This window comes from Rhagoletis zephyria, unplaced genomic scaffold (genome assembly GCF_001687245.7).
Source record: "Rhagoletis zephyria isolate East Lansing unplaced genomic scaffold, Rhagoletis_zephyria_1.1 Rzeph_scaffold_00107, whole genome shotgun sequence".
Taxonomy (NCBI): Eukaryota; Metazoa; Arthropoda; class Insecta; order Diptera; family Tephritidae; genus Rhagoletis; species Rhagoletis zephyria.
The window spans coordinates 367,446-509,012 of NW_016157191.1; the positions used below are offsets into that span (position 1 = coordinate 367,446).

The window sequence follows — 141,567 nt, forward strand, 5'->3', positions numbered from 1 at the left end:
GCCTTATTTTGGGGTCAATTTTGAGCCTTTAAAGTGCTCTAGCAACTTATTGTTGGCATATATAACTTTCATTTTCGGGATATAGGTTCTTTGGAGCAGTAGAAATATTATCGGGTACAAATTTTATATAAATAAATTTGCAAATTTTTTTCATTACCAAAATGCTCGAAAACCGCTCGAATGATTTTGTTTTTGTTTTCTTTAATCAAAAATTCAAGAGTTTTCCTTTCGTTTGGTATATGGGAAGTATTGGTTGATATCTTCTATATATGTTTATTTTATTCAAATATATGGGCATAAATGATTTTCCATACAAAATCACCTCGTCATCATTTTGCAAACACGTGCATATGTTGGAAGTGTGGGAAGGAGACAAAAAGTATGTATGTGTCCGTAAGTACATATTTCGGGGTTTATCGGTATAATAATCGATACTTTGTCGGTTTTATTACCGATGTTTTTATCGATTTTGCTATCGAAATTTTTATCGATAATGTTATTGATTTTGCTATCGATATTTTCGGAACTTATCGATATAATGATCGGTATTTTTTCGATTTTGTTATCGATATTTTTTCTCGATTTTGTTATAGATATTTTGTTGACTTTGTTGTCGATTTTGTTATCGACACTGTAATCGATTTTATGATAGATTATTTATCGATTTTGTTATCGATATTTTTATCGATTTTGTTATCGATTTTATTACCGATATTTTTATAGATTTTGTTGTCGGTATTTTAATCGATTTTGTAATCGATATTTTTACCGGTTTTGTCATCGATATTTTTATTGATTTTGTTTACGATTTAGCCATCGATATTATTATTGCTTTCGTTATCGATATTTTCATCGAATTTGTTATCGATATTTTTATTGGTTTTGCTATCGATATTTTCGGAACTTACCGATATAATGATCGATACTTTTATCGATTTTGTTATCGATATTTTTTATCGATTTTGTTATCGATTGTGTAATCGATTTTGCTATCGATTTTGTCATCGATACTTTTATCGGTTTTGTTACCGATATTTTTATCGATTTTGCTATCGATATTGTTATAGATTTTTTTATAGGTTTTATATTCGATATTTTTATTGATGTTGCTATCGATATTGGTATCGATATTTTAATGGATTTTGTTATTGATTTTGTTATCGACTTTATAATCGATTTTGTTATCGACTTTGTTATCGATTTTGTAATCGATATTTTGATAGATTTTGTAATCGATTTTGTAATCAGTATTGTTATCGATTTTGCTATCGATTTTGCTTTCGATATTTTTTCGATTTTGATATCAATATTTTCATCGATTTCTTTATCGATGTTTTTATCGATTTTGCTACCGATATTATTATCGCTTTTGTTATCGATATTTTTTGCTTAGTGTGTGCTTTTGTTTTTTTACTTGGATATGCTCTTAACCATACCACGTATTCTACGTTTAAATTTAGCGGCTGCAGGCCAAGACGAAGGCGCTGGACTGTTCCTTTTTTACCTGCGTTTGTAGGAAGTAGTCTCCAAAACGGCTGAACTGACCTTCCCGGGACTTTCACTGATATAAAGCGGTATTTTCGGAATACGCTTTGGGATTTAGGGTTAAAAAGTTTCACCATGAAAAATATTACCTTCCAGATGAGAGTTAATATTTTTCCTCAAAAATCTACATTTAGATGTAACTAGTAAAAGTCATTGCAAAATTCAAATATTCTTTACAGGCAATGTAGTTAACGCCTTAGTTTTAGGCTACTGTGTTTTTGTCAGCGTCATGTATCAGCAGATTTGTAAGAAAATCAAATATTTTCAAATGGCCAAACTCAGCCGCTAGTGATATTAAAATATCTTTTAGGTGACTTTTACAAGAAAGTAAATGTTTGGTATGGCTGCATGTATGTACATTAAGGTGGTCTAAAAATGCGTGTGAGAAAATAAAGTCGGAATTTCAATGCGCTCACCCCCTAGGATTGTTCAATATCGACAAAAACTTTGCCCCTGGTTTTTTTTTCTTTTAAATAAAATATTTTGAGGTCAAAGCGCACAAAGTTTTCCATGTATTTTATATGGGAAAAAAACAAATTTTCATAGAAATGGTATAGAATTCTTGAAAATCAATTTTTGCGATCGGAAAACTTCTTTTCTCTTCAGGAGACTTCCAACAACAACACCCAATTTTTTATTTTAACATTTTCTTCTATTAACTATTTTTTATAGGACCCCTAAAACTTCAAAAAATACTGCCCATTTGAAGTTTTTAGGAGTTCTTTAAAAATTTGTTTAAAATACAAAATGATTAAATTAACGATTAAGTACTATTTCTGGAAGTCTCCTGAAGAGAAACAGAGTTTTCTGATCGATAAATATTGATTTCCAAGGAGTTATATCATTTCTGCGGAAATTTTTTTTCCACACCCACATACATGAAAAATGTTGAGCACTTTGTGCGATCTGTAACAGACGGTTTCACCAGCAATTTAAATGGAAAATGATTTTTTACTTTCTGTCAGTTTCCATATAAATCCAAAAAATTAAAATCATTTTTCACTTAAGTTGCTTTCGTGAAGTTGGCTGTAAATGTTTTTTTATTTCAAAATAATAATAAAAACGGGGGAAGTACTTTTTTCATTACAGAGCAATCCTAGGGGATGAGAGCATTAAAATTCCGACTTTACTTTTGTTTTACTACCCCAATGCATTTAAATCTTGATAATAGCTTCTTTTTGACAAATTAAATTTATTTTCTGCTAAATACACGATTTAAATGACAGTAAACTAACACAAAGCAAAATTTAAATCCTTTCAATAAATGTCAAACTTTCACTTTAACTCACACACACACATTAACAGCTAGCCAAGTGCATGCATGCTTTAACATATTTTCAAGCGCCGGAACAGGTTCATTTAATCACATGGCAAATCACGCACAATAAACATGCTTGGCAAATTTCTAGATGCATAGTATTTATGTATGAATTTTATTTATGAATTTACCATTTGACTATTTTAATAAAATTTATAGTAGAGCAAAATTTTGATAAATATTTTAAATAATTAGGAGTAATAGCCCAAACGTTAGGTGCATTAGTACAAAATCACATAAAAAAACTGAAAGTGCTTTCAAAAGCTAAAATTCATACAGCTAACGAAGTGTAAAATTTTTATAGTAAATTTTCCGCTTTCATTAAACATATGTAGATATGTAGGTGCATACTTACATATGCATACTGCCAAAAAGTATTTGTGAAAATTGCAACATTTCAACATTAATTAATAACAATAGCATTTTCGCAAGCATGCAAAATGTAATGTTATATTTATTACAGTCAAAATTTATTTGAAATCGACCTGAAAATTTAAAGTGTTGCAAGAAATTTCCATAGCTTATCAATTTCCATTGTTTCCATTTATTTTAGTGAAAATAATTATTTTTGATGTACATTTTAATAAAAATAGAGTGTGTAGTCTCTAAGCGCGGAAAAAATTCCAGTAGTAAAGCGGTTAGCAATATATTTTCTAATATACCTACTGGCCCGTATAAATCTAAACTATGCAATTGCTTTTTCTTAAAATTTCAGACCTTTAACTTGAATTTATTTAAATGAATCCCTGTAGTAATAGGTCTGGCTTTAAGAAAAAGCAATGGCTTAGTTTTTATCCATGCGGTCCACTGTATGTACTTATTACAAGCTTATTAAGCTGAAATTAGTCGAGAACGCAGAACGTATACTTAAACGCAGTCTGTATACGCAGAATTTTGTCGATTACTGGAGCCCTCAGTGTTGCTTACTACACTGTTGCCACTCATCAATGCATTTTCATAAACTTACCCTTTCAACTACAATTTTTCGTGCTATAATAGATTTTAGCTAAATATAAACTACTTAGTTTTCAACAAAAACCTTATTCAATAGTAAATTTCAAATATTTTAAACATATTTTGAATAGGAACTTATATCTTTTTTACCATCTGTAAAACTGACGAAGTGGCAACCATCTAAAGAAGGAGAAATCAGCTGACACGGAAAAATCTAAATTCCGCAGATTTCTGCGCTACGGGCTACAACTACAGAAAAATTCTGCGGTGCTGAGTTTTCATTTACATGGCGCTTTGGTAAGACAGATCGTGTCAGCTGACTCGGGTTTACGTACCGGTAGGTTTACGTTCTTGACTAATTTCAGCTTTAAATAAAAGTAAATGGCCCACAAAAAATTTGCCAGATAGATGGCGCAGGAGTCGAGATATTTCGAAAATCCGTAGGTACTTGTAATTCAATTTGTTTCTTATTAGAATAAGTAATGGAAAGAAATACGTCCACAAAAATTTTGCCGTTAATAATAAAAGCTTGTCTTAAAAAATACTTTTTTTTTAATTACTTGTTTCTACTTTTAACTTAAAAAAAAAGGAGGAGGGTTCCAATTAATCGGAATATTGTTTTAAATTGTTTTTATAAAATCATTAGGGTTAGGTTAGGTCAAATTTAAATAACCTACTCACTTAGACTTTGCAGATCCATTGTGATACCATTGTTAAACACGGGAACCGCTGCGACTATTTACCATAGAACCATTTTAAAGCACTTATTCGGTGTACGATTCGTTTTATTCCTGCGGCGGATAATTCCGTTAGAGAGCTAACGAAGTGACTCTCTAAAAAGCATGCTCTGCTATTAAGCAAATCTGGACAAATGCAGAAGAATTACTTTACTGTTTCTTTCTCTTCCTTATCTCTGCAAATTCTGCAATATTCGTGGCAGAATATTCCTACACTTCCACAAGCCATGACCACCGAAATAACCTCTCTTGGGAAGCAGCCAAGAGTATCCCAATTTTACCTCTGTTTTCACACAGTGCAAGATTGGTACCTTCAGTGGGTTTTTCCATGGTACCCTAGAAGACAGGTTTGTGTGTGGATATGTATGTGATTTACACCTGATATGATACCAGTTGGTTGTTGATGTTGCGTACCCTTAGGCTTTAGGTGATGCAAGTCGCTTAAAAACCCCCATTTGTCCATCCTGCCTTAGAAATGATGAGAGTATGGAATACTTTGTAAGCTTATGGCCCTCCTTCAGAAGGATTAGTATCTTAGACTCACCCCAGAGTACGGTGGCTACAATACACTCGTTTCTTTAATGCAATGGAGTTACACCCTAGGTCGATTCTATCATGATCTTCCTTTTACTATGAAATCGCACTTGTAGTGGCGCATTTCTAACATACTCTTTTCCCACTTGTTTCACTTTTACTCTTGTATAAGAAATTTAATGGAAAAATACTGGCGACTGCATAGCACTGATGCGTTTTTTTTCGCCCGCACACGCACTTATACTCGTACCATATCTGTTTTTTATAGAACTTTTTTCTGCCCAAGCAGACATACATATTTACAATTTTACTCACACAAATACACATCTCCTCCTGGCACTCGTCTCTAGACATACATGTGTGCATACATATAGGCAAATACCAGATAAAACTAACGTGTTGGAAATTACATTACATACATGCTTTAGTCTCCCATAAAAACACTCCTGCTTCACACGCATTCAGTATTCAATATTTTTTTTAAGCTTTTAGCCGTTTCTTCTGTTACTCTAACGAAAACATAACGCAAACAAGAAAACAAAACTAGAATTTGAGATAAAACTATTTTCGTGCCAGAAAATTGTTTATGCTTTTCCACTTGCCTATGTTGTGCGTATGTTTTATTATCTGCCCTTCCAGATTCAAGCCTATAGCTTATAGTTATTACTGTTTTCCCTTCTTGTTTGGCGCTATAACCACCTAAGCAATTTTTGCTGACGTTTTTCTTCCGTGCCAACAGACGCCTATTGGAAATGCCACGTGAATCCTAGTCCTTCTCCGCCTGATATTTCCATCGAAGCAGGCCTTCCCCGTTCTCTACTACCACCAGTGGGTTACGAGTCGAATACTTTCAGGCTGAAGCATCTGTGTCCATTCGTACGATACTGCCGACCTAGCTAAGCCGCTGTATTTTAATCTGCCGCTCTATATCTGTACCGTTGAAAAACTCATATAGCTCATCGTTCTATCGTCTGCGGCATTCGTCGCTCCATCGAATACTTTTATTTTTCATGCTTCTGCGCCTAATACCAGCACTGGCATGATGAGTAGCTTACTCGTACACTCAGAAAACGCGGCGTAAAGTCAACTTCTTTTCGTTCTGTCGAAAGCGGCTTTCAAAGCGACAAACAAGTAGATCGTATGTATCGATCCCATTCGCTAGGGTATTTTCCAATATTTGGAGTGTGTCGCATACCTGGTGGATTTACCAGGTCTTAAAGTCGCACTGATAGGGCTCGATAAATTCGGTAGCAGTGAGCACTAGTTTTTCACGATATATAAATATATGCTGCATAATTCTCTAGGAATGGACGTGACTCTCTTCGTCATACCAGTTAGTTTTGCGCCTCTTTAGCAACGGTAAATGAGATTGGAAGAATAAGTCACATTGCTAAGTTACTGGCTAAAACGACATCGAGATACGAGTACGAAAGTCAAGTGGCTTCTAAAACGTTTAGGTTAGGTTAGGTTGAAGTGGCTGACAGTGGTCACACCAGCAGCCCGTATCTATTGCCCTGTTGAGATATCAAGCGGATCGTGAAAAACATCCTACTCAAACCATCGTTTAGAGTCTGCAAAACCCAAAAGTTGTCATATTCTCCCTTTGGCTACATATGTCGATTAATTTTGAACTTTCTTCTTCCTGTACATGTAGGTGCGAGACATTCCCATAACAAACGCCGGCAAGATTCATGGCTCTTCTTCAATTGTGCAGCTTCTGCAGAGATCGTCATGGCAAACCGCCAACCTCTCCGCCTGCCTCGCGATAGTAATATAGCTTTCTCGCTTCTTCACTGCAAGGAGCCTAACCCTCTCCCCTAGAAAATCCTCTGCAGCCTTGTTCACCACCTGGATGAAGGAGGTCAGGCTACCGCTGGGGATTCACGTCGATGACACACCAATTCCGATGGTGAATAACACCAAAATACTCGAAGTAACCTTCAACAGTATCCTCTCCTTCTCTGCGCACGCAACCGCTATTGTCAACAAAGTACAGAGCCGCAACAAGGTCCTCAAGTCGCTAGCCGGCAGCACTTGGGGCAAAGGCAAAGAAACGTTGCTGGCAACATACAAGGCAATAGGCCGGGCGGTTTTAAATTACGCAGCACCAGTGTGGTCGCCGGGGAGTTGTAGAACGCAGTGGATGAAGCTGCAGGCGACCCAAAATACCGCACTACGGACAGCGACTGGATGCCTTCTGATGTCGCCAGAACACCACCTGCACGACGAGGCAAAATTGCTCCCCGTCAAGGAGCAAAACACAATGCTCTGCAAGCAGTATCTTGTTGGGAGCCATAGACGTGGTCACCCTAATGGGCAACTGACGGACGAAGTCCAGAGGTTCGTTTAAAAACCTCTGGGGAGTCAGTCTCGACTTATGTAGACTCCAGACCTGTGAATGCCGTTCTAGGTGCAAAACCACCGGACATTGACGAGACGGAGCTTCTTCTACCTCGGGAGACTAGAACCACAATAGCCCAACTTCGCTCTGGCTACTGCAGCAGGTTAAACTCATACCTGATCAGACTAAACGCAGATGCACCAAATGAGTGTGTCCGGCATGCGAAGAGATACCCCATGACTAGAAACATCTCTTCGTATGCCCGGAAAACCCGACAACCCTAACGCCTTTGTCCCTGTGGGCCGACCCAATTGAAGCTGCAGGCTTCTTAGGGCTGCCGTTAGTGGAACTTGACAAGACTGAGATATCAACTGATTTGGGCGGGGTTTTTGTAGCCGCTACAACAACAACAACATGGTAATATAGCAGGCCCTCCGATCGTTGCTCTCTCATTCCGGTTACATGCGTTTTGTCTTACTGTGAGTGGAAAGTGGAGCGAATGTGCCTTCCTTTGGTAGCTCATCCGGTACCATGGCGCCCACACCAAAAACGAAGAGCAAACTGCTCAGTCACACCCTTTAGGAACCTTGGGCAGTATCCTGCAGTTTTGAGATTCGTGTGTAATCTGAGTACCGCTTGACTATGTGAGTAGATGCAGATGTTGTTAAATGTGACTTCTGCTGTTCCTAAAGGTTAAAGCGCCTAGGCGTGCCTCCAGTCTTGGGACGTTTATAGGACCGCGATAATTATTTTGGAACCAATCTAACAAGTTGTCTGCAGACACGTCTGCTCAGTGAGAGCAAAAAACTAAATGGAACTTGTGAGATTAAAAAGTACATGAATTTTGCCCCACTGTAGCCCCTCGATACCTCCCAGTCTTTGCTGAGAGAAGTATTCACTCAGTTGCTGATGAAGTCTTCGATAGCTGAAGTGGGGAGGGCTATAACTGGTTGCGGACGTAGTCAGAGCCAACTCTGGCCAAATGGTCAGATTTCTCATTACCCCCCAAGAGAAAAGTAAAGCTTAACCCCATTAACTTCGATGAAGACCCTAGATCGTGACCCAGAGTCAGTTTTGGAGCCATCAGTGAAGATTCAAAAATGCATGAGTTCGGGTTCAGTGCTGGTATTAAACCAGCATACAGCCTCAGGGAACTCAACATTATAGAATCCCTTCAACAAAGGTAATGGTGGCGTATTATCCGAAGGCATTGTCGCCTTCACGCAGGATGTGACATTTTAGCATGAATGACTGTGGCTTCCGAGGCCAGTAAAGTCATCCTTACCAACCTTAGGTATATAGGCGACATCAACCAGCCTCCAAGGTTTTGGTATGTAGACAAATGCAAGCGAGGCTGTGTAAATCTTTTTCAAGGTTGCCAACAAAAGCTCAACACCTTCTTTAAGTACAATAAGTAGGATACCATGCGGACCGGGCGACTTGAAACTATCAAAAGACTCAATATCATATCTTATGGCATCTTCAGTCGCCACAGTTCAGGCAACAAACCAATTGTACCTTGACACAATGGCTGGTACTCGGGCACTAGTGTCGTTGCCACAGGATTTCGGCGTAGATCTCTTATATATGACTGGGCAGCGCACTGCTGCATATATAGATCTGGCGTAAATGTGGAGCTATTATTTAGAATCCTTATGGTAGCGATGACTGCGTTCGAATATGGCCTGTCGACAGGAAGTTTTGGAGGTTTAGAGGCTGGCGTCTGGTACCACTAACCCTGTATGATGTTCCGGCCGCAGCGAAGTCGAACAGTATCTGTCCGTTGCCGGAGGTGAAATATTTTACAAAGCCAACACTTTTTTAAAATTTTTTTTATACAAATAACAGTCATAAATCTCTTACACTCATAAGCAAGCAAAACGAAACAAGTTGTACACACAGTAGCAGAAATTCCCAAGCTTTCACCTTGAAACTAATGTACGAGTAATAAACTTATTTTATTAGAATTATGTGACGCAAAGCAAAAACTCTTTGATTGCCACACTTTTTTAGTTATTTGTTGCTGAACAATAAATTTGTCAAAGCTAGGCGTCAGTGCGAAGAAAATTTTGCACAAAACGCAAAGTCACACATTAAAAAAAAATAAAATAAAATCCCATATAAAAACCACACGTTTTCGCTTACAAATTCATACTTACGTGCCGCTTATTTTTTGTTAGTCTGAGGGTGTGTGTGTGCGTAAAATTACATTACTACCAAATGTTAACAAGGATATGTGAAGCAGATAAACAAAACGAAAAATACTATGTAATGCCGAAAGCCAAACGAAGTCTGTCAACAAAAAGGAAATGTGTCAAAGTAGACAAGCACGCACATAGACGCACTCCCACATCCACACAAGCACCCATACATACAGGGTGAAACGAAAAGTGCACAGACACACACAAGCACGCAACGGGGCGAGCTGAGGTGAAAAGTAAGCGCACTTTTACCACTTTCTCTGCATTTTTATTTTTTTATTCATTTTTCTATCAAATTTTGTCGTTCAGTCGACCGGCTGACACATGACACCCATTGTAGAGAACAAGCTTGTGTGTGGGGCTAACAAAAAACAGACATATAAAATAGTTTTAGAAATTTATACTTTTGAAAGTCCCACTTACACATTTACCGCTAGCTACTAGTTATGTATTTGCTTGCGTATTTTTGTGTGTTTTTATCACTGGCACATTACCGACAACCTTGTGCCTTGTACCTTGCACTTTGCGAGCGATCCAAAAAAGCCGAACACATGCATGTAAATTGAATGAAATTACATACTTGCATATTATCCTTTTTTATTAAATATAGCAAGGATATGAATACGATTTTCAAAGTGTGGAGGCAATGCAAAGGGAAGGCAAGAGAGAGAATGGGAAAGAGTACGGCCAGACAGTGGGAGATTTCGAAATAAAACTTTGGAAAAAATTAGCAAATTTTGTATATGTCATAAATGAATGAAAATGAATGGACAAGGAAAGTGTGTTCCGATTTTGGTAAAACTGTGTTTACACATTTCATCCATGCACCCTTTTGTATTTTAAGGCGATAATAAAGGAAAAGTATGCATTGTATTTTTCTAATAGCATATAATATTTGCTCTACATTTTTAGACATTCAAAATAAGGAAAGTTATGTTTCATAAAAATCGTGAAAGGACTCGAAAAAGTGCCGAAAAAATAACCAGAAGTGCCTCGAAAGTTCTAGCGAATTTCAAAAAACTCATTGTAAATTCTGAAACGTCCCGAAAAAATCTTAAAGATTGCAAAAAAAATTCCCCAAAAAATAAAACATAAATAACCCCATAAAATTCTTAAGGTGCACATGGGTGGAAAAAGATTTGCAACCGTCGAGGAGGTGGAATTTTAGGTGGAGAAGTATGCGAAGAAGCTGGAGGGAGATTTCTTCGAGGCATCGAAAGGGATGACGACTTTATTCAAAAATAATTTATACTAAGAGCGCCAGTTACTGTCGAAATTCGGCCGTTTTTCTAGTTTTTTTTTGTGAGCCTTGAAGAGGTTTTCTAACTTAGCACGTCTTTTAAACGGAAAAATCTCCTGCTTTTGAACTAAAACGTGACTAAAATTTTGTATGTCTTTGCAGGTCTTTGAAGGACTTTGATTGGACTTGGAATTGACCCGATACAATCCAATTTATCGATAAATTTCGATATTTTGATACATATGAACTGTATGAATTTCAAAAACACTAAAATGCGATAACTCGCTAAATTTTCGATACCACTATAAATGATGTTCCCCAGGGTAGTGTCCTAGGCCCGTTACTATTTGTCCTTTTCATTAATGATATTTCCTCCTGTTTTTCCAAGTGTAATTATCTTCTATACGCGGATGACCTGAAGATTTATTATGAAATTAAATGTCCAGAAGATTCATCCATTCACCAGTGTTAGTTGGATAACTTATTTAGTTGGTGTGTGCGTAATCGTTTGTTCCTCAACATTAGTAAATGTCACTATTCTTCTTATGCGAAAGTTTTCAGTGTTGGTCCAACATCTTACTGCATCTCAAACTCGCTGCTAAAGATAATAAGTGAATGTAAAGACCTGGGCGTCTATTTTGACTCCAAGCTCAACTTCACAACTCACATAAATTATATTGTTTCTAAATCGTTCGCTGTGTTGGCCTTTATTCGTCGAAATTGTTCTTCGTTTTCTGGTCCCTATACTCTCAAACTGTTGTACTCGTCTTAGTTCGGTCCAGGGTAGAATACGCGGTATTTGTTTGGAGACCGTTTCATGCAGTCCATGTTAATAGATTAAGTCTGTTCAGCGAGCTTTTGTGCGCTTTGCTTTGCGCTCGATGAATTTTGTAGATCCCATTCCGTCCTATCGCTCTCGTTGCTTACTAATAAGCCTCATGTCATTAGAGTCTAGGCGTGCTATGTTGTCGATGTGTTTTGTCTTTGATATCTGCGCGGGATCAATAGATTGTCCGTACCTGCTCATGAAAATTAATTTTAATGTTTCCTCACGCATTCTCCGCTGTAATGAATTGCTTTTCGTGGGTATAGCTAAAACTGTCTATGGAATGAATGCTCCTTTTAGGAGGACGCTAGCGCAGTTTAATGCGTATTCTTCTTCCTTAGACTTTGATTTCTCATACTCTAAGTCTACTTTTAAGAATCTACTTGTAAGGCTCTTGTCATAAGGTCTTTGTATGTAACTATCATATAGTCTGTAAACATCCTGTTGATTAATAATAAATGAATAAATAAATAAATTTCGATAACTCGGTTAATTTTGATAGATCCAACTTTTTTCGAAAACTATCGACAAATTTCGATAATTCGTTATGCGCTGATAATACGATAAAATTCTATAAGCCGTGACAACTCGATAAACTTATGTGAGCTTGAAATTTTGATAGCTCATAAATCAGTAAGTCAATAAATATCGACAACTCGATAAATTTCGTTAACTCTCTAAATAACTATAGTTCAATAAATATCGATAACTTGATAAATTTCATATATTTGATAAAGTTCGTAAATTCCGTAAATTTCTGTGCCTATAAATTTCTACAACTCAATAAACATTGATCAATTTGAATAAATCGATACGTTACGATAACTTCTAAAATATGGGTAACTCGATCAATTTCTTTAATGATTCCATAAATTTCGGCAACTTGATAACTTTCGATAACTAAATTTTTATGAATGAATATATTTCGATTTCCTTCGAAAAATTGCATTAAATTTTCTTACCCTTTCAGTTACCCTAATTATTTCGTCGCGATCTTCAATTTTGCTCTTTCCTTTTCGTCTTAATCGTTTTTATCATTTATTTGTGCATAATCGCATTTATCTTTATTACATAGTTTTATTTCGAAAACCGTCTTATTTCAAAACGGCTCTCTCTTTTATAAAACAAACCCCTTTCAGACTAGTTCTTTATATCGATATATTGGTATGAATGGATAAGCCCTGAAATAAGGAGCTTCAGGCGAGCAGATATTTTGCACTTTAAGCGATAATGTGTAATCACGTACTTTTTTTAGCCAAACGAATTTAGTACTGTTAATTTCTGGACGTGCATCGTATGTAGGAATGCAAATTTGTTAAATAGTACCTTGGTCACGCTCGATTGTACTTTTCACAAAATCTGTTATTTTTGCCAGTCTCAACACACTGTGCGTCATGCCAAATGGTGGCTGACAATGTCGTCAGCATCGGTGAAACTGTGCGGTCCAAATAAAATTTTGCATAAATTTGCGCAAGTTACACATACGCCTGGGCGTACTGCCGACCATCACCGAGCAAACAAGATCATAGACGACAATTTGCTGGAAGCAAAAAACCAACAAACTTACTTAATTTGTAGGCAACGTCAGGAGGGAAGACAGAATATACTATACGACGAGTTGACTTGGAATGAATTACTTATATGTATGTATGTATGTAAATATACATACATACCTATGTACATACGGTATGTAACAAACCTATGTATGTATGAATGAGTGTGATGTATGTTTATACTCTTTGGAGTGCAAATATTCTGTCGTATATATATGTACATATATGTATCTGCGTGTGTAAGTACACATATTTGTGATTATTTTGCATATGAGCAGTCAGAAAAAAATTCATTTGGCGAAATAAATGTTAAAAAAGGACCTTCAATGGCAAGTAAAGTGACAGTCAACTAACTAGACAGCTAGGTATGTACATAACTACATTTATACATATGTATGTATACCAGCTAAGCAAGTAGACAGGCAGACGAAGTCGTTGCCAGCTTAACGAAAAATAGCTTAGATAGTAGTGAATTACTGGGCTTGAATTTGCATACATACATATGCATGTATGTCTGTATTCTGGATTTTATTATATTTGTTTTTCATCCGCTACATACGTCAGCTCAATTTGTGGTTTCTGATTGTGTGCGGATATATTTACCACAAAACTTTCCAAAAACCCAATAAAATTCCACAAACAAGTAGAGCAAGAGTTATCGAGCCAAATATTTTTTATGAAAATTCAAGGATAATGGAATTGTTATCACAATATTTATACACAGTAGTTTGTTTTTCCAAAGCAGAAACTTATTGCTTTCAAAATATCTTTATGGCAACAAATTCACTTAGTCAACATTTGAAATACAAATACACTTTCACTTTGGGTAAATACAATGTATTGATCAAAAACTGGATAAAAAAAGGGCCCCCAGAATTCTTCACCCACCACGGTCGCGTGTCGTCACGGAAACGAGTGACACTTGCGATGCATCATGCAACGACGAAAAAGAACACTAATACGAAAAACCAACAAAGACTAAAATGAAAATCAATACCAAGCCTGTCGTCCTACTCGTTGCCCGTGATACTGGTGTGCCCTTCCCGGGCACAGTCATGTACTCCGCGGTGGATGGAATTAAGACCGCGCGAATTAAGGGCGCCTTGTTACTATTTCTTTGACTGATTAGTTTAATTTTTTAAACTTAGCTATGCCGCCTATTATCATTTCTTGATCGCGACCTAAATAATTGGGCAAAATTACTGAGGTTGGACTGATATTTATTTTAAGCGCACGAATCGACAGTTCCTCCTGCCATTTTCTATAGTATCCTTTTGGCCAACGGCGACTACAGTAGTGGCAATAACACGCTTCCTTGTTGTGTACCTCTGTTAACCGGTTTGGTGGTATCGTGCCTACCCTACTGCTCCAAACCACTTATGCAGCTCAACATACTGATTATCCAATTCGAAATTGCGGGGTAAATCCCTATCGTAGTCATTCCGTCTAAAATGCCTTGCTTTGATACATTCTTAAAGGCCGCTACTATGTCCAGGAACAGCCCCTACATTAATGCTCCGTTTTGTAGAGCCGCCTCTATTCGTTAACACCGTTGTGTTCTACCGATCTTTAGCATTGACTGTGGAGTGGTGACCGCTGTTGATAGAAAGTTCTTTTACTATTTTTAGGCCAATGATGGAACATGAACTCTAACCACTAAATAAATAAAAACAAAAAACTGAAATTTAAAGGAATATAATTTGCTCTTTGATAATTGACATTCGCAAAACAAATTACAATATAGATTTTAACCACAAAATACACCTGCTTTTCTTGCATAAATATACCTTCTTACGTTCTTGGATATAATAAAATTTTACTAAACCAACATGCTGTGATTGTAATTTAATTTACTAACATACAAGTGATTGTGTCTCTAAAACCACCAGCAAATAAACTTATTTTAGAAGCATAAAAACATACGAGTACATACATGCAGATAAATACTCAAAGCTGGCAAAAAAAAACCTTCGTCAACGTACAAACGCACGTGCAAGTAAACTTTTGATGGATACGTTTTAATTAAAGCCACTGTTGCTGCCACAAAGCTGCCATAGCTTTGCCTGTTGCTGCTGCTGTTGACAACACTTAATGAAGTAAACAACCGAAACAACTCATCATAGCATCAAACCGCAACCGCAAATGTTATATCTGCCTGGCTGAGTGCAGTCCTGTAGATGTATATGTGCGTATGTGTTTATGCAAATTATACATATGTGTGTATGTATGTACGTGCACATGTAAGCAATGATAGTCTATTATTGTAACGTGCAAGATTACGTTTGAATGATGACACAATAATTAGAAGATTATAGGTGATTTGAGAATGAGAATAAATATGAAGAGGTTGGTTTATTTTAGTTATTTTTTTTTTTAAGTGAATAAATTGGCAAATTCAACGGAAATTGCATACGGAAATGGTGCAACGGAAATGGTTGAGGCTGAAACAAGTGCTTCTTGTGTGTATGCATATGGTATTAATTTAACAATACCAATGCTAATAAAATAAAGGTAATTAAAGAGGAAAGGATAAAGAGACAGACAATGAGACTCAAACTCGGAACTATTTTGGGATTTTAGAGATTTTCGGGACTATCGGGACTTATCGATAAAATAATCGATATTTTTATCGGTTTTAATAATAATAATCGATATTTTATAGAGATTTGTTATCGATCTGTTATCCATTTTGTAATCGATATTTTTAACTATTTTGTCAGCGATATTTTTTATCGATTTTGCTATCGATATTTTTATCGATTTTGTTATCGATATTTATCGATTTTTGTATCGATAACTAAAGATTTTTGTATCTATATTTATCGATTTTGGTATCGATATTTATCGATTTTGTTGTCGATATTTATCGATTTTGCTATCGATATTCATCGATTTTGTTATGGATATTTTTACCGATTTTGTTATCGCTATTTTTATCGAATTTGTATGGATATTTTTATCGATATTTTCATCGATTTAGTTATCGATATTTTATTGGATGTTACTATCGATTTTGTTGTCGATAGAGTATAAAGATAGTAATGAAGATAAAGGAAAACAGAATAACATAAAAGAACGGACAGGGTTAGAGATAGGGATCTACTCCTAGATAGAAAAAAGACAAAAATGTAACCTTAAGCAAAAGCAGATGTATGTATGTATGTACTTATGTATGTATGTATATTGGTTATGAGACAAAATAGATATGTGTGTAACGTAAGTTTCACTTCACTTTTTGTTAGCCATTATGTGTATTTGTACATATGCATAACTTTAATAAAAGTTGAATATATTGACATTTTATTTCGAATCTGGCCTTCATCGCATATGTATGTACATATGTTTGAATGTACAGTAGACTGGGTGGGGAAGAAAAGTTTCAATTACCCCCAGTTTTCGTAAGTTTTCTGAAAAATACCGTCGTATTGGGGGTAGGCGTGGTTATTTTCCGATTTTTTCCATTTTCAATACCATCCGTCCTACGCCGAAAAGAAGTACACGCACCAAGTTTCGTTAAGATATCTCAATTTTTACTCGAGTTATCGCCTTCACAGACGGATGGACGGACAGACAGTCACCGCTTAATCGATTCCTTTTTCTCATTCTGATTATTTATGCATGTATACAATTGTCTATGTACATATATCCATCTCGATTCGTTTTGGCTGTTACAAACAACCGTTATGTGAACAGAGTTATAATACCCTTGTGCGCAAGTGCGCTGAAGTATGAAATACGTTGTGAGAGCGAAGTACTCTATTTGGAACATTGAAACTTCACTGCCCAAGTAGAACATTCAATGTACCGGATATTATATCGTATATTAAGTTTTGAACGAATCGTCTAACTTCGAGTGATAGACCATTGATGAGCATGCACCTAGCACTGTATTGGCGCAAGGGATTATCAAAATGAAGTGGTTGAAGAGCAAAACGGATTTCAGATGACTGAGACATACTCCAATTTCGATCGCACTAAAGAATTATATAACATTTTTCTAGTGAGTGGGTCTGTGAAATCACTAGCAAAGCGACGCAGAAAAGCTAAGTTAGCATAAGCCTTCGGAATAATACAATTAATGTGGTTCCCGAACGTAAACGACTAGTCAAAAATAACTTCAAGATCACGAAACTCTTTAACTGAGGCAATAATTGCATTTGAGACAGAATAAGTCGAGGAATACACATTCATAGACTTGGAGAGCGCTTTAAGGAAGATTGTAAGGAAGGGATTCCTTTAACAATATTTAATTCAGTTACTGACAGTGTCCCAAAATCTATGGGTTTGGGTGCATGAAAACAAAAAGGATTAACAAAATTTTCAGTGTCAACAACAAAATTGGATTTGAAAAAAATCAGCAATAAGGTCTACCGAGTCAACCAAACTCTCTGAACATAGGCTGGGATATTAGAACAGCCACTTTTCGAACGAACCTAATTCCAGACGAATCTTAGATTTGCCATTAACTCTTCCTCATATCGAGGTATATATTTTTTATACAGAACATCAAGAACATTGAGTTAAATCATATATATTTGTCTTTATAGGGGAAAAATTAAAATATTTGTTCCTTTGGCTTTTCAATTTGTTTTAACTTCGTGGTGTACCTGGGCAGTTTATGAATTTTAACCGGGAGAAAAGAGAGATTCTTACTAAATATTTCAAACAACTTAAATAAAAATGAAACAAAACATTCCCAGCAATTTTTAGCATAGAAAACTGGCTTCCAATCAACTTCAGATATTTCTGAGTTAAGAGAGTCGAAATTAGCATCCTTGAAATTATAAGATCCAACATTTTGATTAATATTAACCTTAGTCACTAGGTCAAAAAATTCTAGTGATAAAGATAAGGGTACATGATTCAGCTGTATCATTGTAAATTAGATCTAAGATTTTCAAACTTGTTGTTGGGTTTAATGGGTATGGATGTAAAACAAGCAGATTCAACAAATAAATACATGTACAAAAATAAGTAAGAGCCCCTGGGCCACACTAAAGAAGTTACATATCTATTTTGTCTCATAACCAATATATCTACATATCTACACACATACATCTTCTTTTGCTTAAGGTTATATTTTTTGTCTTTTTTCTGTCTAGATCTGTACTACCTGTACCCCTGTTCGTTCCAATAACATTTATGTTATTCTATTTTCATTTATCCTCATTTTTGTCTTTATACTCTATCGACAACGAAACGGATAGTAACATCCAGCAAAATATCGATAACAAAACCGATAAAAGCATCGATAACAAAATCGATAAATAATCGATAACAAAATCGATCACTAAAATCTATTAGAAAATCGATTAAAATATCATTAAAAATATCGGTAACAAAATCGATAAATAATCGATAACAAAACCGATAACAAAATCAATAAATAATAGATAACAAAATCGATAAAATATCGATAACGAAATCTATGACAAATTCAATAAAAATTTCGATAGCAAAATCGATAATAACATTGGTAGCAAAATTGATTAGAAAATCGATAAAAAATATCAGTAACAATATCGATAACAAAATCGATAACAAAATCGATAAAAAATGTCGATTATTATATCGATAAGTTCCGAAAATATCGATAGCAAAATCTAATATTGGTACAAACTTCAATAACAAAACCGATACAAAATATGAATTATTATATCGATAAGTCCCGAAAATCACAAAAGAGTTCCCCGATTGAGCCTCTGTGTCTCTATCTATATCCTTTTCTCTATAAGGACCTGTATTTGAGTTTTCTTCCTCTAGCTTCATGTTTACTTTTATCAGTATCCTCATCCCCATCTTTTTATTTATATTTATCTTTGTATTTACTTTTATGTTTATCGTTTTCTTCATCTACATGTTCCCCTTCACCTTTGTCCTTATATACATATGTAAAGTGTTGAAATTTACCTCGGCCTTCATTTTTGCCTTCATCTTTACGCATCTTTGTTTTTGCTTGTATTTTTACTTTGGCTTTATCCTTTTTTTATCTATGTACGTACTCACCTTTATATTTTATAGCGGTCTAACATACGTTCAATCATTGGTGTGAGCAAATTTTAAAAATTTAAAAAGTTTTTTCTAACAGCGTTCGTCACTCATCAGGCAATACCATACCTTCTTCTTCTTTTTCTTATTTGGCGCTCTTACCGCCTACGGGATTTTGGGCGAGTTCAACCAAGCACGCCAGGCGTTTCTCTTCTGTGCCAACTGACGCCAACTGAAAATGCCACGTGAAGCCAAATCCTTCTCCAGCAGGTAAAGCTCATACAGCTCATCGCTCCATCGTCTGCGGTACTCGCCGTCGCCCACGCGTAAAGGCCCGTAAATCTTCCGCAAAATCTTTCTCTCAAATACTCCAAGAGCCGCCTCATCGGATGTTGTCATTGTCCATGCTTCTGCGCCATATACCAGCACGGGCATGATGAGTGACTTATAGAGTGTGATTTTCGTACGTCGAGAGAAGACTTTACTCCTGAATTGCCTACTCAGTCCAAAGTAGCACTTGTTGGCAAGAGTGATTCTGCGTTGGATTTCCATGCTGACATTATTATCCGTGTTAATGCTGGTTCCCAAGTGAACGAAAGTCTCTACTTTCTCGAAATTATAACTGTCAACAGTGACGTGGGTGCCAAGGCGTGAATGTGCTGACTGTTTGTTTGATGACAGTATATACTTTGTGGTGTCCTCGTTTACCACCAGACCCATTCGCTTTGCTTCCTTATCCAACTTGGAAAAGGCAGAACAGACTTCGCGGTTTTTGTTACCGATGATGCATAAGCCAGCAATTGCCCGCTCTTGTGGTAAATTGCTTCTGAGCGGTTCAGTTCTGCAGCTCTTATTATCTTTTCCAACATCAGATTAGAGAAGTCACATGAAAGGGAGTCGTCCTGTTTAGTGGCAAACGGTTCGGAGAGGTGTTTCCCAATTCTGACGGAGCTCATTGACGGTAGGCTTCAGTCTTTCTCACAATACGCTCGATAAGACCTTGTAACCTATGTTTAGAAGGCTGATCCCGCGGTAGTTGACGCGAATGGCGAATTGCTCAGCGGGCAGCGGCTTTGTTGTTTTTCAGCCGCGTTATTGCTATTTGTACCTCGTCACAGTCAGACGGAGGAACTTCGACTCCGTCATCATCGACTGGGGCCTCGGATTCTTCTTCTCCAAAACTGTCCGTGCTGCTACCATTTAGTAGGGTGAAAAAGTGTTCCCTCCATAATTTGAGTCTTGTCGGCCAGCATTTGAAGCTCTTCGAACTCACGTATTTCGGCCTCTCTCTTCTTATTGCGGCAAATACGTCTCTATTTCCTCTTCAGATCCCTATAGTGGTCCCACATAGCGCGCGTTGCATCCGATCGCAGCGTGGCCTTCTCTTCCTTTTTCACTGCAACTTCCTGACACTCCTCATCGTACAAGTTATTCTTTCGGGCTCGCTGAAATCCGACTACTTCTTCACCGCGGCGGTACCTAATGAGCGGGAAATGTGGTTCCACTGCTCGTATATGTCGGTTTGTTGGAGAGCGCTCTCTGAGAGCAGGTGTGAGAGTCGAGTATCGAATGCATTGGCTGTCTGGTGTGATTGCAGCTTTTCGACTTTAAGCTTTCCTTGCATTTTCGGGCGCACATTTTTTGCTGCGTGTCTTGGCTGCAACAAGATAGTGGGCCGAGTCGACGTTTGGACCTCGAAGTGTACATACGTCTTTTCTATCCATTTGTGCAATAACATCTAGACGCATACCGCAAATTGGAGGAGAAGCTCGACCAAACACTTAGCAAAATTACTATTATTATTATTAACTGGAATGGAAAGTGGGTATATATGTATTTCAACTCCGGATACTGTCTTACATTGCGCTTATTGCCATTAAGCCCGACCTGACAGAGATAGAAAGAAAGAGGATCGATCGATCATGCTGATCGAAATAGTGCTAAAGCCCGTGCAAACCTCTCCCCCAAATAGGTAATTCTACCAATTAGGTAAATAGAAGGATTTACATACGTATAAGTACATATATTTATAGTAATGCTTGTTTATTTACTCACACATTATGTGTGATACATATGTACATTCTGTTATGCTTTACATACAATTAAGTACATGCGTTCTGACAAAAAAAGTAACGCTATAGAGAGCCGAAGAGTTAGTTTTAGGTGCAATCAGAAAGTATGTATGTATATGAAAAGTTTTTAGTTAAACTACTATATAGTATCTAATTCGAAATTTTATAAAATGAAGAAAGAAATGTTTTCGGAAACTTTTCCAGTTTAACTCTTCGTTAATAGTTCGTTCGTTACACTTGGATGCCCCATGCACGCTTTATGTGATCGACGCCCTTTTCGGCGATCATTACGGCAGCCGAAAAAATATTGCCCGAAGTTATGGTAGGCATAATGGATGTGTCCATAACACGAAGACCCTTCACGCCATACACGCGCAACTCATTGTCTACCACAGCCAATGTATCGTTTTCTGGACCCATTTTACAGGAGCCGCCGTGATGGTTCTCGGGGCCGGTGCGATAGCGTATAGCGCACTCCCAGTACTCATCAGTGCCGTAGTCGATCGATGCACATTGTGTTACTGGGGTCTTATTCAGGGTGAAGTTGAACTTTTGAAGCGCTGGCATTTCCGACAAACGTATGACAAACTTGATGGCATCAACAAGCGTTACGACATCATGATCCTCGGATAAGTAGTTGGCGACAAAAATTGGATCGGCAAGCGGATCATTGGAAGCAAGTGTAACGGAACCACGTGATTTCGGTTGCAATACGGCGGGGATAATATTCACGGAGCGCGAGCCATTCGATAGCAGCTCACCAATTGCACCGGTAGCGGAGCAACTAGCTGTGTAGCCACCGAATAAGAGTTGCACATCGGGTCCTCTTGATGGATCGGCGTGGTTGCTGCTAAATTTGGCAGTAATATCAGCAATACCAGTGCCAGACAGCATACCATTGCGGAAAAGCAGATATTCCATTGCAGTTGCCCAGTTTAGAGGGTTAACATCGGTTTCGTTAACAAAGAAGTTTACATAATAGGAAACATGATTGTGTAGATTTTTACCAACACCGGGTAGATTGTGTACTGAAGTCACGTTGACCTGCGGAAAATTATATTTAGGTAGGTATTCAGAATATTTTGTTTGCTCACAAATTTTTCGAATCATATTTACTTGTTCTAGTTCGTCAGCTGGTCCAATACCGCTAAGCAATAGTACTTTTGGTGAGTCCAAGGCGCCTGCGCTAACGACCACCTCGTTCCTTACGGATACCGTGAAAGTACGGTTATTCTTATCGATCAATTCGACGCCAGCAACGGTTTTACTATTCGGTTCGAAGAGCACTCTGGAAGCAGTGGTTTTAAGTAGAATGTGTAGGTTATTACGGTTTCGTGCGGGACGCAAGAATGCGCGTGCAGCACTAAAGCGAATGCCATCGCGAGAGGCCATCTGTGTTTGCATGAAGCCGGTGGCATTGTCACCATTCAAATTATGTATGCCATAGCCTAAAAGGAAAAAGGACAACGAACGGAACGGAAAACATAATGCAAAGTCGCTTGAAAATAAAATTAAATAGTACACACATTTATCATGTCGTGCGATATCGTATCCTGATAATGTCATATCATGCGATATATGATATTATGTGATATCTTATCATGTGATGTTACAACATTCGATACTACATCTCATGATGTTTAAAGCCTCAACTTACCCATTTGTGCTCCAGCCTCCAATATCGCATATGACAATGGTGGAGTGTAGGGGAAAAATGAAACAGGTAGTGGTCCACCGGTAGCATGAAAATCCCTACCAACCTGATTAATTTGCAAATTATTTTCGGATTTCTTAAAGAACGGCAATATTTCCTCGTACGACCAACCGGCATTACCCAAAGATGCCCAATAGTTATAGTCCTCACGATTACCGCGATTGTACGTCATGCCATTCACCACCGATGTGCCACCCAATACTTTGCCACGCGGCCAAGAGCACCGCTGGTTCGTATATCCGAGGCATGCTACCTTCTCCGGTTGAGTTGTATAGTTGTAGTCAATTCCACTGCCAAAGAAATTTAAGTAAGCTGATGGTACTTGTGTTCCAATAGGTTCATCGTCACCTGGAATGGCAGCAAATAACGAAGGGGACTGGTGTTAGTATAAATATGAATGTGTATATTAGTGAACAAGTTTTGGTTAAAAAAAAATCCATTTTTCACATAACATTTATTAAAAAAAGTGTCATGTTTTTTTCATTTAAAAGTTTGATCTTTTCATTTTTTTTTGCCTGTACTTCTTTTTGGTGTAGGACGGATGGTATTGAAAATGGGCGAATGGTATTGAAATGGACGAAAACTGCGATATTTTAGTAGTCAATATATTCGCGAAACCATGGGACAAATATAGTAAAACTGCGTTTCTTTTTTTCTCTCTGAGGTCAGGATTTATTTTATAGGACTTTGTAATTTCAAAGAAATGATTAATTTCAAAAATTATTTAAAAAATTCAATGCAATGTAGAATAAAAATATTGGAACCCATGAAAGAGGAAATTTCTTTAGAATAAAAAAAAAATTAAAATCTTTTGGATTCACAAGGACGCATTGGTAAATTTTAAGCTTATAAAGTTAGAAGGATGAAATTCGAGGATTTTATCGAGTTTATATAAGTCCTTAACATATAAATTTTTCAAAAACAAATATTGTGAAATTTCAAGGATAAAATTTTAAAAAGACATTTTCAATACTTACTAGTCCTTATGCACCAAAACATTCTGTTTAAATCTGTTTAAATTCTACAAAATTTTCTATATAATTTTATATCCGTACTTCTTTTCTAAGCACATTTCACTTAATTATTGAAATCATTTTTGAATTACTGACGTCAGAGTGAACAAGTAAAATCGCAATTTTACTATATTTGGTACATGATTTCGCGAATATATTGATTTTTGTACGTAAAATTTACTATCGCCCGGTGTTATATGTATAATGAGCTAGACGTTCATAAAAAAAAATATTAATTTTTAATTAAAAATAATAATTTAGCCAAAACTGGTCAATAAAAGGCGTCTATATTATTGTCATCAGAGCAATTTACAAATCCCGAAAATCCGGGAATTATTTTCCAAGAATCCCGAGTTTTCGGGATCTAAAAAGTAGGTTTTTGTTTTTTTTTAGTACCTTCATTTGCCTTCTTTTACTGTATCTAGTGCCTTTTCTTGCCCTTTTCGCTATTTTATTTTGCCTTTTATAGTCTATTTCATAATTCTATTTTGCCTTTTTTATAGGTTTTTAGGTCCTAAAAATCCATTCCCTGCTTATGGCAATTGTAATACACATAAGCAAAAGAAACAATTCATACACTAGGTATGGCAGCGATTAATCATTTGACTAAATTAATCGATTATTTTTGCCTAGGTTACGATTTAATTGTATCGTAGTTTGGTGTTTCATTAATCGAATATTAATCGATTAACTGTAAACTAATCGTAAAAGTACTGGCAAGGAATATGAATTCTGCAGCTGTCTAAAATTGCAAACAGTCGCAGGAATTGCTCAAGCTCAGAGCGTACAATGGTGTAAATAGTTGGGCATGTAAGCCCATTGTAAAGGCTACAAAACTAAGTGTGGCAACGTTAAAGGCCCTACACACTCATTGATTTATCGGCGAACAGTTGGTCAAATGCTAGAAGTTGGTTGTAAATAAGCCGTATGCAGGTCGACTTTTTTATACCCCAAAAAAATCAACGGGATTTTTTAGCGACTTTAAATTTGCTCTAAAATTTAATGGACTATAAAACTGCACACTCGAATTTTTTTTAAGAAATCTTAGATATTAACAAGTTTGAAATTTGTTGACCAATTTTCTGAAATTTCCTTAAAATTTTTTTTAACAAAAATCAACAACAAAAATTTACTGTGAAAAACCTTCTGAATATCGTAAAAAAATCGATGGAAAATACTTCTGTGCGTCACCGCCATACTCACAGCTTATGTAAATTAAAGTTCTTTAAATTAAGCGCTAACAAAATTTACAGTTTTTTTCAAAACTTCCGGTTTTGTTTTAAGTTAATTTTTAAGACAAAATGGGGGGCTGGAAATGCGGTGTTCGCTCGTTTAATTTTTAATTAAATTAAAATTTAGTCAGTTGTGCTGTTAAAGACCTTAACTTTCCAAAAACATCTTCGTTTTTTTTTTAAGGTTAAAGTTTTTTGTTGAAAATACAATTTTTTTTGGAAATTGACTTTTCTAATCTGGCAACACTGACCCCTGGGCTGTTTATACGCAAGAGCATACGTATAAACTAACACCCAAATTCATAAAAAATAAAGAAGATTTTAACTGTTTTATAAATCGAAAATTTTTATGAAAATTTCACTTTATAGAGCCTACTTTATTTTTTATGAATAAGGCCATAATACACACTTGCATTATTGTATTAGTTCATAGATATTGCTAAAAGGTGTCGTTAGGCGTAACTATGATATTTATTTCGGAAAGTCTTTCAATTGCAAAAATTTGGAAAAGTAATTGCAAGTGTATTAAAATCTTTTTAGTATCACAAACGCGAGAAAAGTGCAAGCTTAAATTGATGTTTGCATTTTTGCGTCCTTTCAGTTGCAATAAAAACTTGCCAGGATTTATTTCTAAAAGTAATTGCTGAGAAGTAACGAGTAGTACTTATCGGCTGTTTATACTTGAATGGTGGTTTTAGCAACTCGAGAGCAAAATGCTTTGAAAAAGTACCTCTATTGCCACGCCTAAGCGCACATTAAGTAGCAAGAATTATTTTTTGACGGAAAAGTTTCTTTTCAACCCGCTGAATATTTTCTTGAAAAACGCATTTATTCGGATACGTAAAGTCATTGACACTCGTACTATAGTTTAGCAGAAACTTACCTGCTTCGACGAGCAAAACTGTCCACTGCGGTACTTCGGAGAGCCGCGCAGCAACAGCCGAACCAGCAGTACCGCCACCAATCACAACAAAATCATACGCACTATCGGGCTCGGAACGGAACTGACACATGTATGAGAGAGAGGGGGAGAGAAAAGTAAATGAAATTATTGGAACATTCTGAATTAAAAACATGCAAACCTAGAATAAAATTTATAATTAAAAAACATTTAATTTGTATTAACGTTTTGTGTTTCTTTACTCTGCTGCTGAGACTTACTCTTGGCGTGGCACGACCACAGGGATCCTCGATATCGCATTGCGAGAGCAGGAATACTTCAAGGACACCCATGAAAAGTGCATAGGCGCTTCCACCACAGGTGGTGGCCAATGAAGGTGTGAGTGGTGAAGTCACCGGACAACCACAATGGCTGTAGAGGTAAGACATGTTGCTTCTGTAAAGAAAAATTAATAATAATAAACGAAAAAGGATGAATAAGCAATTAAAATCAGTCTAAATTTGAGAGAACAGATTGGAAATGAATGCGGTCTCAAGGTAGTGGTGAAATTAAAAACAGGTGAAGTAATTAAACAGCTTTCTCGTTTTATTCTCTTGACATTCTCTTAAAATTCCTCTTTAAAAATTAAACGAAACTAAAAAAAAAATAATAATAATAATTTTTTTTTTTAAGATGATATATTCTAAATATGAAAAGAAATTTAAATTTAAAAAAGAAATTATTAAAAAATAAGAAAAAAATATGAGTAGAAAACGAAATAAAAACAAGTAAGAAAGTCTAAGTTCGGGCGGAGCCGAACATTAAATACCCGGCGCAAGTATTAAGTATATGTTTTCCACCTTTCCGAAAGCTACCGCTACATGATAAGCCGGGGTGTATACATTTTAAGTAAATTAGCGTCCTTAAATTTCGAAATATTGCAGTTTCAAGCATATCTGAAATTTACCGTTATATGAAAAGCGGCCTCAATTTTAGTCCGATTTCAACAATTTTCAACGGTTTGCTTTTATGTGGCAAGCACAATAACCATACCGAGCTTGGTACAAATTGCTAGAACGGTTAGCGAGATACATATATGTGATCACAAGTGGGCGGTGCTACGCCCATTTTCCAAAATTTTGTCATAAACGTATTTCTTGGTAAAGAATTGTTGCAATCATCAATTTTGAATAAATTAGCTTCAATATTTACTGATTTATCGAAGATTTTGTATTTCTCGAAATTACCGTTATATGGGATGTGGGCGTGGTTATTGTCCGATTTTAGAAATTTTCGGCCAGTTGGTATGCTGTACCAGGACCAACAACTGTGCCAAGTTTGGAAGAAATTGGTGTAGCGGTTACCAAGATATACACATGTAACCATAAGTGGGCGTGGCTACGCCCATTTTCCAAAAATTTATAATATTCATGTTTTCCGTCTGAAACTCATTGTAAGTATCAATTTTGAGTGAATTATCTTCAGTAGTTACTAAAATATCGCAGTTTTCGTATTTCTTAAAATTACCGTTATATGGGAGGTAGGCGTGGTTATTATCCGATTTCGCCCATTTTCAATACCATCCGTCCCACGCCCAAAAGAAGTTCACGTACCAAGTTTCGTTAAGATATCTCAATTTTTACTCGAGTTATCGTGTGCACAGACGGACGGACGGACGGACGGACAGACAGACAGTCACCGCTTAATCGATTTCTCTTTTCATTCTGATCATTTATGTATACATTTGTCTATATCTATCTCGATTCGTTTTGCCTGTTACAAACAACCGTTATGTGAACAAAGTTATAATACTCTTGTGCACAAGTGCGCTCGGGTATAAAAAATATGCTGTAATATCCTGAGTTTCGCCTGAAAAAAAAACTCACCCGAAAATTTGTCAACCGCCTGTAGTAAAACCATGTAAACCAAAAGTGAAAAGTGAAGCGGTTTGGGGAAAATGAAACTTATGATAAGGCTGATTGGTGATTAAAAAAAATGAACTTTAAAAAATTTAAAATTAATATCAAATAAATTTCTAAAATTAAAAAAAAATTAAAAAGTATATATACAATGATTTTTATCTTTAAGACAATTAAATCTATAAATTAATTGTTTATTCTATTTTTATTTATTTATCTAAACAAAAATTTATACAAATAAGTTTCATTTTCCCCGAAACGGTTCTGTTTTGGTTTCCATGTATTTAGTTTTCGGGTGAATTTTTTTTCGGGCGAAACTCAGGAAGAGCAGAATATTTTTATAGTACACTAACTTCATTTGGTGCTCCGTTACAGAAAATTAAATTAAAATAGGCACAGCACTAACAAAAAAAATCGTTAAATTAAAGAAAGCAAAAAAATTTCGCTGTCCGAGGACTCGAACCTCGAATCTCTCGGATGACACACCAGTGCTTTGCTCACTAGGCCATTGTGATTGTTGGAGCAGCGTGGGCAAAATGATATACATTTCCATTTGGGACCCACTCAAGTGCTTCCTCTCAAAAGAGCTTTTCATCGTAAAAGTTGGCTAGTAAGCTTTTCTTTTTTTTTGTAAACATTTCACGCCGGAATAAACAAAGTCTTTCAAGCTATGTTGCCGACCTCTTTCGATTGTCTTGCAAAAGACGGTCAACTATCTTAGCCAGAATTTTTACAATTCATCAACTCCCACCATTTCTAATCGTTCCCACTATTATTTTGTCATTTCTAGCCTATTTCGTTATTTTATTTTGCCTTTTTTATAGGTTTTTAGGTCTACAAATCCGTTCCTTGCTAATCACCAACACTATTTTCGTTAAAAAATTCTCTATTGTGATTGATTTATTGGATTCGTTAAAATTTGTTGATATTTAAAATTGTCAAACGTTTTATTAAAAGATATTTCATTGAATTTTTGTGTGCACGTACTTATATAAATATTTACCCCTTTTGAGATGTCGGCTAAATTGCAAGTACCAAAAACAACAACAGCAATCAACGTGCGTCAAAACACAAGAAAATCCATTAAAATTCAAAGCGCACCCTTTACCCGATCATCCACAACTTTTGGTGCATCTACCGCTCGTTCCATCAACTCAACATCGAGTAGCATCAGTTCTACCAACAGCTGTCGGCAGACCAGCAATCGCAACAACAGTAAACCAAGTAAGAGCTGTACCAGCACCAGTACCAATAGTACAGTTATCAAAAATGCTTTCGCCAATAAACGTTTCAACACACATGTCGCCAACAGTCGCACGTCACCATTTCGTTCGTTAATAACGTCGGGGCCACGCGTGCGTCAGCCACTGACACAATCCAATGATTTCGCCTACGATCTGTCGAAGGATGAGTCAAAATTTATGGGTGCGTTTAAGGGGCCAATGAAGACGGTACCCGACAGCGAGCGTGAGCTCTTGAAGAACGGTCAGCGTGGTGCCTACTTAGCGGTACGCTATGAACATTCTCCCGATCGCAAGTACAACTATCCGGAGGCGACTAGCTGGCGCATCGGTTGGCTGCATAACCAAATGACGAGAAAGGGTCTTATAATCTGAATTTAGGTTTAAAGGCCGGTCCACATAGAACTTTCGCGTTAGCTTTGGCGTTGACGTTGGTTTGACAGAACGCACGTGAAAAGTATGCTTGCTACAATGAACGCTTGGAAGCAAATGCTTGGGCCACTAAAATAATATACCAACGACAGGCAATATTAATAATTGCATTAAAAACGATATTTCTTGCCCACACACATAATTTTATTTATTTGCAACAGCTGACGAGCGACGTACGCAAAATGTTGAGACTTGGCCATCTTTTTGCTTTGTGTTGGCGTGAGCGTTGTCGAATTTTGGCTATGTGGACGGCTGCATTTGAATTCATGTATTCATAGTCAGCTGTTGAAGCGACGCCAACGCCAACGCAACGCCAAAGTTCTATGTGGACGAGCCTAAACAGGCAGACGGCATGCAAATGCTAGTGCTCATCACTCTCCGCTTCGTGCTCTTTGCTCTGTCTCCCTGTTCGTCTCTCATTTCGTTCGGTATGTTCGTGAAGTGTAAAAAATCGTAATATTTTACTAATAAATGTTTATAATTATTTAAAAAAAAAAAAAACCGCTTTTGCAAAGCTTTTAGCGAACTTTTATCGAACTTCCCCATTTTGGAACCGTCCGTGTTTGACAGCTCCAGGTTTGTACATCTGGTTCTGCGTATCTTGTCCGATATTTCAGGATAAAAGAGGGTCTTAATATGAGCTTGGGCTCAAGAAACCCCAGTTTCCGTTGTTTTCCAACAGACGATGCGCTGAGGATTATATGTGGATCAATAGGAAAGAGAAGTGTTATGATGTTTACTGAACATAAATAATTTTTTTATTTCCGAAATACAAGTATTTATACACATACGTATATCAATAATTTTCGCGAATGTAGTGTTGATTTGTAAAAAAAGGCCTATGTATATTTGCAAATAAACAAAAAAAACAATACAGAGATATATCAATAGAATATTCCTCTTCAGCTGCCTTTTTCCCATTTCTGATCAATTCTCTCCAGCCAATTCGGCTTGGATCTCCGCAAAAGTCTTTCCCTTGGTCTCTGGTATGAAGAAAAATATATAGACACCTCCCACAGCCGATATGATAGCGAAGATGGCAAAACAAGCACCACCGCCAATAGCATCATTTAAGACGGGAAAAACTTGAGTCACAATGAAAGCACACGCCCAATTGGTTGTGGCAGACAGAGACCCAGCAATACCTTTGATATCATCCGGAAAAACTTCCGCCATGAATACCCATGGCACCGGACCAAAACCAACCGAGAACAGTAAAATATATATGCAAATACTGAGTAGCGGCAGCCAACCTAAATTCTCCACCGACTTTTCATCACTCTCCTTCAAGAAGAAATAAAGCGAGAGACAGGCAACAGAGATCACTTGAAAAACGGACGAGAGCAGTAAAAGTGGAACGCGACCATATCTATCGATTATAAATAGCGAAACAACGGTTGCCACGACCAACATCACACCAATAATAATCGTACCAAATCTGGGTTCCAAATTGCTGGTAGTCGATTGGAAGATACTTGACGAATAGAAAATCACTGCATTAATGCCGGAGAACTGTTGGAGTACCATCAACGATACGGACAGACCAAATGCCTTGAGCGTAACTTTGCGACACAACGCATTACCCAAATTCACTGGGTTCTCTTTCATTTCTGCGTGATTTGCTTTGATTTCATTCAATTCGGCGCTAAAATCGACATCCTTGCCGCGCAACCATTCCATTGATTTGATTGCTGGTTCAAGCTTTCCTTTTCGCACGAGAAATACTGGTGAATCTGGACAAAAAATAAACACAATGGCGAATACAAGCGGTGGCAGTGCGCATATGATGCTGAACCAGAAGGCTTTTGTGAAGGCACCAACCGCGAAGCCGTACAGCACGCCGGTAGTGATGAGCAATTGAAAGAAGCTACCAATAATACCGCGTACCTCCTTTTGCGATATCTCTGTGCAATACATGGGCGCGCAAACACAAAAGGCACCACCTGCCATGCCCGTTAAAAAGCGCGCAATATACATCATTATTTGATTCTGTGCAAATATCATTAGCGCCCAACCGATCTCGAAGGGTATGACCATGAACATCATTGTCCATTTGGGGCCCATTATTGTGATGAGTACGCCAACGGGCAGACACACAGTTGCCGCGCCCAATGTCATTAGAGAACCAATCCAGGCGTATTCGTTTGTCGAGAATGTTATTCCATAATCGTTTTCACCAGTCAACTCGGCTTGTACTGGCGATGACCAGCCAATTGTGGCGCCACATGCCAGCGCACCTCCGGCTGCCGCCATGCCCGCAAAGTATTGTCGATATATTTTGGCCATTCAAACTTATACTAATTCCAAAATTGTGATTTTCAAACTGGCAGTTCACAAGAAATTTAAAAAGAAATTATTTTTCCAAAGTGAGTGCTAAGGATGTAATGGATTGTAAGAGTGAATTCGATTGTGCAGTTACAGTTACAATTGCTATTGGACATGTAGTCCGTGACTAGTATCGCCCAGTGGTCGTAAGTCGACCACTTCACTTATGCCCCTGCAGTGAAGCACCAAACTAGTCAGAAAAAATACTAGTTTACAACTAGAATTTCCTGACTTAAATCGAACTAGTCTGAAAAAGACCGGACTTTTACCAATTACAACCCGATTTATTTACGTCATATTTTATTTTACTTGAACATTTTAATAAAATTAAGTGCACAAAAAATAACTTTTATTTACTTTTATTGTAACCATTAAAACGAGTACATATTCAGTTATGTTTATATGTATTACGTAAATGAATATACATATGTATGTACATAAAATAAAGTGATTGGAAATGGGTTCCGTTTCTTAAGTTAATTTGTATGACTAGTATGTTTCTGTCTATTTTCAACTAGTATGAGACTGGCATATTTGGTCCAAAATTTGACTAGTATATTTCCGTATATTTTGAACTAGTATGAGACTGGTATATTTCCGAATGAACTCTGACAATTGCCATCTCGTAGGACATCCCCATGTTAAAAATACCAGTTGCTTGTATGGAAAAAAGATAGTTGGCTGACTAGTTGGGCATGCGGTTCATACTAGTTGTTAAGTAGTTTTCAACTAGTGCATTTGACTACAGGGTCCGTACACTTTTTTTATCTCGTTTGTGGAATTTTTTATGTTGTTCGTGTAGATCACTAATATTCTTAGGTGAAGTGATATACATGCTGTTATATAATTTAATAATTTATAGGAACAGAAATTAGAAGTAGATTTTTATTGGAATTCGATTGCGTATTAATATATAAGATGACATGTTGCTTCTCTAACTGATATTCGGGTTGAACTTGTACCAATCAGGACTTTAAATAGTTTTTTTTTAATATTTCAGTCAAAGTGGCTCTTAGAGGGTTAAGGGCCAAATGCGGCACATCTACACCAACTCATCTTTCATTTGATATGAGTTTCATTAAAAAAAAAAACAGTGTACCACAAAAATCATGTTTGCGTATTAATGTATAAGAGTACACTAAAATAAGTAGCGTGGACTACGCTTAGGTAAGGCGGACGGCTCCTTACTCACTTCATTTCATATTTCATAAGACTCCCTGATTTTCCGGCTGAGCTGAAGTGGGATAAGCAGAGCCAATTGTGGCAGGCCGATGTCAGAAAAGCAAAGAGATCCTAAAAAGCTTTAACATCAGCGCAAGCATAAAGCATGGCGTTTGCTGGTAGAACTTGTGAAGAGGAATGATGATCAGATGCGGTTCTGCGTGGACTACCGGAAACTAAATTATGTGACGAAGAAGGACAGCTAGAATCGATGGTACTCTGTACTCGCTGACTGGCATGAAATGGTCTTAAACTAAGTCTTTAAAAGTGAAGGAGGTGAATTAGAGCATCTACAGTGCTTCGGAAAAGATAGGGAAAGTAGTAAAAGATAAGCAGAGACCTAGGCACTTGCATGAAATACGGGGTTTTTTTGAGCTATGCACTTTTTATCGCCGATTTGTTCCGAATTTTACCAGCGTTGCTAAGGAGCTCCCTGTGTACACTAGGAAATGTAAATATTTCGACTGAAACAAAGAACAGGAAGTAGCCTTCCAATCCCTGAAGGCCTGCGCCTATGCTAGCGTGCATGGTTTCAGAGGTTATCCGCAGGTAATTGATGAGCAAGGGAAGGTAGTTGCCTGCTATAGCCGTTCGATTGTAAGACCAGAGAGAAACCACTGTGTAGTTCGGAGAGTAGTGTTGGTGGAGTGCACCAAACGTTTCCACAAGTACCTCTATGGGCTACGTTTTCGAGTTCGAACGAATCCTGCAGCGCCAAAGTGTCTACTACAATTTAAAAATACAGAAGTACAGTTAGATTGGTGGATAGAGAGACGGCAAAACTATTAATTTGCCATTGACCAATTGAAGAATTCCGGACGTTCTCAAGGAATTTCACAATGGCCCCTGTGGAGGGCACCTGGGAATCAATTGGGTTGGTTGTCGTCAGTCGACCGCTAAGTGGATTACTAACTGTGCGGAGTGGATTGCAGCTAAAGGGCCTAAATCCAGAAGTCATTGCCAAATGAGGCAGTATAACTCAAATTCGCTATTCGAGCGAATTTCCATAGATGTAGTCGATTAATTGCCTATGAGCAGAAGAAATTTTGAATGGGTGGTGTTCCAAGAGATGTGGCATACATATACTGGGTGTCCGAAAAACTTGAACAACGGCTCTTCATCATAAATCAGATATAACGGTCTAACCCTGTAGGAGCATGTAGAGCATTTGAGAAAGTTCGTGTACGCAAATTATGAATGACAAAAGGAATGCCAAGTACGATAAGGCGATGATTTGACAATCCGGTCAAATGGACCTGAAGGTTTTAGTAATTCAGAGATTAATTCAAAGATAATCGTATCAAGTGTAATTCGAATCCTTATGAAAACACACTAGGCGTGTTTCTTAACTTTTTACAGCTGATGACAGCAGATTGGCGAAGAGTATAATTTTCCTCGCAAAGAGATCGATAGAGGAAAAAGTAAAGAAATGAAAATAACAGAAATTTGCAAGCACTGTATATATACACACACACACATCTTCAAATGCATGTACAAATACTTACATTCTGCAATATTTCAATGTGTTTTGATAAAGATGCATTCATTTTGTTTTATTTAAACGAATTAAAATAAACTTGCCAACTTTTTCTTATGTTGTGTTAAGAAACGCTTTCCAGCAGAATCCATTCAAAATGTGTGATAATTATCTGTTAAGAAACAAAGCTACTATAAAAAACTACCCAATTAGCAGCTGATTTCCGGTAGTGCATTTAGTCCCAAACAGCTGATTTCCGGTGAATTTGGTTCTTAACCGATTCCGGTTATGCATTTGGTCCCTAACCGATTGAGAATTTCCCAAAATATTTGTGTGCCCGTCGAACAGCTGATTTCTGAAAGTTAATATGCGCGTTCCTTATCTCCCAGAAATAGTCAGAAAAAGTCCGAAGTAGTCAGATTTAGTCCAAAAAGCGTTCCTTAACTCGGAAATGACAGCAAAAATGAGAGAGCAACAGTCAGTGAGAGCGACTCTCATCAGTCCGAAGTAGTCAGATTTAGTCAGAAGAATTTTTTCTGGCAAAATCCTGAAAAGTGTCAAACTCAACTGAATTTAAATTAACGGAAATTAAAGAATACGCAAAAAGTGAGAATAATCTAAAAAGTAAAAGAAATGAATTGAAATTGGAAGGAGGCAAAAAATAATTGATATAGCAAGTGTTTATTGTGCTTGTGCTTGTGTGAATGTGTTTTGTACATACATTTCTGTTCTTATTTGACGTTAGTTTTGTTGTTGCCATTCTTTGGACTAAAAATTTGGTTTTTTGCGTTCCTTTACTTTTCCTGTTACTCTCTTTTAGTGAGCGCATTTTGCTTACGCTCTGGCATTTTGACACTTTTCAGATTTTAGTCCAAAAAGATAAGGAATGAACCTAATTTTGCGTGAATTTTTTTAATTTAACTTTTTAAGCCGAGCGCTGTAAATTATCAAATGGGTGGCTGGCAGCTAGAAGTATTCAAAATGACATTGTACATGTCCTTCCCTGTTGCAATGTTTCACATTTTCAATCAACCAGCTTACTTTGAGGAATGGGTAACTAAGACGAGGCGCGAGCTATATCCGCCGGAGAGCATGGGTCATCGCGAAGAAATACAAAAGGCGATAAGGGAAGTGCAACAAAAACGAGACAAGGAAATGTTAAAGGCTTTAGAGGATATAGAGAAGCGTGAGAAATCATAAATTACCGTAAGGCAGAACTTGTATTGTTATATAAGGTTATTTGTTGTTGGTCGCATTGTATACCTTTAATATACTAGATTTTAAATATCATGAAAAATAAGTTTATAACAAAGTGTATTTTTTTATAACTAGGCATTTTTATTGCTGTGACACCTAGATGGTGACCTCACTCAAGCTTCAGCGCTATTTAGTTCAATTGTTTAGTTAAACGCCTTGGCACTCACGCCACTGGCGGTTATAATTTCGAGAAATGGGAGAACTTCGTTTACTAGTGAACCAGTGTTAACACCGATAAATCGTTCCAATGACAGTCGGGTCTACGTAAGCCGAACGACCCAGATTTATATCTGGCCAAGGACTGTCACTCCCGCAAAAACTCTTTGGGGAATTTCTATGCTGTTACAACAACAACAGCAACAACCGATAAAAATTTCAGCATCGAAATCCAATGCAGAATCTTGCTAACAAGTGGTACCGAGGCAATTCAGGAGTAAAGTTCTATCTCTCTATCTATCTAACAACATCCAAGGAGGCGGCTCTTGGAGTATTCGAGAGAAAGATTTTGCGGAAGACTTACTTGGAGATTTACAACGACACATACAGCGACTCCGCTGGCTTGGCCATGTGATTCGAATTATTGTAATCATTCATCGAACGAACTTTTAGATTACGATTACAGTAATTGTAATTATAAAAAAGTTGAAATTGCGATTACTGTAATCGTAATCTCAAAGCTTAAACAGACGGCAGCGTTGATCCGGATCAACTCGGACTTAATCCGGATAAACTGCAGCTAGTTCCCGAGTTGATCCGGATCAACGCTGCCGTCTGTTTATGCTTTAAGATGCCTTCGATGGACGATTACCGCAATCTAAATATAATAATTTTTGAAATTGTGATTAAAGTAATCGAAATCCTAGATGCAATCGATTACACATGCAATCCTTATCGCCCAGCTCTTCTTAAAACACCATGGGAAATATTTGTAAAGGTTACACTGATAGACAAATGGTAGGGGTCAGTGATCGGGAAGGTTTCAAACTACCGGGGAAAGATATATCGGTAAAAAAGAAGTTATACGTGTCCCGGCGTTTCGCTGGGTCACGTCTAGGAATCGAGATATATCGATTTGTAGTTAGTAACTATCATATAGGGGAAATTGTCACCTTTGGTGGTCTTTTTTTTGACATAACTCGAGAACCACTAGTCCGATTTTGCTCAAACAAATTAAAAATTACAATTCCTTTAATCTGTTCATATAACGTTTTTCTATATAATCAGCAGTTTTGCCGGTAAAAATAAATGTATGAAGAAAAAAAATATTTTTTGCCTAAAATATTAAATTTTTTTATTTTTACCGGCAAAACTGTTCCTTTTACCGTATAACTTGTTTTTGACCGATATCACATTTCCCGTTGGTTTCATCCCATCCCGATTTTGACTGTCGTATAGTGTTATTGATCTATAAGCTTACAACAGAAAGTGCTTACCTAAGAGCTTAATAGCATGCCTACATTACCATAACATAAAGGGTAGAAAATGCTCTCGACCGATTTTCGCCACTTACCTAATCTCTATTTATGTAAATGTAATATTATTTTTTCGAAACATTCACAATTAATTATTTTTTGTATGAAATGGTAAATTCTTTCACAAGAAAAAAATACAACAAAAAATACAATTTTTCTATTTACTTTTATTTACATATGTATGTAAATACATATGTTTGAATATAAGTACATATGTATGTATGAATTTAGCTTAAATATTTACGTTTTACATAATTTAAAATTAACTACAGTTACGTTTTTATAATGCGTTGCCTTGGATAAAAATGTAATTCTTTATCAGTATTGTTAAAAAAAAGAGCTTTCAAAAGCCTTAGAGAAACCACGCATTTATGGTATAAATTAAATTATTGCAGATTACCTTATCCTTCATGAAAAGGCAAAATTAAATCAACCACAGTCACATAACCCTTTAACCAGATACATATTTCATTTACTATTCATAGTAGTAGCCTTTCCACTCTCTTCTAATTCAATGTACTTTTCAAGTATTTGAAACATCTCTACTTGTGCTTTTATTTTGTGACGGCGAGACAATTGCCTTAGGTATACGGCAATCGATTTGCCAAAAAGATCATCTTCATTTTCAGCAACTGGTGCACCTTGATATGAATTGGGTTGTTGTTGTTGTGTTATTGAATTGGGCCGTTGCTGAATCTGTAACTGTGATTGTTGTGAACTGGATTGCTCATCAGCAAAGAACGTAGATTTACGTTCTTTCACGCCAGCATACAAATCATGATTTGGTTTATGCTGGCTCGCATGTGTCAACGTGGCGTGGTTTTCCGGTGTTGATATTTCGTGGTGTCCATGACTTGTTGATAGCGTGTATACTGCGTGATTGGGATCGTGCTGCGTAACAACTATGGGCACAACAGTGGCATTTATTTGCTTAGAACTGGAACTGGTCCTGAAGTGGCTGGCTGGTTGCTGCTTGATATCTGTCTCAGACGCGGGTGTTTCAACACATTCTTCATATACATCGCCTGCATCCACTTTGAACAAAAGTTAAATAATTGACTTCTTTTTTTAATTTAATTTTAAAAAGATAAAATTACCGTCCACGAACTCTGGATATTCTTCCGTTTCCATGGTGCTTTCGTCTATTTTATCAGCGTATGCGTCTGATTGTGCGTCATTGCAGTTTTCTAAACTATATCCGTCATCTTCCTCTGCTCCGGAATTTTGAGTTTTATTTGGCAGTTGCGTGGCATGCTCGATACTGATTGTATTCTTGAAATCTGGGCCTTGAAATTCATATTCCAAATAGCCATGGCGGCGCCGATTTCTGATTTTTGAAAAAATAATAAATGAAACATGTGTATGATATGAAAGATAACATGGTACTTCACAAAACGAATATACAAATTTATATAGCTTGCGTTTCTGAATCAAGAACCGGCCGGAATGTTCATATCTCATTCCGATGGGGCCATCCACACAATAACTGCAGCGTAATGCATACTAACCTTCGCTTTCGAACAAATCTGCGTAAGAAATCCATTTGACGAAAAAAGGGATTATTACCATACTCATTCTTCTCGGGATGCATTCGCACTTGCTTCAGCTCACGCGAATAACGATCACGCAGGCAAGTCCATCGGCGTCTAGCCTCCGCTGACGACATACCAATCATCGAGCCCACTACTTCCCATTCCTGTTCTTTACGATAGGCGAGACGAAAGTCCGGATCTCGTGGGTCATACAATGCTGGCGTCATTTTCACTCGGCCAATTAATGCCAAGTCAGAGTCTTCCAGAGCTCGATGGCCAGCCATTTTATATGCAACTCAAAAGATCAAATGAAATTTTCTCCTATGTAAATAAACTAATGGTTTGTTTTATTTATGTGGCAAGCGCGTTTGTTTATATTATCCATTAAATTTGTTGACAATTTTACGTAGAGAAATGCGTTTTTGCGTGCCGTGAAGAAAATCACAGTATCCCCGAAACGCATAAGGCAAAAATACGATAGATGGCGCAAGTGCCTTAGTATTGTAATACCTAGTTTACAATTGTCAGATTATCGACATGGAAGGTTTTAAAAGATTTTATAAATATTTTAAAGTTAAACAAGAATGTGGAATGTTAGTACATATTTTTAGGTGCTCAAAAATTTTTGCGTACTTGCAAAAATTATTATAAAACTGAGAAAATAATCAAGGAACTATATAAAAATATTTGAAATTGGTCTTTACCACTATTACATAGGACGATTTTGCGAAGACAATAGTAAAACATTCACACTTTTTACTAACACATTCACACATCTCTCATTATTATTATTATTCTCTCATTAGCTCTGATCCAATACTGTTCGCGTAAAATCCTGTAAAAATGCAAACAGCAAAATTACTCCCTGATGCGAGAGTAAAAAGTGAGTAACCACCAAAAGTACGGGACCAAAAAAATCATTTTACACGTGAAAACGTCAACGAGTGATCGCTTAACCAGAAGAAAGAGTTTTGTTAAAATCTTGCAACTTCGTTCTCTATACATATCTTCAAAAATCGCTCTCATTTACATGATTTTGAAGGAATTTGGATCATTTTTCCTGCAACTTCCTGATAGTTCGTGTAAAAACCTGTAAATTCATGGAGTACTGCATCAACAGACAGTAGCTTTTGATTTTTCGAAGACAGTGGCAGCTAATTTGGGAAAAATGGGCAATGCATAAATGCAAAAAATCGCAGAGTTATGAAAAATTGGTTTATGTTTGGATATGTTAGTAAATAACTAGAGGATTCCCTTAAACTCGTAAAGCTCGTAAGTGTAAAATTCGTAAGCTTACGAGTCTTTTATTAGGTTTGTATATTAACCAATAGTCAGTACTAATTTGTGCTGGAACCTGCAAACTTTTAATGGAAAAGTGTATGATAACCTTAAAAATTTGCAAGAGAGCACTGAATCGAGAGCGTACCAACCCGGGAGAGCTGCAAATTCTTGCTAGTGAAATTTTTACTAGCAGAAATTAGCTAGCGGAAGAAGAAGAAGAATAAATGTCAAAAGCCGCCATTTGTTGAATTGGTTTAGCACAAACAAAAGTAAAAGGAGTTTAAATCAAAATATTGTGACTGTGTAAGTGCTTGTGTGTAAAGCAAAGAGTTTAAGACTGATTTATAAATAGTAAAATATTTACAGCAGAATGTCAAAACATTGCAACGACTGTTCACTTGCAAGTCTTTGCTAGTTTTGTGTTCATTAACTTTTTCTGCTAGTTTTCTCTTCTTCTCAATTTTACGCTCTATTTTGCTTTTATGCTCTCGCTGCAATGTTTTACTGGAGAAGTTACTATACAAACCTATTGTAGCGCCCCCTATGTGAAAAGATGTAAATAGGTGCGTAAAGTGACTATTCGACAAATCAACCATGATTTTGTGAAGCAATATTTTTTCGTAGTATTTTCCATAACATCCCGCCGTCTTGTCTCTATCTTGTCTCTTGGCTAAAATAGCTTATCTCTGCCTCAAACCACAATGAGATAAAACGTTTTAATTTTCGTGATGCTGACTTTGATTCTTTAAATTCAAGTCTTCTCGCAATAGACTGAAAATCAGCTTTCCTTTCTAAATATGTTTCGGATTGTTATGAAATTTTCCTACTCAAAATCAACCAACTATTTTCTAATAGCCTATCTTGCCTTCCATCGCGAATCCACAAGCTTCCGTGGTATACGAAGGATTTAAAAAGATTGAAAAATCTTAGAAATAAATATTTTAATTTATATAAGTCCAGCAAAAATGATTCTCATAAGGAGAAATATATTCATTACATGAAAGATTTCAATGTCCTCGATAAGTTCTTATACAAACAATATATTTCTCGATTTGAAGATGAGCTAAAAGTAAATCCCAAAGCGTTTTGGAAATACATTACATCTAAGAAAGGGTGATCCAATATCCCTTCTTGCATGTCATATTGTGGTAGGAAATCAGAAAACGTCTTAGACTCCGTAAATCTTTTTGCGTTTTGCGGACTTCTTCAAATCTAATTATGTCAGTGATGCCGACCTATCCGGATGTAATGTGGACGACATTCCGCAGTCTGTAGATTTTGGCTCTTTGTCTGTCACAAAGCAAGATGTTATAAACGGCATGTCTGGTCTGGAATTGTCCTTAAAAAGTGAGAGATGGGCTCTCTTCATACGTGCTCAAGAAATGCGGTGCGTCATTTGGCCTACCACTAAAATATATTTTTAATCTTTCGCTGACCTCGGGTATTTTTATTAATCGTTGGAAAATTGCCTCGATCTCCCCAATCTTTAAATCTGGTAACAAAAACGATGTTACAAACTACAGACCTATATCTACACTTTCGACTTGTTCGAAACTTTTTGAGAAAGTGGTCAAAGAAAAACTATTCTTTGCCATCAAAGGTTCCATTAATCCGTGCCAGCATGGTTTTGTGAGCGGTCGCTCGACTGCCACAAACCTAGCCTGTTTTTCTAATTATACCCGAGCGCACTTGTGCACAAGGGTATTATAACTTTGTTCACATAATGGTTGTTTGTAACAGGCAAAATGAATCGAGATAGATATAGACAAATGTATACATGCTCAGAATGAATAGAGAAATCGTTTAAGCCATGTCTGTCTGTCGTCTGTCCGTCCGTCTGTGCACACGATAACTCGAGTAAAAATTAAGATATCTTAACGAAACTTGGTACGTGTACTTCTTTCGGGCGTAGGACGGATGGTATTGAAAATGGGCAAAATCGGACAATAACCACGCCTACCTCCCATATAACGGTAATTTTCAGAAATACGAAAACTGCGATATTTTAGGAACTACTGAAGATTATTAACTCAAAGTGATATTTACAATAATTTTTTGACGATAAATAAGAATGTTATAAATTTTTGAAAAATGGGCGTAGCCACGCCCACTTATGGATACATGTGTATATCCTGGCAACCGCTGCACCGATTTCTTCCAAACTTGGGACAGTTATTGGCCTTGGTACAAGATACCAAATGGCCGAAAGTTTTTAAAATCGGACAATAACCACGCCCACATCTCATATAACGGCAGTTTGGAGAAATACGAAATCTTCGATAAATCAGTAAATATTAAAGCCAATTTATTCAAAATTGATGCTTTAAACAATTCCTTACCAGGAAATACGTCTATAATAAAATTTTGAAAAATGGGCGTGGCACCGCCCACTTATGATCACATATATGTATCTCGGTAACCGTTCTACCAATTTGTACCAAACTCGGTATTTTTATTGTGCAAAACGATGAAAATTATTGAAATCGGACTAAAATTATGGTTTTTCATATAACGGTAAATTTTAGAAATGCTTGAAACGTCAATATTTTGAAATTTAATACTATGTCTCCATTGAGAGATTTATCCATTAAGATTTAATAAATCCAGTTGCTAAATCACAACCGTCTCCATTACCATTACGAGATATGTTTGACGTTCACATTTTTAAATATTTGACGTTTGCTTATGTATGATTTTACAAATACAGTTGCGGACATTGATATACAGACAGATAAAAGGAAGGTACCAAGCGGAATTTCATTATATGAATTCTGAATATTATTGGCTTCTTATTCGTGGTAAATATGTATGTATAATATATAGTTTGGAAAGTGTAAAGAATGGTACCATATTCCGAATCATTTTCCCGAATTTAAGAAAAATTATCAAAACGGTAAAAAACATTTGCGGAAAGAAAAATTTTTGTAGAACTCTCTTATTCATAGGAGGGAACCGAAAATCCAATCGTGGGCCTTTGGCATATCATGAATACGAACTGAGTTCTAGAGGATGTTCGGTGCAATGTTATCGAAGCAGAACCATTACCGAAATTTATAAATTTTTTGTCGCAGCGCGTAAATGACTTATAGAAAGCGGAGAAGACTCTGCATGATATTACTATAAAACATTTCTTCTAAATTTTTAGTTTTTAAAATAATATTTTCTTAATTTATTACAACCAAAGTTATGTAAATATGTATTACTAATTTTCCTCCCAAACTAACATTAAAAATATAAAAATCCCTAAAAATACGAAAATTCATGTTTTTATGATAGGCTAGATTTCAATGTCCTCAACTGTATATTGAAAACACAAATGTCATTTGACTTATGGCATGTGAATTTCTTTTTCTTTTATTTATTAATGACGTTGGAGCCTGCTTTAAGCATTCCAAGTTTTTGCTATACGCTGATGACCTAAAAATCTTCAGAAGTGTCACTTCTATGTCAGATGTTTTGCTACTACAAAATGTTCTTAACAACTTAACTACTTGGAGCATCAGAAATAACTTACCGCTTAATATTAAAAAATGTCTCCATATGACTCTTTCAAAGAGCATAAATACGCATAAGTCGGCTTATTATCTGTTTGATAAAAGACTTTCTTCAGTTAAGAAATTTTCAGACCTAGGAGTGATGTTTGATTCGGGATTTACCTTCATTAACCACATTAGCTATAACATTCCTAAAGCCTACTCTAATCTTGCTTTTTTGCGGCGCTATGGTAGAGATTTCAAAGATCCCTACACCCGAAAAATTCTGTATAACTCGCTGGTTCGTTCGAAGCTTGAATACGCCTCTTTAATCTGGAGTCCAATTTATTCAACTCATTCCTCTAGACTTGAAAGAGTGCAACGAAGCTTTATTCGCTTCGCTCTTACGCTTATAAATCTGAAATCACTTGAGTCTAGGCGATGTATTCAATCTCTGCTTTTCATATACGATGTTATTAATGGCTTAGTAGACTGTCCAGAGCTTCTTCAGCAAATAAATTTCAATGTTCCATATAGAAATTTACGCACTCATTACCCGTTTAATATTAAAGTTAATAAAGCTAATTATTACAATTATGACCCCATTTCCAGAGCTCTCATTGAACTCAATAGAATTTCCAAGAGCCTTGATCTGGACTTCGCCTTCCCGAGATCTCGTTTTGGTTCATTACTAGAATCAATGTATTCCTAATTATATACTTTAAATATCGAATTTACACTTAAGACGAAAGCTTGTACATCTAGTCTGTAAGATTTGTAAATCATAGACTTAATAAATGAAATGAAATGAAAATACAATAAAAATGCCGACAATTATCAGAAAACCTTAGTCAACACAGTGAGGGACCAGTTTTTCAGTGCATGGCCGTGGTTTAAACCATGGTGAAATTATATCAGGTAAAGTAATTAGAGTGAGGGAGAAAGATTTTGACACTGCCTTATTTGAAAATTTGCCTATAAAATTTCACTATAAGGCAGCCAAATGTCAGAAAATAAAGCGAGAAAGCTGTTTTATTACTTCACCTGTTTATTGCGTCATGGGTTTAAACTAAGTTCAAACGCCGGTTTTGGCTGGTTTAAACTGAGATCAGCCAATCAATTGTCAGCCAGCTGTTCAATTCAAACTCAGTTTACTTAGTATAAGTTTAAACTGGCACTGAAAAACTGGCGATTAGTGGATGAAATTCATTAATTTTATTCGCTTATTTTTTCCTTTAATTTCATTATTTTATCATACATTTTGGTATAAAAATTTCGGCCCCTCAGCAACACTGAAGTTTACGAGGTCGTTTGCGCATCAAATTCCCCTCGTAATTTTACGAGGGGCTCGTAAATTGAGCTCTATACAAATTTTGACAGTTATTTTACGAGGCTCGAAAATTAACGAGGTTTACGAGGCCAAAACAGCTGAGCGAGTGCTGCATACGCCAACTCCAAATGAACGGATAGCCATAGTTGCTTCAAAAAGGTCTAAAACCAACAAACAAGGCCCAAAGACCCAAACGAAGAAAAAAGGCCCATACAATTGTAATAAAATGGCAACCGCGTTTCTAACCAGTGTTGCCTGAGTGTTGCCGTGAATCTTGTTAGTGGTAGCCAAATTCCTTTAAAAAGGGCTAAAAAAGAATTAAAAAAGTCGTTGTGGCTAAAAATAGTAGCTAAAATTTTTTACTTACATATACATATGTAAGTATACACGCAAACATTTTCAAAAAGTAATGGTATAGCAAAGGAATGAGCTCTGGAAAAAAAGCAAACATTTTACCCAACCACAAATCTTTTTGTTTAAAAGGGGGAATATACGACACCAGGTTGCTGGCTCCATCAAGTGATTGTACCATCAGGACCGAAGCATATAACTTACCAGCATGCTGGTACAGTATTTCTTTCTTTACAAATGAGGTCGAGAAAAGATCGAAATGATTAGAGCCGAAATTTGATAATTTTTCTACCATTTTGTTAAACATTGTTGCAATATCGTGAACTTAATCTTCCACAAACACGGCTTTGAGTCATATCTTTGGTTTCGGTAGGGGTAAAATTTGCGAAGCTGTAACGCATATCCCAGCACAAAATTTCGAAGGGTTTAGCATGTGTATTTCAGCATAAAATTTTTATTTTCATTAGAAGCACCCCGTGTTTGCTTGCCAAATGGTTGCATACATTTAGGCATATGCATAGTAAGAGGAAATGCGCTTCAATTGATTATTACTTCCGATTATTTAAACTCCGCACATGCATACGGCTTTGTAGCTATGTATGTACGTAAATATGTATGGACTCAGTTGTTGCAACTAAAAAGCAAGGCAAAAATTTAAAAAAATACTGAAATCATTTTAACTGGAACCGTTGATAACTGATGAACATACATGAATATATGTATGTATGCATATGTATGGCTGATATAATAGCTCTGATCCAATATTTTTCATGTAAAATCCTGGAAAAGGGTCAAATAGCAAAATCACTCTCTGAAGTGAGAGTAAAAAGTGAGTAACAGCAAAACGTATGGAACAAAAAAGCATCGGGTAAAATCCTGCAACATGAACTGCATGTACATGAACCACAGATTATATTCCGAAAAGAAAAACTAAATTTAGGAATATAAATTTAGGAATATATAGTAAAATATTCAGTTAAAATATATTTAAATGGCATAATATGTGTTGCAGAAAAAAGTGACCACGGTGGCACAGAGAAGAAGTTTAACTTTTCCTCGAGTTGTGTGAATAACAAGCACAACCAATTTGACAGCTAACGAGCTTTGATTGAGATTATATTTATATGTAAACGTACTTTTATGCTTTGCCGTTCGCATTTGTTTACACAACAAATTTCATGTGTACCTAGTACTCACGCCTTTTTTTTTACTTAGAAAATTGAGCTAATTTCACCACTCACGAAACCAGCAGCTGGTACAATTACACCACAAGAACATACACGGTCAATCGAATTGATGGGCCATTTAACAAATTAAGCATATTAAGGGCCGTAGACTTATCTATTTTAAACTATAGTTAAATCCACGATTGAGAGATTACAAAGGTTGCGCCGATCTCGGACCGCTATTCCTCTCTTAACGAATTTGAAAGAATCGTTGTTTGCATGACGTCACACTTGTGCAACTTGTTTACGTTTTCCTTGCAACATTTTTTCTTCTTCTTCCATTCTTGCTCACGTTTTGGCATTTCTCTCTCGCAATTGCACCAGTGTGACGTCACACAAAAGCTATTCTCAAAAATCCTCTCTGATCGGCGCAATCTTGTATTCTATCATTCTTGAGTTAAATCGTTAAGCCCTCTCTCAAGAAAACGGTCAAGAAAAAATTGCCATTATTTCGTGTGTGTGTCCAAGGAATTTTGACATTTTTGATACTTCACGGCTCTTTCCTCAAGAAATAATGGAACGGGCATATATTTCTGTTGCAAGCCTGGGTTGCCTTCTGCTATTTTTTCACAGAAAATTTTAGAAAACCGTAGTAGAAAGCGTAGTAAATTCTTTAAGAACTGCGTACTGCCTTAAGGAAATTTGAGGAGTTTTTGCTTTTCTTGAGAGCTGCATACAGGCCTTTAATAGATAAGTTAACAGTCTTAACACTTTTACAATATGTATGTATAAAAACGTAATGAACATATAGATATGTATATACATCAGTCTTTCTTAGTTTAAAAATACGTCTCTTACATAAATGAAAAAAATGAGATCAAATTAAACATATACAACCTGTTCATGCTAAGTATAAGTAAATTCTCCAAAGGGTTAAAGAAAGGGCTTGGGGCAATTTTAAATTTACGTGGCCAAAAAAATATGCGGTAGCTAAATCTAGCATATATGTAATACTCCTATATTGGCAGTAAGAGTTAGTACCGTCCGAAAACACTACAGTACAGATATATCAATAAACACATAAACAAGTACACAATACATTGACAAAAACGGTACTAGACTGCCTCGCTTTGATTTCGGAATGCTTACACATTGAGAAGCTAGCTTACTGCCAATATAGAAGTATTACATATATGAAATCTAGCCACCAAAGGGCTAAAACGGCAACACTGCTTCTAACAGAAGGTGTGTATAGTAACAAAAAGTCTGTACTAATTTGTACTGAAGCCTGCAAATTTTTAATGGAAAAGCGCATAATAACCCAAAAAATTTGCAAGAGAGCACTGAGTCTAGAGCGTAATAACACGGGAGAGCTGCAAATTCTTGCTAGTGAAGTTTTACTAGAAGAAACTAGCTAGCAGAAAAGAAGAAGAATAAATGTCAAAAGCCGCCATTTGCTGAATTGGTTACGCATTGATTATGCTTAAGTAAAATGAATGGAAATCAAAATATGAATGATGTTCTGGACTGTGTAAGTGCTTATGTATATAGCAAAGCGTTTAAAACAGATTTACAAATTGTAAAAATGTGTCAAAACAGCGCAAGAACTGTTCACTTGCAAGTTTTTACTATTTTTTGTGTTCAATAATTTTTTCCGGTAGTTGTCTTTTCTCAATTTTACGCTCTATTTTGATTTTGTGCTCTCGCTGCAATTCTTTACTGGAAAAGTTACTACACACACCTAGAGTTACAACACTCGCTATGGCAAAGTAACAGTTTGAGATTTACTGTTGTGATATTTCCGTGCACAGTGCTTCTCAAACTGATACTTCGAAAATCGATAAATTGTGTATTTTGACATTTAGGAAGAAGACGAACTGATAAGAAGAAAAATTCCAAACTTCCAACCCTCGTACGGCCGTGCAATGGAATTTAAAGTTAAAATTCCTACGGTTCTGTAAAAAATTTACCTTTTTGAAATATGTTAAATTGATAAGAATGTGGTTCCATAAAAAGTGCAGCAAAGAAAGATTTGTAAACAGTGAAAATTCTTAAGTGGAGAAAGCGACGCAGTAAGAATGGCCAAGTAAGTGATTGTGGGAGTTATACACCAAACAGCGGCAGGCGGTTATGGGTATACTATACACACCTTGTTTAATTTAAGTAATTCATATAGGTAACTGAAAATTTAACAAAGCAAATGCTGTATTTATGGATAAAGTGGTTATTTTTCGAAATGTTCTCATATGTAAATGTAAGCAAAGCTTTAAGCAATAAAATATGGTAATAGGATACGTGTATGCACATATATTTCGTCGTTTAAAGTACAAACCTGCGTATCGTCATTCTGCAAAACCGCGTAACTGGCGTTAGCTGCCGAAAATTGGATTTACTCATACAAGCTCCTGGCTCAATCCTTATCCATTCGTCCTGAAATATACTAGCCAGGTATGCGATTGCTTTATAAAAAAGAGAACCATTTTGAAATATGAGTGTTTTTACTCTCTAGAAGATTATTTACATAATTCACATAGGCGGTTTTGCATTTTGTTGATACGCGGTTTTGTACTTTAAACGACGATTTAAAAATGTATAAATGTATAGCATTTTCCCTCAATAGCTTGTATGCAGTGCGGTCGGACCCCAATCCTATTTTTCCGTCTCCCCTTCATGGAGCCCTGCGCATTAATGTTAAATATGATGATGCACGTCCACATTTTCGTTCTGTTTACATTTTGAAGCGCACCCATACGGGGAAACAATAAAACATTCTAAACCTACAACATATCTCCTACTGCAAGCATTGAAATCACAACAATACGCCAAACTATGCACATAAATAACCATGCCTGCCATTCATTCAGCTTTTTATGTTGTAACTACACATGGGAATTTAAATGCAGTTGAAGGGTCGCGGCGGCGGAATCCTCTGGTGCTTTAGCTCTTTCGGCGTGGGGTGAGTTTTGCCATCCCTCAACTAGGTGCATATAAAATTTAATTATTAGGATTCCTAACTGAAGTTAAGTGACAAAAAAAAAAACAAAACTAGACAGACCCCGTCGGGGCTGCACGCTTCCTGGGGCTATCGCTAGTAGAGCTTGACGACATTGATTGAAGGTTGACCCGAAGTAGGCGGAGCTTAGTAGTGCCGCTACCACAAAAACAACAACAACAACAACAATTTTCTTAAAGATACCTTTTTATTTTAATACAGTCTTGAATAACAAATGAAAATTTAACAAACAAAAAACAATCATAGCTCAATTGATTTCCAAAATAAAATTATCCTGAGCATATTCGCTGACCACTGTATGATCTTACTGCGCAGGCCCAGTCAGATTAAGCTCTACCCAGGAAAGCATTGCACGTATGCCAGAGAGTTATAGCAATTATGTCTTATCCTAACAACAATTTACCTAACAAGGGATTTTTAACTAATAAGCTTAAGGGCAAGCGATCACCAAAAAGACATAAAAAATTTAGACTTGTATGTAGGTAGTATGTTGATATCAATATGAAGAAGCTTATAATATACGCTGGTACATATGTATGTACATATGCGTCGGCATACGTACATATGTACGTATGTATCAGAGCTGTGTAAGTGTGAAATCAGTTTAAATTTTAAATCAACAATTTTTAATCAACCGACTTCATAAAAAGGAGAAATGTTATCAATTCGTCGGAATATTTTTTTTTTTTATGTATGTTATCGCATAACTTTGGCCCACGGTAACCGATTTCTATAAGGAAAGGTGTTACCTTACAGGTGGTCCCATATTAATTTAGATTAAATCAGATCTTCGGATCATGAAGAAATGAACGATAATCTTTAATTATAATATGAGAACTAGCAGACCCGGCGAACTTCGTCCGGCCCAAAATTCATTTTTTGTATTGAAAAATTTTGGTCCAACATTTTCACCCACTGTTCACGTTCATGATTTTCAGTAACGCATTTATCTTCTAATATTAAGGTTTGGTGGTTGTCAGAAGGCATATTTCCCTTGCCATCTTAAATAAGCTAGCAAAAGAGTATATGCCTACAAAGATACGTAATAGCTTCTGTGCGTTTCAAACCTTTTAAGATAGCCCCAATTTTCTCTTAAGAGTATGGGATAGATTTCATATATCTCCATACCATGTTCGAGTTCTCTACATGAACTCTTCCAAAGATAAGCAGTATGAAAAATTCAGTGTGTATGGAAGGTGCCACGCCCCCTGCACCTAGCGATATGAAATACACTTTAGATCCGATTCTCATACCTACTATATATGCACAAAAAATTTCATAAACATCGGTTGTTGTTGTTGTTGTTGTAGCGGCTACAACAACCGTTAGGAGGAGTCGAAATGAAGTCGATTTTGTTTTTTGCTTAAAAATTATTTGTTTTCTATTCAGTTTTCATTATGTACTTATTCCTCGCATAAGATTGAGGTTTATAATTTTTAAATTTTCCATTCACTCACAGCATTTATGAATTGACACATCAACATATTCATCGCAATATTGAAAAACCCAATGCCGCATCAAAAAAAGTTAGTGCGCCTGGGCTACACTATTTTGTCTCATAACCAATATATATATCTATATGTATATATACAGGATTTGCCATATCTATAGCACCCCCATTTCAAAGTTATATTGTTTGACACTTATGTTTATTATTTTTTAAGGATTGTCAGTTAATATACTATTCATTCTCTGACAAAACCCATATAAACCCAGGTTTTAAACTTTGTAAAAAAACTACAAAAAAAAATCAACAAATTTTCACCTAAATTTCAAACTTTTTTCTAGAATTGTTAGAATTTTTTTGAGTACGCAGTTTTATAGCCCATTCATATTTAATCTAACAATGTGCAAGTTTCAAGCTGCTAAAATTATCGTTGATTTTTTTAGATTTTTTCGGTCACATGTGCTTCTATATAACGAATAAACACAATTTTTTTTTATATGGAAGAAACCCGAAACACCTTCGACGAAAAAAAATCCTAAAAAATCAACATTGATTTTTAGCCACTTGAAACTTGAATATTGTTGGACTAAAAATTAATCTATATATGTATATAAATGTGAATGTATGTTTGTTTATTACCTTATAACTTTTGAACCGCGGCACGGAGTCGCACGAAACTTTGCACACTTATTTGTTTTTACATCGGGAAGGTTATAGGTATGGTTTTATTTGCAACTACATAATCAAGTTTGCAAGGGCTGTGACACCTCTCATAGGCCTGAAATTTTTATTCAGCTATAACTTGGGAACCATTAGCCAAAAGAACTTGGAATTTTGTACGAAGACATGTCTATGGTGTCTATGGCGTGTAATTTGAATCAGCTATAACTTCGGAAGCATAGGTCACATGAACTTGAAATTTGGTATGCAGACATATCTATATCTACCAAAGTTATTATTGCATTTCATTCCATAACAAACAAGCTATAAAACTGTCCTACCATACATATTCTGCTACCACACGAGCAGAGCCGCGGGTTCAGGCTAGTAGGCTATAAAACTGTGTACTCAAAAAACTTCTAGCACTTCTGAGAAAAATGTTTGAAATTTTAGTGAAAATTTGTTGAATTTTCTACAAAGTTTTCAAGTTGGGTTTATATGAGGTTTGTTGGAGAATGAACCGTATTTTATTGAATTCCTAAAAATAAATAAATATACATCAGTGGGAGAGAATATCACTTTGAGATGGGGGTGCTATGGGGGGGTTATATTTTGTCTTTTTAACCGACTTCCGAAAAAGGAGGAGGTTATCATTTCGTCGGAATATTTTTTTTTGTATGTTACCGCGTAATTGTGGACCACGTCAACCGATTTCGATAATTCTTTTTGCATCGGAAAGATAGTGTCTCATACTGGTTTAGATCCGATAATTGGATCATGAAATATATGTATGTATATTAGGGCGGGTCAATTTTTTTTCGACATCGTTCCTAGCAGATTCGGATTCTACATAAAATTCTAAGAAAAAAAGCCCTTTAGACCATAGCTCTAAAATCAATTTCGAGCCTGCGCAATTTTAAAAGAAATTATCTTTAATTAATACTAAGCCCATAATCAGATTAATATATACTAAAGTGTTAGGAATGTTTTTTTTTTGTAATAAAGAATTGTGCTCGGGAGTTTTGTGATATGAAAAATTCATTTCTGATATCTATTTTTTATTTAAAGAACCGCAAGATGGCGCTTCAAAGCAAATCTACTATATATTTGTGGAAGTATGTATGTATGTATGTACCAGGTTGCAGCCTGAACGGATGTATAGAATCGAATAAAATTTTGCCAAAGTATTGCCATGACTCCTGGACCTATAATAGGGTAAAAAAATTTAAACTCGCCAAGGGGGGGAGGGAATGAGGGATACCTTCCATAGTGAAAATTTTTAATCAGCTCTAACTTCGGAATTATAGTCACATGAACTCGAAATTTGAAATGCACAGATACCTATGTTAGGTGCTTATGGAAAGATATATGTATATAAATGAGTTTGTAAAAAGGGGCGTGGCACATCTTATAGGTGTGGAATCTTTTATCAGCTATAACAGCAGGCAGTATTAGTGATCTCATTGTATTGGATTTTGAAGATTTGTTATAATTGATCAAAGTTAAATTCAAATAAATTATAGATGATATGAAGTTCACCGGGTCATCTTCTAGTCTTTAATATATACTCAGTTAATATACGGATTAATATTTACTAAAGTGTTACGAACGTTATTTTTTTAATACAATAAGAAAAAAATAACTATAATTTAAAGGAATGACACACAATGGCTAGAGTCGTCGCATGTGTGTATTCTTTCATATACATATATATGGGCCGTTCTTACGGTTTATATATTTTTCATCCACTCGCTTATTCCTTACCGAAAATTTTAAATAAAAATTTAACAAGTTTTAACCGCTGATACAGTACAGGTAGCAGTTTAAAATGGGTAACTGGGTAAACTTTATAAAGAAAACATATTCTCTGGCTAAATTAATAAGCCTGCCCGGATAACATAAAATCCCAAGCTTGATAAACATTTGGTGTTATAAAAGTTTTATAAAGCTCTACTTGTAATTAGGAAAAATGCCGAAAAAAATTATAAAATTGATTCATTGATTGATTGATTGATAAAAATAGAGAGTGAGTTATGGCTATGACAATAGAAACTAGAAAAAAGATACCTCGTGTTGAAAGCAAAAAGGATCTAAAACCAAAAAAAAAAATAAATACATTGTTAATCATAAAAAAATTTATGATTCGAAAAATAATTTTGAAATATTGTAAATTTTTTTTTGGTTTTTTAAAGTTAAGGGTAAATAAACCCTTAAACTTACAGTAACGAACCAAAGTATTGGCACAGTAAATTTTACGCAATATAGGCAAAGTATTTTTTAGAAAAATTCCAAGTATGCAGTTTAATAATCCATTCAATTTTAGTTTATCAAAGTGCAGGTTTGAAGTTGCTTGAAAATCTGAATATAAAATTGCAAATTAGTATGCAGATTTATTGAATTTTCCTGAGTTTTTCACAAAGTTTACACATTTGATTTTTATGTGTTTTAGTGTAGTATGAACTATGTTTTTATAAAAAATTATCGGAAATAAATTAAAAATTTTGCATATATGTAATGCGAAAATTTACTGTGCCAAAACTTTTGTTCGACACTGTACATATAAAAAAATACATACAGTAACTTCTCCCGTTACAATAGTAAAAAATATGTAATTTGCTTTGTAGTGCAATCTTGCGGTTCTTTAAATAAAAAATAGATATCAGAAATTAATTTTTCGTATCAATAAGCTCCCAAGCACAGGTTTGTATTAAAAAAAATATATCCGTAACACTTTATTAAATATTAATCTGCATATTTTATCAATTCGTCGGAATATTTTTTTATGTATGTTACCGCGTAACTTTGGACTACGTTATCCGTTTTCTATAATTCTTTTTGAAAGGAAAGGTGGTTCCTCAGAGGTAGTCTCCTACTAATTGAGTGTAGATCCGATAATTGGGCCATGAAGAAAATAACGGTACTTTTAAATTTGTATATGAGAATTGAAGTCGGTTTTGTTTTTTTGTTTAAATTTTACTCCAGTGTCCACAGCTTCTATAAAAGAGTCGTAGGCCATATTTTTTTGTTAGTTCAATTGTGGAACATTTGTATGAACTGCTTCGGCTAATACTTCGGCTTTTGTTCTCTTTTTATATCGAGGCTGAGTGCATTGTTCGATGGGGTGATATCATTGCCAAACATGATAGTACTTTGTTTGCCATCAATAAACACTATCTTGACGGAGTTACAGTATTCCACATTGATGCGAGCATCAAAAGTTTTGAGCAATTTTTGCGAGTATGGCTTTTAGTTTTTACCGCTCAGGTAGGTGGCAGGCCTATAGAAAATATTTCTTAATCAATAATTTTTCAAATACTTTTCGCTCGACACCTATATTATAATACATACTTTATCTTATTAACTTAATTGAATTAAATTTTCGAAATTGGTGGCAACTCGACTCAAAAATATTTTCAGTAGTAAGCCTTCTTAAACCCTTTTAATTTGATACCCATATTGCAATATTTAATTTATCTTATCAATTTTATTTAACTAAATTTTGAAACAGGTGGCAACCCCCCTCAAAAATATTTTTGCCTGTAAGCCTTCATAACCTCTTTCTTTTGACACCCATATTGCAATATCTAATTTATGTAATTAATTTACTTATATTGGGATTTTTAAACAGGTGGCAACTCTCTATTTTTTCTGGTTTTAACAATCCGGATATTATAAAAAAACAAACCAAAAAAATAAAAATATTCAAATCGGTCAAGCTGTTTTCAAGTCTTAGCGAGGCTAACGGACAGCAATCCAATTTTATATATAAGATATCTTCTTTTAAAAATGCGCAGGCTCGAAATTGACTTTAGAGCTATGGTCTGGAGGAATTTTTTTCTTAGAATTTTACGAAGAATCCGAATATGCTAGGAACAATGTCGAAAAAAATCGATCCATACAAATTGACCCGCCCTAATGTATATATATATTTTTATATGAGAATTGAAGTCGGGTTTTTTTTTTTGCTAAAAATTACTTGTTTCTACCTAGATCCCACCTCCTCCCCTGTTCGTTATGTTATTCTGCTTTCCTTTATCTTCATTTTTATCTTTATACTCTATCGCTTACAAAATGGATAGTAATATCCAATAAAATATCGATATCAAAACCGATAAAAGTTTCGATAACAAAATCGATGACAAATTCGATAAAAATTTCGATAGCAACATCGATAGCAAAATCGATGACAAATTCAATAAAAATTTCGATAGAAAAATCGATAATAATATTGGTAGCAAAATCGACTAGAAAATCAATAAAAATATCGATAAAAACATGATAAATAATCGATAACAAAATCGATTCGAAAATCGGTAAAAATATCAATAACAAAATCGGTAAAAATATCGATAACAATTTCGATAAGTAATCGATAACAAAATCGATAAGTAATCGATAACAAAATCGATGAATAATGATAACAAAATCCATAAAATATCGATGACAAATTTGATAAAAATTTCGATAGCAAAATCGATAATAATATTGGTAGCAAAATCCACTAGAAAATAAATAAAAATTTCGATAAAAAGTCGACAAAAATATCGATAACAAAATCGATTCGAAAATCGGTAAAAATATCGATAGCAAAATCGATAAATAATCGATGACAATATCGATAAAATATCTATAAAAATCGATGACAAATTCGATAAAAATTCATTCAAATTTCGATATCAAAGTCGATAATATTGGTAGCAAAATCGATTAGAAAATCAATAAAAATGTCGATAAAAATACCGATAACAAAATCGATTAGAAAGTCGATAAAAATATCAATAAGAATCGATAAATAACTGATAACAAAATCGATAAAATATCGATAACAAAATCGATAACAAAATCAATGAAAAATTCGATAAAAATGTCAGCAATCGATACACAACGGTAACAAAATCGATAAAAAACCGCTAAAAACATCGATTATATCGATAAGTCCCGAGAATCTCTAAAATCCCAAAACGGTCTCCAGATTGAGTCTCTGTGTCTCTATCTACATCCTTTTCTCTATAATTACGGCTGACTTCCAAAACGACAATTGCTTTGCATACGTACAAGGTATAATGTTCAATAACGCCGAACTACAAAATATTGACAATGTATACTGTTCCAAAACGCATCTGAAAAGTTATCGAAACGCATCGCTAGAGCATCAGAAACAAAGTTGATGCTTCGTTTGTTATTGGTTATCATTGGTCTTTTAGAAATGGAAAATTCAGAAAAATTGTTCATTGCTATATTGAATATTTAAAATATGCAATGTATATGGTTGCAATGTGTCGCAACTCTGCATATAAAAACAGTTTGAATACCGCAGTGTAACAGTTTCCAAACATTGTGTTGGTACGTTTTGGAAGTCAGCCTACCTTTTTTTTAATCTTTCTTCCTCCATCTTCATCTTTACTTTTATCGGTATCCTCATCCTCAACTTTTTCTTTATATTTATCTTTGTTTCTACCTTTATGTTTATCATTTTCTTCATCTACATATCCCCCTTCAGCTTTGTTCTTGTATATGCAAAGTGTTTACATTTTGCTTTGGTTTTTATTTTTATTTTTACCTTTGCCTTTATCCTTTTCTTTATCTATGTACGTACTCACCTTTAATTTTATTCTTGTATTGGTCTTTTTCTAAGTGTTATTCTTTAGCCTTTTACTAGCAAGTTTTTGTTAAAGTAATAACATACATTCAAGAAGCACTTCTTTCCCGCCCAACCATTTCCGTTGCACCATTTCCGTTGCATAATTTTCGTTGAATTTGCCAATTTCCTCCCAACCAACCAACCGCCGCTAATGAAGTTTCACTTCAAAAATGTTTAAAACTTAATGAGTATTTAAAAGGCTGCAATCTTTTATGCGTATGCATTCTTAATTCAGTACGAATCATTCAATATAATTAGTTCAAAGACACCCTGGTAGTGAAGAAACACACATGATACAAAAGAGAAGATAGTTTCAATAAACAACTGTTTGATTAAAAAGCAGATTTTTTGACAATTGCTCAATTGTAAAAATTCGAAGCGGCGTTACCCAATTTAAGTTTTCTATATCATAAATCTGGAATTATATATAAAACAGTTGAATTAAAATTTACCTATTAAAAATAATCCATATCTTATCTTAAAAATGTTTAAATTTTACATTTAATTCGGTATCTACTTCTCAAAAACTGAATATTTTGGTTAATAAAATTTTAGTGATCGTATTTTAAAATTCTTTAATGTCTTTATGCCAACCAAACAAACAAAAAAACGTACCAACATGAACTCTGCTAATAGCTCAGTTATGCATACTTGGCGTTGCATGAGAGTTGTCACATAATGAATCTGTAACCCAACGCATAGCACTTCACTTGTAGAAGTCTGTTCGGTTTTGATTTTCACGCAAAAATGGTATAGCAGTGCAAGTATGCATAAGTGGGCTATAATGCATGTTAAAAAATATATAATTACTTGTTTGAGTGTATGCTAATGAATTTTGGTTCGGTTACAAAACGCTTAAAAAGGTAGTAGCCGTTAATTTACTTATAAAAATGTTAAGACTTTAATACATTACGACGCTTAACACGTCTTGTGAATCCCCCATATATCTTTGACCATTTAACTATATCGTTGTATATTTGGGTAAAATTAAAATATGTCTTACTGTTCAATATTGGAGTTGGTGTGAAACAAAAATTTATAATTTATTGTTAGTATGCAAATGAGAACTATAATTATCAACTTATGGGGCATCTCTCTTTTAAAAGCAAAAGACATTTTGCTTGTACAAATTTCGATTGTAAGAAGAAAATGTTTTTGAACAAACAAAAAATTTATAATAAAATGTGAAGGATTTTAGATTTTGCGTATGTTAGCATGAAATGTCACAATCTGCCTAATTGTCAGGTTGTTAATATGGCGACGAAAAATTGACAATGGAATTACCTCCTTTTTGGTATCATGAAAACACATAGCTACTGATAAATTAAATTAAGTTATGATTTCTTATAAATTTAAATAATAATAATTAATATCTATTAAATTTTGACATCCTCACTTTTTGGAAAAAGAAGTTCAAGATACACGTTTATGTGCAAAAAATAAGTTAAACACTAACACCCTTATTCACAAAAAATAAAGTAGCTTTAAAAAAGGTTTATTAATCGAAAAATGTATGAAAACGTCACTTTATAAAGCTCTTTAAACCTACTTTAATTTTTACGAATAAGGCCATAAAAGTCTGCTAATATTTATGGAACTTAGAATAAAAAAATTTGTATTTCATTTCCCAGACTTTTTGAATAGCCTTCTCTATAAGTAATAGTAGAAATTCCGAATTAGTAAGTTCAGTCAAGACGTCAATCTAATGTTTAGTAGAAAACCACTTTTCTCTTTTGTGAAAATTTGGGACTAACTTATACGAGCATTAATGATTAAACTTAACTAAGCGATCGCTGTGGTGTAGGGGTTAGAAGTGCGCACTACCATTGCGCAGGGCGAGGGTTCGAACGTAGTTTCGGCCAACATAGAAAGAGAAATAGTTTTTTTTCTAATAGGGGTCGCGCCCGGCAGGAGCCGGCGTAAAACTGTAGGTCCATTCTCCTTTGTGTAACGAAATCAAGCTCGGCCAAACACTAACACATGTGTAAGCGTCAGTCTATTATTATAATTAATCATCAATACAATTTTAAATTATATAAACCTAGTTACAGTACTTTTTTGTATTCGACGCTTCCAGAAATCACAAAATACATATAAAAGCTGTTTTGATTAATATTAAATAAACTGGAAACTGTTAAAAATAGGCGCGCTTGTGTACAGATTTTAAAACCTATTTAGTTCCCAAAATGTCTGTTTGTAACAGATAATAATAAAAATGCACATCAAATTGCTAAGAATGATGAAGGAAATCGATTTAGACTTGCCTGCTTAACTGGCCGCGCGTGCACGAAACAAGCAAAAATTGATTAAGGGGCTATTCAAGTATTATGAAGGGGGGTCGGCATGATGATTGCATATTGAATTTGAGGCGCACGTGGTATTCAGCTACAGTCGACGATATGTAAGTACACATGTAAGACTTTTTTTTTCATCTTTAAATTACATCTTTTATTGAAACCTGGCATTTTTGTAATAACACTGTACGGCAAAATCAACTTTTTTTCTGGGTATTGGACCAAACAATTTTTTTAAGAGCTTCAGTCATAGCTAAAACAGTGATTTCTCTGTTTTTCGAAGTTGGCCTCCGAAATCGAGATATGGGCCTTCGATGATCGAAATAGGACCTTTGGTAAAAAATTATATTTAATTATTGCATGTAGATAACTAAAAGCCTAAAAATATAGACGTAGTCCTCCTTTTGCTCTTATTTAAATGGTTTATAACTTTTTTTGTGCAAACTTATATTACAGGTGCTATAAGGGGTCAAAGTACAGGTCTTCGAAAAATTAAATTCGTTATATTGCAAACAATTTTGAACTGATTTCTAAAAAAAATATATCGTTGTACAGGTGATTAAACCCCCTTTCTTCCGATATGCATATTTATATACTTCGTATATAAAAGATTTTAGAAAAAACACATTTAAATGAAAAAATACCTTTTTTATACAACAAAAAAAAGTATTTTAAGCAAAAAATTATTAACAATTTTTTAAAAAATTTGTATCGTTGTAAAGACGATTAAATCTCCTTTCTTCTGATATGCATATTTGTATACTCCTTATATAAAAATTTGAGAAAAAACCCCATTTAAAGGAAAAAATACCTTTTTTTTATAAAAAAAATGTATTTTAAACAAAAAATTACCAACCGATTTTTAAAAGGTTGGTATCGTTATAAAGGCAATTTCTTTTGATATGCATATTTGTATACCTCGTATGTAAGAATTAAAAAAAAAACACTTTTAAAAAATTGGTATCGCCGTAAAGGCGATTAAACCCTTTCTTCTGAAATGCATATTTTCTTGATTTTTGATTTTTTCTTATAAAAAATATTTTAAACAAAAAATTACTAATTAGTAATGCAATTGAATACTTTATTTGAATAAAACAGAAAATTACCGTTTATTTTTATATATAACTCGTTATGTAAAAAATCAAAAACCATAGTGTTTTTATATTTTTATATGCCTTAGACTTCTGTTACATATACTTTTCTTTATTTTTAACAGGGATGTGGGTAGACAAGAACGAATTAATGCTTAAAACACTAATAATTATTTGTTTTATTTATATACGGTATTCAATTGTATTACTAATTATTAATTTTTCTGTAAATTTTTTTTATAAGAAAATATTGGTATTTTTTCCTTTTAAGTGTTTTTTCTCAAATTTTTATATACGAAGTATACAAATATGCATATTAGGCGAAAGGGGGTTCAATCGCCTTAACAACGATGCCAATTTTAAAAAAAATCGGTTAATTATTATTTTTTTTTTTAAATTTATTTTTGATAAAATAAGTAATTTTTTCCTCTTAAATGCTTTTTCTCAAATTTTTATTCACGAAGTTACAAATATGCATATAAGAAGAAAGGGGGTTTAATCGCCTTTACAACGATACGAATTTTTTAAAAATCACTTATTAATTTTTTTGTTTAAAATATTTTTTTAAACAAAAAAAGGTATTTTTTCATTTAAATGTGTTTTTTCTCAAATTTTTATATACGAAATATACAAATATGCATATAAGAAGAAAGGGGGTTTAATCGCCTTTACAACGATACGAATTTTTTAAAAATCACTTATTAATTTTTTTGTTTAAAATATTTTTTTAAACAAAAAAAGGTATTTTTTCATTTAAATGTGTTTTTTCTCAAATTTTTATATACGAATTATACGAATATACATATCGCAAGAAAGGGAGTTAAATTACAACGATATGAATCTTTTAAAAATCAGTTAAAAATTTTCTGAAATGTTAAGTTTTTAAGTTCTCGAGGATCTGACCTTTGACTCGTTATAGCGCCTGTAATATAAGTTTTCACAAAAAAAATTTATACATATACCTTATATGGTATACCTTATAAGGTATATAAGAGCAAAAGCCGGACCAGGTCTGTATTTTTACTTCTTTTGCTTTTTACATGCAATAATTAAAAATAATTTTTTACCAAAGATCCAATTTCGAAATTCGAAGGCTCATGTCTCGATTTCGGAGACTAACTTCGAAAAAAGGAGAAATTACTTTTTTTTACTTATGACTCAGTCTCTTAAAAAAAGTTGGTTTGGTCCAATACCCAGCCGAGTGCTGTACAGTGCAAATGGAATTGAAAAATCTTGAATTGAGATTGATTTCAGTTCTGCAAATAGGCCGTGCTTGAACCTAGTAGCGTCGATATTTTGAAATTTTGTTGTTGACGGTCTCACCCGTTTTATTCCATAAGAAATTCATACTTATGAATATGAAAAAAGTGCAAAAATCCGTCAGCATAAAAAAAATTTAAAAAAATTAGGCGTTTGAAACTTGCACTTCATTAGACTAAAATTGTATGGGCGATAAAACTGCATACCCAAAAATTTTCTAAAAATTCAGAATAAAAAGTGAAATTTTGATTAAAATTTTTTGAGTTTTCCTAAATTTTGGATAAAGTTAGAAACTGTGATTTACACGGTTTTGGTTAAAGCTTAGACCATATTACCAAAATAATAAAAAGAAATTGAGCTCGAAAAACATAACTTTTATTTGAAGAAAATCAACACGTGGTCATTTCTTTGAGTCAAGTATGTATAGCATGTACTCCACTCCATAGGACCATGGTTAGATCCCTGGCCAGATAATAACCCAAAACAGCAGTCGGCGTTCGGCACGCAATAGCAAACCTTCGAGTATATTTCTGCCTTGAAAACCCTTCTTATAAAATCATTTGCCGTTCGGAGTCAGCCTTAAAGATGAAGGTGTCTCCATTTATGTCACAACAACAGAACTCATGCCTCAAGTTTGAGGAGAAGCTCGACCAAAAACTTAGAAAAATATTGTAACACCAAATATTTAGTTGTTTACTTATTTAAGAGAAGATGTAAATCTGCTGGGTTCACATTTTGATTACAGAAATCTCAGTCCTGATACAACAAATAGTATTAGTCATGCGTTTATAAGTAAACATGTACACAACACATACAAAAAAACGCTACTCACGTACACAATACGTACACAAAAACGGTACTAGACTGTCTCGTTTTGGTTTCGGAATGCTTACACATTGAGAACTTAGCTTACTGCCAGTATAGAGGTATTACATATGGGTGTTTCCAGCGGAAGGTCCACCACGACAAAAAAAAAATAAAAGTTTTATATCTAACGTATTTACGGGCCGATTTGTCTGCTTTTTAAAATATATGCTGGCTATGTAAGTAGAATCATGTTTGCATAAAATGGTCTTCCTAGGTGGTGCCAAGGTCNATGTGGTTGAAACATAATAAATCGATTTGGTTCGAATTTGGCGTATGTGGTTGAAACATAATAAATCATATAAAGTATATTCTACATAAAATACATGTATTATTTGCGTTGAAAATTCATTTAAAAGCAATATTAACAAAAATATAACGATGGAAATTTATGTCACGTGACGCCACGTCACGTCACGTTTCGCACTTGGGGTTGTAAAAGAGAATTGAAACAATTTGCATTAATTCAAAAAACTCTAAAAACAACTAGAATTGCTCCAAATCATATTAAAATAAGTTTCATGAAAATAGCCATCCACAATTCGCAGAGTTTTGCGATTTTGTAAGAAAAGAAAAAATCAACTTCCATTTTTTGTCACGTAACGACACTCTCTTTAAATGCTTATATTTCAGGACCAAGCAGTTCGATTGATTTCATTTTTCGGTTAAATATAGAGCTAATTATGTGCTATACAATGGCCCAAAAAAGTTAAAGAAAACAAATGGTATTCCTTTATTGTATCACATTGAAATCGTACAACTGTCAAGTGCGCCACCATGGGAACGCCCATATATGGTCTCCACCATGATAATATAATGAGAAAAATTTATTATCACTTACATGTATGTATGTTTCCTTGCCGCTCCAGCGTTGAAAGACCTACTAGCGTTGTATTTGTAATTTTCACCGATGTAGGGTGTCTATTTAAGTGCTTCTTTAAAAGATTAAAAATTTTTCTCGTTTCGCTTAATGAACTTAAAATTAAATGCACTTAGTCATCAAGGTTTAGAGTTAATTTCACTTTCTACTTTCTTATAACTTAATGTTTTTAACTTCTTACACTTTTAATAATTTAATAATTTAGAAATTATGGAACTTTATTTTTTTGTAGTTTTTTTTTTTAATTTTTTTTTAGAAATACGATTAATCTACGTATCCACTGCAGAGTGGAAGAGCGCGCTATCTCGGCAGCCAGTTCGAAAACGCTCTATCTCAAAAAAACTTTTCAAGAACGCCCTATTTCAGAATTTCATTGAAAAACAACCTATCTCAGAATGCGGTTCAAAAACGCCCTATTTCACTTCAAAATGTATTGAAAATGTGCAGATATAGGGCGTTTTTGAAACGAATTCTGAAATAGGGCGTTCTTGAAAAGTTTTTTGAGATAGAGCGTTTTCGAGCTAGCTGCCGGATAGGTCGATCTTCCACTCAGAAATCGATATGTTTGCTTTTTTTCATTCACCCACATCAAGGATTATATTCCTTTAGTTTAAACACTTCAACGGTTTCCTAAGCGATTTTATGATTTTTATTTTTTTTCCTCTACTCCGTAAGTAGAAACCTTTTCGATTAAAATCAATGTTACTCGTGTTGGCGTGTGGGCGTTTATATACTGGCGTTTTCCAATTCTGGATTTTTCTTTGGAAACTGAGAACAGAAGAACAGTGCTCTTGTTGCTTTTTCAGTGCATTTTCTCTAAGCTCGAGAAACTAATTTTGAGAAACTCGAAATTAGTTCGAGTTCAAGCTCGGCTTAGAACTCACTGTATTGTAAGTGACATCTTGTGTCGAAAATGGTATGCGATAAAGCTCCAACAAAAAGCTAAGTAAGTACACTGAGAGAAAAACAACAACCATTACAATGTGTTCTCATATTTCAATCGGCTAATTGCCATTTGTTTACCCACTCCACCCCCTCGAAACAAAATCACTCCGCTAGACACTCTTCGAGCGTATAGCGCCGCAATTTGGTAAGTGCTATTTACTAGTCTTCTACTGTGCTACTCATTTAAGCGATATAGACAAACAGATATACATATGCGAGGCTCTCTGTTGCGCTAGCTACAGTAATGTGGGCAGAAAGCGGTGGGGCATATGCTAACAGTAAGCAGTGTTATCAGTTTCACTTTGGTGACGTGCTGAAGCGTTGTAAATGGCAATTGCGCTTTATCACTAGACTGCTGATAGACGCCTGTTTAGTCGCAATTACGCCAATATGCCAACTCCGCAAATTCGGCAAAGCTAGTTAAGCGTTATTGATTAGATGACGTTGCGCGCTCGTACGGCAATCGAAATCGAATTTATTAAGCTGTTAGCAGTGGCTAATTTTTTAGAAGTTAATAGTAATAAAATGTTTAAAAATTTACGAAAATCCAAAAAGCGTTTGCGTTGGTCGAAAGTGGAGCGTGCTAATAGAAGAAGCATTGATGAGAGGTGTTGTTGGTAGCTAACCACATCGGTTGTTTACGTTTATTTGAACTATGCACGAAAATATGTACAATGTAAATTAATAATTAAAAAATTTTATTTGCAGGGAGACGATGATTGTTTTCGTCTACGACACTGAGTGTCTGAAAGACGAAGCAGATGATCCGGTCCAGGCGGTACTTTATTTCCATCCAAGCTGGGTGTCGGACACACAGAAAGTGGCGCTTTGTGGCCAGCTGATGGGTACATCCTTTTTCCTTAAGGACTGTTTCTTCAAACCGAAAATAATGGCACTGCAAAATGGCAAATTTGTGTTGAAGGAGTTTGGGAGATTTACCCTTGTGAGTTTTCTATTAAATAGTTTAAAATTATTTTTTAAAAGCTATTACAATGGAATACTCTTTAATTAATAATTGAAATCTTTATCCCCCAGGCAGTTGGCACCGATCGTAATATCTCGGATTATTTGCTTGAAAAACGCGCCGACTTGCTCGCCTCACTTGTCAAGTTCTTTCATCGTGATTTGCAAAGCGTTTTCGATCTATTCCCACAGCAAGCACAGTACAAGAATCTCTCCGAAAAGCTATATCATATTTTTGAAACATATCTGCCGATTTTACAACGTAACGGACATATTTTTCAGAATGTCCCAAAGCTGCGTATGCCAAAGGTATGGAAAATTGTTATATTTTATTAAAATGAGTAAATAGATTGCACTTTATGCTTTCAGACGGCTAGCAATATATTTTTGGATGCCATACAAACACTGCAATGCTGTCAACAGACAAAGGGTATATTGGGCGGAGCCGTACTCTACCATAACAAGTGTGTAATTTCTTGCACTTACTTCATATACATATGTACATATGTAGCTGCAGAACTTTTAATCCATCATCTTTATTCATTTCCGACAGAGTCGTTGCCTCCCAACTTGGTGACGTCATAACCAAGCAGCTTGTACTTACCGATCCGCTACACATACGCACCACCGCCGAGCAGATACACATCACCGATTTTCACATACCAAACGGCGTTCAGATGCTAGTCGTTTATGTGGATGTCCTGCAATATAATCGCTTAGCTGCCGACGCACAACGCGCCCAAAATGTGCAAACCATCCAGGTTGGTTTGCTACCCTTTCAGTACCCGAAGCGTAAAATGAAACGCGACAAGTCGTTGATTTTTACAAATATACCAGAGGAAGGCAGTGCTACTGGCGGCACGGTGGGTTGCGAGCAAGTAGAAGAAGGTGTGTCCGCATCCACGGCGGTGGCGCAAACACCGGGAGCAGTGCGGCCGAAATCGTTGCTGATACGTCCGACACACTTGCCTTTGCGGCATCGAAACGGAATGGGCAGTTCGAAGGAGCTGCCTGAGTCAGGAATTGCTTCGATAAATTTCGATGAAACAGACTCGTATCCGGAGTTCATAGGACGCACCAGTGTGTGCTCTACACCGATGACGGAGAATAAAGTGCTGCAAGTGGGGAATATTATGTCCATATGCGCAAATACGGAGGTAAGCATCGAATAACGAAGGTTCGTATTCAAGTTTATTTTAAGTTTAGCCAATTTTTGTTTTCATTTACAGGATGAAAGCAACTCGAATAAGCAACAAAAAACACATAACACTAATCGCCGTAATTCGCTCAAATTCGATTTTGAGAAATTCTTTCAAAATTTTATTGCAAATCCGAATAAACAAATGGAGCGTCGCAACTCCTTCACCGATTTACAAGATTCACTTAAGAAGATATCCAAGAAATTATCGCTGAAACAATTTTCGAATAGCTTTAAGACTGACGTCAATCGCAATGGAAGCAGCAGCGGCATTGAGGCCATCGAATCACCTGATTTTATCGAAAATGACGACGATGTTGATGCAGAGCAAAATTCTGACAACTCTGATGAGAATAACCGCACTTCACGCACCATAACAGATCCCACCTATCCTGTTTTTAACGAGAATGGTCAACCAATATCTCGTAGTCTTTTCCAAGAATTTATCGAAAAGTACTACCGCCTGTGGGCGGAAAACGGCAGCGGCAATGGCAGTGCAAAGAAGGATATCGAAATCGCACAACTTATTGAGGAATTCAAAGAATTTGATAACGAACTAAAACAATTAGACGAGTCGCTACGCCTTGACGGCGGCGGCAACAACACAACCATCACCACCACAACTACAAACCTAAAAACAGATAGTAATTTGAATACAGAAGCACCTGCAGTAATGACAATGCAAAAAGCTAAAACTCCTCTGGACAAGAAATCACTTAGTCTTCCCCTGAAACCACTCACCGATGCGTCATCTAATGACCAATTTGTTGCCGCGAGTCGCAAGCAACCGGGTGGTGTGCCACTCACACCGCTAATGGCTAAACTCTCTGTGTTGGCTTTGAATGAGGAACATACGAGCAGCACTTGGGATACCACTGCGGTAGAGATACAAACGCCACTAAACACGAGTAAAGTTTTTTCGCGTCGCAGCTCTTTGAAGTGCGACGACGCTGTGGATGCTTTGGCGACATTGCCTGCTAACGCGCAGAGCTCATCAAATGGTACGAAACGGCTAGAGTTATATATGTGTGGGCAGCAAAATATGACGCTGCTGCTTTTAATGGAGGAAGGTACAGCGCGCCAGCAGCCCGTTGTGCAGAAAATGGTAAGCTTAGTTGAGATTGAGGGAATACTTTTGAAAATAATATAATAAGATATCTTAAATTATGCGATGCAATTCCGGTTATTATAGATAAGATTCACTTAAAACCTAGCATTGATTATTTAATAATTTTCCGTATTTTTTCACATTTTTTAGTTCGATGTTTGCGTTGCAAAGTTCCCGCATATGGAATCACATTTAAATCAAACACTCAATGTTAATGTTGAGGGCGATAAGCGTGAAGGTGGCTACAGTTTCATGTGCATAGATGCGAAATGGGATACTTTAGAGCGCAATGGACCGTGGAATCCGTTAGAACTGAATACGCTCGAATGCATGCATCAAGATTTGCAACCGAGCGATGAAATTATGGATTTGGTTTTGAGGTAAGAAAATTAAGTTGTTTGTTCTGAAACATGAGTGCTTTTGTGGGAAGAAAATGTGGCCTGATAGAGAAAAGGGGCGCATTAAGTTTATAACAACAAAATTATCGGCAAATATGTCGCTAATGATAACGATGACGATGTGATAAATATTGTGTGAGGGTCTTATCGGTCGATAACTCTCCTTTCCCCTATGACAGAACGTCCTAGTAGCGTTCGGCGTCGATCTTCCACAGGGACTCAAACGGTGGTCAACGAATTTTCTCAACCACCAGAGGGTAAATTGCAGCCCTGATCAGCAACCATTTTCACTACCTGGACGAACCGAGCCGGTTCTTCGTAGCGGAATGACTCGATTTTTATCCGACCAAGAGCTGTTGTTTCGGCGATCTAACCCCGTTTAGGTCGGCGAAATCTCTCAAAAGTTGCACGTCCATAGGGGTACACCTGCTTCGCATACTTCTGCTCAGGGCTGGCATCAAGTCAAACCATATGCCAGAAACCTACATTTACATGCTGCGTATACCGGAGACGATTGTGTTTGACTAGGATATTCCGTAACTTGGCATCGGTCAAGTGCAACACCTGCCTTGACTGGTGGCACTCTAGGTCATATTCAGGACTGCGCGCCACGCGAGATTGTATGAGGAACTACGAGCGCCGTGTGCGTTGAATAGCGTCGGATACTACGTGCACCGTCGAGATCGCGAGCGAGATATTGGTGGCCTAACGTTCATCCCGCATCAGACCATCTACCCATAATCATCTCTATTGATAAACCTGCCGACTTTGCTTCCGCGTAACACCGAACCTATGTCAACGTTTCCAAAGCTGATTAGAACGGCTTCGCGGAAGTTACTGAAAACACCTTCTTTGCCCTCCCCACACCAACCGACGTCCCCTAGGTGAGCGTGAGTTCCTCGGGGCTGCCACTGCTGCATCCCGCTTCATCCCAGCCGGATGTATCTCGTCAGGCCGATCCCGGAAATCCCCGCATTAGCGATTTCAGCTCGGAGATTCGGGAAGTAGGAGGAGTATCTGAGGACTTGCAACTTTAGCTCTGTTGTGGGCAAGCTTTGGTGAACCGTGAGGTCATTGTCGAACCCGACGAAGCGTGACGCATAGTTGAAGTCTCTTTCGGTGACCGGGCCTCGTCGAACCCGGAGCGATGCGCGAGCTACTCAACCCGACAATTTACGCTGCATCCTCCGGCGGACAAAACCAAACGTCGAGTGACCAGAAGGCTGCACAACGTGCCAACACAAAGTGCGCCTCTTATTTTTACCAGAGGTAAGGTACAGGTAACCATCGGGAATACGAAAGCCTCCATAGCCATTGCTCCCGACGGTATATGCACGCTGATGTTAGAAACATTTGGTCCTGCTGGAGTTGATTACCTTACCAAGGTTCTCAACCTGTCCATAGCTACCCTCATCATTCCACATACCTGGGAAATGGGGAGGGTGGTCCCACTGCTCCAACCGGGAAAACCGGCAAACAATGAAGAGACTTATCGTCCGATAACTCTTCTTTCCTCGGTAGCAAAGACACCTGAGGCCTTGCTACTTCCGCACTACACAAACCACCTGACCGCGGCGAGGCATCATCATGGATTCCGTAAAGTGCACAGCACAACAATGGTACTTAACGACATAAACATTCAGGTAACACATGGCCTTAACCGAAACCGTCCCTGTGAGAGAATAGTTCTAGTAGCGTTGGATCTGTGAAAGGCGTTTGACACCGTCAGTCACTCCACGCTACCAGAAATTATAGAAGCCTTTTCTCTCCCACAGGGACTCAAACGGTGGTCGGCGAATTATCTAAGTGGTCGACACTCGTCAGTAATTTTTAGAGGCAAATCGAGCAAACCCAGAAGAACCAGGCCCCTATTGCGAGTGTCGACTGGCAGTAGAATAGAAATTTGTCGATCGAGTCGATCATCTTTTATTTTGCTATTGTGTAACTTGATCGATAAAAATTTGTACTATTGTGAATGGTTGACAGAATTGTAAACAGCTGTTTGTTTGTTTACATTTGTTTCTTGAGTGTTTTATTTACATCATTTTTAAAATAATTGCTTTTATTATAAAATTAAAAAAATGGACACAGTTGAAATATGGTTTAGTGATGAGGAAGATGATGCGGAAGCTAATAGATTAGTAGAGTTAGCTAAAGCAAGGAGGGAATTGCGAGATTCGTCGGATCCCTTGGACTTGGAAGGTGTATGTACATGTGTGAGTTTTATGAATAGAAGTTGCGTTCCCGATGCTTCACAGTTTTTAGGCTTTACATGATTAGCAGGAAAAGCTGTTTTCCTCATTAATAAACTTTATGGAAGTTTAAGAAATACGGTACGGTTAAGTTTTTTGTACAAAGATGTTGGGTTTTTGTGTCCAAACGCGTGACCCGAGTTTAAAAACTTTAACATAACAACATAACAAGTGTATTGAAAGAATTCAACTTTAATTTAAAATAAAGATTTCAAATTTCCGAGCACTAGTCAATTAATAAATTATGCAGTTTTTTTGTATAAACTTTTGATGTTGGTTCTGCGCAAAAACACTGTGGATGGCGTAGCCGGAGTTATATGCACAAGAAATATTGTATATGTATCTTTTCCAATAGAAGCGGAGCTTCCTACCCTACTCTTTCCGGAAATTCCTTTGCCCATGTCTTCACTCTCCTGCATCAGTACGAACAACCGCGCAAGTTGCCTTTTGTTGCTTATAATTTTTGATCTGTAATTCAGACACATACATGCATTTCACAATTTTTTACAACTTCCAGTTCAATTGACTTACGTTTTATCCATTATAATACCACTTTCTTATGTAAATTTTATAAACGCAAACCACAGTATAGACAGTAACCAACCTTTTTGGGTTGTTGTTGTAGTAATCGTTGTTGTTGTAGTTATATTCACTCCTGAGGAAGGCACGGGGTTGTGTGCTGCTATTTAATGGCCTTCCTCAGACTTTTTCTTAGATTTCAGGGTTGTGTGCTGTATTATTATTAGATTTTATTAAAAGAAAATTATCAATGGTGTTGAAAAACCAAACAAACACTCGTGCGAAAGCTCTATTTTTGTGTATTGTTAAAATTTATACATGGCGTACTTATTCTTTTGTGGACTTTATGTTACTTGAGAATTTAGACAACGTGCGAGCTGTCAGGTTCTGTTATAAATATAATTAACACAAGCTTTTCCGAGTGGTTGGCTTTCAATAAAAAGAATAAACAAATATTCGCAAATAAATTGGATTTATTTTATAACTGACAACTAATCTACGCTTTTTGTTCTTTTCTCCATTTTAATTTTGACTCCTTATTACCGCCAACAACTTTATGTGTATACATATTTACAAGCTGTCAAAATTTTGCGTAGTCCCACGAGCTAGGTAAAAACTATGGCATTCGTATTCACAACGAGAAATCTAAAAATTTTTGTTTGGTATTTCCAAATTTTCTCTTTTTAATCAGTTGGCAAAGGCCCTCAGTGGCAGCGCTCCGTTGAGATAGTAATTTTATGTCAATTAGTAGAAAAGTTCCATGTTTAAACAACTTTTTATTATGGCGAGAAAATTTTACATTTCTGCTGTGCCAATTCGTAACTTTTTACTGTTGGAAATTTTTGACAGTTGCTCTGGTTCAAAAGAAGTTGAGCAATTAAAATCAGAAATTATACAAAAAAGACTTGTCTTTACAGACATTTATTCTTCTAGAACTAAAAGCCATGAATTTATGAGACGCCTTAATAATCAAATCAAACCATCAGGCCGGGTTGAAAATTTTCATTCACCTCATAGTTAACAAAAATTTACAATCCGTAGTACTTTTTTATCAATTCGCAAATGCGTTTAATTTAAATCGTTTAGAAAATGCGTCATTTATGTATACCATTTTATGTGGAATTATTCAATAAATTTCGTTTTACACTATACTTTTTGAAACTATTTGGAGTTAATTATTTTTTGTTTCTTAAAAGCAACCCTGCGTGCCGGGAAGGCGTGTGTACCAATAATTTCATCCCTAGCATATTCATCCCCGAGGAAGGCAGTCGCCAAATTCACCGAAGGTTGTTTACTGGTTATATTGTGACGCAAACTCCAACGACTAAAAACCAGCAATAGAAGGATGAGCGATTAAAAAGTATTCACAGTCGCTAATTGAGCGACTAAGCGACACGCAATAGCATCGATAATCGATAATCGCTTAATAGTCGTTTATCTACTGCCAATCGACATTCGCAATAGGGGTGCCAAATAGGGGTCCCACAGTGTAGTGTCCTTTCCCCACTACTGTTTAACTTGTATGTTTCCAAGCTCCCTTTACCACCACAGGCAGTCTCGATTGTCTCAATAATGGCGTCTGGGAATGGAATTGCTGACTTGTGCTCGAAACTAAACGAAAGTAGCCTAACCCTCTCACTACCTGGACGAAGGAGATCAGACTGCAGATGGGTGTTCGCATCGATGACGAACCAATTCCGACGGTGAATAACCCGAAAATCCTCGGAGTTACCTTCGACAGTCGGCTCTCCTTCTAGGCGCACACAACAGCAATTGTCAATCGGGTGCAAATCCTCAACAAGGTCCTCAATTCGCTAGCCTGGTTCAACGACAAAGAAATGTCGTTGGCAACGTACAAGGCAATTTACCGGCCTGCTTATGCAGCGCCTGTGTGGTCGCCGGGGACTAGTAGGACGCAGTGGATGAGCCACAGACGTGTCAAAACACGGCACTCTGGACAGCGACCGGCACAGCACACAACCACCACTGAACCCGACTAAACTAACGCCTCCGTCCATAGACAGACCCTGCAGAATCTGTATGCTTCTTGGGTCTCCCGTTAGTTGAGCTTGACGACAATGATTGCGGGACTAACCGATCTGGGCGGGGTTGTTGTAGCCGCTACAACAACAATAACAACAACAACAACAACATACTATGTAAAGCACATCAACTGCGCCCCCGTGATACCATCTTATTTTCCAATTCAACAACGCTAAAGGTTCCAAAGAGTTATGACCCTTTCAAAATCTCGATGCATATGTTGAAAAACTAGGCCTCGGGAGACGAGTATCTTAGCGCAGCGCAGACGGAATTTCTATGAGCTGAACACTCAATTTAGCTCAAATTGAAGGAGTATTCGGTCTAGGCAGGGTTTAGTATCCGCTACAACAACAACCACAGTAAACTAAGTTATTAAGCAAATTTTGCAAAGATTTGCCCTTATATAGAATGAGTACATAAACAATATGTTTAGTATTAAAATCGAATGAACGCAAAGCACATTCATAACCCATTTATAATTTGTACTATATTTTGCAGATCACACGATGCCGTCTTCTATGGCTACAAATCGGGCCGCTCCGAATTCTTTTATAAGGAAGCAGCACAACAAACCAGCGGCATACCGCCACCTTCCGATCCTATGGGCAATGTAGCAATGCGCGCCAAAACGCTGCTCGAGCGTGATCACTCTTATATTTTATTTTAAAATTTTAGCGTTAAAGGGTAGAGATAGATTTTAATAGATAAAAATTACAAAAACGTGCATAGTATTTTTTTTTTGCTTTTTCATAGTAGTGATACTCCAAAACCAGCACGTTAATGTAGTGGCAATATCAAGAAAAATAAATAACTGATTAATCCAATAGTACGTCACTAGCCTAACGCCGCTTGTTATACAACTTACTTTGACTAAACTACTCGCAACTTAAAGTAAAATGTGACATCAAGAGATTAGAAAAAAAATAATAATAATGAGGTTATCATAATGTAGTTGATAAATAATTGATTTATGTGGACGCGGCTGTATGAGCTTTTATATTATTTTATGCAATGACTAGTTTGTTAAACAGGGAAGCGTATTATATGGCTGTCGTATAGTAAGTGTAGAAGATTTCAAACGATTAGAAAGTAGTTGGAAGAGGGCGTTAAAAAATATATATACCAAACCTCATACAATAGAACATTTTATAGAGCAGCTCTCAGAAGTAGACTGCACTTTCCTGTTGGAAGTGTTTAATTTTATGACAACAATAGTCGCCTATTTAAAATTGATTGTTCGGCAGCTTGCTATGCGCTTTCGTATTATATTATTATTTTTTCATTATTAAAATTTGTTGCACAACTTGTACAATACTAGTTTCACATATCCATATCGCTAGCTTAGAGTGAAAAGTTGCTAAGTCCACTTTTTATGAAAACTCATATTTTGATATAGGAGGCTAGAGAAATTGAATACGCATCGTTTCGAAAATTATAAAGGTACTTGTTTTATTTTTTCCTCTTGATAAGCAATAAAAGGCAAATCTGCTAGGTCCAAAAGAAGCATCACAAATCCGATAAGGCCAAAATAATACGACATCTTTTAATAAATATCGAATCCTTCTGATTCTTAAGGAGTTTTGCTTTGCTTTAAACGCGCAAAATATTTGATTCAAAGTCTTGCGAAATAGTTAAAGAAAATGGCTATAGGAAGATTTTTTCCTCTCCTGTAAATTTTTTAAAATGGGACTTAGCAACTTTTCTTTCTAAGCTAGCGATATGTACTCTTAAGTCCATTATGTACTAGTTTAAAATTTTGTTAACTTTAGCATAAGATTTAAACCAATTTTTTCAAGCCTTATTCTTCGCTTATACTTACATGTGTATGTAAAAGTCCTAAAGAGCTTTCTTTGTGCAATGCTTCTATATAAATGTAGCTTAAACTATTTTATTATTAAGTGCAAAAAAATCAGAAAACCGTAAGCAGTTATTTAGCTTAAAATTTGTACCTTGAAACTGTCCATTAATGCTTTTTGTAAAAAGCGTACTTATGTAACAATTATTGCGTCGCATCATAAAGTTTTAAAACTCAAGATATGATTTTGAGATATGAATAGAAAAGTTTTTATCGCAACTACACTAACATAGATACATACATACATCCGCATATAGATATTATAAATAAAAATAACGAAGAAGAATATCACGTGCCAATTACACATTCCATTCCATTACAAACATATGTATGTATATTAAATAGTAATTGTATAAGTTTTATTGTGAAACAGACACAACAGAATTGAAGCTAACTGCAAGCAACCTTTTCAGGCCTTCAGTGCTCTATTCAGCTACAAGTTTTACATTACGGCTTGAGCGCCGAAGCCACAACGCCTGAAAAGCCTGAAATCTTGTTGTAGAGTTCTACTCTACTGGTTGGCTTAAAAAAAAGATAATATCACTGAAAACTAGCCGAAGATTTTACACTCATCAATGAGCTGAAAATGTTTAGAGAAAATAAACTTAAAAAAACTCTACACTTAAATTATCGCAAAGATATACATAAATAATCAAAAATTTACTAGAGTTGAGTCAGTGCGTTGGTGAAAACGGCCATAAAACTTAACTTTCACTCAACAATTGCACTGAAGCCGAAAATCGATTGTGTTTCACACAGCGTCGGACTGCATGTAAACTCACCTTAACGTAATTCATCATGATCATTCGCAACATTAAAGCTCATTGTTTGCCAATGCCAATTAGCCGCCCGCAAGCAAGCCATGCAATTAGCTGTAAGTAAATGCTAGCAAAAAAAAAACATGTAAAGTAAAAGAGACACAGACAGAGATTTTTTATTTTGTGGAAGCAAAGAAAAAAGAAAAAGGAAGAAGAAAATGTTAGTTGCAGGGAATGTGAGTATTTAGCTGTAAGCAGCGTATACTAACTAATGTGCAATTTTTTTATTAATTTTTGTTTCTATCTATACTTAAGTGCTTTACTACTTAAGCAATCGCTTAAACATTCCAATTGTTGACTTATTTGTAATCGAAAATTTTATTTTGAATTATTTATAAATTTATGTATGTTTTTTGATTTTACGAAATTTATACAATGTTTATACATATAAACCTGTAATTAAAGAAGTAATTTTAAGCAAAAAACAAAACCGACTTCAATTCTCATATATAATATTTAAAAAAGAATTACATATAGAAATCGGTTAACGTGGTCCAAAGTTATGCGGTAACATGTATAAAAAAATAAATTCCGACGAATTGATAACCTCCTCATTTTTTTAAAGCCGGTTAAAAAGGCAAGTCTTTTCATTCCTACATATACACCCCGTGTCAAAAATAAAAAACGCACCAAATATTGACAAGTTTTAACGTTTAATTTTGTTATTATTTAATTCTAGTTTTTTTTTTGTCTGAAAATATAGTTTATTCTTAACTTTGTGAAAAATTAAAAAAATCAAAAAACTGTCGAAAGTTTCAAGCTTTTTAATTAGTACAAGCTTGAAATTTTAACGAGTTTCCAATTTTTTTTTATATATTGCACACAGTTTGAAATTTGTATTTATACGGTTTCCTTTAAAGAATAAACTATCGGGCATGTTCTGAAATTCGAAACTTTGAAATCGACTCGAATTGCCAAATTGTTTTTAATTATATCTGATGGGAAGGGTGAATATTCCAATTGAAAACCGTAAAAGATGCGGCAGTGATATGAAATAAATCATTTTAATACGAGACTTGTAAATGTTTTGGTTAAAAACCATCGAAAAAATTATCGAAATCGAGTCGATTTAAAATTTTCGAATTTCAGAACATGCCTGTATATGTTTATAAAAAAATAACCACAGTTAAATAACAAACAATTTAGTTTTTAAAACTTGGGACTTGTATGTCGGATTTTTTAACGAAAGCCAATAAAATAATCCAATCGTAAGCAGATAAACATTTGATAAACAAAAGCGAATTATGCATAAAGATTTATTGGAATAAAAATACAAATAAAGACATATTCAAAGTGAAAAACTTTAAACGAATCTTTTTTTTGCGTAGTACATTTGAGCGAAAATCTCAGGCGGGAAGGCAGTTTTTCATAAAGCAAATATTCAATATTCACGTGGTCACTCAGCTTTAGATAGAGAGATAGTAAGGCCGGGCCCTTAGCTCATGAAAACACCTCAACTAGTCCCAGGGACTTTAGAATTTCAGAATAGATCCAGAGGTAGATAGAAAAAAAAAAAAATTCCCTATGTTCCTCTTCCTTCTACGCGCCACCGCCTCACACTCGAAATCCTTAAATGCTACAAGTGCGTCCTTAACCTAGAATAACTCGTCAAAATACCTGTAATGATTCTTAGTTTCTCCTTAGGGAGACCTGTGAGTATCCTGTATGTTTTCAGATTGTATCCTCCGATTAAGCTTTTGGATTGACGAAGTCCCATGGTATTACGCCAATGCAGTTCCCAACCCAGCGCCGCCCAATTGCATTTTATATGTTTTAATTTTAAGCCGCTCAGCCGCTCTCCGCTTTGCCGCTCATTGCGTTGCCTCGGCCTTAGGTTGGAGTTTTCCTTCCTGAGCGCTCCCTTTATCGTGTTGGAGGAAATATAGTTAAATATAATTCTAGGAACAATATGGCTTATGTGAAGTTGATATTGATATTGATGTTATTAAGATATATTAAGCGGTATCGAAAGAAAATACCCATACATGGGTATCATAGTATCGCCACCCTAGTATCGAATACCGGTTTACCCAGTATCGAAACAAAAGTATCGATACCAAAATTATATCAGGAGTATTGCAACAGCTTTATAGGTATCTGTATCTTATTGTGCACGGCTGGACGTGCCGCTCCATGATAGAGTATTTCAGTGTGTTTCAACCTAATAGTATCTTTAGAAAACTACTACTTTATGCATGTCGTCCCTGGGGACCAGAACTAGAGGGAGCTGGGAGCGCAGCTTGTCCCTGTTCCTGGATAACAAAGCCTTACCTTTATCAAATCCCTCTCGCAAAGATAAGGCGAGTCCTCTATGCAGCTTATTCGGTTGACCGCAGGATTTATCTATTGGCGTTTACACACCATCGGCTCACTCGTATCCCTGTTTGTGGCCGCTTCAACATGGGTCCTCCACAGTAGGTTGGAATCCAGGATAAGTCTCAGAGGCTTTTGGCCAGCGCTCAGTGCAATTGGGAAAGCATATGCTTATCGTCGTTTAAAGTGCAAAATCGCGTATCAACAAAATGCAAAACCGCGTATCAGCAAAATGCAAAACCACGTATGTGAAGTTGTAGTAATAATTTTCTAGAGTGTAAAAACACTCAAATTTCAAAATGGTTCTCTTTTTTTATAATCGCATATATGCCTGGTATATTTCAGGACGAATGGATAAGGATTGAGCCAAGAGCTTGTGTGAGCAAATCCAATTTTTGGCAGCCAATGTCAGTTACGCGGTTTTGCAGAATCACGATGCGCGGCTTTGTACTTTAAACGACGTTATACACTATTTTATCATTGAACATTTTTATATGAAATCATTGTACACTATTTTATATTGGTTGCAAACTCAGAAAAATTAATTGGTGTATGTCGATATTACACTATTTTATTATTCACATTTTGAAGCTGCCTGTGAAAGTTAGCAGCAATATAATGAAGTAAAATACTCTAACGTTATTTTAATATTACAAGAATCACTTTGGCATTTTCTTAATAATATTCCATTTGTAAACAATGCTAGTACCTACACTGTTATTATAAAATTTCGTTTTTCGCGAATAAGTTCGTGATCCAAAAAGATATTTAAGAAAACTGAAGATTTTTCTAATAGAATAAAGGATTGTCTATCCAATGGTACGATTATCGAATAATAGTGTATATGGCATTAACACTGTTTCTTTATTTCAGCGACGATTTCTGTTGGTTGTAAAAGTACTTTGCTTGTGCTGTAAACTTTTTTTGAAGAAATAAATATTCTAAAATTTTTTTCTTAAGAAAAATTTCTTTTCCATTTCTTGTGCGTCCTTTTATACATATGAATTTCTCGTTTTTCTTGAGAGCTGCAAACACCCCTTTAGACTAGCGCTGAGTATTCCTCCCAATTCCCCGTTACTCATACGCCATGTATGTACAAGTCCATACTCGTACATGGCATAACCATATTAATCAATGTAAAATAAATGCATTTTTTTCGCAAAATGATTTGTGAATACTTTCATGCAATTTAAATCAAATATTTGCCAGTTAATTATATTTGTTTAAGCCGCCGTTTAAACACATTACGACGGCCGTGCGCGCAATCCTTGGCCGTAGCAGTTTGGTAGTTGACCGACGTCAACTCCGAAAAGATGAGTACCGAGCGCGCACGGTAGCCCACCATTCTCACGGCAAATTAACACTCAATATAAAGGTGTTCTTGCACGATATGTATTTGCATCAGTAAATGTGACTTTTGCCGCCCTGTTTAGAACGTTTCTTTAATTCAGTATAAACATTAAAACATGCATTTAGTAGGCAGTTCCGCCCCAGCCATTCATCATTTACCCCGCTTTCGCCATGTTCGATCACGAAATATCGTCAAAAAAGCCTTTTTATACAAAATGTATTTAAAAGGGGATTTTTCTTCATAAATGTTTTTATGATTTTTTCGTTTTTTTTTTTAATAATAATATTCTGCTATTCGGAGCGGACACACATCAAATATCATAAAATCAGTACAGCCGTTAGTGAGTTATAAATGGTTTAACTAAATGGGCTTTATTTTATATATAAAGATTTTTACAGCTTAATTTTAAATTAAAATTATGATTGTCTGATAAGTATATTGCAACTCACAACTATGTCGGTTTCCGAGACAAAGATGGAACACATTGTTATACATACTTAGTTATAGCATACATAATATATGTATGTATGTATATACATATATAAGGAATACTTTTAGAATCACACTTGTTTCAAAACTTAAGATTGACTATGAATTAGGCTGTTAAATCTAACTTAACTTAATTAAGTACACAACAATACAACACAGCGATCAATCACAACTGAGAGATTTTCTATGTTTCACAGGATTCATACATTCCCTAAACAACTCCAGATCATTTATGGCAACTTCATTACAATCCAAGGCACACGTCCATAGTTCTTATAGTGATAATAGTCGTAAGCCAATTTGCTTAGTATAAAGACTATCAGGAAGGCCAAAACGCCATTTAGTAAATCCAGTGGATAAATTTTAGGCTCTTCCTCCGGTTTGCAGATGTCCTCACGCGTAATCGCGAGCACATTCGCACGTCGCATTGGACTGATATGCTTGTAGGTGCACGTGATATTAAGAGCATCACGCATAATTTCAATATATTTCATGAGTATCTCGCGGAAGCGCATTGTGAAGATACAAGTACATTGCCAGGGATTGCCGCTGAGTAGTAACAGATTCGCATTTGGGTTGTCGTCGAGCGCGTTATCAAGCGCATAGACGGGCATCTGCGCAAGGGGGAAAAAATATGAATGAAAGTATTATTGTCACTGAACTAGTTTTTATATTTGTTTGTTGCTATTACCTTTTGCAGCTTATTACCGCGCAGGCTAAGCAAGCGAAAGTGCTCGAACCAATAGCCGCCCTCTAGCACATCGATGCTCTCTATGCGATTGTTGTCCAAATGTACATCCACCACATGGCGATAAGTGGGATTGTTGCGCAATGGAAGTACATCGGTGATCTGCAAGAAAGTAATTAAACACTACTACATAAATAAAGAACAGACAGGCAATAGTTATAATTGTATATTATACTATAATATATACAAGTCCATTTAAGAATATCTGACGATTTTTTTTTTCAAGGCTGGTCCATTGTACTAAAAAAGCATATCCTCTTGTTTTTAGGATGGCGGAATACGGCAAATTAAGATTTATGAATCCAGCCTTATAAAAAATCGCCAGATGACTAAATTTGACCTGTATTTTCACTGTAGACTTCATTTGGATCTTTATAATTAAATTTAATGATCGGTAATTCCGAATTTCCACTAGGCATTGACCGACAAAAAATCGGTGTAATTTAGAAAATGTCACGTGGAAAAGGACTTAAGGACGTAGTGGCCCCGGTATTATTTTATGCCAAAACTTGTTTTTAAAGTTTGTATAATTAAAAGCCTCGTAGAAATTCGACATAATAAGGCAGGTTCTGCAATTCACCTCCAAGTGAATTTAAACCCCATTCAATTTGCATTCAAAGTGGCTTTGGTTGAATTTCACTCGGGAGTGAATTGCAGGACTTGCCTGAATACTTCCTATAAATTAATGGCCTTATTAATAAAAAATAAAGTAGGTTTAAAGAGCTTTATAAATTGACGTTTTCATACATTTTTCAATTTATAAACCTTTTATAAAGCTATTTTATTTTTTTGTGAATAAGGCCATACATTTTTAACCTATGATAATTACTATGCTTACTTTACTTACCTCATTATCATTCAGATATACTGTTGTTGTATTTTCAGGAATATAGTTGGGCATCGCTTGAAATTCTAAATTACTACAGTTGATGGTATAAAGCGGTATGTGAGTTTTCGGAATGATATGATGCATTGTGCAGGTACAATTTTGTAAATCCTCATGAGATTGACATTCTGAGCGGAGCATCTATTGTAGAGAGGAAGGAGAAGTTGTTTATTTCAGAAACTCAAAAGGCGTATATGAAAGAGAATGACTAAAAAGTGATCTGAGTCGCGTATGACTTTTATTAAGAAAATCTTTTCGTTGCAAAAAACCTACTGCAGACTCTCTATTACTAGGAAATGAGGAATATTCGTTAATTTCGCTGCAGGTCTTCTATTGTTAAAGAATCTCTTGATGCCTCTTGGGTAAACGCTAATTAGATCATGGAGTGTTTCGATTCTTCTTGCTGATATTTTCGAGATGAAAAATTTAGCCATTACATTACGAGTACGTAAAGGTTCAACCTTTTCTCTTTTCTTACTAAACTATTTGATGTCCGCTGGTTGGTGGTTACCAACCATTACGCAGGGCCTGGGCTCATGCTCGGTTTCCAACATCAAATAATAAAAAAAGGCAGGCAATTGGAAACCTCCGAGTGTATTTCTGCCATGAAAAACAGCTTGTCAGGACCATTTTAGGACGAGTTTTTGATCATTTTGGGAGCAATATGGGACCATTCCGTTTCAAGGCTTGTGGGAGATTCTTTCAATATAAGTTCACGACTATTTTGACCTTTTTTGGGTCTGTTCAGGACTATTCCAAACCATTTCAGAGCTATTTCAGGACCACTTCACGACTAGTACTTGACCATTTCAGGGTAAGTTATGGGACTAGTTCAGGATCGTTTTGGGGTAGCGCGACACTAGGCATGAAATGAGATTGAAATAGTCCGGAACTATCCCCGGAGTGGGTATGAAAAAGTCGTGTACTGTTCTCGACCAAATGAATAAAATGAAACGAAAGTGATGGTTTATTTCTAACCTAACCTATTTATATATGTATGTAACTGAATGACCTGATGGTTTGCCAAGCCGTACACCGATATTTATACATCAAATTTCATGAGTATCTAGTACTCACGCCTTTTGGTAAAAATCTGAAGATTACATTATCTTTTTTCTTCGACCGAATTTTTTCACAATTAAATGTTTAGCCCAAATTATTCCTTAAGACTGCCATTTAAAAAATATCTCCCGAGAAGTATGCCTAATTTCCAACTTACCACTTTATAATTCATCACAGTCAACATATGACGCTCCTTATACTTCTTATCGGCACATATAATCTCATCACGATCAGCGACCATGGCGCCCTTTTCAGGTATCAAAAGCCATTTGAAATTACGCGTGCAGTTCCACGGATTACCTATGAAAGAACTAATGAATATTAAAATATGACAGAACACATCTGCCATTAGAGAAACCGCTGGATACTTGCCAGCTAAGTAGAGCTTTTCAAAGTAGCGCGGCAGCAAGAGCGGGCCATCCAGCTGCACCAACTTATTCCAACGTAGATCGACGACACGCAAATCGTGAACACGCTTGAAAGCGCGAGTGTTTATGTGTGAAAGATTCGTCCAGGATATGTTGATAGTCTGAGGGAGGGATATAAAAAATGTACACAAATACAAATAACTAACCGCTTGCCGCAGGTTTGGAAACAAAAAATCACCTGTAAATAAAACATTTCGGGAAAATCGAAGGTGATTTCGGTTAAATTACTGTATTCGATTATAAGCGAGCGTATTTTCGGAAATGGCTGCAGATCAATGAGCGGATTAAAGACGCGCTCAGGCCAGCCACAGAAAATGATCTCCTCTAAACGACGCACTTTTTGCTCGCTGTATGTGGGGAGGGAAAATCGTAAAAGTTTAAAAATAGAAATAGAACCAATAGTTGAATTAAAAGAAACGCAAGCAAATTTTAGATTGTCTCACTTACGGTATTGTGGCTATATTATTTATGCCACCATAGCAACGTAGCGCACCATAACGTCCATAACGCGTGCAATTACCCGCCGCCGCTTCGGGTGCACGCTTCCAATCCACACAGGTGAAGTTATGCTGATGATAGTGTGACACATGTTCGCCATTTGTGAATCTAAATAACACAAACAAATTAAGAGATTACGTGTTTTCTTACAAGCTGCTATTATAACTGATTTCTTATTGTTCGTGGAGGGTTAAAATGGCACATGGCCGCAAATCTAGACTCGGTTGATGAAAATCAAATATTTATCAGCACGTCCATCACTACACAATGCAGTGATAATTTTTATGGGCGGAAAATATGTTTGCTTGTCGGTTGGTTCCCGCTGACAGTTGTACTAACTAGGCAGTAGGTATGTACATACATATATATGTACATACATAAATATGTTAAAATGGACTAGGCAAATATTTATTTGCTGAGAATTTGTTAAATGTAATCTGCAATGTTTGTTCAACTAATAACTGGGCTGAATGAATGTCAGCAGCGGGAACAGGTACACATAATAAGAATTGTTTGGCTTACGCAGTTCTGGGCAGATGATTCGAATAGTAAAAATTTGCAAATATAGATCTACTAACGTAGCTATATACTCAACTATATTCATTTGTAATCATTATTACAACGTCTTTATTAGTACCTTAAAGAACTTTGCTATGTTGGTTGTGTGACTAATTTGTATATACATATAAATACTAGACTGAATCACTCCCCATACAAAAAAATCTACACCGTACAGATTTTTCCATTCAATTATCAAATCTAATACATTTTAAGACTTCCACCAAAATATTTCGAAAAAATATTACGATTTACGTGAACTGGACCGATTTGAAAATACTTCCAAAAATGGAGCTTTTTTATGAATCAAAATAGTTTGATAAAAATTAAAAGAACAAAACATTCAAACGACAAAACGATTTAAGCTTAAAAAAATTTGCATACAAATATTTTCAAAAGTTTTCAACGGAATCGGAATGAGATTTTTGAGGCGGTTTTTTAACTTTTTTCAAAGATTTGTATAAGAAAAACTTGAATAACTGAAACCAAACTGTTCCGATTTAGCCTTGTGAGGTATCAGTAGAAAGCTATTTTCTCATCCTTTTTATTTCTTTGCTAATGAACTCATTCAAAGCATGAAAGAGAAAGTTAGGATGAACGAACGTCATTCCAGGTTGAATTAAGATGTGTTGGTATTTGAAAAAAAAAAAAATAAAATTGGGACGCGAATGAGTTTTTTTGCACAGAAATAAAAAGAGTGAGACCCCATAAGTCTAAATCAGAATAGTTTCGGCCCAGTTATTCAAGTTTTTTGTAAATCAATCTTTGAAAAAGGTTAAAAAACAGCATCAAAAATCTCATTATTATAATTCCGTTGAAACGATTTTTAAATATTTTTAAGCAGATTTTTTAAGCTTAATCTGCTTTGTTATCTGAGGGGATTTTTTATTCATAAAAAACTCTATTTTTGGAGGTATTTTCAAATCGGTCCAGCTCACGTAAATCTTAATAGTTGCGATCCCGTACGGGTCCGGACTAGTCAGAAATAGTCAGAATCAGTCATATCTTACTGGAAATTGATTCCGTACTCGGTTCTCTGACTATTGAGAGGGAGAGAGTAAATAAGGTCCTCTCTCTGTCAGAAGTTACCAGTTTTAGTCCGAAGGTTTTTTGCTGGTAAATTCTGGTAAATATGTCAAACGATCAGCTGTAGTGTGTTTGGCAACCAAATTGTAAACAAAAGAAAAAGTGCACTCTTCTAGTTTATGTTAAGAGTATTTTTAGTTAAGAGTCATGTAGCTCCAGCAGTGTTTACATAGAAAATAAGCAAAAATTTACAATCAAAATTTTAAGGTCATGTTGAAGTTGACAGAAGTTGCCATTTTTTACTAGAATGCGATCCCGTACTTTTCATTGTTTTTATTTTTTGACTGTTTTACTAGTTTTAGTCCGAGGAATACGGGATTGCACCTAATATTTTTCCGAAATATTTTGGTTCAAATATAAAAAAATTGGTAATCTCGGCGGAAAAACCGCAACTTTTGGTGATGCAGTCTAATAAATATTTACTACTTCATGTCGTTGGCATTTGCATTTCATTTATTAGTTTAAGTTATTTATAAACATTCGCTCTCAAAACTTATTAAAGTTTTATTTGAAAAAAAACTTTTAATAAGCTTTATATTAAAAATGCTTATTTAACGCTTATTATAGCAAACTTACTTTAAGTTATTTTTAAAAAACATTTACTGAAATGCTTGTTGGGTTACTTCCATACAAATATTTTAATTTATTTATTTAATTTTTTTTTTTGAGGTGCTACCCCTAAAATGGTTGCGTATAAGGGAAAATTTTACCCATTTAAAATTGACTTAATTAACCCAGATCAACCCCTGCCACCAACGTGTTGAAATAATGAACCGTACATCGTGGTTCTGTGCGCTATCATCGTACATGTAAAGAGTACTCAATTTACATATCGACCCCTAACCACCAAAAAGTCGTCAACGACATTTTTTTTTTTAAATTTTCCTTTTGATGCAGAAATGTTACTAGACCTTTTATATGCATTTCTGCACCAAAAGCAAATTTTTGAAAAAAATGTCGCTTATGTCTTTTTGGTGGTCAGAGCTCGATATGCATGTATGTTAAAGGTAAAAAAATCAAACTTGTTTTCTATTAATTTATGAATGATGGTGTCAACAGAAATAATTTTGTTTTGCCTAACGCAAATTTTGGATTTTCAAAAAAAAAGGGCCACTTGAATGTACATAAATACATGATTGCCAAGAGTATTGAGATGCTGGCAAAATATAAGGCAACAATCAAAGAGCTTCAAGGCCGAGCGTGTTTCTTGCAGAGGCGGAGATGGAAATCTGGTTCTATCCAGAGTATACTTACGGTATGGAGGGAGACCCTTTCAACGCTTTTTGGATGGAAATACCAGCGGCGTGTTTAATGAAAAAGAACTCCGATCATTGTATACATAGGAACGATAATCATGTATCTCCACTCGGCCAAGTCAAAGCCCTCCGGAGTCGATGGTATACCGGCCGAGCTATTAAATGTCGCCGGCGATGAGTTGGCGGGGCGCTTTTCCAGCTTTAAATCGCAATTCGGTCCATTAATTGCATGTTCGAAAATTCAAATCTCTGCCCCATCTTTAAGCAGAGAGATGCTGCTGCTTTCGCCGATTACCGTTTAATATGTCCTCTTAATATGGCACATAAGGTCCTGTTAACGACATTGTGTGAAAAAATCCTACATTACTACTTACCATCCCTACGTCGACTTTAAAGCATCTCTCAGTATCAGAGATTTTTTCAACGTTCCATATTCAAACGCATAAAAATAAAACATTTGCGGTGGCTTGGAGATGCCTTCCGGATGGATGATAACGTATCGGTGAAAAAATTAGATATACAGCTTGGCACCCATGGATGGACAACCAACGAAAGTCGCAGCGAACACAATGGAAGAACTAAGTACAGAACGAACTGTCTACGCCTGTGATGAACACCTGGTGGAACTTAGCAAAAGAGAGACGGGTTTTGAAGTCTCTTTCTCTTTGTTTATTACTTTAGTATTATTAGCAAGACGCACATTCAATATGAGGACCTCAAATCGGCTCAGATTAGTACTTGGCTGCAACTAAGGTACTACGTGCGTGCTTCGCATTCGACTTGCAGGCCTACTTGAGCAAGAAACCACAAAAAACACCAAAACAATATTTCTCCAACCTTGGAGAAATTCATAGTTCTCAAGCATTCTTCAACTTATCTCTAATTTTGGACTGGACATTGAGATGAACTTGAGAAAAACAATTTTGGCAGCGTTGACAAAACATAAGCATTCGAAAGTATAAAATCGACGCGTGTATAGGTAAAAAGTGATAGGGGAACGAATTTTTAATTATCAAGTGAAAAAATGAAGCTAAATATATAAAGAGGAAAATTACCAACAAAAAGTAAATAATGTTTTCAAAAAAGTCAAAACGCGAAGTGAATCAAATGGTCACTGTCAGACTGTAGCCGCTCGACTGAAAACTTGACTGTGAATTATTGTAATACGATATTGATTAACTACATATTACAAAAGGGCCATTCCAGTGGAGACGACACCTCAAAAAAAAATAACGACACTTCAGAAATCAAGAAAAAAGAAATAAAATTATATAAATTGTGTTTAAATCTGTAAAAACAGTAAAGCAGGAGATTTTTATCCATTTATTTTTCAATATTTTCTCTATTTTATTCACCCTCATTACGAGAGTCGTGTCGAAGGCAAGTCGTTCTTCGATAGTCGAATCGGAAAGAATTTTTCACGTCAGTGCCTAAAATTTCCACTCGACTACTGTATTAAAACGGAAAACTTGCCAGCACTGTATACCTTTCGATGATTTTCGTCGTTTACTTATTTCAGAACGACAGTATATAATGCCAATGTTGGCGAGTCGTAAAATGTAGTATAATTTACGACTTACGCAATAAGGCTGATTATTATAAATGCATATATAATATACTGTAATATGTTTGCATCAAGTTTTCAAGACATTCCTTATCTACTAAAGGTGACAATGCAAAAAATAATTATCCAAAAAGAAAGAACAATTCATGAGCTTTACAGTGGTGGTAAGTTATTAGAAAAACACATTTATGGTGAGAAGTTATAAGCGTCACAGCAAAATATGTATTAAAAATAAAATAAATATTTACATCAAATCAGCAGAGTTCATTTTACTGACGAACCATGTGTCCTTAAAGGTGACTCGTCCTACCCCCGACTCAGAGAAGCGGGTGTCATCGTTGTCCCACCCGTCACGCTTGGAAAATGTTAAATTTCAGTTTCGTATTAAACTGATATCTGACTTCAAGTGTTAACAGTTTGACACTTGTCAAATCAAAGGTTAAAGAGAATTCACAAAAAGTTTGAGCGAAAACGAGTTAAAATGTACCACCCGTCACTTTGGAATGCCCCAAAAGCAATAAAGAAATAAATATCTATTTAAATTTATCTACATATGTCCCTTCAATCAAAAAGGTATATATTATTTTACTATTTCAATTTAAGTATTTCTATGACATGTTTGAGACCAATTGGAAAATCAATTGGAGTTCAAGTTGAGAACTAGCTACTTCCCAACTTGAGAAACAGTCCTTTTTTCATACAAAGAAAACGGCCCTTTTTGTTGAAAAATAAAAAGATTCGCTTTGAGTGATATGGAAGTTTAGAAGTATGTTTTGCAGCTCTTAAAAAGTTAATGTATTTTATAAGACGACGGCATCTACAAGATAAACGTTAAACAAATTTATGATGCTTCCACTGCAGATGCTGGGAAAAATATTTCTGCAGAATATACATATACTATTATAATTGCACATTTATTTAAATGCATTTCTTCAAAGGCCGGATCAAGGAACACGACTATATAAGAAATTTTTCGCAAGCAAAAATTTAAAATAATTTATAGAAAACATAAAATATTTAGCTTCTGTTACCAGTAGAGCCTTCAATTTACCGAGATTGTTCGAGAAGCAATTTCTCGCGAGGATCGCTTTCTCACGAGATTCTCGTGTACCGAATGACGTAACAATATAAATAAATGGGGTTTGCTAAGATATAAGCCATATTTTAATACAAAATAACAAACAGATTTTAGCATGTAAAACATTGCGAGTATTAACAAAAAAAGCCGTATGCTCAATTTTGGGATTAACTGTATGTACATCGAACTAAATTCTTCTTAAACGCACATACGTTGTTTTTTTTTTTGATAATAGAATATTTAACATTTACACATACATTTTTTTCTGATTTTGTTTTTAATACGTTCGATATCGAGGGCTTCTATTCAATACCCTTTATCTGCAATTTTTACAAAAACATCTGTGTTAGAACCCAACTGAGACTTACCTGTCATCACTGATATTAATTCTGACTTTGCAATTTATAAGTAAATTCTTCCGTCAAGCGTTATGCAAGGTCAGCATTTACAACACCGATGACAGTTAAGTCTAAGGTGGATTTTAATATCAGAATCTCATTTTTGTGAAAAGTGTAGATAGAGGGTATTGGATATAAGCCCTCGATATCGTCACTAGAGACGAATAAAGGCGCGCTAGTGTTTCGACGGCGAAAAAAGACACATAAAAAAATTGTACGAAAAAAGGCGCTTAATAAAAACTTCGGCGAAGAAGGACGCGTAATCATAGATTTATACTTGGTCACTTCAGCATTATTCGCCAAAAACTCTTAACGGAATGTACATACTATTACAACCGCAAACATAGTTGACCGCGAAAATAAGTTTACGCGTCCTTCTTCGCCGTCAAATAGTTTAACGCGTCTTCTTCGCCGTCAACTATCTTGAGAGTCTTTCTTCGCTCAAGTTTTTTTATACGCCTTTTTTCGCGGTCAACTTTTAGCTCGCGCCTTTATTCGTGTCTAGTGACGATATGCTCTCGATCACTACTCCAAATCGCTCGTGAGAATAGCGATACCCAAGATTTTGTCCGGAATTCGATTGCTCGATTTACGGGTATCGGAAATCTCGAGAATGTGCGAGCACAAATCGAAAGCCCTAGTTACCAGCCAGCAACAAATAATAAGCGAATATGGCTAAACCAACAGTGGACACATCAATTGACAATAGCTTGAAACTTGTGACATATAAATTAGCACTATAACGCAAAATGTTTGCAAAAGCAATAAATGACATAGAAAAATTAAGCATATGCAGGTATATATATATGTACATATATATATCGTTACCTTAATATAGAAAGGCCTTAACTCATATTGTCGCTGAAATGCAAAAAAGCCGTAATTGCCTAAAATTTTGTATTGCTTAAAATGATACGGGGACTTATAATTCGATGAAATGCATCATAATCAATCAAAACGGGCATTTTGGATTTTTACTTAGTAACGGCTTTTTGCATATCAGTGGCTATGTGAGATAGGGTCTTTCTATATTAAGGCAACGAACATAAATATTTACACATGTATGTAGTATATAAAAATATACATTATTTTTAATAAGTTTTCACAAGTACGAAAATAACTTTGGTATCATGCGTGAAATGGCTGATCAAAGCAGAAGCTATTGTTAGTTTCTTCTTGGTTATACAAACAAAAATTAATACATAATAAAATATAGTATCCACCCTTATTGGGGGTTCTCTACTCTGAAGATCCATATGCATATTAAGTAGTAAGAACTTAGATATTTTCTTAATTAAATGTTCATCTCGAAGTCATTTCTTTTTTAAATTCTTTTTATGAGCAATAACAGTAAAAGGCACTAAACAATACGCAAAAAGTTAATCAGATCTGCGATTAAGGGAAATAGGCTGTGGATTTGATAAGCACACCGAATATAAAAAATATATTGAAGGGATTATGAAATATTATTTAGGTGAACTCAGAGTGAAATAAGTATCAGATTTGGGAAATCGGACTGTGTTCGACCAACGACGTGTTAATGTAAAAACTTTCATGTTATTTCTCATGAGGAGGTTAGTATGCGTGCAACTGGATTGAGTGTGGAGGCATATCCGATTCCGGTCCTGATACATCTACTTGCATTCTGCTTGCACATACCCCCGGTTGGCAACGGAGGAGAGTTCCAGAACAGATGAGTCATCACCCGTCTTGTCACGTTTTCCCGTTGTCATTTTGGGTGCAGAGTAAGAGACCAAAGGATTTTGAGTACTCGCCTTGGCCGTAGCCGCAACTTTCTTATCCTTTTGCCTCCTTCTCTTCCGCTGCCCTGCGGTCAGCTTTTCGCTCGTTTGAAGATCACCAATACAGGATTTCTCCGTACCGTACCTCTCTCATGATTTGCACCAGGTCTGATACCAGTGTCCGTTTTGAAGAAGGACCATCTAGCATATCCACAACTTTCACAACCTTGGTTGCTCCAGAATGTTTTGATGGTAGTTCGCTCTCCACCTCATTCAGAAGTAGGCTCTCCATTGACGACGCCAACGTGTAGCTTTTTTATTCGGGAAGCCCCTAAAATCTCCATGGCCTTAATTTGCGTTCGGACTAATCCTGGCAATATTTTCTTGTAACGAACCTTGTACAGTAGTGCAGGGAGCACATAATGGACTTAGCTTTTCGTTACAAAGTAACTTTGATTTATGTATTTAGGTACCACAACATTGATGGTAACAATATGACTGATGTGCTGACTGAAGACGCTGGCTGTCTGAATGAAGAAGTTGCTATGTTTCTGTAAGATCCGCAAAAGTCTATGACACCACTTTGTCTTACAAAATCTTACGACTGTAACAGCTTTGAACAGAAAGGCCAATACACTTGACGCCAAGAGCTCATGTGGGCACACTTACGGCCGTATTCCCATGGTCATTGACTATTGTTTTAACTGTTGAACCTAAAACTATGCACTCTAGAAATGACAATTGTCATTGTTAATGTTATGGGCAACGACGAAACAGTTTTTATAGTGAAAACAATAGTGTCAGGTTAACCGAGTTTTATTTAATAATAATATTAATACAAAGTAGAAAATGTATGTCAGGTTAAATTACAAGCTTTTATCTTATGACCGGCGCGCTCCGCGGTTGCTACAATACTCTCTGATTACGACTGTCGCTTCTTGACAGCTCGTCGGTAGGTGTTGCCATCTTATGTTGTAGGGGAGGGCGCTGCCATGTCAGTTGACAATAGTCATGCGATGAGTTATGTCAATGGCGTGGGAATGGGGCCGTTAAACTGGACGTAGCTGCAGCACATCGGGTGCAGAAAATAGTATTTTCAAAATACAATAGATCACTTGCACGGCCCTTTGTTTAACTATAATGAGGATTTGGGTACACTCGACTTCAATGGCCTAAAGAAATAAGGTAGGATTTTATCAAAGTAAATTAGCCATTTTTAGTAATTTATTTAATACTTTTGATGGACAGGTTCGACTGTCAATTGGCTAATTGGAGTTATTAAACACAGAACGTATTCATTATAATTTTTATGAGCACTTGCAATTACTTAGGCAGTAAAACACCATTCCAGGCACGCGTATTTATGACAAAATTAATTATATTTTTATTAGAAAGATTTATGTATAAACAAATTTATTCTTATCAAAACGTATTAATTAAACAGGATATATAAAAATAGCATTTCACCAAATTTATTTAGCATACTTTCCGTCATAATATGTTTGCAATTTGTGTCTGTGTGTATTTAACTATAATATACACATGTCCATATGTAAATATCCACATAGTACTTTGTCAATGGCTTATGCCACACTAAACACATACCCCTATTGAAAATATTTATCAAGCAAACAGTTGACAATGGTTATAGCATATTCATAAGTAAGCAATATACATACATATTTACATGCATACTATATGTTTATTTTCATCTCCATACGGTCATATATAAAATTAGCTGGTTAAATATAAAACCAAAATTGGAGTTAAGTAAGCAGAACCAAAAGAGTAAACATTGCAACTTTTACGCAGTAAACCTCTAACAATCTTTCTGAAAGTACAATACTTTTACGGCTAAATTTATCTATATTTTATCAAAATCATATACATATGTATGTACACATTTATATTTGTATACATATACTCCAAATCTATCATAAAATGTGCAACTGCTATTTGCCAGCGCCTCATTATAATGCAAGAAGATCACCGTGAGATACTAATTTATCTGAGCGGGTAGTGAAGTAGCGCGAATGCCTTTTTTGCCTTTGCGGCAATCGGCAGTCAACAAGTGTTGTATGCACGGTCGCCGTTTTGGCCGAAATGTACCATTTATAGTACAGTTTTTCCAGTTTGGTAAACAGGTACGTAACTTTCAGAATTGGTAAATTTTTTAATCTGACAAAATGAGAAGATTATTACTTACATCATTTACCTATTTAAAGTTCAAGCCTTTGTGTAAAGGCCAATGACCAAATCAATCAGGGAAATTTGCTATTACGGCAGCACATAGTCTAACTTAGGTAATTGCAAGGGCATTGCTGTATATGAACGCTTTACGGGTTCCTTGACATTCAAGCAAAATCCAAGGCCATGACAGGCCATGAAGCTATTCCTAATATAATAACTGCATGGAACATAAGCATGTTGAATCCAGAACTATAATATCAGAACAAAGAGACGTTAGGCATGCGATTCTATAGAAGCAAAGGATTTTACGTATAAGCTACTCATCTTCCTGGTGGGCTGCAATGAAGACAACATTGCCTCTACATTGCAGGGAGCATTTAAACTGACTGAGGAATCAATCTCCGTAATTTCTATCGTAAGATTCGAAGCCTCATAGCTGTTAACAACTAGGCGGTGAGAAGCATTGAAGTGTTGGGCTTGCTGAAGCGATTTGTGTCTCAGCAACTTGATGAGCATAGTAAGCCGAACCTTCAAGGATTCTTGATAGTTTTAAAACCAATCTGTGAGGATCCCTCGTTAAACTTGCAGACAAAATGTTACCGAAAGTATCCTTCCAGTAGCCCTACAAGGTAATAATTTCTAAAGGGTAACTCATTTTCGTTGTTAGTGTTTCCGACAGGGTAGGAGTACGACAACTACATATATGTATGAGCAATGTGTATTTTTAAAATATTTGAGTAATTAAATCTATAGCTTAAACTTATTTGGGTACATCGTTTTGGTACACAAAAAAAATAGTAAATGGCAACCGTGGTTGTATGTAGATAAGCTCTATAAACCAGGAAGCCGTGTAAGTTTTATGCAAACTTTTAAATCTTTAAATGTTTATTTAGCTAATATTTTTGATGTACAGGGGCGTTACCAAAAGATTGGAAGCGAGGGATCGCAGAACTTATTGCATGCGACAATTGACACATTTGAATGATTTCTTCCAAATTTTTTTTTTTTTAAGTGAAACTTCATTAGCGGCGGTTGGTTGGCTCCGAGTGAATTGGCAAATTCAACGGAAATTGCAGACGAAAATGGTTGGGACGGAAACAAGTGCTTCTTAAATCTACCTATGCACATTAGATGCCTTATTTTGCTAAAGTATTTCAGATCCTCCCTCCGGCACCAGAATAAGAAAATAGGACGCTAAGAACCTAACAAAGTGAAAAAAATTTCAATATTGCAAAAACTGAATGAGCTACTCCGAAATTCGCGGTTTATAAAACTGTATGGTATAGGTTTAGATCCGTATATGTATGAATAAACTTTCATCTTGCACAAGAAAGAAAAACGGATATCCAGTCTCATGAAGAATAAGCCGCTAAAGCGAAAGACGTACTCAGTTTTTTAATACAATACTTTTTTTCGTCACTACGTACATACAATTTTTGATATTAAAATCGTTTGATGATCCAGGTGTTTTGTTAGTAACAGAATTAAATCTATTATATAACACAAAGTGAAATAATTTTTTGTATTAGAAACATATGTATGTATCTAGATATATAAAGATAAAAATATGTACTTTTTTATTGTCAGAACTAACACAAAAAAAGCGCATGCAGAATACAGTACTCAGACCACATCCCGCCCACTATACATACTTAGGGGATTCCCTTAAGCGCGAAGAGTAGGAAACTCGAAAATATCGAAAGCTTAAGAGGCTTATTTTGGAAATGCAACTTTTTGCAACCTCGTAAACAATGCCGAAATTCAGAAATTTGGCAGTTCAGTCAGGATTTCTTTGTATAATACATGGTATGTAAATGTAAAAGAAAAACATTCAAAATTCCACAAAAAGTTAAAAATGTAAATTTTATGAACTAATAGACCAAAACGCAACACTGAAATTTACGAAATTCTTTTCGAGGATGTTTTCGCGACTAGTTTACCTCCAAAGTTTTCGAGGCACGCCAAAAGCGCCATTCTCCATTTTTTGACTGTTGTTTGGCTGGAAAAGTTTCGAAGCTTTCGAGTTTAAGGGAATTCCCTAACTGTTTTCGTGTTTGCTTTTAATGTATTTTAGGACTACGCACTTTACGAACAAATCTGAGCAGATAGTTTGGTTGAGGTATTCGTCTCTGAACACATAGCCGAAAAAAGCGTCGTGCATAATCCTGCAAAGGCGAGGCAGAAGCGCAAAGAATGTTCATAATCTTCAAGGCAGGAAGCGAAAATGAAGTTTTCATGTAGATATCACCGATTATACAACGCCAAGGGGCCAGTCAGCAGAACCGTGAGCTCTCTGTAGTCCCATCTGCTCAATGAAAGCAAATACATAGCTACTTAGACATTACGAGATTGAAACACAGCTTTGCCCACCTGCAGACCTCGAAGCCTGGCAATCGCTGTCTAGCGAAATATTTACCGAGTTTCTGATGGTGTCTTCGATGGCTGAAAGTGGGAGTGCTATAATTGGTTGCGGACCAATTAATACCTAATCTGAGTCTGATCTAACCAAATAGCACCCCGAGTAAAACAAGTTCGCCTTGGTTGCGTGTGCTATTCTGTGACATTAAAAACAAGGAATGAAACCGATTCAAAATAATGTTCCGGTTTCGTGTTCGGTTTTGCCAAGAGTTTCGGTTTCGGTTTTGGTTTCTTTTTTTTTGGTTCTTCAAAATGTGTTTCGGTTTCGTTCTGGTCTCGGTTTTGGAATAAAAAAATTAAAACAAATTTGACAAAAAAAAAAAAATTATTAAATAAATATGTACCTTCCAAGGTTTATTTTTGGCGAAAAATTACAAATAAACTTTCGTTTAGAATTTTCGTCATGAAAATAGGAAAATTTTAGAAAACGCATAGCACCATCGGATAGCCCGTCCAAAAGCTATACAGATCAAAGTTTTCGGACTATTTTTCCCATTTTCTGTCTGCTTCCCAGCTAGTCGAAAAGTAGCCTGTTTTGCACCGCTCAGCGCTTCTGGTACATTAGACGTGAATCGTAAATTTTAGGCCAATCCATTTTTCTCGTAATTCCTTCAAAGAAACTCGCAAGATTAATTGATCTGCACGTCAGAAATAAGATTTCTATGAGGGGGCCTAATGTAGTAGCAGTTCGCTAGAACTAAAATTATACTTTGTTTAAAATATTATTGAGCCATATTTTTCGCGGAAGAATATCTCAGGGGATACTTTTTCGATATGAAAAGGGATTTTAAATCTTTTTATGAGAAGCTCATTCTTACTACGCAAAATATTGAGGTATGTAACACTGTGCGACAGCGGAAACCGGCCCGGACTTTGTTAACATTTTAGAAAGTATACTCATCCAGTAGTAAAACACTTAATGGATTTGCAAAAGTTAGCTTGCATTTTTTTATGGCCTATTAAGGCTTTCATGCCCCGGCTTAATTAGTTTAAAGAAAAGTGGGTAAAATGGTTAAAATAAATGGCCGAGTGAAATTAAAGGTTAAGACATACATATATAGTAAAGTTGTATGGGAAATATTTTCGTAGAATATTTTAACTCATTGGCTCCCGCCTGAAAGGGTCGCTTTGACCCCTACTTCAAGAAACCCTGCAAAAAACAAATCCGGAAGGTCGTTAGAGTATTAATATATTCAAGAAAATTATTCTTCGGAAAATTTTACTAGGGGTCTTCTCAGGCAAAGACTTCATGCCAGCAACTAAAAGTCTCTATAAAATTAAAGAAGAGCGCCTTAAGTCCTCTTTCTTTGTTTATTTTGACGACTGGGTTGTTTTCAAAATACAAACATACATATGTTTTATACCAAATATATAAACGGCAAACCTAAAAAAGGGGCTTTCTATGAGCGCTAATTTCCTACCATTTGAAGTAATAGGCATAGGATGGCACGCGATAAATTAATGAATTTGAAAAATCGATACATCGTTCATAAAATGTGATGCCAATATCGATGTTTTGAAAACCACAAACACCGCTACATCGATGTTATTTCTTTCGATGTTCATCGTTATTCATTTTGAAAACAACCTGTGTGAATAGACCTTTTGTGGCATCATAAAATTTTGACAAAGAAAAATTTAAATAACAAGCGAACTTGTTCAGATGTAATGCAGTGTGAATTACAATTGTACTTGACTGCACCTGTTGCACTGCCTAAAAGTGATGACATTGAAATATGGCAAGATTTTAAATACCTCTTTCCAAGTTTATATGAAATTGCTTTAAAACATTTGCCTGTCGTAAATATGTACATACTTAGGTTCCTAACGAAAGCATTTTTTCTAAAGTTGGCCAAAGCATAAAGAGCAAAACACATCACACAAGCGGCTTGTCAAACATACTTCAAACCTACTTTTCCCAATTCGCCATACACCACGCTAACGTTACTCGTTCGACCAAAGAATTTTAATTTTATTTCGGTTTACAATGTTAAAATTTATGTTTTTTCGATTTTTCTCTCTTACGTCCTCACTCGTATTAACTGACTCCAATCGGGACAAAAATTTAAAAGTGATATCCTCGACTTTAGTAGTATCGTCTTTGGGCATGAGATGAAAAAAAATAATTTTAATAGTGATTTTAATGGCCACCCTAATATACATATATCACAAGTTTAATAAAATTAAATAAACGTTATGAAATAATAAACAATTATTTCTCGTGTTTATATATTATGACTCGTTTCGTTTAAAAAAAAAATAATAATAAACGAACATCCATATATCGTTCAAACTGTCGATGTTAGAGACATCGGTATTTAATTTTTGCAACATCGAACAATCTTAACAGCGTTGCTTTTATGAGCGATTTTGCAATCTTAAAAGTGCCTTTCGTGCTTGATTCCATACGCTAGAAGAAGACAATGTATAGAAATAATAACGGCGCAGTACATATTTAACTTTGCTCCAGACATACACCGACATGCCTACAGCGATTATTTCCTTGAAAAAAAATGATTTCTCGTCGGTCTTTGAATGATACGCCGATTGTAGGAAGCCCATCTAATACAACATCCAAAGAGATATTGCTGGAAAAGCCCTATTTAAAAGTGTGTTTTAAAGCGTTTTAAATTTTACCGACTGGGTATTTACATATGTGACACGTAAAGTTAAAAGGGACCTACGCACAGTGTAAGATTTGACCCATCTAGGTGCTTTTAATTCTGTAATTCGAAAACTATTGAAGATAGATTAATGAAATTTTGCATAAGGTACGTTATAAGATAGGCGAAGCTTTTTACAAAAAATTGGTAATTTATAGTTTCTGTCATGCCACCCTATTATATAACTGCAATTTTTAAAAATGCAAAAACTGAAATATTTAACTAACTACAAAGGCTAAAATGCCCAAATTTGATATTTAGAATTTCCCTGTAACAAGGAATTATATACTGACAGAAATGGACTTAAAAATAAATATTTTTTTTTTTTTAATTATGGGCGTGGAAAATATCGATAAAAAAGTCAAGTTGGGTCAACAAAATTCTATACTCTATTTACAAAAATGGGATACCATTGGAAAGGTAATGAATCAGTCTTTCTCTTTTCAAAACGAAAATATAAGAATTTGTCTCGGTCGAGATAAAATGCAAATGAATTACTCGAAGAAAATGAAATTCTCAGTAGGCCAGAAAAAAGAAAATTTCATCAAAACCTGCACTTTCCAGCAGCTAAAATTGTGTTGTTTAAAGTCTAAGAGGAGTGGCAAATAAACTGAGATACAAACTTTATCGAATAGTGGCGGATAACGAGTTTGCGGGTTTAATGAAATTAATAAATTGCTAAAAATAAATTTAAGTTAACATCGTTTTACTTTAATATGAAATACTCAGTCCTAGTTTACTAAAATCCCAAAAATGTATATTCATTAAAAAGAACATACCTAAGCAAATAAGACCAAAATGGTATTTTAGTAATTGTTGCATAAATCACATAACACCGACAAAATAAACATTGAGATTCAGTTTCAAATATACAAGTTTAAATATAATTACGCTCGGTAATTTTCCAAATCAAACCCGTCCCGCCATACTCTTTGATTACAATTTCTTAGTTGTTATTGTTTCGTCTTTATCAGGCATTTCTAAAACCATTCTTGACGTTGTTTTCAAATTTGGCGACATAAAATAATGGAATTAATCTTTTCTAGAATATGGAAATGATACACTGTGCTACGGTCAGAAAAAATCGGTTTTCACTTTTTTATCGACTCTTATAATACAAAAAAAATCAAATCTGACAAACTATTCTGAAATACATATATTAAATTCGCTTGAAACTCGTTACTCGGGGGTTTTCGGGGTCGCTGATTAGGAATCCGATTTTAGTTTTTCAAAATTCGGTGTCAACGACATTTTTGGGTTTCACATGAATCCGAACAAATTTTAAATTTTTTCCGCCATATTGGATCCGCCATTTTGAATTTTTAAAAACGAACATCGGATTCGTAATCAGCGACACCAAAAACTCCTGAGTAACGAGTTTCAATCCATTAAAACGTTCAGAAGCATCAAAATCAACTTGGTAAACTTCAAAGTCGTTTTTCTCGAAATCTTTTTTTCTGACCGTAGGTCCCTTTTAACTTTACGTGTCACATATGTATATTTGTATGTATACACGGTTAAAAATTTCGGTTTTAATTTTAAACTTTTTAGACTACATATATGACCAAACTAAATTCACTTTCAAATACAAACCTTCCAAGTTTAAAAAAAGAGAGCAGATATGTAGGGTTTAGAATTTAAACAGTTCGGTTTAAATTTTAAACCCAAACATTTTCATAATTAAGAATAAAAATTAAAAGATCTCATGCTCCCGTCTGATGGGGATTGATTGAACCCGGACAGCCTTGGTAGCAACCAATTGTACCAAGCATCTTTGCACACTCAGCTACAGACACGCATGTAAATGTGCTTTCATATGTTGAGTATGAATCAACACCACATTTCGCTATGTGCAAACATTTTCTGTTTCGGGTTAGATTTTAAACCAAATTTTCTATATATGAAACCTAGAAACTAGAATTAAAACATTTTGGTTTGATCTTTAAACCACGAACTTTTTGGACTAAAATTTAAACCAGAATATATTAAAAATCGATTAACACTATTGACTAGTCTAAAAAGAAGTCTATAAAAGATTAAAAATGGCAGTAGTCCAAGTGCGGTTTAAAAACTAAAGCCAAATACCCCAGTGGGAAAATGGGAATGCATTACCTTTTTCTACCAAGAAAAGATTAACAACTACGGATGGATGTGTATTCGACTGCCGTTGGTCGCGGGTTCAAACCCTATGGCACGGACGTTTTTAATTTTTCATTATTGCTTTATTTATTTAGGAATTCTATTTATAATTTCGTAAAGCGACATGTGACACATTACTTTCGTATGACAACGCTGTAGAGAAATTCTTGTATTTTTTCGTGCACAGGTTACAGGGCCAATACTTTTTGCATTCCCTAACATTACCTCTTCCCACTGGGACATTAAAATACATATATAGTTACCTAAAGGTGAAAAGGTGACAAGTTCTTTTTTTTTTTGAAATTGTTCAGGAGAGGCGAAATATAGTAGTTTCGCATTATATGTCTTTTTGCATCAAATACTAAATTTGAAAAAGTGGACTTAGCGCCTTTTCACCTTTAGGTAGCGATAAATGCACATAATAGCATATTGTCTACCTTTGTGTTTGCACACTTAAACATAAAAACATCCGTTTCCATGCGAAGCAAATGTTTGGATTCTCTGAACACATAAAAAGAAACTAATAAAAAAGTTATTGCTTGCCATAATTTTTTTAGAAAAGAGATTCCCCGTTTTTTTATAGAGCGGTCTTCTAGTCTGACATTTGTTTATTTTTTGGAGCGAAGATCAATTTATCTTGATCAGTACAAATTGTCTAATAAAAGCCAATAAAACTGATTACTGATTAGTTAATAAATCAATTGATGAAATGTAAACAATTATCTACTCAATTAGAAAAAAGTGTAATACGAGTAGGTTTGTTTTTATGTGGGCCGAAGTTTTTAAGAAACCAAATTAGGTAACTTGAAAGAAGCGATAATGTGAAAATTTATATTCATTTTTATATAAATACATATGTACATACATACATATATCGATGGTCCTATGCAATAACGCCACAATTCAAAATTCGAAAAATAAAACCTCATTTTACTGTTACATGGCTCATGTCCCTAATCATTTACTGATCCATGTCGAATGCTTAGACTAACTACAGTAATCCTTATTACCTACTTTAGTAAGAATTAGACAGGGATTAGACACGGATTAGAGACAAAAGACACTTAACAGTAAGAAGGCATTTGATTTTTTGATTTTGGAATTGTGTCTCTTAGCTCTAAAAAATAAAAAAATGTCAGACTAGAAGACCGCTCTTTAAAAAAAACGTGGAATCTCTTTTCTAAACAAATTATGGCAAGCAATAACTTTTTTATTAGTTTCTTTTTATGTGTTCAGAGAGTATACATATGTACATTTACATCTATTTACTTACCTACATACAAACATATGTATGTAAATGTATACTTATTTAGCGGTCGCTGAACTTGTTTGTGTACGGAATACGGAAGGTATGCACATAGAAGTTTGGCAATTTTAAAGCAAATCGAAGATGTCAAAAAATAACATCTCATTTATGAATTAAATACTTAAAAATGTATAACAAAATTCAAATAATTAGGTACATACATACAGTGACGAACAATAGTATTGACACAGAGAATTTTTCGCAATACATATGTATATGCAAAAATTTTTTTTATATTTTGTTTTCGATAATTTTTAATAAAAATATAGTTCATACTACACAAAAAAACATAAAACTAAAATCGCTAAACTTTGTTTTTTAGAAAAATTGTAAGTCTGCAGTTTTATAGCACATTAAATTTTAGTATAGCAAAGTGGCCGTTTGAAATTGGCAGAAAATCGCGTTCATTTTGGGTAATTTTTTTCACGCAGGTTCTTCCATACAGAGTATGAGGACATTTTTTTTTACGGGAGAAAAAATTATTGAAAATAAATTAGAATTAAAAAAAAAAACTTGCATATATTGCGAAAAAATTCTGTGCCAACAACTGTGCACACTTAAAAAAGCTAAATTTGATGATCCACGTGTTTTGTTAGTTAGTAACAGAATTAAATCTATTATATAACACAAAGTGAAATAATTATTTGTCTTAGAAACATATGTATGTATGTATGTAGATTTGCAACCTCGTAAACAATGCCGAAATTCAGAAATTTAGCAGTTCACTCAGAGTTTCTTTGTAAAATACATGGCATCAGGTGAGGTAAATATAAAAGAAAAACATTCAAAATTCCACGAAAAAGTGAAAAATGTATATTTTAATAGATTAAAACGCAACACTGCAATTTACGAACTTCTTTTCGAGGATGTTTTCGCGACTAGTTTACCTCCAAAGCTTTCGAGGCACACGAAAAGCGCCATTCTTCCATTTTTTGACTGTTGTTTTTCAAGGTAGGAAAAGTTTCGAAGTTTTCGAGTTTAAGGGAATCCCCTAACTGTTTTCGTGTTTTCTTTTAATGGATTTTAGAACTACGCACTTTACCAACAATTCAGAGAGAGAGAGAGAGATGGTTGAGGTATTCGCCCAAAGAATGTTCATAGTCTTCAATGCAGGAAGGTAAAATCAAGTTTTCATGTAGATATCTCCGATTGTACAACGTCATGGGACCAGTCAGCAGTACCATAAGTTCTCTGCAGTCCCATCTGCTCAATGAAAGCAAATACATAGCTACTTAGACATTACGAGATCGAAACACAGCTTTGCCCACCTGCAGACCTCGAAGTCTGCCAATCGCTGTCTAGCGAAATATTTACCCAGTTTTTGATGGTGTCTTCGATGGCTGAAGGTGGAAGTGCTATAATTTGTTGCGAACCAATGAATACTCATCTGAGTCCGATCTATCCAAATAGCACCCAGAGTAAAACAAGTTCTTTATGATTCTATAATATGTACGCCCATACAATGCACGGAACAAGATTTCATGAACCATTCGTAAATATAACGAAAGTCTTTCGTAAGGCATTTTGTCAGTACAATTTACAAAATCTTTCGTTTATTTTACGAAACACATTTTTAAATCATGGAGCAAATATCTGTAATAATTTTGTATTTTGTACGAAATTTACGAAATCAACAATTCTGTATTCGTACAATTTACTAAACACACGCAGAACATGTTTTTTAAATTCGTACAAGATACGAATATTTTCGTACAAGGTACTTAATTACCGGCAATTTAATATTTCGGTACATGCGTGTCATTGCGAAATTACCGGTTGACTGCTGCCGTATAATATAAATTTAAACGTTTTATAAAGGAATTTGCTGGATTAAAAATACAATAAAAAATTAAATATTAATTTGTGATTTGATTTTTATAATCATTCGTGGAGCTATCCATTAATTGTAACCTCTGATTGCTAGCTGGCAAAGGTGAGTGAGTGAATTTTAAGTTTTGTTTTTGTTTTGTTGCTTTTTATTTATTTTTGTATTGTTATTGTTGGATATTAGAGAGTTGACACATGACCGCCATGCATTGGCTTATCAGAAAAAAATCCAACACTGGTGCGCGTGCGCTGCACCACGTATGAAAAGCATTCGAGACACCGAGAATAATCTAAAACAAATATTTGATGTTTGACGGCAATAGAAATTGCTTGATGGTTTTCATTTGGTAAGACTAATTCCGATTTCGTTGCTACCGAAAAATGCAACCTTCTCTTAGCTCTCTACGCACAAACACTAAGAAGAGGGCGATAAGAAGGTAACATTTTTTTTTTTACGAAAAGAATTTCGTTAAATATACGATTTTTTTTTGTGCATTTTACAAAAATTTCGAAAAGTACGAAAAAGTACGAAAATCTTTTGTAAATAGTACGAAATTCGTTTGTAAATAATACCAATGCATTCATAAAATGTACTAAAGATCTGATGTCTTATATTTTCGTAGTATGTACGAAAACAATTCTGTACAATTAACGAAAACTTTCGTGGTTCATAAGGACGAAAAATTTCGTCAGATGTACGCAAGTGTTCGTTATATTTACGTAGATTTTATTTTCAGTGCAAGAACAAGTAACGCAGTGCACATCTTTTTTAAGGTCGCCACAAGAAGCTCAACACCTTTCTTGAGAATAATAGCTAGGATACCATTCGGAGTGGGCGATTAGAAGCTGTCATCGTCACTCGCCACAGTTCTAACAATAATCCATTTGAAGTGTCTTTGCTAAGGAAACTATCTCAATACTCACTAGTCTTCAAGTGCTAACAGAAACTTTATCTTACCAAAAATAATAAAAACGGAGAAACCCAGAAAAATGCAACGGCTGGCTTCTCTAGTAATAACAGAAATAACGAAGGCAATAGCCACCAAAGTGATCAACATGCTACTAAACTTTCTTCCGACGGATATGCATTTAAAAAAGACTGCACGTAACACTGTCATAAGACTTGTGCGGATTAAGAAATCGATGCGTCCACATATCGGTCTCCACCAAATTTTTACCGACCACACAGAGTTTGCTATAATATGGTGTTTATATGAGGCGATTTTACTGGCAACTTCTAGTTGAAAGCAACAATCGTATGGTGTGAACGTCCGTTTTAACCGACTTCCAAAAAAGGAGGAGGTTATCAGTTCGTCGGAATATTTTTTTTATTTTTTATCTTTTTTTTTTTTTATTTTTTTTTTATGTATATTACCGCATAACTTTGGACCACGTCAACCGATTTCGATAACTCTTTTTGCATCGGTAAGGTAGTGTCCCAGAAGTGGTCCGATACTAATCTGGTTAAGATCCGATCAATGAATCATGATATATATATATATATATATATATATATATATATATATATATATATATATATATATATATATATATATATATATATATATATTTTTTTTATGAGAGTTGAAGTCGGTTTTTTTTCTAAAAATTACTTGTAACTAATCGCTTCCAATGAAGTTGGGCTGCAGTCAACTTTTGATTCAACTAATCACCTATAAAATTGCCTTGAAAATCGCCTCATGTAAACACCGTTTAACCAACCATTCAACCACACTACGAACACCAAGTCCATAGCCTGACTGACCTCAAGGGGAGCGTGGATATTGAACACGGTGAGGTAAAGAAGATCAAATCATGTTTACAAGGATGGAAAAGTGGGTGGTGGTGTTCACTTGGAACAACTAGGTATATTTTTCAGGCTCCGTCTACCAGATTTTTGTTCCGTTTGGGTGCCGTTTTGATGCATATATTTAAGGCCGCATAACTGGTACAACATGATGCAATTGTTACTCAACATACATGGCACGACTTACACCTTGTATGCCCCTTCAACATGTGAACCTCTACTTACGATACATATCTAGTTTGTCTCATAACCAATATGCATATATACATACGCAAATACATCTGATTTTGCTTAAGGTTCTATCTAGATCCCTACCTCTAACCTGTTCGTTCTAATCACATTTATGTTATGTTTTCCTTTATCTTCATTTTAATCTTTATACTCTACCGATAACAAAATCGATAGTAACATCCATCAAAATATCGACAACAAGCGGATAAAAATATCGATAACAAACTCGATAGTAATATCGATAGCGAAATCAACAATAATATCTATAGTAAAATCGATAACAAAATCGATAAAAATATCGATAACAAAATCTATAAAAAATTCGATAATAATATCGATAGCAAAATCAATAATAATATCGGTAGCAAAATCGATAACAAAATCGGTAATAAAATCGATATAAATGTCGATAAAAATATCGATATCAATATTTATGAAAATATCGATAACAAGATCGATAAAAATATCCATAATAAAATCGATAAATAATCGATAACAAAATCGATAAAAATATCGATTAGAAAATTCGACGCACTCACCATTACTTTCATTCTTGTATTGGTACTTTTCTAAGTGCTATTCTTTAAACTTTTAGTTATGAGCAAGTTTTTGTTAAATTAATACCATTTATGTATATACATAAATTTATTGTGCCACTTTCGTTGCACTATTTCCATGTGCAATTTCCATTGCACTATTTCCGCGTGCAATTTAAGTTGACTTTGCCAATTTACTCCCAACCAACCGCCACTAAAGAAGTTTCACTTCAACAAGGGCAGAACACCAGTAGTGGCGCTCAACAACACAACGTCATACAAAGTGAAAACGTGTTAAGTCCAGTTTTTCAAACTTTACAGGAGAGAAGAAAAACTTTCACAGTAATTCGCTCCAAAAATTTTGCAGAACTTTGACTGCAAAACATAACTCCATAGGAAGCGACAGAGTTCGATGTTAATGAACGAAATATTTTTTATATTCTTTTGAGTCTGTCGAACTTTGTGTGCTTTCTCTGGACTTTGAAAATTTTTGTTTCACAGCCTAAAAATGGGCAGAAATAAAGAACATAAGTAATTTGGTCTTTTTGTAAACGATGAATTTTTAATGTTTCTTGTTTCTTGAGCAACCCCTCACTTTAAGCTAGCGATATTTGCTTGGGGATATGGTTTAATGAGGTAGTAATTACTAATTAATATCCCATAGGAGAAATTAAAAACATAATGTGTCCACAGCACGAGCACATTCCCTCTCTTAAAGCTTTTAAGAACTTTTTAGGTGCCTTGAGTTTATTACAACTTTTGATGTTGTATTGACCGATATTATAATTACATATTATGGACCCAGGTGGCTGAGTGGTTTGAGGTGCGTACTGCCACTCCGCGGGATTTTGGGATTGGGTTGGGTTTTGGTGCGAACAAAATCTAAATTAGAAACAGTTTTTATCCAAACAGCGGCCGCTTGAAAAAGCTTCTCATAAATCCATTTGCCGTTCGGAAGTGCGTTAAACTATAGGTCCGTTCATTTGTGAAGAAGCGCCAAAATATTATTGTTATTATATTGTGGGCCCAGTTGTCTCTCTAACATAGAGGCACAGACCCCAAGCACTCATGAAAATATGAGCGCCAAATAATTATTCTTTTATTGGACAATTACGTGGCGGTCCAAAGCGCGTCTACTGCCTAAGATCATCGCGGCTATTGGGGTATAGTTTATCCCCGCTGAAATAGAAGTAGATAAGACAGAGACTCATTATTACCCTTTTGACCTACATATATGTATGTACTTTTATCAGTCCTTAGACCATATGTGCATCGGTAGCATTGTTGATTGTTCAATGATTATTTTTTATTTTTTATTTATGTATATAGCCAGAAAGGCATGATTACCAATTGATTTCATAAAGTCACAGAGATAAAGATGAGGTCGTCGTCAAACAATTTGAGATTAACACACTTTGTGGTAAGTTAAACCAAAACGAAAAACATAAAAGCAATGATTTTGGTGCTAACACATAAAAATTATTAATATCAAGCCGGTTAGTTGAAAGAACAAGAAACAATATTTAATAATAAATACACATTTATATACGTATTTGAATACTATAAAAAGAATTGCAAAAAAAAATTGGCACACGCACCGCACTGATTCACTGAATAGCGCCAACAAAACGAACAGCAACAACGTTCGCCATTCAAAGGAATGCTTCGGGACAGCGGAGGAACATTTAACAATCGTCAGAGCTATGTCCGTCATATCTGTGCTTATGCTACACTGTCCGCAGAACAACCAGCGCCTGTTTGACGTATTATTGATTGCGGCGCGCGCAACGGATATCTGGCAATCGTTTCACTATTTTATGCACTAATTGTATTCGGGCGGAAATTGATTTTAACGGTTAGATATAATACTAGCGGTAGCTGTCGATTTTCATTCACAATTTACGAGCCTCCGAATGTGAGTGATGCGAAATTTTTAAAAGTGCGCGCAGCGTTGTTAAATAGAAAAAAATAACAATCTAAGACACGCGCACAAATTTTGATCTCTTCCAATTTGGTATTTCAAACGACGCGCGCGTTACGAACGCTTAAAGATGAATGAATGCGAAATTTAGGCACTAACATGCCAAAACAACCGGCCGCAGGCAACTTGCTAGCCCAGCTAGACAGCCAACAAGCGAACGAGATACCGCGGCAGCTAGCGTGCGCCTCCAAAAAACTATGAAGCGCTAATCGCGCGCGAGGGTCGAAAACAGATTTTTTTACAGTACCGCGCTGAGCGCGCTCCTCTAATGATGATGACGTTCGAAGCGTATTGTTGTGCTTATTCTCTGCTTATCACAGCAGCGCCGCTTGAGGTAGCAGAGGCGCGCTGTATTTGATGTTGGTAGCAGACGCGGCGGCGGCACAGCTGTTGCGCAGGCCATTCTTTCCGCGCTGCAATGCCGAGAAATCCGTACGGTTCGATAAAATGGGTATTGATGATTATTGTTTGCAGAGATTTTTCTTTTGGAGGTGGGGTCACCCATTTATGCATGTATTGGACAGTTACGCCGTCGAGCCACGCCACTGCCGCTGACGTTTTTTCTCACGCGCCGCCGTAGAAATATCCTAAAAGACTAAGGAATAATGTAAATAAAATGATGTGCATTGAAATATATCGCTAATTTACAAAAAAAAAAAAATTATGCTTTTTACAATTTTCTCGCTCTATTTCCGCAAATGAAAAAATAAATAATTTTTTCTTTATTATAGTAATCAGGGAAAATATTTAAGTAAAACAAAACATACATTTGAATATAAAACAAATATTTGAAGAATCCATATTTGGAAAACGGAATTTCATAAAACTGCTGTTAAAAAAATTGCTATTAAAATTAAGGGCAAGCAAACCATGATACGTCTCACAGATGCATGGAACTTTCAGTAAAGTTATCAAAGCAGAGCAAAAAAAAAACCTTACGCCAAAAAATTTTAGCGGCAATTTTAACCATCTTTTAAAGGCCCGTTAAGGTGAGAGTTGATTGTAAACTTTTGGAAGAAAGTTGACCATCTTGTTTTCAATAAGGGGTCCAATCTATAACCCGTAGATCAAATTTTCAATATTGAGAAAGGTTAGACCTCAATGCAAGAAATCGTCAGAATGTTGTAATTTAATTGTATCGACAGTCTCTTTGGCAAAAAATTTGTGTGTACAACATAAATACATATTTTCATGAGCCATCTAAAATTACTTGGTTAAAAACAAACATATTTTTAAAGAGGTGCAGCTCATTTATCTAAAATCTGGTATTATTAGAACAATAATTATATGCGTGTATTATTCAAGGCCACGGCAGTATTAAAATTTTTAATGAATTAACGTTAAGTAATTCTATTATAAAAATTAACTAAGTGCAACTTAAATTATTCTAATAGCTGAAGACTTTCTTTTATTTGCCTATTCTTTTTAAAGTAAGCGACGCCGCCGCCACTAAGCCTGTCGGCGTAAACCTCTAGGATGTATGTATGTACACGACTTCATAGTGTATCGGAAATTATGTATGCCCACAGATAGCAATAAGGACGTCCGAAATCTAAACAATTAGTCCGCATAAGGTAATATTCCAAAAATGCGGCTTTGATATTAGATAAGGAAAAACCTTCTTACGCAACCAAGATCTTGAAAGCCCGTTGATCTTCAAAATTTGAATTCACTTTGAATTCAAAGTGACATTGGGTGAAATTCACTCGCAGGTGATATGCAGAACCTGCCAATAAACTGCGCATAGCTGCAAGATGGGGGATCGGTGGTTGAGGTGAGGCTCTGACACCTTGCTTTAATCCGTTTCAAAGCTAAATTCAACACATGCCTATTTTGTGCGTATACCCCGCCGGAGGTGACGAACGCTGAGAACAACGAAGAAGTGGTGTTAAATTTCCGACTGCAAGAATCAGGGGATGAGCAAATAAGCCATCAGATTTCAGCTTTCATGAAAATAAAGCCCGAGCTTTGTCTCCCTTTTGTGCTGCGCGCCTCGATAACGCAGGGATCTACAATTTAACGGTGCCCCTGACGGCAGTTGTTTTTTTTATAAAAGCTTTTTCAAAGCTAAATAAATTCGGATGTTTGGCATTGCCTACCGAAAGACGACCGCTAATAGGTTTTACTATCTACGTATTTACATCTCTAGATGTTGGTCGGGGCTTCACAAGCAAATCGAAACATACCAGCTTTTCCTCGACTTTAAAGAGGCTATTTTGACAGCATGGAGTGAAGTTGCTCCTACGATATTATATCTTTCTTGGAATTCCCGCAAAACAAATGTGGTTGTACGGAGGGACGTTGAGCACAACCTTCAGTTCAGTCGAAATTGTGAAGGAACTCTCCGAGCCGTGCGAGATCAAATGAGGTTTTAAGTAAGGCGATCCACTGCCGTAAAATTCCTCAATCGGATGCTCAACATCACGGGAACAGCTAATTATCCAGCTAATAGAAAGAGTTTAATGAAGTTGGTCGGGCGAAAACGATGGCACGATGTTTGTAGGCAGCATGAATGAGGATACCCCAGTAAAAATATCCTTCAATTCGGAACCGGTGAACAAAAACAAAATTGAAGGGGAATTTCAAAAGAACTATCGTAGGCCCTATTTGCGTGAGCGACGAGTACCAAGGAAGATGCAATGACAAACTGTAGGAGCTTTTTAAGGGCATGGGCATAGTTTAGCGCATAAAAATACGACGACTGCGATGGCTTGGACGCATGGACTACAACGCTCCGGCGAAAAGATCCTTCGACTCCGCACCCATGGGTGGACAACGAAACCAAAGGCGCCCACGAACACAATGAAAGGAGTGCAGAAGGAACGGTCCGCACTTGGCATTAACAACTGGCGCAAATCCGCAAAGAGGCAAACTGGCGAGCATATATGTAATACTTCTATATTGGCAGTGAGCTAACTTCTCAATGTGTAAGCATTCCGAAATCAAAGCGAGACAGTCTAGTACCGTTTTTGTCAATGTATTGTGTACTTGAGTGCCGTTTTTGTATATGTGTTGTGTACATGTTTATTTATAAACGTATGTGTTCCTTTTCTTTCGTACGTGTTTATTGATATATCTGTACTGTAGTGTTTTTGGACGGTACTAGCTCTTACTGTCAATATAGGAGTATTACATATATGCTGGCGAGGCTTTTTGGTCTCGGCCCAATCCGACAAACGGTTGTAGTGCCAAATAAGAAGAAGAAGGACCTATCTATACTTACAGGCTTATTCTGCGCTGGCAATAACAATTTTGTTAGCGGTAAATAAATATTCTGTAAATTTTTAAACCGTTTTCGCATTCTGTACACGCTGTATGTTGCTTTTGAAAGACGAATACAAGTTTTAGTTCTCAAAGATTTAACGTCAATCAGTCAGTAACAATATATCAGAATAAACTTTGGAGACCTTCATATTTATCCTATAATTCCTTCTATTGCATTATTTAACTGTAAGTTGCATTGGGTTCTTTAAGATCGTCCGCTTGAATTAATTGTTCACAGTGTAGGTACATATGTATGTATGCATACAAATATGATTTTTATTAACACCTTGCACACTTTGTATTCAATATTCATTTGGCATAGTGAAGTTGTAAACAACAACAAAGTGATAATATTTATTTAATTAATTATCGATTGCTTTATGACTCAAATATGACTTTGAGGAAAAATTACCATTGCGCGATGGAGAAATATTCACACCAAAAAAATAAAATTGAAAATATCAAGGCGAAAGAGAAGAAAGAAACTTAATTCGCAAATCTGAAAAAGAAGAAATTGATTTTAAATGGATATAAAATTCATATGTATGTACATCCCAACGGCTGAGCGGAAAATCGACCTATCTCGGTAGCCAGTTCGAAAATGCCCTATCTTAAAATTTGATTGAAAAGCGCCCTATTTGAGAACTCGGTTCAAGAACGCCATATTTCAACATACGTATTTTCAATATATTTTCAGTTGAGATAGGGCGTTTTAGCCCAAAATCCGGGATAGGGCGTTGTTCAATGGGCGGTAAACCGAGGTTGTTTCTAAAGCAGTAGTTGGAGTAGACTTCAGCGCTCCGGTAATGCACAGTGCCGCGAGGCTCTGAAGCTTCCCCATTCCTCAACATTGCGCATCCATAGCAGCTTACTATCCCACCATTACCACAAACGCAAATTTTATGGTGCTATTAACACACCTGTAATAATTTTTGATTGAAGTTTCATTTATTGTTTTTTCGTGCGAGCTATCTTTCAGATGTGAGTAAGTAGTCAAGCTAATCTTTTCATATATGTGCAAGCAGGCAAACTAATTGATTTGAAAAATCACACGTACACAAAACTGCTGGGAGCATTTTCAATTCACTATTAGGAATGTGATAGCAAAATGTGCCGAACTTAGCGGGCACGCGTGACGGTCACGTCAAAGTTACCATCACTGCTCTTGCTGGGAGTGGTAGTGATGTGCTGAGTTGTCGGTACCCAATGCTCGGCACCCAATAATTAAAAAAGATTTCGGTACCCAAACCTACCTTTTCGGTACCCGATACCGATTCTTTACATTAAATCTTTATTATATGCATTTCAAGTTTAGAAAAAACTTTCATTACTAATTTATATGATATCGGCTAAAACATTTGAACTTATCGCTATTAGAGGAATATCATTTTATCAGTTTTAACCTTAGTTAAATGCTTTGACGGATGAAGAAGCCTTTCAGGGGGGAGATTCTGTAACCAGTTAGCGACAAGTTTCGGATCGATATCGCACTTGTTGACGTAAAAATATTTCATATCATACGTCAGCAAAACCGATACCAATTCGATAATTGTCGCTAACTGGTTACAGAATCTGACCCAGGCCTACAAAAATGATATCGTCCGATTCAGCTGGAACAAAAATGCTTCAAAGAAGTAAGAGTTTTCTCTGCATTATGGCATCGAACCGACATATATACATCTTTTATTTGAATCAGTATTAAAAGCTCTATTGTCTCCTGCATTCGGGTTTTGATAGGCGAGTCTCCTTTGAACCTGTTTTTACATATTTTTGACCTATGTTCGCTTTTATTTATTAATGTTTCGGAACCGAGTATCGAGAGTATTGGATACTTTTTAAAACGGTACCGAATATCGATCAATATTTAAAAGTATTGACTCAGCACATCATTAGGGAGGGGACTTGCGAACATTAAGGTAAGTAGTTCCTTGATGAAGATATCTGTCCACAGAGTGCCCTTGATTTGACTGTCCAAAAATTTTTTCAGCGTCTTTAGGGACAATGAAGTCAGACTTATTCCTTTGGGATAACTGGGGTGATCTTGCCTGCCTTGGGCATAAAAAACAAGCCTCGCTTCTCATCACATACCACCACATGGTCTAGTCTGAAACAATCATAAAATAGTACCACCAAGTAACTAGCCTTCCCGGGAATTTGTAGGGCTCAAAACTAGTGATTTCCCATTTTACTTTGAATGAAATTATAACGTTCTCCCGCTATAGAAGTCTGTCGGGTCCACACATCCCGGATCAGGTCTTCTAGCGATTTCTCCGTCCAATTGGTTCAGTCTTCGCAACTCTTACGTATCAGGCTAGGCGTTCTGGGAATCTTGGTTAGGAGTTTCCTTAGCATTTTCTCGTCGTTTGATCCCTCCAAGTTACCACAGAGCTCCCTCCAAGATATTTGGAATACATGACCAATGCCCGACAATCACACAAGGTGTGCAACACCGTTTCATCGTCTCCAGACGGGGCTCGAATGTGGTCGAACACACAAAAGATTTGTGACAAATCTCACCAACCCGCAATATTTACTATGTTCTAAGTTTATCCACACAGAAATTAAAAGTCCTCAAGAAGACCAACTGGGATGGCAAAATGGTTGAGCAATCTTTTTCGTCCACAATTTTTTGTTGCATTGGCATTACAAAGCCCTGCCTAAATTGGGTAATCTATCAGTGTGCTGTTTCAACGGAGTCCAACAGAAGGGAGAGGGCTGTTAGCTGCGTGGGCTTAAGGGAGCAAGTGAAGAGATGGTTGGTGTCATGTGGGAAACCTTTACAAGCCGAGCATGTGTTGGGTATGTCTGTGTCGAATATGAATAAGTAGAGGTTCAATCAGGTAAAGTACCAGTGACCTTAACGTCTGCGATAAGTGAAGTGAAGTAAGACATAAATGGAAGTGGATAGGTCAGTCCTTTCGTAAATAAGAAAGCCCATTGATTGGTATCCCTAATCGGCCAAAGCAGGCCCTCTGAAACGCCGATGGAAGGAAATCAAAGCGATTGCCAGAAACCAAACCAGATGGCATTGCCATTAAACTACTTCTAAAAGCCTTCTCTATTATTTCGGAATAAATATGAGCCAATATACTCATTAAGCGGCAGCAAGCTTTTCTACAGATTATATTTTTAATTATTATTAAATACGTATTTTTTTATTTTCTGAATAGGAATATCGTCTTAATCACAGAAGCCATATTATTGTTCTTGTAGTAGTGATTATGTTTGACCTATGATTGAATGATTTACACATTCGTGCTCTAATTTGATAAACTCATTCGTTAGTCAAATTAATCTATATGTACAATATATGAATTGAAAGTAAAGCTGATGATTTCACCCGGGTCTAAAGGTAGTAGCAATAATTTTACAATTGTAGAAGTATTAAAAATTTCATTTTTATAAGAATGTTACTCATACGCCATGTAGCACTAATAATGAAATCATAAGCATATTTGTGTGGAGACTCTTCGTATTAAGATGCATTTTCATTTGATCATTTGCAACCTTATTTATCAATCAAGTCAATTACTTGGGAATTCATCTTCGTTGCAGGTTTTCGTGGAAATTGTATATTAAAGCGAAAAAAGTCAACTTGCATTAAAAACATTAAGAATGTACTGGCTGCTTGGTGCAAAATCTGAGCTGAGTTTAGAAAACAAAATTCTTCTGCACAAAGTTTTGCTGAAGTCGATTTGAACATACGCTATGCAACTATGGGGTACTGCGATAACTCAAACATAGAAATATTATAGCGGTATCAAAATAAGGCCCTATGAAGTGTTGCTAATGCTTATTGGTATGTCACAAACTATGCCATTCGCCAAGACCTCCAAATTCCATTTATCAGGCAAAAAAAAACGTTAGATTGACTCAGTGAAAACACGATATTTTTTTTTGTTGTAACCATCATAACAAGTTTTAATAATTATGTAAATAAAATAATTACATTATCAATACAAGTTTTTATTTTGATGCAAGAAGGCTAGCAAGTTATCTTACAATATTTACTTCCGTAGAGAAGAGTCTTTCTGAGCTTGCTGAAGCGGTGGGAATGCCTAGATATCTCTTCGCCACAGACGCAACCGCATCGAGGGAGTGTCCTCTAGAGCGCCACCACACAGGTTCCGCTACATAGCGCTCAAACTGAGAGATTGTATCTGTCATTTGTTCTTCCGTAGCGAACAGGAAATCCAACTCTTGGTCGTCACATTTTCCGGACTCCTTTACGGTGAGCCCTGTCGTCGACATTTCAAAGATAATTTTTTTGGCCTGAGCACGGACTTTAGCTGCCACACTACTATTTTCCACCTGGATATCTTTATGACTCGGGTCACGAAAACAAGCTATCTGTATCATCAGCCCTAATTGAAAGTGATTTGTCATCAGAAGAGCTTTTATACATAAATATAAGGAGTTAGTTAAGCGCCTCGAAGAACTCGTTCTCAAGTCGAAAATATGATTCCAATGGTAAGGTAAATTTCAACAGTATTATTGAGCTTGATACCACGATTTGTTTTTAGGAAAAAGTTATAGCCGCTATTTCTGAGATCACCACATCTCTTCATAAAACTTCTTTTCTAGACCTCAGTAGGATCGAACCCGCAACTACGATGTGCAATAACAGCAACGCTAGCCGCTGAGTTAAATTTTCGTTTACAATCGGTAGGGTTGATACTATATACAATATTTGGAGCTTAGTTGAATGTAAAACATCCGTGATTTTCATTGTAAACTGTTAGTAGTATTCATCTAACGTACATTCTGAGGCACTTAAGCAGATATGAGAAAGAAAAGGTTTTTTATCCCCACGGTACAGAGACCAATGTACTCCTTGGGAGCTTTTCAGTTTTGTTCGGTGCTTTCTAGCGATCATTAATTTTGAAGTAGTTTATTCTATCAATTCCACCCAGACACCCCGAGTTTTGTTTACGCGGAAAAGTAAATTGAAAGTTCACAACCTATCATAGGGGCAACTATAGATACGAAGTTGACATGGAAAACTCACGTCGAGCTGAAGGTAAATCTGGTGCTCAAAGTCTTCGGCCAGAGTCGGAGAACCTTTAGTAAGACCTGGGGTCTGAGACCGATTATGGTATTCTGGATATTCATAGATTTAGTCAGACCTATCATCACGTACTCTGGTGTAGTATGCTGGCATAGAACCATAACATAAAATCAGAGTCTGCAGTGACAACGAACTACTCTAAAAGCCTAGGAAACCGCTCGCGTCTCTTCAAACATAGTCTATGAATGTAAGTTGAAGTTGAACTCCGTTGAAAAATGGAATTAGTTTCAACGTGTGTGGTGTTCAAGGCAACGAACTGGCTGATGAATTTGTGAACTGCAGTTCTCTGGTGCGTCCAATGGGACCAAAGCCAATTCAAGGATTTCATTAATAAAACTCATTCGAGCTCTTGGTGTAGTACATATGGAGGCCGCAAATCAACCAAGTGTTTCCTGAAAAGGCCTGACAGGATGGAGGCAAAATTCCTTCTTAGGCATCGTGATTACGAGGGACAATTCATGACGACGACTTATGTCCACCATGGGTATCATCGACGATTCACTGTGTACATCTTGTTTGGAAAATGAGGATAGAACAGAACATTTTATCTGCCGCTGTTCGGCGTTCGGCAGACTTAGACGGTATATTTTTTGGGGCGGATTTATTGGGAACGACCCACTTATATATCCCCATCTTCTACATCCCCTCCTTAGGCCTTCAGTACAATCCGGCCACCCACAACTCCGTTCCAATCAATTCTAGTTTGTTATGTATTTCTAAACTCTGAAGTTTTACTTATTCTCCTTTATTGAAACTAAGTTTGAGTTCTTTTTAGTATGTCTTTGTATTTGTGTCTTATTAAATACACTTTCTTTCAATTCTTGTGTGTTTTTGGAGGTAAATTAATTGAACTTTGTACAAGATTAGTAGTTGGTATTTACTAATTGCGCACATATAATTAGTATGCACATACAAACATAAAAGTGTGCATACTTTTAAATACACTTTTTTTTTTGTTACATAACGCTTTAAATTGGCTAAGAAAAGTATTTGTTTTAGGAATAGAGTAAAAATAACTCAAAAATAGCAGTTCGCCGCTTTCAAAACTAGTTTTGCAGAAGCAGAAAAAATTGTTTGTTGATAAATGTGTGCAGTTAAGTGGGCAAATTTTTAAACGTTTTTGTTTTTTTGTTTTTGAACAACAAATATGAACATAAGAGCCGTTTATTTTGAAAGTGGCATTAGCCACTTCGTACCTCCTGTGCTTAAGTGACGGGGGCTACTTGTAACCGAACGCATCTGTAAATCGGCCTATCGTCATAAACTAATGAAAAAAACCTTTTACCTTTGCTTGATGAAGTTGAACGAAAACCCGTCACGTTCAGGTATGCCACTTTCAAACTAAACGGTTCATATGTATGTATGTATATATAAAAGTAATTTGAAACAATTTGCTTTACATAACATGACTATAAGGGCTAAGCTCAATATTTAGAAGATATTTTCATGTTTCCTGAGTAATTTTATTGTGTATTATTTTACTGCTAATGAAGCTTTTGAGATTTCATTAAGCTTTGTTTATACAGACTGTATTCTATGCTATGACTTTTAATGCCCGCTGCACAACTCTCTACCTCTATTCTACTCTTATACATATATATTTTATTTGAGCTTCCTACTGAAACTCACGCCCACTTCCCCCTTTCCCCTGTTCTGCTTCAACAATCTGTTACATTTTTTGTGTTCATCGCTTTAGTTATCACCGGCTACTTTTAATTTCTCATTTGTTTCAGCTTGTTTTTGTTTTTCAAACGCGCGCACATCTTCCAACGTCATGCCATACCATTCGTCAATCCATGTAAAAGCCTGTCTATGTCCAAGCAATAGCACGTCGCGTATGCTGCGTTGTATGAAGTCTTCGACTTTTGTTTGGAAACCCCAAACTTCAAAGGAAGCATTTACCAGCTTGTAGGAACACATAATGGGTTTAGTATCGCCGCGCCAACCTTCGATGAGTGGACCGCGACCTGGTAATGGGTGAAGGCAAATGTATGTATAATTAGGATAATTTAAGCAGATATTGAAATAATTACATACCTGTTTTCTCCGATTTGAAAAATTTTGGATCTTCTTCTTTTTTGTAATGATTTTGGTTGGAGAGCACATCGAAAGCAATATCAACTTCCTCTAGTAAACGTGTCTGCAGCTCTTCCTTGCTGAGGCCAAGGCACTGTAATGGGGGTAAAAATACACCTTTAAATACTTTTTAATACCTAATTTAAAGCTAATAATACTTACATTTTCCGAACAGCCATTATTATTTTCGTATTTGGTTTTGATTGATATGCTCAACATGGGCACAAAGGAACACTGCAAGTATGTATGTACATTTGTATGTATATAGAACAAACGAGTTTATTTTTAGACTAATTGAGGTGAATTTATCCAATTATACTTACTGTGTATTCTATAGTTGGCGTAAGACGTTAAAACAGGTGTACGAGCATGGAAAAAATTAAATAAATTATTTCTTAAAATAGGGCAAAACAAGGGAGGTATGTATATGATGAAGATGCAATAGAGTGCGGAATGAATATGAAATGAAAGAAACCATGTTTTCTGGAAGAACGTCATAACCCAAGCATTTTTTTTTAGTTAAGGATGACTCGCCATTTCGATATTTTGGGTTATGACATTCTTCCAGCAAACGTGCAATATGTAAAGATGACCACAAAACAAACTTAAGAAAACAAAACAAAGTATGGTGGCTGTCGTTAACGGTAGACACTCCCAAATCGGGCCTTTTCCAGCTAAGAACCTTACTAGTATTGAATATTACGCTTAGGGCCAGTTCTTCAGTGCACGGCCGTGGCTTAAGCTCAGTTCAAACGCCCGATCTGGCTGGTTTAAACTAAGATCAGCCAATCAAATGTCTGCCAACTGTTTAAACTCAGTTCACTTAATCTAAGCTTAAACTGGCACTTGGAAACTGGCCCTTAGAGTTATTAAAACCGCCTCGTGTAGAGTATACTCATAGTCAGATATACTTGTAACTAGCAATATTTAATTTTTAGGAAACTGATCAGTATGGGGCAAAGAAGCACCCGTACAGTGGTGTTTCAGAACCATGGCAGAAATAACTATAAATAATACCAGATCCACTCGGGTAAACCCAGTCAATGGCCCATATTTCAGCGCAGCCCTAAAACACAATTGGGTTGCGGGTGGCGCGCTGCTTCAACAACAACAACGACGTTCGTAATGTGCTATATGCATATAGTTTATTGCAAGTCCATACTTTTGTGCATTTAATCGCCGATTCACTCTACGAAAACATTTGCAAAAAAAAACTTAATTAACATCAGCTTATCATGAACAAGTATTCGCGCCAGCTAGGAGTTATATATTATACACTAAGCAATGTTATTGTACACTGATAATGGGTCAGTGATAGGAAAACAGTTAGTGAATATTAAGTGCCAGATAAAATGTAGGCAATAAGCGACTTAACAACTAAGTGCCGCGCTGTGCATATATGAATGCTGTTCAATAACACTAGTTTACAAAAAAATTTAATGATTACAGAACGCTGGCGAACAATATGATAAATTTTTCTGGTTTTTTTTCAACAATAACTGCAAAAGGAACCAGAAAGCTTCTATCTCTAAAACTTCGTATGATACAGGAGCTAACAGCCTTTCTAAAAGGCCTTCCTGATATTCCACCTTGCATTTCTTTCTTTTAATCTGTTTTGTAGGGAGTAACACAAATTGAAGGACTTCTGCTTTCGCAAACCATAGAAGGGCTTCCAGAAGGGCTCTTGAAGGACGAACTTCAGAAGGCATTTTGGAGGAGTTCTTCTGAAGTTGCTTCTTTAATTCATAAAAACAATACTTCTCTAATTTAGTATGCATAATGAAATTCATTTAAAATGCTAAATAATCTGCCTTATCCTGAGTTTCGCCTGAAAAAAAAAATCACCCGAAAATTTGTCATCCGCCCATAGTAAAACCATGGAAACCAAGAGTGAAAAGTGAACCGGTTCGGGGAAAATGAAACACATGATAAGGCTGAATATAATTATACTCTCGCGGAAATTCTAAATAGGAAAAGTGCTCCTAGAAGACATGCAGCCAAGCGGTCCCTTTTGGGTAAGATTTTTAGAATGGCTTCACTTAACAAGCCCTAACTAAATTATCTTATGTGTTGTATATGAATACATGCACATACTACATACACACATATCTGTATTCTGCAAAACCAAATTAAATTACAAAAATATCACTATGAAGAGTTACAATTCATTAATTAAATATTTGTAAACTAGTGTAATCAATTATTTTGTATTGTATGTATGTCTTTGAATGTAAACATGCCGACTCATATCAATTGTGAGTTTGTTGACACTGTTTTTGACTGCGTACTTATGTAGTTTATGCACTTTAGCTTCATTAAAAACGAAAGCGTTTTAATACCATATCTAAGAGAAGAAAATGAAAACATTTGTGCACAAGTGTTTGTGCGCGATAAGCCCTTGGATGTATAGTTTTTTTTTTTATGTATATTTATATTGCATGCAATTAATTGTTGTAGAGCGCATTCAGGCAGGCGACAGATGCTGCGTCATTCACATATCGTCGTTTAAAGTACAAATCCGCGAATCGTCATTCTGCAAGACCGCGTAACTGACATTTGTGTCAAAAAAATATTTGCTCACCGGAAGCTCTTGGCATCAAGCCCTAATCCATTTATCCCTAATATCGATACTTAGATATAAGAAGAAGAGATAATTAGGGATACAAGAGAAAATCGTTTTGAAATAGGACTAGCCTTAATCCCTCCTACAAAATCTTGGAATTTTCTTGATACGCGGTTTTGTACTTTAAACGACGATATGTATGTAAATATATGCAAACTTCCGGCAGAATGTCTCAAACGATACAGATTAGGGACGCATAAATGTGCCAATTCGCACCCAACAGTTTAGGGCAAAAAGTGTGTAAAAATGGCGCCGACATACCACCCACATTTTGCGTGTTTAGCTAACGTCGGCAGTACCAAAGCCATAAATTACCGGAACTAAAGGCAAGGAAGTGTTTGAAACACCTGTATCAGGAAATGTTATGACACACGTTTGTATCGAATTACTGCTATTAAAAGCTTTAAACACGCGAGCCCCCTCCATAAGTATTGAGTTTCAGCTATTTTTAAGTGAGCATGCAATGAATGCCCTTCGTGATTATCAAGTATTGTTTAAAAACAGAATTTACTATCGTGTACCTAGGAATAGTAAGTTTTTAATGGGAATGATGCAAGTGTTATTAATTATTTAAAATTTGGAATTCGGAACGGAACTAAAATGCGCAAGCTCATGAGTATATTTATTAAATTGTTAGCGCATCATTCAACTAAAATACAAAACAATTTAATATGCCACACACTTTGGTGCGGATGAATAGCGTGAAAAAAGAGGTAATGAGTGGGCGGGTAGCATTTAATATTTGTACTATAAATAGGTTTACGAGAAGGAACACATTTTATCCACGTATTTCTATGTATAACTAAATATGTGCATATATACTATGTATGTATGCAGATGCTTATGTACGTTACAACCGACAGGTGGTTGGGTGGATTATTAATGGCATACTGGCCGTAAAAACAAACGATGAAATAAAAAGATAATGAATGCGTCTTAATTAAATGGCAAAACTATGAAAAAACTTAAGTAGAAAAAATATATATTGGAAAATTATAAATGTTGTATAAATATGAATGATGACTTGGGCATTTCAGCCGTTACCTGTAATTGTGAATGGGTAGTAATTCCAAGATTTTTCTGTGATATAAAAAACACGCGGGCAAACAGATTGTACCCAATATGGTAACCGGCTATAGAGAAAAATTAGGAAATGAGTTATATTATTTATTTAACACTACCACGTATGTACTATATGCACCTCTTCCCTCTCACCTTGACAAATGTATGCGTTTTTCTGTATATTGGCCTTTGCCATGAGCAGGATCTTCACATTCAGAGCTCTCCACAACTTCAACGCCTTCGCCATCACCCGATTGTTCCAAGCTGTGGCGCGCAATCATATACAGCTGTCCGATACGATACTAAAATAATAACAGATGCATTATTCAAATATGTACATACATTGAAAAGGGTGTACTTTACTGTGGAACAGCACAATATTTAATAAGCAGTCCACACTTACCTCTTCTACTGTGAGCGGCATGCAAATGCGATACTCCTTGCATAAGACCATTTTGCTGTGCCAGTCACACGTGCGTTAGAGCTAAATATCTATTTGTTGTTAATTAAATTTTTTCTAGCACTCTATTACAAAATATATTTTTATTGCCCTTCCTTCCTTTAACGTATCCTATGCGCTTTTAACAGCTCCTCTAATGACCAACATCCCCATCCGTACGTCTGTGTCTTTTAACAAAAATCGCTCTTTTATAACCATTGTCAGCTGCTAGGGTTGCATGCGGGTGCAATTTAAAAGGGAGCAGATGCTTATTTTGACGTCAATTGTTGTCTATTTGGTCCTTAACCGATTCCGGTAGTGCATTTTGGTCCCAACCAAATATTTGACAGCCACTGTATCGTTTTGATGGCTGGAGAGTTGCCAGCGGCCAATATCCCTCAACACTGAAAAATAAAAGGGCTGTTCAGGATCTTATCAAAGACAACAAACGTAAATCTATAAGCGACAACTCGCTAAAGTCAGCGAGTGAAGTCTGAAAGGCATATATGTAACAAAGAACGTAAATCTATAAGAAGAGACAACTCGCTGAAGTGTGGCGAGTAAGTCTAGAAGGTTTGCAAGAGGAATTCGCGTCCGTTTTGACATCAAGTTTCGTAAATGAATTCGCCGCACATTTGGATTCGCGGCGACAAAGAACGTGGAGAAAAAGTGATTGATGATAGAAATAAAGAAATGAAATGACAAAACAAAATGGCCGCAACTCTTTTTGTTTATTTGCCGAAGGCATTTAACGATTTGCATGTGCATGTGCATAAATTAATTTATCTTATAATTTTAAACAAATGTAAGTAAATTAAGTGCATGCGCTATACATGACCTTTACAAACTTCTTGTTTAATATGGAAGTTGTAAAGTAATAATTATGAATGAAATTACCCACCAAAATATACATTTACAATCAATAAATTAAATAACAATAATAATAATAATAAATAATTTGTCCAAATATTCACATGCGATTTCCTTCCAAAGATATCTACATTCATTCCAATATGCGTACGTACTTACATATGTCTCTTCTTATAGATTTACGTTCTTTGGATCTACTTCATTTTATGATTTTAAACAAATATAAATAAATAAAATATGTAAATGCGCTATGCAAGACCTTTATTAACTTCTTCTTTAGTATGGAAGTTGTAAAGTTGTAATTTATGTATGAAATTACCCTTTTTACCTATTTAGATTTACGTTCTTTGGATTTACGTTCTTTGTCCATAATAAAGAGATGGTGTGGCAGCATTACTTTTCAAACTGATCCTTTTCTGGCAGCACCGATAGCCGTGCAACTCTGTGTGATTTTTTGAGACTTGGTAAATTTTTCTGTATTGCGTTTTTTGCTTTGCAAGTGAAAATTTGTGAAATAGACCTCGCCGTTGTTGGAGAATATAAAAAAATATATTTTTTGGAACTCCTTTAAATTTTTGGTTGTATAAACTAATAATAAATAGGTAATTAATGCACAATGAATATGAATTGAAGATAAATTGCTGTAAATTGTTGTGTTGTGACCTCTTGTACTACATATATGCAAATTTTCTTTATACTATTGGGCCTTTCAATGGCATTTCAAGAAAGTAACATTGATCTAAATTTAAGTGCAAATTTTGTTCTCTTTTCGTTTTTCAGTAAGCAGAACACTTATAAAAGGAGCAGGTGTAAAGTGTCTAGTGACAGCACAACAACGACAAGGCAGGCATTTCGATGCTAAGGATCCGCATCAAAATGGGTCCACAACAGCGTAATAAAGAATGGACTTGCTGCTTTGGTTTGCACGTTCATACCGCCACCATTATGATTGGCCTCTGGCATTTGGTGAGTTCTTTTTTTTTAATATTTATGTAGAAGCGAATGTATGGTATGTATAGAAGCTTGCTGGGCGCAAAAGCTTGTACATATGTGTGATTTTAGTGGTTTCCGATTGTGTTTACTTTGGACGGTGATTTCCTTGCCGGTGGCAGATTTCTTGGCAGGTGGGAAAACACAAATACTGCATAGGACAAGCAAAATAATACCAAGAAAGTTTGAAAAGTATTTGTCGCTTGCAGTAGAAAGTAGAAAGAAAAGCAGGCGCAACAAGGTGGTAATTATAGGCTGACGTTGATTAGTTAATAATGCGAACAAAATTGGATTATTGTATTGACGTAGATTTTGATTTTGCTTATATTTATAGAAAGGACAAAGTACATAGGTTAACACATAGTTTAAAGGTTCAACTTTGAACGCGCCTTGATCATTAGTGTACAACCCAATACAATTTTTTAAAAAAGTGGTTGTACGTTATCTAATATGTTGCCATATCTAGCTAGTTGAAAAACCAAATGAAAATATATTATGCACTTACATGCAAGACTCAACAAAGGAAGTAAAGTAAAACATAAAAAATTAATGTCACATGAAGCGCCACATAAATATCTAGGTAGTCGCACCGAAAATTAATTTTGTTGACTTATTTTTTTAAGGCCACAGAATATACATACATATGTACAGTATCGGTCATATCTATAGCACGCCATTTCAAAGTGATATTGTGTGCCACTTATGTTTATTTATTTATTTTTAAGAATTTTCAATTAAAATACAGTTCTTAATCTAACAAAACCCATATAAACCCAAGTTTAAAAACTTATAGAAAACTACAAAAAAGTGCAACAAATTTTCACCTAAATTTCAAACTTTTTTCTCGGAAGTGTTTGAATTTTTCTGAATACACAGTTTTATAGCCCAATCAATTTTAGTCTGATACTGTGCAAGTTTCAAGTGGCTAAAAGTTACCGCTGATTTTTTAGAATTTTTTTCGGCAAGGATGTTGCGGTTTTCTTCCATATACAAATAAATTGAGTTTATTCATTATATGGAAGCCAATGCGACAAAAAAATTCTAAAAAATTAACGGTAATTCGTAGCCACTTGAAATTTGCACATTATCAGACTAAAATTGCAGGGGCTAAAAAACTGTGTCCTCAAAAAAATTCTATCACTACCGAGAAAAAAGTTTGAAATTTAGGTGAAAATTTGTTACACTTTTTTGTAGTTTTCTACAAATTGTTGAACTTGGGTATATATGGGGTTTGTCCGAAAATGAACAATATTTTAATTGAAAATTCTTAAAAATATATAAATAAACATAAGTGGCACACAATATCACTTTGAAATGGCGTGCTATAGATATGACCGATACTGTATGTAAATACTATATCTGAAACGAGTTTAAGCAAAAGCAGCTTTCAGCTAAGTAAGGCAGTTATTCACCAAGCACGTACAGCTTATTTGGCCATTTCCCAGAAATTTGGTTTATTTTGTTTCACTGTTTTTGCCTTTTTAATTGCCAGTTCACGTTTCATAATGCTAAATAGTCTAGCTTATACCCCATAGCATTTGTGTATATATGTAATTTAAAATGCTTCACAGCAAAATCGAAAGTTTATTTTTATTTCTTCTCAAGAAAGCAGTTTATTTGAGCGGCCATTAAACACCAATGTGCGAAACATGATTATTTTTTGTGTAAACGCTATTTATACTGTTTGTAGGTACGCATGTGTGTGTATACACACCGTATCAACACTTCTTATTTGTCATAAAACATACAATTAAATATTTTTGTTGCGATGACTCATGAGATAATATACGCCTAGTATAGGCAAGCCGCCAAAGTCAACCGCAAACAAATGTCTAAGCTTTGAACACACATACATACGTATACCCGTCGTGTGCTTGCATTCGAATTACTCTAACCAGCAATGAATAAATATATGTATATATTTAAATTCTTGCTAAGCCACGTTTATTGCTTAAACGATAACCTTTGATGCACGGTTTCTCATTTCTTGTTTCATACGTATTTAAAAAAAAAAAAAAGCTCGAATGGCAGTACAAAGCCCTCAAAGCAGCTGTTCCATCTTTTGTGGTTACCTTGCTATCAATATTTTTGTTAAACATTTGTACCGCTTTATCGCTTGAAGTGCTTGTATATAAGTGTACAATGCATTACATAATCAAGCTTAGAGCGTAGATGCCTTACCCATACATGCAGATTCTACTAAACCATCATTTACTGAATCTCTGCATTGTGTTATTGTATTCTGCCATAAGTTCACGTTTTTATGAGTACTGACAAACGCCATTGTTTCTGAATTACAATGCTTACCATGCATTCTGGCGATTATACAGCTAGTGGCTGCGCTGTCTATTGACTTTGCTTTTGTTGCTAATATTTATATGCATATGCAGTACACAGCTGTAGCTGCTGTTATCTACATATGTACGTATACATACATACTTAAATAATTATGTATTTATCATACATACATCTATGTATATTTAATGCATGGTACGGGCAATATGATAGGCATTATTCAGAAGTTGCTTATTTGCAAATTCTTATCTATCAACTCTTTGCACAGTAATACTAATTATGAGTTAAATTGTTGTTGTTTCTTTTCGTTTTCATTTTACAAGGTTTTGTACAAATACACAGTATGTATGTAAATGTATGTGTATGTATGTTTTGTAAATGAATGCATGCACATAAGTATATAAATGTGTGCATATGATGACGTTATACATATTGAACTGAACGCCTTGCTGATTTATTCTATTCTATTTGATTTATTTGATTAGCTGGAAAAAGGTGGTTCGCTCATACATATGCAATTGATTGGAACATTTTTTGTCAGGCCTAGGCGTCTTTGAACTTTTTATGAGCATTGTTGAGAAAGTGATAAATTAATAAATTTTAAGCTATTAAATTAAATTTAAATCTACGTGCAACAATCTTGAACGGCTTATACAAATTTTTTAGAGTTTCCGGATTAAATATTTTTTGTTATCAAATTCCTTTAAGGACCTATAAATCTTTTAGCAATGATGCAATAGAATAAAATTCGCCTTGGAACCACCTAAACTTTTGAATAGAAGAAAGATTTCCTAACCTTACCTCAAAATATAAAGTTGTCTAAAAATGGCACAATTTTTTTATCGCCTAATATGTATTTTTGTCGTGTGAAAAATAATAGGGACGCGACCATATATGAAAGTCTAATTTTCAAACTTTGTAGAAAAATGAGAAATATTCAAATGCAAATGATAATAATTCAACAAAGTTTTGCGACAAACTTTTTGTTAAGAATAATAAGGTGCACATTTGCAGTGGCTAAGAATTTGCGGTGTTACATATTATATTCTTCGATACAAAAAAAAAAAATGCAGAACATACTTTAATAAGTAGGTAGTTAAATATTAATCACATTTTATAGGACCTACTCAACTATTTATATTGAGCTCGAGGCCGTTTTAAATGAAAATAGTGGAAAAAAGCAAACGATAATTTACAAGGCGTACTTAGCACGGTGCCAAGGGAACTGGCTGAGCCAGTGGGATCGTCGGTTCGAATCCTACTGAAAGAAGTCTGATGAGGAAATGTGGTGATTTCCGAAATAGCTATCACTTCTACCATTTTTTCAAATTATTGTTGCTTTTCCACAATAAATTTTCATTTAAAAAATGGCCTCGAGCTCATTATAAAATTGTTGAATATAATTGTTAAAAGGCCAAAAAATAACAAAAAACAAATAACTTAAGGACGAGCACACCTAAAAGTTAAGCATTCTAAAAATAGAATTATTAGCACAAACCAACAAAACCAACAACCACATGATCAAGTGAATTGCAGCGGAATAGCTGCGCTTGATTGTGTTGGCATAACAAAAATGAAAATAGTGGAAAAAAGCAAACGATAATTTACAAGGCGTACTTAGCACGGTGCATAGGCAACTGGCTGAGTCAGTGGGATCGTCGGTTCGAATCCTACTGAAAGAAGTCTGATGAGGAAATGTGGTGATTTCCGAAATAGCTATCACTTCTACCAGTTTTTCAAATTATTGTTGCTTTTCCATTTTTCATAAAAACCTTGAAGCACCCCACAGATTTGGCCATTAATTAACAAAAATTTGATAGGGATTTTAGAGTGTTGCAGCAGAGAAAAACTTCCCAAACTCATTTTATTCAAATATTTTTCAAAACCTTGATAACGTTTTGGCGTATTCAAAGCAAAACCTGGCTTCATATGAAAAAAAAAAATACAAAATACAAATAAAAAATATGTATGTAATTCGGTCTTTTGGGAAAAGATGTATTTTTAATTTTCGTTGCTTCCTGCATCAAAATGTAAGTTTTCATAAAAGTTGGACTTATCCACTTTTCACCTTTAAGCCAGCGATATATCAACTCAAAAAAGAAAAATAAAGCAAAATGAATTTCAGACATAAACTCATATGCAAACATACGAGATATATTGCTTCAAAAGATAAATATTTAACACAAAATATGCAAGCAAACATCTTTGGCTCATTTATGAATAGCAGTTCCTCATATACAACAAAGATAGAAGCGTGACACATGCACCTCAGCGGTGTACCTGGTGTAGTCGGTTCGAAAAAGTAAAACTGCTTCAGAGATGCATGAGCACGCTTGGCAACTGAATGGTAATGAGCTGAGCTAGGGGTATGCAAATGCAAGATCGGGTTTATTGCTGCTACTGGTTACTAAATATGAATCTTTTATAGTATTTTAATGCAGCTAATCCATAGTGGAATCTTTGCGTGCATTAATCGTCTTATCAGGAACTCAAAATGGATGTCCAAACATACCACCTAGACTGACTGACGGGCTGTAAAATGCAAGAAAAATAAATTGTGCAAAAAGAGTGCAGGAAGGAATAGCTAAATAGAAAATTAAACAAATTTGTTAAAAGAATGAGGTGTTAAGGCAAACATTGGGAGCGATAAAAAAGCGAATCAAATAGGAAAATATGCATGTAGGGTTGTCACAAAACCCCGCATAGCTAAGTGAAATCGTTAAGTATTTGTCATCAAATTCTTCTATCGGTGGGGCAATGCTGATGATTTAGGACGCCGCCTTTTTTGAATCGAGGACGTTAATTTTCATGCTGCTACAACAGCAGCCACATTTCACGCATATCACATTTTTGCAGGCAAGCAATAAAGAAGCTAGCTACGAATATGTAGGTTGCATTAGGTTCCAGTACTAAAAGTACCCTATACTTGAAAAGCAAACCTACGTGTTGTACAGCATGGCGAAGAATAACTGTTATGCATTTGTTTTTTAATAGAAAACATATTTAATTCTTAATTTTCCACAGATTTTACTTTAATTTTATTAAGCAGTTTTAAAACTTAAATCCTTATTTCCATTTGTCAGCAGTGCTAACTTTGGGAGAAACGTACACGCAAGTCTTTTTAGGTGTATTTTTTCTTAGACTTTGTATAAAAAAAGACAAAAGAAAGGGTTGGTCGAATGAATGGCCGTCCTAGTCACCAGTTCCGAGTCTATTCGTTTTCTGAGTATGAGGCTTTATGTTCGACAGGAGGGGGGAGTGTAAAGAAGTGTAATGATATAGAATAAATTAACCGACGAAGACTTGCTGCCGCTTGTGTAAAAACTAACCAATAAAATTCAAGTAAAATCTGTGGAAAATTTACGATAAAATACTTTTTTCGCAAAATCTACAAAGGATCCTTTTAGTAAAACAAGTAACTTTTAGCAAAAAAAAACCGACTTCAACTCCCATATAAAAAATATATATATATATATCTCATGATCCGCTGATCGGATCTTAACCAGATTATTATGGGACCTCCTCTGAGGCACTCCCTTTCCGATGCAAAAAGAATTATCGAAATCGGTTGACGTGGTACAAAGTTATGCGGTAACATACATAAAAAAAAAAAATATATATATATATATCTCATGATCCGCTGATCGGATCTTAACCAGATTATTATGGGACCTCCTCTGAGGCACTCCCTTTCCGATGCAAAAAGAATTATCGAAATCGGTTGACGTGGTACAAAGTTATGCGGTAACATACATAAAAAAAAAAAATATATATATATTCCGACGAACTGATAACCTCCTCCTTTTTTGGAAGTCGGTTAAAAAAAAATGGATAACAGTAATTCGTCGCCACCCTGTATAAACGACACAAAATAACGTCTAAAAAAAATACAAAATGAGATCAACAGGGTTATGCAAAGATAAGTGATTCCGAGATGGAACAGTTTAACACTTAAGCAGACAGGTTTACAGACAACAACAACAACAACAGACAGGTCACTGCCTACTTGCGGAAATGTTGTCTGTTATAAGCCTACTTAGGGTTCAGTCTTCATTTGGTACCTCTACAGACCATGGCGCACAGCCAGCCAGTTTAACTTATCCTAAACCTAAACAAGACAAACCCTGCAACTACCATAAAAAATGGAACGCAGGAGGATGTATACACAGAACAACAACTACTGGGTGAACTAAGGAATATAGCCCGCTAAGACGTACCTAACGAAGAAGAACCAACGACGATTTAGCAAGGCTATAAATAGTGACTGACAAACAGAAATTATTCAGAACGAAAAATTACACTTAAGATGGGACAACACCGAAACCGGTTTATCTCCAAACCAAAGTAGCAAGGTATCTCGGGAAACGACGAGGTATTCGGTGCGCTCCAATCTAGTAAATCGTGGACATCATTCAAAAAGCAGCCCGAATCAAGGGAATAGAGTCAATTAGTTAGTACTTGAATCGGTTAATTACCAGAGGGAATAAGTAAGCATTTTTCCGATATGGAAATTTTGGTGCAGTTCGATTCATTTTAGGGAAATCCATCAAATATCATAAAACTTGGTGTTTGCTGACTTATTCCCTTTGGTTATTAACCCATTCACTTATACTTTCACACTAAGTCCGCGATCACCGAAGAATCTTGCAAAATCAGGCCATTGAACGGCGCGTTACGCTTCAACAGCAACACGCGCTTTTCTTGTGAGACACTTTTAGTATTTCAGTATACGAGTATGTATTTGGAAGTACATACATATTATTTACGTTTGTCTCGACAGCTTTCCGGCTTTTAAAAGAAGCTACGTCAGGGTATATACTTTTGCTTGCCCTTCTGATACAATGCGCTAATTGCTATATAAAGCATACAACTCAAAAAATATAAAATACAACAAATAAAATAACAAATCATATAAAATAAGCAAATAAATGCCTTGCCTGTAAACGTGATTTCAATTCAGCTGACTCTGCCGTAATATCTAATAACAATTCGGGTAAACATTGGCGCGCTGCGCCCGTTAATTATTTTTTAACATTCATTGAAGTTTACACTAATTTGTAATTCAAGCTCTGAGATTCAGATGCCTGCTTTTTTTCATACGTCTTGACATTTTTTATTGTCTTCTTTTTGTCATGCTACATATGTATGTACATACATAAGTAATTGTATTGAATTTAACCATGCCGGACATGTCTTTATGACGCGCACGATAAATGGAAATTTTGCTTTAAATAAACTTCAATGTTATTTTTAGCTGGTGGTACGCCTCTTCGTACATATGTATGTATGTATGTAATTGTATATGCGTATTTGTTACTCCAACCAATTTTCGCTTTTGAAATCGTGGTTTGCTTATTTCGATCGACTTCATAACAGAACGTTAGCACTTTTTCCTATTTATTTCCTTCCCGATATTATACAGTGGCGGGCAAAAGAGGATGAATGGTGTTTCGTTTTTAATAAAACAATGTTTTTCAAGCTAAATTTTTTGTTAGTTTTTTATAAAAATATGTTTCATACTTAAAAAAAAAAATCATATAAATCACGCTGTCAAACTATATACAGAATTTAGAAAAATATCACAAATTTTTATCTAAATTTCGAGCTTTGTAACCAGAATTTTTATAAAATTTTTGGATATGCAATCAACAGGCCTATAAAATTTTAGTAAAATAAGTGTAAATTTTGAGCGGCAAAAAACTGGCATTAATTTTTAAATTTTTTTTATTGACGGCGTTCTGCACCGTTTTTTCTAATAAACACGAATTTTTTGTGGAAGACTATGCGCAAGACCGTTTGCGAAAAAAATAAAAGCCAACGCCAGTTTTCCTAAATTTCGCTCCTCATATGAAAAAAACCGCAAAAGCCGTCAGCAAAAAAAATTATTAAAAATCAATGCAAAATTTTAGCCGCTCTGTACTTTCATCTATTTTACTAAAATTTTATAAGCCTGTTAACTGCATACTCAAAAATTTTATAAAAATTCTGGTTGAAAAGCTTGAAATTTAGATAAAAATTTGTAAAATTTTTCGAAATTCGTAACAAGGTTGCGAATATTGGGTTTTCACGTTTTTAAAATATATTTAGAAATGTGTTGTCCAAGATTAAATAAAAACCTCTTGTCATTAATGTACTAGTATTCTTAAATCATTTAGCATATCTTCTATAATAAAGTAGGGAGTTATTGAAAGCACTTAAAAGTTTAAAGTTTTTTGCTTATCTAAAATATATCAAAGAATAAAACATTTAAAAAAATTAATGGGTTCCTTATAAACAGTAAAAAGTGTAGACTTTTTTGGGAGAATCTGAGAGTTTGGAAAACATGATTTTTCGCGTTTTTAAATTATAGTTAAATTATAGTTAGATTATCTTTTCTATAAAATTTCTAAACTGCTAATTCAACTGTCTTTTCAGTTTTTGAATATTTTGGCACTCAGTCTACTCGCTGTAATATGGCGCAATCCGCATATGATGGAAGAGCTCGAGAGCGGCTACGACTATACAGTCGATTTAAGCGCGCCCGCCTTGCCCACACCGCTTAGCAAGGTGGATCCACCATACCCATATCGCGATCATTCGCTCAACTATCGCAAACAATATCGTAAGTAAAAATAAAACTTTTAAATCCATTATTTCCCCTGCTAAACCCTATATTCCATTTCTCCTTATATATTTTACAGAAAATTTTGATATGGGCGGCTTAGTTTGCACCTGTATGATCGCTATTACACTCATGATGATCTACGGCACACTCAAGGGTAAACCCTCACATTTGTTACCATTTTTCTGTTTGCAGCTGTTTGATTTTGCCATCACTACGTAAGTTTAAAATTAACATAAATCATATAAAATCTTTTTTTTAAGCTTTCTTTCTAATTCTCTAACACAGTCTCACTGCTGCTGGCTACATTTGTTACCTACAAGCTATACACCGCCTAATCGCCGAATCACACCGCCTCCCTTGGCGCGAGAAATTACTCGAGATGTCACAGGAAGAGCTGATGGTTATCGTTTTGGTTGTTTTCATTTGCATTGTCTTCTTGAAGGCCTATGCCATCGGCGTTGTTTGGCGTTGTTACAAGTATCTTACGCTGCGTCAGCAAAATCTACGCACCCTTCTCCCTTGTGTGATGCCTGAATTGGGTGGCGCTGGACTGGTGGGCGAAGAGCGCGCCTACACAACACTCTTGCCAAATTATGACGAAGCTATTGCACAGTATTTGAAGCAAGCACCACCACCATCCTATCAGGTGGCTATGTCCAACTATCAGCGTGTCGATGCCGAGGTAGATGCGGCCAATAATGTGGTTGCTGCTGGCGCTGCAGTGGTCACCGCTGACGATACCATGGACAACAACAATGATACACCGAACAATAATAACACAGTGCATGTGAATGCAAATACACCGCCAATGAGACGAAATGAAGCAAGCATCGGCGCTGAGAGTGTTGAAACCGTTGCTACTGCCCCCACTGAGTCGGATAATATCGCTGCCCCTGCGGCTGCAGCAGATACAGTACGTGCTACTGGCGAGTTGACGCCACCGCCCCCTTACATTAATGGCGCTATCAGGGTGACCGTTGGAAATGGAGAGCCGCGCTTGGGACAACCACAGTCGCCACAAGCAGACAATAGAAATGAGAGTCAGGCTTAAGCGCAGTGAGTGATTATTGCGGCAATACGCGTTATGCCTGAGGAGTTTTATGAGGATGTGAAGAGTGGTTTTGTATATGAAAAGACAGCGATTTTCGTAACAAGTTAAGAATGTTCAAATAACAACATGATTGTATATCCACAGTTTGTGAAGAGTACGGCTAAATAATGGCTTTCGTGAGAGATATTTTTTTTTGTTTTTCGTAAGGACGTTTGGCTTAAATTTTGACTTGAATTGTAAATGTTTCTTTTTGTGACGCTCAAGTTATGGAAGCAGAGACTCCGTTCCGAAATTGTTGGAAATTTTTTTGTAAACAAAATATTTATTCGCACACCAAAAGAAAAAAAAACGTGGAAAATAGTTTAAAGAGTTTTTTTTTAATAAATGATGCTCGCTATTTAAGTTTTTCTGATTAGAAATTTTCTAACTTTGACACCGTAGTTTCTTAAGAACGCAAAAAATGGGCATTTTTGGAGCGCTTAAAACCTTTAATTATTGTTGAGTCTCGGTTTTATGCTACATACTACGTAAATTTTCAAGAAAAATATTTTTTGCTTTAGGTATTGAGTGGAGAGATTGGTATATAATTTTTTGGCAGCACATTTTTTTAGCTATCTTTGGTTGTTGACATTTTCGATGCTTTTTTTTACTAAACAAAATTTAGGAAAGACACGAGTGATTGGAAATAAATATACATACATATAAATAATAGAATAGAAACTAAAGTAAAAAGGTTTTAAGCAAAACTAAAGAGAAAATTATTTATCAGAAAAAGTCTCCAATGCAAAAATTGCTATAAAACTAACAAAAATTGTTAAAATTTTCAAACACAACTGCGAAACTACATTATCAAGTGCTAAAAAAAGATGCAAAGCAAAAAAAAAATACAATGATAAACAATAAAAATTAACAACTTTTCGCTCTAAATGTATGTATTCTAATATCACACACACAGAAAAAAAGGAAACAAAAAAATTTTACTATTTGAATGAATGCTAAAGCGTGTTAAAAGTGGAAGTGAAAGTAATACCCCAGAAATTTAGTGATTTTACAAACGATTTCAAATAGTGTATGAAAACTGAATGAAATTTTAAGAATTGTATACAGCAAAAACTACTTAAACGATAAATAAATACCAAAAGCTAAGCGTTAACAAAAAGAAAAAACACTTGCAGTAAATAATTTGGATATAAATACATACATTATACAAAAATATAAGCGTATATGGCTAAAAACTTGATAAACACACACACACACAAACACGACTACTTACACATATATGCATATTCAACTAAATGTGTTGTTAAGGGTATATGTCGCAAATAACGACGTTTTTATTGTGTAAAGAAATAATGTCCAAAATATACTTATACTAAAAAAAAAAGTAGTGAAACCATTATCTACAATATAAAAAATTACAACTAAAACATATTTTAGTTTTGAATTTCTGCACTGTCGCACAATTTAAATTTCAACGTTTAGATGTAAAATAAACATTAAATTGTTATTTTTATAAATTACATCAAATTCAAAGGCATTAGAGTATTTTCATATTATTTACTTATTTAGTATACCTAACGTTTCGGGTTTTAAATATTTACATACAAAGTCTCATATCCACGCAAACCTCGTAAAATTGTTTAATTTTGTACGGAAACCCGGTTTATTTACGAGGTTTACACAGTTACGAGGCATTTATACCCTGACTTTTTTAATTTTTGTTTTATCAAAATTTTTTGTTATTTTTAATTTCAAAGTTGTATATCACATATTTTTTAATTTAAAATTTTCCCTCTTAACAACTTCTCACGCGCCACAACAACTTATCACCACCGTTTGTGAAAAAATATTTTGTTCTTAATTTCGAAATTGCATAACATGTTTTTTAATATTTTAATTTTTTTATAACTTGTTTTTTTTTTAATTTAAATTTTTTCCTCTTACAATTTTTTATGCGCCTCAACAACTTACCATGTTACAATTTAATTTAATATTCTTTTGATTTATGTATTTCATCAAAAACATTTTAGCCGCTAGTTTTTAGTATTCCAAAATTTACTATATCCTTTTTGTAATATCGTATAAGAAGACTTTCGTATAATTATAACTAAAATATTTATCAAAACTATTATGCAATTAAATAATGGTTATTATCATATATTATATTATACGCATAATATAATGAAATACAATACATATGTACTACACATTAAATATAGAAAAACTTACAAAAAAAGTATTCGAATAACGGTAGTTTATGATACGAAGATTTGTCATGAGAGCGCGCACTTGTATTGCGGTGCAATCAGTGTGCTTTAACTTGTGGATAAATAAAGACAAAAAACAGACAACATTTGGTTTGAGTTTGCTTACTATATTTACAAATTTTTTGCTCGAAACATGACATTTTCATAGTTCCAAGGTCTACTTCTGTGCGTTTGTTTGACCAAATGTCTTTCATCTCTGACCACGATTTAATTTTTTGTTCGTTCGACTTTAAGTTAAATAACAAAGCTGAAGAAGAGACGAAGTTCTATTACCGTGACTATAAGGCCATTAAATTTGATGCGTTGTTTTCGGATTTAAACCGGATCCATTGGAATTTTTGTTGGCAGCTAGTAACTGCTGACGAAAAACTAGACTTCTTGGTACAAAATATCTTATATTTCTTTAATAAGCATGTACCTATTCGCCAGTGTATCTCTAAGTCACGCTCCTGTCCATGGTTTAACAAAGAAGTTAAATTAGCGATTAAAAAGCGTAATATTTCCTACAACACCTGGAAAAGGAGGCCAACAGAGGAAAATTGGAACCTCTACAAACGTGCCCGGAATTCGGCTACTATTTCTGTACGGCTAGCTAAGAAGAACTTCTTCTGCGCAAAGCTTAACGTATCGTTGCCTCCTAAACAGCTCTGGGGAAATTTGAAAAGGTTGGGCGTGCGGTCAAGCTCAGAAATACCCTGCTCACTTGATCCCAATGAACTCAATAATTTTTTTGCTTCAAGTAGTTGCTTGACTAATTACACGTCTGTAACAAATACCACTTCTTCGTCTTCTGACCAACACACCCTCTCGAGATTTCAATTTAGTTCCGTTTGCGAGGAGGAAGTGGCCAGATGTGTATGCAGTATTAAATCTAATGCTGTGGGGAATGATGAGCTTCCGATAAAGTTTGTCAAATTAATTTTGCCTTACATTCTCGCTTGCTTTACACACATACTCAATCACTGTTTAACCACTTCGTGCTTTCCATCCAAGTGGAAAGTAGCAAATGTCACACCAATAGCCAAAAAACCTGGTGCCTCTCTGATTTGTGAATTCAGGCCCATAAGTATATTAACAGGACTTTCTAAGGTTTTTGAGATGCTTTTAGCGCAGCAAATATCCGACTTCATTCATAAAAATAAACTCCTAAACCCTCTGCAGAGTGGTTTCAGAGCTGGTCACTCCTGTTCTACTGCTGTTGTTAAAGTCTTAGACGATATACGTCAGCCATTCGATCAAGGTCATTTAACACTACTTTGTCTGCTTGATTTTTCTAAGGCTTTTGATTCTGTAAACCACAATTTATTGTGTGAAAAACTAGCTAAGTATTTCAGCTTCAGCAAAACTGCAGTAAAACTCATAGAGAGCTATTTGAGCGACAGGTTTCAAAAGGTGAAAATCGGCAATAATTGTTCTAACCTCGTGCATATATACTCTGGTGTCCCTCAGGGATCCATATTGGGCCCCCTTTTGTTTAGCATTTTCATAAATGACATTTTCAGCACCTGCACTCATGCGCGCTTACACGCCTATGCCGATGATGTGCAGCTGTATGTTTCTAATAAAATTGGATCGATTCAGGATATTTGTCTACAACTTAACGAGGACTTAAGCTCAATATTTGCATGGTCTAGGGAGAATTTACTTTGCCTCAATGCTCAAAAATCTTGTGTAATACCTGTCGCTAAAGATAAATTTTTGGCATCGGATATTCCCAACTTATTTATTGGTGCCAACCAGCTTAAATTAGTTGACAAAGCCAGGAATTTGGGTTTCGTTATTAACTCTAGACTTGCGTGTGATGATCATGTTAATGAAGTTGTGAGTAAAATATTTTTTACTCTACGATGTCTTAGAGTAACTTCACCTTATGTACCGGTAGCCACTAAGAAAAAGTTAATTACAAGTTTAATTGTTCCTTATATCACGTACTTTGAAATCGTCTACGGCAAATTAGACTCTCATTCACTCCAAAAATTGAATATCGCCATTAACTCTGCCACAAGGTATGTATTTGGTTTAAAGAAATACGATCATCTCTCATCTATGCGTAATTCTATACTTGGCTGTGATTTACAAAATTTTCTGAACGCGCGTAATTGCATTTTTATGTTCAAATTATTTATCACGAAGAGCCCGGAATATCTGTACAATAAACTTAAGTTCTCCAAGAGTACACGTTCGTCAGGTCTTATTCTTCCGAGATTTAACTATTTATTCACTTCAAGACTGTTTTTTATTAATGGGGTAAGGCTCTGGAACTCCCTTCCACTGTCCTTGAAGAACGCGTTGCACATAGGCAACTTCAAAAAACTCATATTTAACTTTTTTTCTTCCAAGCGTGATCAAGAATAGTGGTTATAAGCTTACCTTTGTTTTATTTTAGAATATATGATTTGTAATTCAACGTTCACATTACCTTAATCTATATTGTAATATTAATTATTATCTGTACTTTTTATTTTATTTCTTGCAATTTGTTTGTATCATTGTGCAAGTAAAGATTACATCTTAATGCACTAATGTTTTCAATATAATATTAAATAAAATAAATTAAATTAAATGCATCCTTGGTTCGAATTAAATTAAAATAAGTTTATTGGGGCATAGAACTCTAAAAAAAGTGTAGATATTATTAAATCAATAGAATTTACATAATTTCTGTCATTTTGGAGTAACTTGAACCACTCTACAAAAAGTATAGAGCTTTTGAAAACCGACAAAAGTCTCCACCGAATTTATTCATTAACCGGAACCTTAACTCTCCACTCACGAAATCATACGATTTTTTTTAAGGCAACGATCATTTAAATACGTCAATGTGAGTGTTTTCAGAAACTCCGCTTTTGTAGACGTTGTAAATTATATTACAAATCCACACAATCCTAAACAAGTTTTAGGTCCGTTTGCACCATGTCTGTGGAGAATGGAGAGTTTCTAAAAACACTCAAAATATGTATTTGGCGTTTTTAAACAGTTAACCTGCGTTAAAGTCGCATGACCTCATGAGTGGAGAGTTAAGGTTCCGATTAATGAAAAAATTCGGTGGAGACTTTGTCGGTTTAGGTTGGGAAACAAATCGACAGCTGCCTTCCCCTTTGTCAAGTTATACCAGTTTCTGCATTCCTAGTGCAGGCAGATCCTTCTAAACACCGTCTTTCGAATGTGTTTCCAAACGTTGTTGCTATCGCTCCCTGCAAGCTTCTCGTCCTTGTCCGAAATCATCCTTGTTTCTTTGCCATATACACAAAACAGGGGGAATCTATTTTTCAATTTCTGACTCCAAGTATAAGTTCTTGACAAGATTGCTCTTGGTGTTCAATATGTTGGCTCCTAAGTAAACAAAGAAGATGTGTGTTTCAGTACCTAGCGACTCTGTGTGTTGCTAAGACGTAGATAACTAGTTTCTTTTTTCCAACAAATTTCTATTTTCCTCTAAGCTGGAAAGTCTACCTTGACAACCCGTCTGCGTGCAGCTTGTTAAATAAAATTATGAAAGAGTCAGCCTTACGCTTCCAAACTTTATCTGGGCACAAGATTATCAATATTATTTCTCAATTACTTACACCCATATTTCTTCTTAGCTGCTTCAAATCAAGCCGATACCCACGGTAACCATATTTTCGAAGTGTAAATAAAGGACAAACTTTCAAACATATTTTTTTTTGTTATTTTATTAAATTCAATAAACATATACGTTAGCTCTGATCCAATACTTTTCGTGTAAAATCCTGTTAAAATGTCGAAACAGCAAAATTTCTCTCTGAAGTGAGAGTACAAAGTGAGTAACAACCAAAAAGGACGGGAACAAAAAAGCATTTTCCTGTAAAAACGTCAACCAGTGATGGCTTGACACTTTTCATGATTTTAAACACTCTCCAAATAGCACTCTCATTTACAGGATTTTTGAGGAATTTGGAGTATGGGATCATTTATCCTGTAACTTCCAGCAAGTTTGTGTTAAAACCTGTAAGTTCATGGAGTACTGGATCAGAGCTATTAAGCCGTATTACTATATATGAAAGAAAAAAGTTAAGTCTGTCAGTTATATTTTAACATTTATGTTGCGAAACAAATTTTGGGTGTAGATTTTTTTATGAACCCCCAAAACCCCTACCTTCGTTCCCCCTGGTTTTGATGGTAGTCGGAAACTAGGTTCCATCTAAGCCCCTATGGAATGATAGTGAGCCCTTCCGAATACATTTTTCGCTTAAAAAAAAGAATGTTTACTTCTGCGAAACTCGCTCAACTATTCGAAATTTTTTTTCAACTTATACGGTTGACAAACGGGCTCACTTATCTGCATAAACAGCCTTTATTTGCATTGACTCAGCAGCCGAACAAATGCACGGAATTTTTGGGAATTAACTCGGATCTGGGGAATTTTCGATGACAACTCTGCAGGGTGGGAGAAATGGTCAGTTTGGCGGCGTTTTAGTGAAGTTTTAAATTTTCGAATTCCGAAAAATTTCCTTTTTTTCGACAACTAACAAAAAAACGGATATGATGTTTTTTTTTGTTTTTTTTTT

At 35.5% G+C, this 141,567-nt stretch overlaps 9 protein-coding genes across 13 annotated transcripts; 4 read left to right on the top strand and 5 right to left on the bottom strand.

Annotated features, from left to right (window-relative positions):
* Positions 1 to 21,440: 21,440 nt before the first annotated feature.
* LOC108377472 (glucose dehydrogenase [FAD, quinone]-like) lies at positions 21,441 to 26,597 on the bottom strand. Its single transcript, XM_017633740.1, has 5 exons — positions 26,430 to 26,597; positions 26,152 to 26,272; positions 22,967 to 23,371; positions 22,426 to 22,757; positions 21,441 to 22,353 (listed from the first exon to the last, which is right to left on the bottom strand). The coding sequence occupies exons 1-5, from the start codon at positions 26,595 to 26,597 to the stop codon at positions 21,541 to 21,543; spliced, it is 1,839 nt and encodes a 612-aa protein (XP_017489229.1). The 3' UTR covers positions 21,441 to 21,540.
* A 2,483-nt stretch (positions 26,598 to 29,080) lies between these two features.
* LOC108377481 (uncharacterized) lies at positions 29,081 to 29,683 on the top strand. Its single transcript, XM_017633750.1, has one exon. It carries the CDS (start codon positions 29,081 to 29,083, stop codon positions 29,681 to 29,683), a length of 603 nt encoding a protein of 200 aa, XP_017489239.1.
* Positions 29,684 to 30,667: 984 nt separating this feature from the next.
* LOC108377506 (facilitated trehalose transporter Tret1-like) lies at positions 30,668 to 32,026 on the bottom strand. The gene has a single exon (XM_017633776.1). It carries the CDS (start codon positions 32,024 to 32,026, stop codon positions 30,668 to 30,670), a length of 1,359 nt encoding a protein of 452 aa, XP_017489265.1.
* Positions 32,027 to 35,059: 3,033 nt separating this feature from the next.
* Positions 35,060 to 36,702, top strand: LOC108377532 (protein PET100 homolog, mitochondrial). 2 transcript variants are annotated; one of them, XM_017633808.1, is made up of 3 exons: positions 35,060 to 35,130; positions 35,661 to 35,998; positions 36,096 to 36,702. In XM_017633808.1, the coding sequence occupies exon 2, from the start codon at positions 35,715 to 35,717 to the stop codon at positions 35,961 to 35,963; it is 249 nt and encodes an 82-aa protein (XP_017489297.1). In that variant the 5' UTR covers positions 35,060 to 35,130; positions 35,661 to 35,714; the 3' UTR covers positions 35,964 to 35,998; positions 36,096 to 36,702. The 2 variants fall into 2 exon arrangements, with proteins under 2 accessions (XP_017489297.1, XP_017489291.1); XM_017633802.1 differs by lacking the exon at positions 36,096 to 36,702 and having other exon boundaries at positions 35,661 to 36,063.
* A 986-nt stretch (positions 36,703 to 37,688) lies between these two features.
* On the bottom strand, positions 37,689 to 39,555 carry hng1 (hinge1). 2 transcript variants are annotated; one of them, XM_017633791.1, is made up of 3 exons: positions 39,001 to 39,555; positions 38,590 to 38,819; positions 37,689 to 38,517 (listed from the first exon to the last, which is right to left on the bottom strand). In XM_017633791.1, exons 1-3 carry the CDS (start codon positions 39,306 to 39,308, stop codon positions 37,961 to 37,963), a joined length of 1,095 nt encoding a protein of 364 aa, XP_017489280.1. In that variant the 5' UTR covers positions 39,309 to 39,555; the 3' UTR covers positions 37,689 to 37,960. The 2 variants fall into 2 exon arrangements, with proteins under 2 accessions (XP_017489280.1, XP_017489274.1); XM_017633785.1 differs by having other exon boundaries at positions 37,689 to 38,526; positions 39,001 to 39,545.
* Positions 39,556 to 48,496: 8,941 nt separating this feature from the next.
* On the top strand, positions 48,497 to 74,535 carry HPS4 (Hermansky-Pudlak syndrome 4 protein). Of its 2 annotated transcripts, none has more exons than XM_017633766.1 (8): positions 48,497 to 48,711; positions 65,429 to 65,663; positions 65,756 to 65,992; positions 66,053 to 66,147; positions 66,237 to 66,840; positions 66,913 to 67,986; positions 68,140 to 68,369; positions 73,700 to 73,868. In XM_017633766.1, exons 1-8 carry the CDS (start codon positions 48,704 to 48,706, stop codon positions 73,866 to 73,868), a joined length of 2,652 nt encoding a protein of 883 aa, XP_017489255.1. In that variant the 5' UTR covers positions 48,497 to 48,703. The 2 variants fall into 2 exon arrangements, with proteins under 2 accessions (XP_017489255.1, XP_017489249.1); XM_017633760.1 differs by lacking the exon at positions 48,497 to 48,711 and adding an exon at positions 65,024 to 65,328 and having other exon boundaries at positions 73,700 to 74,535.
* A 5,351-nt stretch (positions 74,536 to 79,886) lies between these two features.
* Positions 79,887 to 108,383, bottom strand: swi2 (Protein singed wings 2). Of its 2 annotated transcripts, XM_017633828.1 has the most exons (8): positions 108,047 to 108,383; positions 83,599 to 83,757; positions 83,330 to 83,498; positions 83,096 to 83,252; positions 82,881 to 83,023; positions 81,623 to 81,802; positions 80,719 to 80,877; positions 79,887 to 80,641 (listed from the first exon to the last, which is right to left on the bottom strand). In XM_017633828.1, the coding sequence occupies exons 1-8, from the start codon at positions 108,160 to 108,162 to the stop codon at positions 80,258 to 80,260; spliced, it is 1,467 nt and encodes a 488-aa protein (XP_017489317.1). In that variant the 5' UTR covers positions 108,163 to 108,383; the 3' UTR covers positions 79,887 to 80,257. The 2 variants fall into 2 exon arrangements, with proteins under 2 accessions (XP_017489317.1, XP_017489308.1); XM_017633819.1 differs by having other exon boundaries at positions 82,881 to 83,252.
* A 9,143-nt stretch (positions 108,384 to 117,526) lies between these two features.
* Positions 117,527 to 123,330, bottom strand: rdgBbeta (cytoplasmic phosphatidylinositol transfer protein 1). Its single transcript, XM_017633838.1, has 8 exons — positions 123,055 to 123,330; positions 122,926 to 123,006; positions 122,676 to 122,824; positions 122,505 to 122,593; positions 119,161 to 119,168; positions 119,000 to 119,071; positions 118,799 to 118,931; positions 117,527 to 118,728 (listed from the first exon to the last, which is right to left on the bottom strand). The coding sequence occupies exons 2-8, from the start codon at positions 122,974 to 122,976 to the stop codon at positions 118,454 to 118,456; spliced, it is 777 nt and encodes a 258-aa protein (XP_017489327.1). The 5' UTR covers positions 122,977 to 123,006; positions 123,055 to 123,330; the 3' UTR covers positions 117,527 to 118,453.
* Positions 123,331 to 124,275: 945 nt separating this feature from the next.
* LOC108377574 (lysosomal-associated transmembrane protein 4A) lies at positions 124,276 to 136,598 on the top strand. Its single transcript, XM_017633848.1, has 5 exons — positions 124,276 to 124,433; positions 124,612 to 124,797; positions 133,531 to 133,717; positions 133,797 to 133,935; positions 134,006 to 136,598. The coding sequence occupies exons 2-5, from the start codon at positions 124,687 to 124,689 to the stop codon at positions 134,769 to 134,771; spliced, it is 1,203 nt and encodes a 400-aa protein (XP_017489337.1). The 5' UTR covers positions 124,276 to 124,433; positions 124,612 to 124,686; the 3' UTR covers positions 134,772 to 136,598.
* The last annotated feature ends 4,969 nt before the right edge of the window (positions 136,599 to 141,567 follow it).

What these genes read in the sequence shown, in the direction of transcription:
- LOC108377472 (XM_017633740.1), bottom strand. Translation starts at nt 26,597, where the DNA reads ATGTCTTACCTCTACAGCCATTGTGGTTGTCCGGTGACTTCACCACTC. An exon ending in GTGGTCGTGCCACGCCAAGA is followed by an intron (nt 26,273 to 26,429) that starts GTAAGTCTCAGC and finishes TACATGTGTCAG; the next exon opens with TTCCGTTCCGAGCCCGATAG. An exon ending in CAGCTGACGAACTAGAACAA is followed by an intron (nt 22,354 to 22,425) that starts GTAAATATGATT and finishes AATTTTCCGCAG; the next exon opens with GTCAACGTGACTTCAGTACA.
- swi2 (XM_017633819.1), bottom strand. Translation starts at nt 108,162, where the DNA reads ATGACGGACATAGCTCTGACGATTGTTAAATGTTCCTCCGCTGTCCCG. An exon ending in CTATTCAGTGAATCAGTGCG is followed by an intron (nt 83,758 to 108,046) that starts GTGCGTGTGCCA and finishes TGTGTTATTTAG; the next exon opens with ATTCACAAATGGCGAACATG. An exon ending in TATATCTGAATGATAATGAG is followed by an intron (nt 80,878 to 81,622) that starts GTAAGTAAAGTA and finishes ACTTTCTTGCAG; the next exon opens with ATCACCGATGTACTTCCATT.
- LOC108377506 (XM_017633776.1), bottom strand. Translation starts at nt 32,026, where the DNA reads ATGGCCAAAATATATCGACAATACTTTGCGGGCATGGCGGCAGCCGGA.
- LOC108377481 (XM_017633750.1), top strand. Translation starts at nt 29,081, where the DNA reads ATGTCGGCTAAATTGCAAGTACCAAAAACAACAACAGCAATCAACGTG.
- LOC108377532 (XM_017633808.1), top strand. Translation starts at nt 35,715, where the DNA reads ATGGGTGGCTGGCAGCTAGAAGTATTCAAAATGACATTGTACATGTCC.
- LOC108377574 (XM_017633848.1), top strand. Translation starts at nt 124,687, where the DNA reads ATGCTAAGGATCCGCATCAAAATGGGTCCACAACAGCGTAATAAAGAA. An exon ending in TGATTGGCCTCTGGCATTTG is followed by an intron (nt 124,798 to 133,530) that starts GTGAGTTCTTTT and finishes CTGTCTTTTCAG; the next exon opens with TTTTTGAATATTTTGGCACT. An exon ending in CAACTATCGCAAACAATATC is followed by an intron (nt 133,718 to 133,796) that starts GTAAGTAAAAAT and finishes TATATTTTACAG; the next exon opens with AAAATTTTGATATGGGCGGC.
- rdgBbeta (XM_017633838.1), bottom strand. Translation starts at nt 122,976, where the DNA reads ATGGTCTTATGCAAGGAGTATCGCATTTGCATGCCGCTCACAGTAGAA. An exon ending in TGCCGCTCACAGTAGAAGAG is followed by an intron (nt 122,825 to 122,925) that starts GTAAGTGTGGAC and finishes TTATTATTTTAG; the next exon opens with TATCGTATCGGACAGCTGTA. An exon ending in ATAATGGCTGTTCGGAAAAT is followed by an intron (nt 118,932 to 118,999) that starts GTAAGTATTATT and finishes CCCCCATTACAG; the next exon opens with TGCCTTGGCCTCAGCAAGGA.
- HPS4 (XM_017633760.1), top strand. Translation starts at nt 65,159, where the DNA reads ATGACGTTGCGCGCTCGTACGGCAATCGAAATCGAATTTATTAAGCTG. An exon ending in CAAAGCTGCGTATGCCAAAG is followed by an intron (nt 65,993 to 66,052) that starts GTATGGAAAATT and finishes TTATGCTTTCAG; the next exon opens with ACGGCTAGCAATATATTTTT. An exon ending in ATTATGGATTTGGTTTTGAG is followed by an intron (nt 68,370 to 73,699) that starts GTAAGAAAATTA and finishes TATATTTTGCAG; the next exon opens with ATCACACGATGCCGTCTTCT.
- hng1 (XM_017633785.1), bottom strand. Translation starts at nt 39,308, where the DNA reads ATGGCTGGCCATCGAGCTCTGGAAGACTCTGACTTGGCATTAATTGGC. An exon ending in AGATTTGTTCGAAAGCGAAG is followed by an intron (nt 38,820 to 39,000) that starts GTTAGTATGCAT and finishes TTCAAAAATCAG; the next exon opens with AAATCGGCGCCGCCATGGCT. An exon ending in ATATCCAGAGTTCGTGGACG is followed by an intron (nt 38,527 to 38,589) that starts GTAATTTTATCT and finishes TTTTGTTCAAAG; the next exon opens with TGGATGCAGGCGATGTATAT.